Below are 141,336 nucleotides of genomic sequence, written 5' to 3'. Positions count from 1 at the left end.
CTGTTACAAACATCATATTGAAGTGTGCTACTAAAAATTTGTTTTTTTTCAAATAATTTTTGAAAGTGTTTCAAAAAGCTATTTCGAGAATGAAAAGATAAATCAAACGTATTGAATTAATTTATTTAATAATTAGTTCATAGGTTACATATGAAGGCATGCTATTCATTGAATTAATTAATTTGAAAAAGATATGCTATTTGTGTTGAAAATTTAAAAAGAGTGATTTTGAATGTGACATCTCTCCCTATATGCTATGGTGGGACTTTGTTACTACTCATAGCTCAACACATCTCCCTTTTTTCATTCCATATTGTTTCATCATTTTTGGAATTATTTATTCTTTTTAACCTCTTTTTGAACATATTCAAAACTACCATACCTATCTTTCTAACCCCATTTTGAGTTTCTCATTGTTTTTTCTTTTTTATATTTCTTTCTCAATTTGGATTTGAATATTTTCCCTTTTATAGGGAAAAAAAAAAGCTTACAAAGTATTTGTGTTTTGTTCCTTTCTTTTACCTCTTGAATTATATATATATAATCGAGATAAAGTGAAGATAATATTACATTTTGATCATAGTTGTATTTAAGTTTTCAAAGATAACAAAATAAACCAAAATATTTATCCATAAATATTAATAAACATTATTGATAGACTACCATATCATCCATCACTTATAGATATTGATAGACATTTGAAAATACTAGACGATGTCTACCAGTATCTATTATTTAATAGATTATACAAATTTATTATATTTTGTAAATATTTTCACCATTTTTAACATTTAAAAAAATTCAATTATTTTTCCCTTCAATTGTTTGTTTTTTTAATTGATTGTTTTACTTATAGACCTAACAAACTTTTCCTTCGAATTGTAAAATCAGATTCTAAATTTATTATATAAAAGTAACCTACTTTATGGGCAGTTTTATTTGAAAGCTTTTCCAAAAGAAAATAAAAAAAATTGTAAAGGTCAAAACTACTACATTTTTTTTATAAAATATAGCAAAATATCAAATTCTATCGACAATAAATACCGATAGAAGTAATAATATCTATTATTAGAAGTCTAATAATAATGTCTATCATTTATAGAATTATGAATGTTTTGATTTATTACATTATATTTTTAAAAAATTCAAAATAAAATCTAATATATATATATATATATATATAAAATACTTTGTTATGTTTTTGAAAGAAAAAAGAAAATTTGTCCTTTTTACTTTGATAAATAGACTTCCTTTTGCTTTTTTGTTTTCTTCACTTTGTTTTTCACAAAAGTGTTTCGTTTTTTAAGCCAATAAATTAATTTTACTTTGAAAATCACGCAACTTCTCAATAGTATACGCCACGTTTGATATTTGTTTTTTAAAAACTTACTTACATAGTTTTATTTGAACAAAACATATTTCGTCAAATTCGATTATGACTTAAATAATATTGTTATTTAGTCTTAATCCACCAAACATCGAAAAGTTATTATAATTTGATTCGTTAGTTTTATGTTTCAAAATTAAATAGAAAAAATACAAAAAATAAGTTTGACGAATGCAACAACTTTGTCAAAATTCATAAATTTCATCTAAAAATTCAAATCCTTCTAAAAAATTCTATAAATATTCTATCGTGCATACATAATTAAGTTTAAGATAAAACGATTTTCTATTTGTGAATTAAAAAAAAATGAGGATCATTAAAGGGTCCTACATAATGATCCTAGTACTAATCATGTGTCACCATACTTTAAAATTTTTGTTTTAAAGAATAAATTTCCCTATAGTTCTTAGCTGATATCAATGTTATGTAATTTGTGCCAAAGAGTAAAGTACACATTAATTAAATGTGAAGGCTAATGATTTGAATTGAAATGGTAGAGTTCACGGTAGCCCTTAGATTTTCATGCAACCAAATTTATTATAATATAATTTTGTTGGTTAACTTTATATATATACATATATATATATTTATTTGTATGATAAAAAATAATTAAATTAAATTAAATTAAATTAAATTAAACAAATCTTCATTTGGAAATTGATGGGGGAAATAAATGAGAATTAATGTAGGGTTTTAAATCAATTACTCAAGTCTTATAATTAGTTCATAACTCGTAATTAATATATGAATAGTTGACCCTTAAACTACACACATAATTAAATTAATTAAATGCAATAATCACTTTTCATTAATGACTACTAAAGTCTTTTTTTTTTCTTTCTTTTTCTGTACCAATAATTATTAAATTTGCATGTAGCTATTTATAGTGTTTTGGCAAGATTTTCACTTTCTATTTTCAAGTAATCATTGACTATTTTCTTGAAACATGTATAGTTCATAAAATAATTAGTGCCATTACAAAGTATTTTATTTACTAGTGTTAGAGAATTATTCTTTTTCCTAATCAGATTAAATTAATATATAATAAGATGTTTATGATAAGTAATAAACAAAATATAATCATAAAGTTCATATGAATATTTTGAAGATATTGCTTACGATCAAAGCTGTATTTAAATAATAATAATAATAAATAAAAAAAATAAATAATGTGGATCATTTATTTTCAAATATAGCAAAAAAAATTGAAACTATTTACGAACTACAGTATAATCATCAAATTTTCTCTAATTCATTTGATTTTTTTCTTGTATTATATAAATAGTTTAATTTTTTTATTATTATTTATGGCAATTCTTCTTTTTTAAAAATATAGTTAATTGAATCAAAATATTATCTTTATGTAGTGATAGTCTATCGTGATCTATCACGTATAAATGAAGATATTTTGTTATATTTATAAATACTTTTAAAAAAATTTAATTTAAAATAATTTTTCTGATAATAATAAACATATCGATAGAATGAAAAATTACCCTACGCTAACATTATTGTGGTTTAAAAGCCACGTTGGCACATTATTTCAATTGAATTTATAGAATGATATTTCTTCCATTAATCGAGCTTCTTAAAATACATATAAATTTATGTGGGATTCATAATCGTATAAAAAATCTATGTTAAAATATTATAAAAAGATATTAAAATGGTCTTTAACTCGATGATAATTGACACAATTGTTTTTAGTATAACACAATTGTAAGAATAGTGAACCTTTCAATTATAAAATAAAAAATCATGCCAATTACTGTTGAATTAAACTCGACTTGACTTACTATCTCAAGAAAATGGTTACTTTTCACCAAAATAAAATAAAATAAACTAAAAATATAACATTCTAAATAATAATAATTTAATAATTAAGAACAATTACCCCATGTATTGATTATCTAAAAAAAGAAAAAGAAAAAAAAAGAAAGAAGTACTTTTTGAATTTTTTTTTTAAATGAAAAATAAAATCTAAAGTTTCACATCTACCAATCATTCTCCATATAGAAGAAAATAATGAATAATTTGATTCATGAACGTGGCAAATAACTCCAAATGTGGCTTTCAATCTTATGATGATGATGCACAACAAATAATGCCACCAACCTTAGTTTTATAATAATGTGATGCAACTAAAGTGCTTTTTCACTTTGCATCTTTTTTCTTTTATTATTTATATATACATTAATAATGCTCTTTTTTATAATATAAGGTTAATATTTGGAACATTTGTCACACCCTCCTCCAATAATAATGGACTCAATCCACTTTCATTATTTTTATTTCTCAATCTCTTGTGTGTGTATATCATATAGTTTAATTGAACATATATTTATCATATAATATAATGGGTGTGACAATGAAAAGGCTAACCCAAATGGAATCCACAAAATTTATTTATTTGTTTATTTATTTTAAATCCATCATTCTAATAGTTGGTTCTTTTATTCAATCCAACAAGTAAGTGGCAAATGATATCATAATGATTTTATTAAGATTGTTTAATGCAATTAATTTGAAAAAAATGATTGGATTTACCTGTTTTATATTTATATGGGAATCGAATCTCTAATTTTGAAATTGATAATATAAACATTGTATCAACTGAGTTAGATTAATATATATCGATACAAATTATCATATTTTTTTAAATTTTTTATTCTAAGTTTAAGAGGAAGATTTAATTGAATTTTTGTTATGGTTATACATATCAACTGTTACTTTTTTTTTCTTTTCTCGTTGTCGTTGGATTTATTTGTATTTTGTCCTTACTTGTAGATTCTTCATGGTCATAAAAAAATTATTCTCACATAATCTATTCTTTTTGGTGAGTTTATCTTTGAAACTAATAGGTCTCCAAATCATTAAGTTTGTATTTAATAAGTTTTAAAGGGCAAGTCTAAAAGTCTTTGAATTTAAACTTTTATGTCTAATCAATTATTATCATGTTTGATATTAGAAAAACAATCTTGAATTTTAGGACACACACGAAAGGTCGAAGTCATATTCATATAACAAAGTAGTCGATTTTGGACTCAAATGCTTGTAATTTATGGTTGTCTTCAAAATTCTACTTCACACCCATATTAGATAAGTGTTCAAAATTTAAAACTTTATTAAATATTTTATTGAAATTTAAAAATTATAATGCAAAATTCAAAATTAAATCCAATAATTCATTACTTAGTATTATTATTATTGTTTAAATACTTAAATTAAAAGTTGAAAGTTAATCATCTATTAAACATTTTCAAGATTCAAAAAATTCAAAAATATTGATTGAAGAGAGTCTATTAGGTGCATTTTAGTGAACAAAGATCTAAAATTTTAAATTAACTCTAAAAACAACAATGTGATATTTATAATTAAAAAGATAAAAGTTGCAAATATTTATAATTAACATAAATGTAGAGAGACCATATTGATTCGACCTACTAAACTACTATAGTTTTATTATTGGAAGAATTTCAACAATTCATTTAAAATACATTTAAAGTTCGTATAAAAACGTATACAACTTTTTAGAACAATTTGATAATTATTTTAAAGCAAAAATAGAAAAATAAAATATAACATTTTTTTTACTTCTAGATTTGTCATATTATATCAACTTTCACTTTACATAATCTCTCCATCATACCAAAAAAAAGTTTTCCGATCCACCTAATAATTTTAAAAATTATTTTGATATTTGCCACGTCATATCATGTGATAAGGCAAAAAAATAATAATAAATCAATTATTTTAAGTACAACCTTTTTTTTTTATTTCTCTTCCAACATAGACAAAAAGAGTTTTCAACAAAATACAAATGGGATTAAGGCTAAATACATGATAGTTTAATCCATAATGTTTGATTGCCTTTTCACTTTAGTCCATAACATTAAAGTTTCGAATTTAGATTTTTTAAAACATCTTTAATTTATCAAATCAAATATTAAAATGGACTCACCAACTCACAGGATATTTATTGATTGGATATCTTTTGTTTTTCTTTTTTAAGGATTGAGATGATCTATGAAAAAAAAATATTTAAGTTTGTTTATGTCTCGTAACAAATAATTTATTTATATCGATGAGTGAAGAATGAAATTGAATATGTCACATTGTTTTGATTCACTTAGCTACATTTAATTCTATTATCGCATGAATTTTAGTTACATAATAGGATTAGATCCTCACCATATGACTGCCGTTAACGAAAAGTCTTTTCTATATATTATTTACGTGACACATTAATAATGCTATAAATTTTTCTTCGCTGCCTTCAACAAAGATGGTACATTCTTTTAACTTAAATGTAACTTAACCATAATTGACTTGTAGTCGTTCAATTTAGATCACAAAATCTTTATGCTCCATAATTGTTAGACTAAAAAAACAAAAACAACACGTATTAATTAGTTAAGTTAGAGAAGATTTATTCCAAATAACAAAACTTCTGAAAATATTTTCAAAAGGAAAATGTCATAATCTACTTGTTAGTCTATCGTGATATATATAGACACAAATAATAGTCTATATTTTGGTCTATTGCGATCCATTATAGATAGATCGTGACTTATATTGTAAATAGTTTGGTTCATTTTACTATATTTGAAATAGTTATAAATTAGACAAAGAAAGTTATATATTTGGTTAAAAATTACCTTTTTGTCTCCAATCATTTATAAAAAATAACAATTTAGTCATCATATTACTTAAACATGTAATAATTTAGATAATATACTTTCAAATGTTCATAAATTTCTGTTATATCATGAAAAATCTCATTAAAAGTTAATTGTTAAATTTGATTATATAACAACATACGACATGTTTGGAAGTGATTTTAAAGAGACTAAAATTGGTCAAGAAATAATATTTATTACAATAAAAACTAAATCATTATTCCATACAGTTTCTTCAAGTTAAAAAATCATTTTCTAACTTAACTACAAACAACGAATTAGAAAATAATAACTCAACTGATATGTATATAAGAATAAATTATTTAAGATTCAAATCTCCTCTTAAAAAAAAAAGTAAAAAGTAAGAAAACAAACTTGAATTTACCATTTTGGAATAATATTTTACTTCACACACATATATATAATTTTGGAGACAAAGTTAGATTAATAGAAATAAAATAATCATATAATTGCTGACATCCTCCTCGTATTCCTTAATACTGAAGAACCCCAAAAAGAAATATTAAATAAAAATCCGAACTTTGCAACTCCACTAAGAGAGAGAGAGAGAGTAGAGAGGTCCAACAGAATGAAGAAAGAAAAAAAAAAACTCCATTAAAATTTGCACAGAACACATGCCAACTTTTGCTTTTTATTACCCTCATTTCTCTCTCCAAAAAAGGAGCTTGATTCTCTCTACTACTATAATTTCTTTTTTCTTTGTTTTTCTCCCTCTTCCCTTTCCCCCTTTATAATTGTTTTTCTTTTCACAAATCTTTAATTTTTCTTTTTCTTTTTCTTTTGTTGCCCCCTTGTATTTTTTTTTTTTTTGGGTTTTTGCTTTCTTCCTCTACTGTTCCTTCTTCATCTCTCTCTGTTTTGTATGATGGGGGCAATTTTAATGGAGTGGCTGTACTACTGATAAATGGCTCAGCACAGTATGCTAACCAATGTCAACAGCAACTCCAACAAAGACTATGTTTGTAAAAATTCTACTGACCCACATCCACAAGTACCTGCCAATCCAATTTTTCATGATTTTTTAGGCATGAAAAACCCTGATAATACTCCTTTGGTTTTTGCTCCCCGGACGGCGGCGGCGGCGGCGGCTGTGGAACCCTCTCCGGCTGCCTCCGCCTCCCGTGGTCCTTCTTCAAGCGGTGGTCGTGGCCCTATCTCTACTACCTCAGATCTTGCTTCTGGTCTCTTTCTTATTTAATGATTTGTTGCTTTGCTTCTTACTTATATGCTTCATTTTGAAAGATTGTATGTGGGTTTTAAGTTTTAGGGTGTTATCTTGGGGTTTTGGCTTCCTTTTACTTTAAAGAAAAGGAAGAAATTATTGGGTCTTTTGGGATTTCTTTTGAAAATGATTAGTGGTTTGATCATAATATGGTGAGGCAGAGTGTGGTTATTTGCTATCTTATTACCTCATTTTGATTTTGGTTTTGTTTATTTGTTATCAGTAATTACCCCATTTTCTGCCATTTTCTTGTGTTAATTTATACGATTTCCATTCTTCTTCTGAGTTGGTGAATGATTTGTTGTATTTTCTGGTCTCGTTTCATGGAGGCTAGTAATGGAGTTCTGTAGCTTTGATCATTTTTGTGTTCTTTGTTTATGCGTTTTCTCTTACATGTCTGAATGTTTCGACTTTGAGTGAAAAATTTATTGTGAACATAACCCAAAAAATGGGCATTGACATTGAGGTTTGAGATGGATTGACATGGACTTTTCTAGCAATTCAAAATCTGTTTTGAGTGAGTTTGTTTGGAAATTGATGTATGAATGCAAAGTTTGATCCTCTTTCCCATTGGTATGAGTAGACCGACAGGTAGGGAGTCATCTTGAAGGTGTTCCGTTTTATGGTCCGAGGGGCAATATCTCTACGACGGAGATTCATAGTAGGATTATAGGAAGTAAGAGAAGCATATCGGATTCTGCTTTTACAGGATCGTACCGAGATGGAGTTCCACACATACCTTCTGAGTCGCATCATAATAGCTTGCATCTAATGAAGGTTTCAATTGATATTGCCTTTTTGTAGTTACTGCAAGAAAAACTACTTTACCTGCTGCACCCCCTATTTAGTGATATTGTTGTGTTTTAACCCAGACATTACAAAATGGAGCAGGCGGGGATCGAAACCGAAGATCCAATGATGATGAAGTGACGCTTGGGATGCAGCATCCAATGAGACCGAACCCTGCATCACTTATCTTTCAATCTCATACTGGAAGTGGCAGTAGACCTGATGCTGATGTTACCAAGTGGGAAAGATCCACGGTTATGAACATTGGTCCTGCTCCGGTGGTACAAGCCTCTCCTCGGGGAAAATTGGAGCCTTTTCTCTCTCGATTAGAGTTAGCTACAAAAAAGTTCAGAGATGCCAATATGATTCCCCCAAATATATTTCAATCAGCTGCAGACGAGGGATCTCGAACTGGAATCAAAGGTCCTGGAATCTTAAGTTCAAGCAATCCTGGTGGTGGAACCTCTGAACGAAACTCATCTATCCTGCTCCCAAGCTGCAGCTTGCAAAAGTCTGGGACTAATGTCGTGGAGCATGAAGCTGGCATTTCTTCAAGGTAAAGCTTGTGTTGTTAACTAAATTTAGTTTATTTGTTACATTTGCAATGAGCTAACTTCAGGAAAATGCAATTTTTTGTGCTACTCATCTTGTTGACTTGTTATGGCAGTCGACGTGGTCTTGCATCTGCTAATCGGCAGATGACAATATTTTACGGTGGCCAAGCACATGTCTTCGATGACGTTCATCCAAACAAGGTTCATGTTCTAAATTACATGGTTTTGAGCGCATGTTTGTCCTTCTCTTATTATCCAAGTGAGTGTTGGTGGCAAGTATTTGATTATTATAGCTAAAGTTGACATTAGCATACAACACATGTCACAAAACTTAGAATCCTAGCAACTTCATAGTCATAATGAAATCTAGCAGTTTCATTTGGAATGCCAAATTGCTGATATCTGATTTTTCATATTACCAAATTGTGTTAGCTGTAAGCTTCTTTATGGTTGTTGTAACATAGTAGGGAAAGGTCCACCATTCTTGAGACGGCTTTCCCTCAAAGTGCTTGTAAGTTTTAATGTGTGAATTACCTTGGCACCCATAATCTGTCACACGACTCATTAGTAATGGCATGCCACAAAATCCTAGGATCGCTGCTCGCGTGAAAGCTTTTCATGCCCGATGTATAGTTCAACTGCACTTTTCAAGATTTTGATCTTTGTAGCCTTATTACAGGCAATATCATAGATCTGCAGTGCTCTCAGTGGTAGGATCTGTGGTCATCCCTGAATGGTTCAAACACAAAACTTCAATAATTTGGTACAAGATACCATTTTTCTGACATTTCTTCTCTAAAAAAAAACGTGCCATAAGGACGATTAATTCTCCACCTATCCTACAATGTTTTAATATTGTCCATTTTTAGGCATATATTCTTGTAACTTTGTTTACCTTGTATCAATAGAGATAATTGTCTACACTGATATGTATTACCATGGATCTATCATCTGTCTCTACCCTAACCAATGTCCAAAGGATAGAGTGTTTTCACATATAAGAAAAGAAAAGTGGCTGTCAATTGAGAATATGATATTGGATGTTGCTTTCATGCAAATATCTTTCCTCTTTTTATTTTACTTGCCTGATTTTTGACAAATGAACATATAGTTTGAATCTATGTGTTTGTTGCGAGACTTCGAAATTCACTCGGTTATTGGCCTGACTATGGTTTCTTCAAGTAATATTCTGATTTGAACTGGATGTTAATAATGGATTCTTTGCCATTAGGAACCATATCATTTGTTTAATTTGAGAAATCCATATTTCTTTTGCTTCTATTTACATCTGCTACTAAGCATAAGTTTATAGATGAATGTCGTACTAGTTTGTCAATGCAATCCTTCTTTCAAGAAAACCACCGGAAAGAAACTATATTACAAACTGTTCATTGCATTTCAGGCAGATGTTATAATGGCCTTAGCTGGATCGAATGGTGGATCGTGGTCGACTAATTATGGAACAAAGTCAAATGCTAGGCCAATCAATGAAAACCAAGAAACAAGTGGAGAACTTGATATTGGTATGACAAGTAACAGCACCCCGGCGTTCGCCAAAGAAGCTCGTGGAAAGCTGTGTGTTGCTGGGATTTCTGTTCCGCTAGCTGGCTCCGTTGAGAGAATCTCGACAACATCACCAGGTAGATGCTTATACATATGAATATAGACTTATGGCGAAATAGAAACCAACTTATCTCAGGAAATCAAATCATCATATGACGTATTTTGTTTTTCTGGCAATAAAAACAGGAGCACCTCATGGCAGCAGTGGTGGTAAGGGTGGTAGAGACCAAGTTCAAGCCACTGATTCCATGGAGAAGAAGAGAGAGGTGCAATATTAGTTCTCCAACTCAGACAAATGTTTCTAAATCCATGAAGGCAGCTGTTTTAAGGAATTCTCGACGTGCTGCACGTGCTCCGGTACTATTTAACTTTGATTTTTATTGTATTTTCTTACCTTCTTTTCTTGGGGGGAAGAGAGGTGGGGGGGGAGGGGGTAATTTTCTTGTTAATGGGTGGAGATGTGAGATTTAATGGATCGGATTCCATATTAAATGAATGGTGTTTAAGCTTGATGAGCAATGGAAATGAATCCCCTTTTCTTTTTATGGAACTTTGCTGTTGGAAAAATTGTCCTTATTTCCTAATAACTACTTGAAATTACACAACTTGTGGATAGTAAAACACTTTTTAATCCCAAAAACTATATAAGTTAATGCCGGATAAATCTCGGCTTATTAAATGCGAATGAATTGTCAAAGTAAACATATTCATATTCATATTCATATTCGTCACTTAGTGCTAAAACGACAAAAAATAAATGCAAATACATGAAGGTCTAGTAACTACGTTACTTTTTCTGACGATGAAAACTTACGGAAGGATAAAAGAACACAGGTGATGAAATGAAATAATAATTAGAAATGTGGATAAAATAGTAGTGTAAAATCATAGAATCGTCAAGAGACACAACTTTTTTTCTTTTTTTGGCACCAATTTAGAAAAAGTAAATGATCTGATGATGTTCAAAACGAATTCATGATTCAGAACTTTATGAATATTTTTCTATATAAATATATAACAAACCAATTTAACAAAATTAGAAATAATAAATCTTTTTTTTTTTCTCTATGTTTATACTAGTTTCTTCTTTAAGAAAAAACACCAAGAAATTTGAATTATTTTCATTAAATTTAATTCATATTGCACATCATGAAAAAAAGTGGATACAAAATTATAGGATTTTAATTTTTAACATAAGCAGTAGTAAATATAATTTACAATAAAAAAAAAAGGAAAATTTGTTTTTTCAATAGTCAACGGTGGACGGCCACGGGTGAAAAATGGGCTTGAAGTTACTTAGCCGTTCTAGCAATGGGCCTCAGCCCAGTTTGCTATTAGCTTTTCACGATCAGGCTAGCGCAACTGCCATACGGGCCTTCAGCCCAAATTGCATTCAAAAGAAGAAATTTGAATCAAAGTAATATTATCTAGAAAACATATACATATTAATTTCTTAATCGTGATTACTTTTAATAATCACAATGGAAATCATGTATTTCTAAATAAAATAAAATAAAGAACATGTGATGTTCAAATTAGAAAAAAAAAAAAGAAAAAAAAGAAGAAGGGTTTGAATCTTGTCTTTTTATTCACTACAAGACAAAAAGATTTTTAAGTGGGAGTAACCTTTTTATTTACAACATATTTTACAAGTCATATCTATCTCTCTCTCTCTCTTTTTTTTTAAGGGATGTATCTATCTAATTAAGTAGTGGGGTTTATATTTAATAATGACTATGATACATATTTTGTTTACAAAAGTTCTCTTCCCACATGTTTCAAAAATGGAAAATTTATCTAAAGGGAAATAAATTCCTAAAACAAAGACTTTAGGGAAAATATAAGATGATATCATAGAGTACCACTGTTGATAGTTGGGGTAATATTCTCCATTTTATAAATAGACAAAATAATAATAATAATAATAATAATAATAATAAATAATAGATATGGTAATAATGGGATTCATTGACTTTTTCTTAATGGCATATGCCCCATTAGTCTCCCATCTGATTGGTCTTAAGATTTAAATTTCTAAAATATAAAAAAGAAAAAAAAAAAGAAGATATATTCTTAATTTTTTGTGGAACTATTTTTGGACTCATTTCCAAAGGCTAAGAGACAAAAAAAAAAAAAAATTAAATGTAGGAGTCAACTTTGAATGGCCACCAACAAAATTGCATCTCTAATTTCAATCTAAAAAGAATTCCATTCTCTATTCTTTTAAGATTGTTTTGCTGTTCATTTTATGATTATCTCTATGTAATTTGGTTTGATTACATAACTTTGCATCTACACACGTTTACCTAATTTATGGTTAGTTTCAAATTTTTAGATTCGTGTTCATATCTAAGAATTGTTCCTTCAACAAATTTGAATTTAGTAATTTTTGAACCAAGCACGTAATAATCGACCATTTATAATATTTTAGTGGACATAAATTAAATAATAAGTTGATTAATTTTTAAAAATTTTAAATAAGCCTAATATTTAAAGGGATCTATTAGATATTTTTTATAGTTAAGAAATCAAAGAAACTAAATTTAATTTTATATATTTATTAATATTATACTTGTTTGTGTTTTGTTTGATATGATATGATATGATATATATATATATATATATATTCCTAAACATTTGCTATGAGTTAGTATAAAACTAATGATCATATTTGAGTAATTGAATGAATTGATTGGGTATGTTTTGTTATTAACTACTTTTGTTTTTTCTTTAATTTGTTGATATCCATGTAACTTGGAGATTCAATATGATCCAATATAATGATATATTTTAATTGTGAGGACTAATATTCAGAATCACATATATACAACCATGAGTTGGTTTCCACTTCCCACTAAATATGTCTTTTTTCTCCTCTAAATTTCCCATTACTTCATTTAATTTTGTCATGTGAGGATAATGCAAAACAAGAATAGAAAGTTAATTAGAGGGGTATTTTAAAAGAAGAAGAAAAAAAACATCTCAATTTACTTAGCCTCAAAACATGGCTTTGTAATGATTTATTTCTACTTTAAAATTTGTATTAATTTTTTCTTTATTTTTAATTTACGGTCTTTGTAATTTTAAACTTTTAATAAGAAATAGTAGATATCAATTATTTTCTAATTATTTTATGACGTAGACCATGTAATTTGTAAAAATATTGAATTTTTAATTAATTTACCGGTTAAGAAATGGTTACTTGTTATACAAATTTAGGAAAAAAAAACTAATTTTGAAGCCATATGAAAAAAAATGAACTTTTTGCAATTTAATATCTATGAAAATATTGCACTAAACAAATTGGAAGATTTAAAATTCATCCAAACTTTTTTTTTTCCTTTTTGCTTCCTTTTCCACATGGGTAATCTTTTCCATCCAAAATTGAAATTAAATTAATATATAAATGAGAAAAAAGAATAAAATAAATGTCATTTTCTTCGATTGTGGACAAAAAATGCACAAAATCAAGCCCTTTACTCATTCTGAGTCATTACATTGAGATTGCCACAACATGTTTTGTCCCTTTCTTCAACCTCATATCAATTTTCCAAAAAAACAGACACCACTTTGTCCAAATTTGCCACCATTTTTAACCTAATCTTCATCTCCTTTCTATCACTCTAAATTTGTTTAAATACCCCTCCACATGCTCTCTAATCTTTGCTCCTTTCCCAAAACAAATCTCACAATAATGACCACTCTCTCTCAAACGTATCGAGACCACCCTCTTATTCACCATCACCATATCGTTCCTTTAGACTTTGATTCATTACGAACGATTCCTGATTCTCACGATTGGCTCCATTCCTCCCCTGAAACCCCTTCTTCTTCTTCTTCTTCTTCTTGTTATCATACTAATGTAGATGTTTCAATCCCTTTGATTGATCTGACTGACCATGATGCAATCGCGCTCATCGGCAATGCATGCGAGACGTGGGGAGTGTTCCAATTGATCAACCACGACGTGCCAATGAGCCTAATAGAGAAAGCTGAAGGCGAAACGAGACGACTGTTCGATCTTCCGATGACACGAAAGCTGAAGGCACTTCGGACTCCAAGAGACGTCACTGGATATGGATTGCCTCGAATAACGCCATTTTTCTCTAAGTATATGTGGCATGAAGGGTTTACTATTATGGGGCCTCCCATTGATCATGCCTCACAGCTTTGGCCTTCTAACTACCAACCGTTTTGGTAACTCCTCCATGCATTTTTATAACACGTAATTAATTAATTTGCTATTTTATTTGTAGAGTACTTGGGATTTATATGTCCTAATTAATCATTTGGTGAGATCTATTTTAAATTTATCATACATAAACTAACAAAACCGAGTAGTAATCACATGAGAAAATTGTTACCAAATAAAAATAAAAAGTTCAATTTATTAAAGAATGGTCTAAGTTTGTATTTTATGGAATATTTAAACCAATATTATCTATTATATATCTATTGCTCTTTTAAGTAATTCTTGTGGAATAATTTTGGATTATATTACAATTTTATTTTTACTAAATTACAAAACTATTTAAAAGATATAAAAATAGTAATAAATGAAGATTCTAATTTTAATAATTGAACAACATAAAATTAAATTTGGATACCTAATTCAACATGTTTGAGATTTTAGGAACATATAGGTGATAATTATAATATAACCTTTAGTTTATAATTCTTTTTTTTTTTTTTTTATCATTATGCTCCTAAAATTTCCACTTTTATAATTGGTCCTTCAAATGAATATATTAAGGCATAGTAACTTTGGAAAAAAAAAAAGGTTGTTTTTATTTAGATATATTAATTAGTAAACATAATCACCAATTTAACTAAATGAATAGAGAATAACAAATCACATATTTTAATGAACTAATTCATTTTCAAATGTAGCGATGTGATGGAAGAGTATCAAAGGAAAATGAAGGCCTTAGCGGAGCAAATCACAAATTTAATCTTCAATTACCTTAAAATCTCCGACTGCGCAAACTGGCTCCATTCAACCGGAGCAGCCGCCGCCTGCAGCACCGCCCTTCAACTTAACTGCTACCCGCGCTGTCCGGACCCGACTCGTGTCATGGGCTTGGCCCCACACACCGACACGTTTCTATTGACCATCCTCCACCAGACCCGCACCTGCGGCCTCCAAATTTTCAGGGATGGGTCCGGCTGGGTACCGGTGGCGCCGCTACCCGGTGCGCTGGTCCTCAACGTCGGGGACTTGTTCCACATCCTTTCCAATGGGCGGTTCCCGAATGTTTTACACCGGGTCGTTGTTGACCCGACTCAACGCCGGCTGTCTATGGCTTATTTCTACGGGCCGCCACCGGATTTCTGTGTATCGCCGTTGAATGATCCACCGGAAACTCCCTGTTACCGGCCTGTGGTGGTGAAGGATTATGTTCGGTTGAAGGCCAAGAATCTCGAAAATGCCCTTTCAATGATCCGACTATGAATTATATTATGATATTTTGAATTTGTATACCATAATGATATGTATTGCTAATTTGTTTATATGTTTTTCTTTTTCCTAGTGTAAAATGTTGGCTACATTGAGATTAATAAAAGGAATTTTCTTTTAATGTAAAACAAATAAATAATTTAGGTCTACTTTTTTTCTTTCAAATTTCTACAATTATTTGCATTGTTTTTTTTTTTATTATTATATTATTTTATTTTATAACTTTACTTTTATTAAATAGACCATGAAATTAAGAGGTTGAATGATTATATTGATTATAACCTTTAATCCTTTTCTTAAAAAATGAAATAATAATGAAACGAAGCCTTAATTGATATTTCAATATAGATTAATTATATATTTCTGAATTTATAACAAAAAAATTTTTAATTTAAGTTGATATTTAAATTAAAACTAAATATGTTAAATAACTAAAATAAGAGATTTAATCGTGTTACTTGTGGATTTTATTGTTTTGTTTTAAAAATATATTTTCTTACATGTATGTTAAAGAATTGGTTATTTGTATTATAATATTTCTTATTTTGAATTAGGATTAGTTACTACGAGAACGTATTTAAATCAAATATTATTAAAAATATTCTCGTTATTTAACTATATGTATAATATAATTGATCGATTCAATATAACTCAAAAAATATAATATAATAATGATCGATAATCTATCCACCTATTCACATGACACACATACATACAAGTGAAATTATTTATGTGTATGGTGTGATTTAAAGAGCTTTGTTAATTAATTGTTGATATATTATTTTAATATCTAAATTAGAGTTTAATTTGTCCACACACTAAGAATTAAGTATGATTAATAATGTTGTCACCATAATGGTACCACTCCATATGTAATAATTTTCTGTCTCTATCTCTCTCTTTCTGATCTGAAATTTTTGTTTGTATTCTCTTTGGCCAAAGCAAATATAATAACAATAGACATATAAAATTACTTTAATTTTATTAAAAAATATATATTTGTTTCTATACTCTTGTTTTTATTTAGGCCTCTAATCTTTTTAATTAGGTTTTCCTTTTTCTCAACAATTTATTTTTCAATGTCTTTTTTAACAGTTAGTTAATCTAAAAAGAAAATTAAATATGACAAATCTGTCATTATCTTATCTTACACCCTTTCTTATCTTTTTCTCTCTCATTAATTCGATGAGCAAAGTGAGCTGAGAGGTTCTATTTCTTTGTATTTTAGGTCAAATATTGTGGATTTAATTCCTAACCCTTTGAGTTTAATTTTAGTTTAAAATTTATTGACTATGATTTGAAACATTGATATAATTTCATTTACATGAACAATTTGAAAGTTTGTAATTTGTATTTTATATCAAGCTTGAATCTATGTTAAGGGACCAAAAGTGATGGTGTGAAAATCGATTATATTATTTATCTTTTTCTTACGTTTATTTGATTCGTATTCACTCTTTAATTTCTAGGAATATTTTTTATAACTTTTATCCTATTATACCTTTGACGAAATTAAAGTTTAATTTTAATTTAAAGCATATAAGATATTTTAAAATAATTATCTCATATAAAATATCAATATTATAATTAAAATAGTATAGGTCTATTTTAGTTATTTTTAGCTAAATCAAAACAATTCCTTATTAATTTTATCAAACATCTTGACCTTAATATGCTTTTTGAACTTAACATTGAAATTTACCCCAACATTATTTTAATGTTGGGTAAATTTTAATTAAAGTAGATATATTATTTTAATTACATATCAAATTTTTTTCCTAAAATAAAACGTTGGTCTTGGCCTCAAAAGATTTTTTTTCTTTTTTCATTCACTTATATATAGAGTGAATTTTTTTCAAAAAAATAATTTCCTCCTCAACAACAGAAGGTAGTAAAAAAAGAAAGAAAATTGGTTTGGTATGTAAATTAAGACTAACCATTTGGTTCTTAAAAATAGTATATTTCTTAAATTCATTTTCGTGCATCTTTTATAAGACGATTTGATTTTTTTAATACATTATTAAAGGAAAGAAATTTAGAGTAGAATTTGTCTTTATTGACTTAATTGATTTTTAAGAACAAAAAAAAAAAAAAAAAAAAAACTAAACAATTATCGATAAAATTATTTTAACAAAAATTAAATTAGAATAAATTTTGAGAGATGGATAAAGATAAATATTGTGGATTGAGTTTATACATTTATGATTATCTAAAACCATATTACATATACATTAAACTTTTTGACATTAATTTCCATAAAAGAAAAATGGGCTCACACATAATTTCTTGCACCTTTGAAGGTAATTATAACACAATACTCTAAAGTGCTTTAAAATTGAAAAGATTTTTTAAAAGCATAGGAATTGAGAAAATAAAATAAAGTAAACCTATTATATATTCATAACAAATTAAAACATACTTATATTATATTAAGTAATAATAATGTAAAAAATTATTTATTTCAACACTTATAAACACACATAGTTTCTATGTATATTTATAAAATTACTGCATAGAAATTATGTTCCCCATTTAAGGAAAAAATTGATATATAGAAACTAATACCATTGTAAAAGGTGGCATGTTATCCTAATTTGGTACTCAGCTATCTATTAGTTGTCATTTTCAAGAAAAAAAAAAAAAAAGAAGATTTAAAAGAATTTGTTAGGACACACTAAAAACAATTCAAACCTAATAGGCATTATCAATATTCTTTTTCTTATTAATTATTTTTAAGAAAAGCATTATCAATCATGAAAAATGTCTACACCTTCCAAAAACAACCCATTCTTATCATATATATTTTTCTTAAAATATCATTTTGAAATATCCTAAAAAGGACATTATGAATGATGAAAAATGTCTCACACCAAGATGTCACTTTTTAAGTACACTTGTTTTGATCACTTAAAGTTAGGTTTTTAGTAATTTTAGTGTTAGGTTAGAGATGGGTAAAGGTTGGGTTAATTCTTTTATTCGTCGAAAAGGGAAACAAGCCAAACCATTTACACAGAAAACTTTACTTATGAACGATGCAATGGACAACTTGATTCCTCCTTTTCTATTACAGAAAGAAAATGATATCGAGGAGAGAATTAAAGTATGACTAAAGGTTAACTTAAATTTTAATATAGTAGTCTCACTAAAAGTTGACGTATCTATCTCTAGGTACTCAACTTTAACTACCAAACTCTTCTCAAATTAATACTAGATATATACTCAACTTTAATTAGGATTAACAACTTGAAAAATCGGATCGAAATAAAATCTAATTTGTAGAACTTTCTATATGTCTTGGATCTTTGAGCACTTTCTTTTAATGCCTACCATTTTCTTCTTTTTGGCTATACATTGACTTTTCTTTTAATCTAAAAGCAAATTTTAAAATTTTTAAGACAAGTTATAGAATGATAAATATAAGCGCTCAGTGTTTTAAATTTGTGCAAAGTTAGAAGTCCTTCCAATAACGATTTAACTGATTTCCTAAAGTTTTAAAATATAAATTAGGCTCAAATTGTTTATTATTATTATTAGTTAGCCAATTTTTTTTTTAAAAAGTAAATTTGAGACAGACTATAATTTAATATTTATTAAAATAAACTTAAATTAAACATTTAAAATTATAGATACTAAGATTGAATAATAGGATGTAATTAAGTAGGGGTTAATCTCCAACTGCATAATCTTCCAAGTTTGGTACTTCCCATACTAAACATATTCAAAATTAAAATCACACCCTATTCTCTTCTGTTTTGTTACCAAAAACACCAATAATCTTCCCATAAATGTTAGGGTTCCCATAACTAGGCCCTCCTTTAATAATCTTCATGCATCTTCTTTCCCCATAACTTAATTTCAAGTACATCACAAATTGTTAGTATTTCAATATATATATATATCATATAATCTTTTGTATATATAATAACCAATCTTTCATTTTCTATATCATTTAGGGTAACAAATTAGTGAGAACTTTAAAACCTAAATTTTCAATTTTGTAACTTTTTTCTTGTTAAATTTTATATAATGGAGTTTTTCTTTTCCTTTGAATTTTATGCAGCTATAGATTGAGCTCATATGGCAGATCAAGAGATTCCTCCTCCAAGCCAACTTGTTCCTTTGAACTTCGCCTCAGTTCAAACTCATGTCCCGGAATCTCACTTGTGGCCAAACGTCAAGGAGTTATCGGCTGCGGTCAAGTTGGACAAAAGGGTTTCGCTCCCGTTAATCGACCTTGTCAACGATGATGCGTCGGAGCTCCTAGGGAGAGCCTGTGAGGAATGGGGAATGTTTCAGTTGATTAATCACGGTGTCTCACAAACCCTAATCGAGGAAGCAGAGGAGGAGACTCGACGTCTTTTCACTCTCCCGGCAGCACAAAAGATGAAGACACTACGATCCCCTGGAAGCCTCACTGCCACCGGCTACGGCATGGCTGGAATATCGAAGTATCATCCGAAATTAATGTGGCATGAAGGATTCACCATCATTGGTTCTCCTATTAATGAGGCTAAGAAGCTTTGGCCAAATGACTACAAACGGTTTTGGTAAATCCATGCAAACTTTTCTCATGCAATATACGTACACAATTTAGGGTTCATTTCCGTAACGTATATGCATATTATAATTGGAGTTAAAATTATCATAATATATAGGTTCAATCATTAATTTGAATTCGAATTTGAATTTGGTGTTTAGTTCCAACGATTATATATCATCACGTTTTACTCAATTTTTTTCTCTGTGAAAAAATTTACGTAGTATTTGAAATTTAGATTGTTTACCAAGATTTGATAAAAATTTAGTGGTTAGTTTTGAGATTTAGAAAGTATTAAGAACTAATTTTGGACATTATATTACACAAAATGTTGTACCATTTTTAAAACGAAAGGGATTATTAAATTAATTTGAGACACAAATTTTTTTTTAAAAAAAAATTGCTTAAATTGTTTAATTATGTTTTAAATCTTCCATTTGTGTTTTGAGATTATAGAAATTTGTTGGTTTTATGATCTGATCACAATTTAAGTAGTTAATAAATAAGTAAATCACACTAACAAATTGGATATATTATTATTATTATTATTATTGTAATTTTCTTTATTATTTATTTGTTTCTTTGGTTGAAGTGATGTAATGGAAGAATATCAAAGACAAATGAAGGGTTTAGGAGAAAGGATAATTAGGTTAATCCTCAAGTTTCTTGGCATCTCCGAGGAAGAGATGATGAAGCTGTTGACTTCAACCGACGAATCCATTGGGAAACCCTACATGGCCCTTCGACTAAACTCGTACCCACCGTGCCCCGATCCCGGTCAAGTCATGGGCCTCGCCGCCCACACCGATACCTCCCTCTGCACCATCCTTCATCAAGTACGCAGCAACGGACTCCAAATCTTCAAAGACGGAACAGGCTGGGTTCCCCTATCTCCAATGAGCGGCACTCTCGTCGTCAATGTCGGCGATCTCCTACACATTTTGTCGAACGGGCGGTTTACGAGCATTCTTCACCGGGTGATGATACAAGAAAATAAGGAGCATAGATTCTCATTGGCATATTTCTATGATCCACCAGGTGACATATACATTTCACCTTATTGTAAGCCATTGAGTGATACTCCACAGTTTCCTCTTTATAGAAGTGTGAATGTGAAAGAATATTTCGCTATCAAGGCCAAGAAAATGGGGTCGGGACTTCCAGCCATAAAAATATGATCTAATTTCAAAATCAAACCCTTTTTTTATTTTTGTTTATCAACTTTTTCGAAAGGGTTTGCCAAAAATGAATAATATATATCATAGAATAAATTTTTATTTGGAGTGTAGCCTTTAATCTATTTTCAAATTTAGTGATTACACAGCGCTTCAATAATTTTGTAATAATTTGGAAACTTGTTGGCAAATTGAAGTGTGTTTATGTGTTTGTTTATGTTCTTGTTCTTGTTTTTCTAGTCATCAAAAAAATTGAAAATGAAAATGGATGCATGATATAGAATTTTGTTCCTCTTATCTTTATTTTTTTTCGTAAATATTGATTATTGTTTAATTAAGAGTGTAGAAAGTGTTGTATTGACTGGAATTGGAATTTGTAAGTGAATGAGACAAATGATAACTTCTTGTATGTGGAAAACAAAATCTAACTTTTGATGGGAATAAATTTTTAAGTATGGAAATTAAATGGTTAAAAAATCAATATTTAAAAATCAATGAAGTACTTTCGAATCTAAAAAATGAATCAAAATATTTATAAAATATAACAAAACTTCAAATCTATTATCGGTAGGTAACATTTTTAAAGTTTATCAATATTCATTGGTATATATGGAGGTGATAACTATCACTTAAACAAAATTATTATTTTCATAAACGATTAATACATACATTAATTAATCTAAGTTTTATAATAGACAAAAAGGTTACAACGAGGTTGGAATGGCATCCCATATATTCATGATATAAATAATAAAAATGCTAACTTATTTATTAAAAAAACCCGTTTTCTTAATATATATATATATAATACTTATTTACTCTTAAAAAAACCTGTTTAATTTTTTTTTATTTAATTTTTCAAAAATATCTAATTTTTTTTAAAATAATGTATTTTTAAAAAAATAATGTTAAAAATAGAGTAGAAGGAAAATTATTGACGGTAATTTAGGCAAAGTCATATATCCCGCATATGGATCCACGACTTTAATGCATCGACCCCACAATTTCTTTTTTTTTAAGATATATATTAAATATTCAAATCTCTAAATTCTAATTTTCAAAAATATCTTTCATATTAAATATTTTTTCAATTTCTAATTTTCGATTTTAAAAAATACATTTCCTTATTAAATATATTTTCAAATTTCAAATTTCAGTCTCCAACTTTTTAAATATATATATACTAACCAAAATATGTTATTAAATATTTAAATGTCTAAATTCCGATTTTAAAAAATATCTTTCCTTATTAAATATATTTCCAAATTCCAATTTTCAATTTTAAAAAATATCTTTCCAAATTTCAAATTTCAATCTCTAAAAATATTTTTCCAAATTTCAAATTCTAATCTCCAATTCTTTTAAAAGAGATATATATTAACAAAATATGTTATTAAAAAATATATTAAACAAATATTTGCAATCTATCGTTATTAACAAAATATCTAATTTTTTTAGAATCAAAATGGAAAAATATGACAAGAATAATTCTAAAATTAGATATTATATTTTTTTTCTAATAATACATTTAATAAGATATCTAATTTGGAAAGATATTTTTTAAAATTAAAAATTGGAATTTGGAAATATATTTAATAAGGAAAGATATTTTTGAAAATTGAAATTTAGAGATTTATATATTTAATAACCTATTTTGTTTATATATGTATATGAAAAAATTGGAGATTGAAAATTGAAATTGGAAATCGGAAATATATTTAATAAGGAAATGTATTTTTGAAATATTTAGTAAATATTTATAAGAAAGATATTTTTGAAAATTAGAATTTGAAAATTTGAATATTTAATATATTATATTAAATATCTTAAAAAAGAAGAAAATGTGGAGTCCACGCATTGAAGTCATGACGACTTCCGAGCAACGTCATATACTGTATCCAAATTATCTTACTTTTGTCGATAGTTTACCTTCTATCCTATTTTCGACATTGGGTTTTAAAAAAATACATTATTAGAAAAAAGATTCAAAATATCTACCAATATCTTTATCAATATTTTCTTTCAACGTTCTGTCCTAAACTAGAAATTAAAAAGAAAAAAGATTCTGAAAATCATGTCCACTGTTGAATGAATAATATCAGACAATGACAAAACATTCTTTTACCTAATTTATTATGAACATTAAAAAGTCAACTTAAGAAGCACACCAAAGTTCGGTAGTGGAAACTGGAAAGTATAAAGATGGGCCAAAGCTTATTTTATTACTTTAAAAAAAAATGAATCCTTCCCACAAAATATTTGGAAAATTATTAGCTATTTTAATGTATTCATATGGCTATAATAATAATAATAATAATAATAATAATAATCCTAGTGTTGTTGGGTGGTTTGTTGGGGATTAGAGTGCTTAAACTTTGGAGATTTTCATTACATTCTTAATTGACCACTGAATTAGGTAATGTTGGTTTAAGACACCATGAATTCTGATACAGACAAAAATGATTCTAGAAATCTCTTTTCGCATAATCATTTCCCTCCTGATTCATGCTTTCCACTTCTTTCTTTAATTGAATATGACTATTAATAGATCCAATTGTAAATATAACAATGTAATATGCTATTATTAGACTTTCATGCTCTGTTAATGATAGATCATACAAATATAAGTTCATCAACAATAATTTTTGCCATACTTACAAATTTTTTTTAAAATGTTGCTTTACACTTTATTGTTATTATTGAAAATGTTACCCATTACAGTTATTCATAGGACATATTATAGAGTGTTTTTTTAATTAGAAAGTGTAGAAAGCTTGAAAAAAGAGAAAAAAGAGAGCTATGAAACTACAAAATTTTCATTTAACAAAAATAACAAACGATATTAAAATTTAACAAAATGTTTAAAATTGGACTAGATTCAAATATTGGGTGCAATATTATAATTACAAAAATTCAAATTTATGCTATATTGGTTGGAAGATTTGAAGAAAAAAAACATGTTAATCAAATTAATCCCTACTGCCCTAGTAAGTAAATTGATTAGTAATGTTTTAACTCAGTGGCTCCCAAGAAGAAAAAAGAAAAGGTTGCAAGGTGCTAAATTTAAAGAGTTGCAAAAACTACAATAACTATGCTTAAACATTTAAAAGTATAGAATAAATTCTCAAATAATAGAATCAAAGTGAAATTATTCTTTGTTTCCTGGAATTTATACATCCCATGACTAAAAATATGATTTTCTGTCGTATTAACTCTTTACAATATGAGCCCGACTTCTTCCCAACATCTCCTATTCCTTGTCACAAAAAACTCTCTAACTTGTCCAATTGATCCATGTTTGATCATACTTTTTGTGATTCACATGTATATTTGATTGGTAATTCTATGGATGATTACTCGTTTTTGTAAGAACCCCAATTGGTCAGGAAGATAATTGATTCTGCTACGTACTTAAAGAAAATAAATAAGTAAGAGGACAAATTGCAAAAACTATCGTACATTGTGATGGTTAGAAATAGTACTCTAAAACTTTTGAAAATTAAAAATTGAGACCTCAAAATTATCCAAATGTTAAAATAAGACCTTAAACTTACATAGTCGAATAAATTATATTGATTATATAAATTTGAAAATTCGGGTTCAATTTTTACGATTACTGTAAGCTTGAGTTCCAATTTTACACTTTAAGAATTTTGGAGATCTAGTTGTTATTATTGAAAGTTTGAGGTTATAATTACAATTAGAAATGTGGTTTTTGGGATTTGCTTTAAATAAAAAGAGATTCTTCTGGACAAAAGATTAGCCGAAAGAATAGATGTTTACCTCCTAGAACGTTATTCAAAAGGTGCAAAAACAAAAGGCGGAGATACTGGCTAGCAACAGATGTAATCACTACGATGAATCAATCATAAGTTGCTAAATCTAATTTCTAGCCAATATAACACTTGCAAGTTTGATGAATCGATTGTATTAAAAGTTGCTAATATCTAATGCAATAGATCAAATTATAGATTATACTTAAAAATATCAAATTATAATGAAGTAAACAGGCAGTCCAACATTTAGTGAAAGGATGAAAAGAAATCGTAAACCTTCTATTTTAGAACTCAAAAAATGAGATATGGATCTAATGGGAGCAAACAAATTCAAGACTATTTCAACCCCACCCCACCTAATTGAAGTCAGAAGAGAAAATGATTGGTTTGAGGTTATTTATATGATAACAGTTTCAAATTTCTGATAGTACTTTCCATATATATTTCAGGGGAATGAGAGTTCAAAAAGTATTAACTGACCCTTGGCAAACTATGTCGGATTGAAATGGTGCAACAGTAACCACAGTCACAATTTGATTCTGTGCATTATTTTTAAATGAAATGTCAGCCGAACCCTTAATTGGTCTTCAGAAAGGCTCTTCAATTATTGTCTCTGCATATATATGTTAAATATGCATCGACGTTTTTTTTTTTTTTTTTTTTCTATTAGACATTTATCCGGAAGGAATGAGGGAACAAAGGAGGAGAGCGTGGGAATATACACACAAATGCTTTATCTCTTGAAAGGTTAGACAATTATGGATCAGAAGTCATTAAAAAGGAGGACTAATTTCACATACCGGCTGGTTTTGAAGTCGGAACAGGGCAGCACATTTGAAGTTAATCAACCAACGAACTCTTTCTTTCTTCCTCCTCAGCACAAAAAGCTCCCTCTAGCAATTACCAAATTGAATGAAGGCTAATACACGCATTGGGAATTGTTAAAAAAATTTCACACGAAATTTTGGGTTCGAAGCTTCTCGTTCTTTGCACATTCCTCCTGAATAATAAAGAAAATAAGAAAGCACAGCAGTGGCTTTAGAGGGTTTGTACCGCTATGGGAGCCTTGAATTGATGAAAGAAACTGAACAGCTTGGTTTAAATGTTTCCACTCATTTACCAAATTTTGTCAAATGGAACCACCTTCAACACAACATCTTGAAGTAGTGGGCGACTTGAAACCCACACCTCCAGTGGGGGCGTATGTTTTTGATCAAGTTGGCTTAAAAAACTATGCAGAGAAAGTATAATATCAATCACAATCACAACACTATCAGTGCTCACCTGGAAAGCTTTTAAGAGTGTATAGCAACGTCTTTGCTCGACAGCTGCTGCAGCATACTTCTCTTTCAAAGCATTGCAGACCTGCTGCTCTTCTTGATGAGAGAGATTCACCTTATCTAGTTTCTGCAAATATTAGTAATAAATATTATCATTATTACTATTAAAATCAATGATTATTTAAAAAGAAAAAGAAAAGACTTCAAATCAAGAAGGCCCACTAGTATAAGAAAGAGAAAAATCCATTCTTCCTCCTTGGCTTTGAGTTGATCAAATGTTAACCTCAAATTTTTATTTTATCAAATTGAACTTTAAACCTAAATAAAAGGCGAACTTCATTCCATCATTTCATAATATTTCCTTGTTTTGTATTTTTTTTAACAGTTTCAAGGATAGTTATCATATCACTATTCTTGTGGTGAAGTATGCTATTTCTAGATTTTACCTGTGTATTACCTGTTGAATGCCTTTCAGAATTCCCACCATGGAATCAATAAGTTTCATTTTGCTCGCAGAGCTGGCTATGGCATCTTGAAACTACAAAAGTTGCAACGGAACATCAGTACATTGGAGTTGATCGCCTAACAAGATTGATTAATTTTTCTGGACCTAAGTCTATGATGTCTCAGATTTATATGCATACTAATCGTGTCTAACATATAGTAGCACATAACTGATAACCCACAACCCACAGCGGCACAACTGAATGTAAAAACCGATGCCATCAAAATGTTTTCAGCATTGAAGCACCCACCGTCATTATCAAGAGCTCAAAATTAAAATGAAATGGAAGTAGCAAATGACTTGTAAATTATTGCATGGGAGGGTGATACTGGACAAAGTCCTTTCGTGTCTATTGCAGAGTTGGAGATATTGATGTTTCTTGCAATTATGGCCATAATTTAATTATTTAATATCTTCAAAAAATTATTAGTGTATGAATTTTTGGTTGTTGAGAAAATCGTATGGGAAAAAGAAAATATCACCATAAAACAGTATATGGATTCATAATCACACTGGCATTCGTGGAAAAATAGTTCCTTAACGTGTAGATACAGAAACAAACAGCAAATGTGTAACCTTTTAACGATCATTAACCTGTGAACTTATGGAATTCAATAAGGACGTCTCCTTTAACATCAAATCCTTTATCTCCAAGAGTGCATTGTAGGTTGCATAGTATCTGCGTGTTTGCCTAAGTTTATCCTGTATGATGGCACATTTTTAGCTGAATGGTAAAATATCGTCTGTAAGAAGTTCAACAAACAATATGAATCAAAACAAACAAGTAATTCATGAAAAATAAAAAGTGAACCTGGATGTTAATGTATAGCTCTGAAAATCGGCGCTCGTACCTGCAAACTGATAATAAATCAGAAGAGGATGACTTTTCAACTCAACATAAGGCATCTAGAAATATTTCAAAGAGCCGGTGTGAAAATTTGAGAAGAAAATTTTTTTTCAGAAATTTCTGAGTTGTTGATAGCACAGATAATTAGAAATGCAAGAGCCAGAGTTGAGGAATAAATAAATGAGTAAAATATGTCCACATCTAAAATAATTGTGTACCAATTGAACTGTCTTTAACACAATGCAGATAATGCGTGATGGACAAAAAAATAGGGGGAGAGAAAAAGCCGCCCATAGCTTATGCACAGGCATGTGATGGAATGCCCATTAGCCCAATTGTTAAACAGACATGATGTGAACTCATTTGTCTTAAACAACATGGATTCAAATCCAGGTTCTCACCTACCAATAATATGAACATCTTACAAGTTTTTATAAAAGCAAAAATGTAACGGAATCCAGCAATAGATCCAAGTAAGCTAACAAAAAAAACATGTGTGTGTGTGTGTGTCTGTGTACAAAGAAGAAAAATGGCATGACCATGCCACCACTACAGGAAGAAGCTTAATTCATCTTCGCATGCAATTAAGAGCGTGAACAATAATAAGCAAGGTAAGAATGAAATGGGGCAATTATTTATATAGATATCAACTAAATGCTCCATAATTTCAAGCCATTCCCAGCAATAGGAGTTTCACATCTTGCTTCTGCATGATCTAAATCCAACACTAATCCAACAGCCGGAAATAGAACAGACAGTGGCACCCCACAAAAGCTATTTCGTTTGCTTCACCATGAAGGTACCAAAGCAAAACTAGAGGCTGATAATTGTTATTGACCTAAGGGTTGAGTTTCATTTTTCAAAATGATGTTCTGAGTGTTTGAGGCACACAAAAACTTCATCAGATAGTGGTCCTAATCTTCTAAACAAAATATCATCCGCATTAGCTCAGAAAACTGAATAAGTCTCCAAGTTGAACTAAGGAATTGAAATTATCGCCAAAAAACATGTGATAACAATGAAATAATTGCTGAGAAAAAGTAAGATGCAATTAGCACTAAGAAAAAATGGAAATGATTGCATCATCACCTAGAAAAAAATAAAGATAATAAAATCATGCAATGAACAAACAAAATAATTTTTAGGAATGAAAAGTGGAAGGAGAATAAGAGAACAACAGACTGGATGAGTTCAGTTTGGGTTGGCACGTCATCAAGAAGCCTCTTTAATGCTAATGTTTCCCTCACGGACGACATGAGTGCCTACCATAAAGATTAAAAAAAACACAGTAGTTAAATTCAAGACAATAGATTAATGAGCTGACTAGATCTAAAGATAAGGATCCAACAGAGCGGAATTTTGAGTGATGGGAAAATTTCTGTTCAGTTAGCAATCATGACATGGAATTGGTTCCAGCCTTAGTTTTTAATTCTTCCTGCATTAAAAGGAGAACTTAATAAACAACAGCTTTGGGGAGAAAAGGATTTACCTTCTTTACTGAATCCAATTCCTCCTCAGATGCACTAATCAAATCATCTAAGCTATCAAAGAAATTTGAGCATTCATGGTCTCCTGTCAATCTTCCCCCCAGCTCAATAATCTCATCTTGCAATTCACTACGCTTCGAATTAGAAGTGGACAGGAATTCAGATTCCTGTTTTCCAAGATCCTGAAACAACCCAAGGTGCATTTGAAACCCGGCAGATAATAAGTCAAAAGATTTTCCTTTACCAGAAACACAAACTTACAAGTTGTATATACACAAAAATCACAAGAACTACAAACTGATATTCAGCGAGAAACTGAGACTGTAAATACCAAAAGAAGGTGCTGACCTCCAAAGTTTTTAAGCATGACATCAAATTTTGCACCACATTAGCGTCCACCTTATCGACTCTATCTCGTAAGAGTTGCAAATCTTTCACCATTGCAACTTTCTTCTGGTCCTAGTACCGTAAAGGACGAGAAAGAAATTTATCAGGGGAATATTTTTCCCAAAAGAAACAACTAATCATTATGTAAGATAAGTAATATTCTGATATGACTTTTTCGTGATAATAAGAATTCTCAGGAATTCTAATCGAAACCCGCAATAAATCCCAACATAAACTTGAAAAGAGAGAAAAAAAATAAAATACTGACAAGTTCGTCCATGTCTTCCTTTAAAACCATTGAAACTCCATTGTCGGGATCCACCTGAAGAGGTTGTAAACATTTGTTTTCCTCAATCAAGCGTTCAGTGCAAGTACCCTATGATTTCCAGCAAGGGAGCATCACAGCAGTATGAAATCAGATAACGTACATGACTATATTTTAAGAGCTCAAAAATACCAGCAAAAACAAGTCACAAGAACAAGCCCAAATTTCCACAGTTGATAATTAGCCAACCATCACAACCAATACATCACAAAGCCTAAGTACCTGACTCTTGCTCGCCTCAGACATTACACAGAACACTGATACAGATGATAAAAACTGGACGAAGGAAAATACAAATTCTGCTGACAACACTGCAATTGCACAAGAATCACAGTGATCTACAAGTCAATCTCAGATGAATCTGAAGCTCATTCAATTCTCTGAAATGGTACTGACAAGTAATTCGAGAAATTTCCTACAAAAAATTCTTCTCCCTGATTAATCAAATTGATAACGCACAAACCTGATATGGCTTGATGCAGCAGGGGTGCCGGCAGGCTACTCTACTACTCTAATGAAGAAACCATGGATTCCCGAGCACTGGTGAAACTGATAAAATGGCAAAGATCGACACCAACCCGAAATGGAACTCCAATTCAGGCAATAAAATTGTCAATTATCTATGAATCGCTTGGAACAGGAGCTGCTTCTTATTCCAGGTAATCTCCGCCGTGTGGTCCTCCGAACACGGTGTGGCGGGAAGAACTATGGGTCGGAACTCCATCTCTTCGCGCTGGGCCGCCACTTATATGGGCCGTGGCCCATTTAAGATTCCCAAATTGGAGTGCCCTTAGCACTTCTTTTCAGGTAAGAAAGGATTATTTCACAGCTTTTTTGGACATAGATATTTTAGTCTTTTATTATTTTTTTTGCTATATATGCAATTTTAGGCTCTATTGCTGTTTACGCAATAACCTTTTTCTTTTTGTATAATAAAAGAATGGCAATTACATAAACCATTTCTAGGATAAATTGCAAAAACTACTGTTCAAATACAATTGAGACCTCCAACTTTCGATCCTTAAATTTAGACTTTTTAAGACTTTAAAACTTTTAAATTAAACCCACAGGTAATAAAAATGAAAGTTACTGGGGATACTATTTATACAATTACTTAAGTTTGAAGGTTTAAGGTTTAATTTTACCTAATTTTAACATTAGGTACTTTTGAAGGCTTAAATGATAAATTGAAAATTTGTATAATTGCAAAACTACGTACCCTACACATAATTGTTATAAATATTTCATATACAATTGAATTGGGTATTGTTTTAGAATGATCAAACATGAAAACATATGAATTTGAGAACAGAAAATAAAAAAATGGTTGGGTGGGGCGATTATTCAATTATTGGAATCCCTTTCCACTACATACGACTTTTTTCCACAAATTATAGCACCACTTTTCTCAACATTCAACTTTATCAAACTAATAATATGCTTCTCTTTTTCTTTTTTCTGCTAAACTTTAAGCGATATTTCTTCTTCATTTATCAAGTACATCAATAATGAAGCCAGGGGCATATCAGAGCGTTATTTCTTTTGTAGCTTTTCCTTTTTTATTTGTAAGGATGATATGAAAATAAAAGAAGCACAAAAAGCATAAGCAGAAGACAGTGGAAGAGTAAATAGTATACATTCTAACAAGATGGAGTTCAATTACAAGCAGTTTTGTCAGAAATTTGGGTCATATCATATCCACCTCAAGTTTCATATTCTAAAACCAAAAAAGGGAAAAAGAAAAATTAGAAGTCCCGAAGAAAAAAAAGGTCTAAAGACAGTACACAAAGCTACATCAAAACAAACCAGTACCAAGATCACTGCCTTAGCTTTCCATTTTAGCTACTGTGAGTTACCTTTTTTTTTTCTTTTCTTTCTTTCTTTTTTTGGTTTTTTTTTTTCTCCTTTGTTCTCTTTTTTTATTTTACTTCCACAGTTTGATGAACCTGTCGTGGCTCGCCGAAGCAACCAAACCTGATGCCGTGGATACCGCTAAGGATGATACTAAACCTTCATGAGCTGATAGAGTCATCGTCTTGTTCTCTGTTGTGTTCCAAAGCTCTAACGACTGCAGCAGTTAAGATAAGAATGGAAGTGAGAGGGGAATATAACAATAACTATTTGATCCCTTAAATCTAAATCAAAGGGGTAGTGAAAGAATCATCAACGTATGAACTATTCTAATTCTTTTCAACTAAAGAATATGACACTGGTTGGGAGAGGACTTGCCTCGTAACATCCAATAACCAGCAAAGTAGAGTAGGTGGGATGAAAAACGCAAGAGTGGAATTTATTGCCGTTACAGCTCAACTCGTGAATGGATTCACCCTCATTCCCTGAAGCAAGTGTCCACACACGAACAGAATCCTCGCTAACAGATGCCAGGAACTCTCCAGAAGGATCCCAACAAAGTGATTGAACCGTTTTGGTGTGTCCCTATACTTGGAAGCACACATTTCACGGAGAAAAGGTAAGCCAATCCATGTGGGAATAAAAGTGCAGCACAAAAAGTAATTTCATAAACATAAAGTTATAAGTCTATAAACAAATACATCATTTTGATCACAGATAACTACATAACTACTTAACAAAATGTCACTGAATAAAAATATTCAGATAAGATGTTTGAGTTATACAAGTGAAGTCAGGGAAATTCTAAGCTCTAACCTCTTGGTCGAGGGTATATATCTAAACCAATACTAGCTATTTAAATGAGCAGTTGATAATCAAAAACAGAAAAACAATCCATTTATATATTAAGCAACTGCAGAAAAATCCTCCAATGCCCAAAATACAATACATGATTTATTGGCTTGCTTCAACTGAGTTAAATATGGAATAATGATGAATAATGAAAAACAACCAACAAAACCACACGGCCTATGTTTGGCAGGTTGCACAACTTCAAATATAAACTGACCCGTAATGAATGCAGGCGCGCTTGTGTCTCAACATCAAAAATGGATACGATATTATCTACAACAGCGGCAAAGTATCTCCCAAGACGAGGTTGAAATCTCATTGGGCCCGTACCACCCTAAGTTACACGATCAATTTAGTAACCATGACAGCCTATATACACGTTTAAACCATGATAAATCAAGATACCTTGAATACTGCTGCACAGCTGCCATTAGTGATATTCCAGTATCGAATCTCACCATCACCATCACAAGAGCAAATAAAGTCATCCTTCTTTGGATGGAAGTCCAAAGACATAACAGAAGCAGAATGTCCCGTAAAAGTACGTAGAGAATAACAATGCTGCAGGTGAATTACAGATTGAGAATGACACCGCAACATATTGTATAACTTTCTTGCAAAATAGCAATTATAAGTAAATATATAAACATATCCCTTGCGGGGTTATTCAGGTTATTTGTATGATGCAATACCAAGTTCCAACAATTAACAAATAAAGGCTCAAGTTAAATCAAAGACATAGATAGAGGATAACTAACATTGTCAGCATCCCAAACCCTGACTGTTCGATCGAATGATGAAGTTGCAAGGCGGGGCATGCTAGGACTAAAACGAACATCAGTGACAATGGAAGCATGTTCTTCAAGTGAAGTTTTCGGCTTCAAATTTTCGGTATACCATAATACAGCCTGCACTACCATCATAATTAACCCCAAGGAAGACGAAAAAAATGGATTGACCAATGCTAAATCCAATAACAAGATTTTCAAATCTTACATGCAATACTTTAAACATAACAACAGTCCCAATATACAGTACAGGTCATCGTCAATGGGTTCTCACCTTCTTATCATGACCACCACTAACAAGCAGCTTTCCGTCAGATGAAAAGTGGCAAGAGGAAACTTTGCTTGAGCTTGCTCTAACAGAATTCACCTCCGTAAATGTGAATCCTGAAGGTTAAATTCACTCCTTAAAGATAACATATAAAATAGTAGACCATGCTCAAAACCAACTTTCAACTTCATCTGGAGGTTACCCCAAATGCTAATTATAGTTTAGTAGTTTTCAAGCCAATGTGTTACATCAGGATCAAGAACGCATGCAACATACCAAGAAGAATGCAACTATGTAAGATATTTATAGTCTAAATCCTACATTACTTCACCTCTAAGCCTACCCCATAATTATCCATTTTGTATCCTTCCAAATGACCTAGATTAAGATATGTAAATCAAACTCCTTACATGTGGTGCCACAGAACAACTAACAGGGTCTTCTCAAAGTGGTTGTATTACTATATGACTAAATGCATGGGCCGTATATGACCTACCTGATGGATAGTCTCTCAGATGGAGAGCTAATGGTAAAAATGATAAAAGGAAGACTATCAACACCATTAATTAAATTCTGCATCCTCTTTAATCGTGTTCTCAACCCTTACCGAAGATATATTATATTCTCTATTAATATGCACAAAATTGAAAATACACCAGCTAGGGGTGATTTAAATATACTCATGACATTCAAAAACGATAGTAGATATGATTTAATTGATATGGTTTTTTTCTGGGAAAGATGCATGAATAAAATATTAGAGCATATGCAGCATAAGTCAAAAAGGTAGCTTTGTGGCAGAATACAAAACATAAAATACTTTCCACTTGCAAATGCCATGCATTTACATACTGGCAATTGCAAAAAACAGGCAGAATAATAAAAAAGAATGCAAGGTATGGCATTCACTGCACCTTTGCTGCCATCCATACAGCGCCCTACAGGATCTCTAGGGTCCCCATCATCATGGGATAAAAAAGACTCGACATTGTCATCAAGAGACCCATCCTCCACGTAGCGATCCATATCAGCCTGCAATTCAAGTTCTTTATCATCCCACTGCCAAAATGGAATGCCAATGAGCAAGTGGAAAAGGAATTATTATAATTCCTTTCATACAATCAATTACCAAGCTCCACCTACCAACTGATTTGAGGGGGACGTAAAAGTGCCAGTACCGTCACCGTTGAACATCATCAAAGGTTTAGATGAACTGCCACTGTGAGGCAAAGCAGGCATTGAGATTGCATCTCCAGGTGTGTGAGTTGAGGGAGTTGAAGGAGCAGAACTTGGGGATGGGCCAGCAGTATTTGCTGTTCCTGAGCTATTTGCTGGACCTGAAGATGATACTGGTTGCTTCCTCTTTCTCCCAGTCTGATTCTTTGAAACCTGAAATGAGATGTCAAAACATTGTAAAGCTTAAAGGAAGACAGGAAATATTTATTTATATTTGAAGGTTCTATAGTAGACAACTGACACCAATTTAACTACATGACCTATTGTCAGATTCATAAAAAGGGAATTAACAAAATTCGAAGCCTAAATGACCTCTTTACATCTCAGAAAATACATCAGTTCTCCAGTGGAAAAGTACACTGAACTAAAGTTATACGCGCGCGCATAACATTAATGTGAGAAATTACAAGCAACAGGCATTATGATGTTAGTGATAGCGTGAAAGCATTGAAGATATATCATAGAAATTGAAGATAGATGCAGATGCTCTAGCAAGAGTAAATTGATTGACCAATGACCAATGACCGTTATTCAATACCAGACCTGATCATTTCCACGAAATGAGTTTGACATGCTACCATCCATGGTGACACTGCCAGCACCCCCAATTTTTTCTTGCTGGTGCATATTGTGGTTTGAGCTTTGCGATTGTTGATTTGAAAGAGCATGCTGCTGAAGTTGCTGCTGCTGCTGTTGCTGGCTACTACTCTGTTGCTGCTGCTGTTGCTGCTGCAATTGAGCCATTTTTATCTAAGGAAAATAATAGATTCTTAGAAAAACGGGACCACGAAGTGTATAGCATTTTCTAAATAAATACATCCTGAGTATAAAAATAAAAACTGAGACCAACAGTAAGAGGGTAATTAACACCTTAAGGATCACGTCTGTGTTGTCTCCACGAGGCAAGAGAGGACTGCCAGCTTGTAGAGGAGATCCAACATTTGGAACAACATCACCAACAGAATTTGAAAGTCCATCTTTTGCCATTCGACTATTCAAAAGCATTCTCAATCTTCTACCATCATCATTAACAGAAGGTGATGTTAAATTCTGTTGTGCAAGCATTAGTTGTTGTTGGTGTTGCGGTGTCAACATCTGGAGCTGAGGAAAAGATTGGGGAGCCTGTATGAAAGGTTTTTGTTGCTGAAGGATCCCAGAACGTAGCTGGTCTAGCCCCTGCAAGAGGAAAAGGAGATATTGAATGAGAATACCCATCAACTCAGAATCCATACATTTTACACATTACGGTAATTATTACAGAAATGAAGAGAATTGGTCATTAGAAACATACAGTGAGGGGCCATCCCTTTAAGGTCAAATTATTGCCACCATGATTTGATCCTGAAAGATATTTTCATTTACCATGTAAGTAAGACACGTCTGATAGTAGCCCACAAAACCCTAATCTTTAAACGGTAAGACCCTTGGTATGCTAAATGAAAATTGAGCAAGTAAAATGCAGGGTTTCAAGGATTCCAATCACAACGTACACACACAGCAAGTACTTAAAACATCAATAATTTGGCAGTACCAGGAAGGCCCATCAGTGATCCCTCGGGACCTGCAGCTCTAGGATTCAAAACTGGGTTGATCTCAGTCTTTATATCCTGCATTTTTACAAATTTTTCAGGAAAAAAGAAAGGAATATAGTAAATGACGAACTTAATAGAAGTATCATACCGGTGTGGAACCTGGCAATTGCTGGCTCCTAGATTGAACTTGAGGAGACATTCCACCAGTTGAACCATGTAACACTTGCCTGCAATTACAATTTAGAACTCTTAAGCAAGTAAGGTAGTGCATAGGCATCCAACACAACAGTTAGGGCATCCAATATGCAATTCTTAGGAATGTCTTCAGATCGTAGTCATGCATTAAAACCCAAGTTACTTCCTGCCATGAATTTAAACTTCTTAGAGAATGTGATAAAACAAAGAAAATATAACATGTAAAATATCCCATCAAACTCCAATAATCAGCAGGGAAGTCTCTTTTTTGTGCATGGCCTTTGATGCTTTAATTCTATGCAAACGCAGTGATAATGAGACAAATGTCTACAAGAAAAGCACCCAGAGGACTGGCTGGTTGCTGCAGCTGACTTCAGAATTGAAGCATGATTTGGGTCCAACAGCTGGCCGACATTATCCCCATACCTTTGCTGCAAGGTTTACAGAAGTATAAGTAAAAGTAACAAAAGCCTTTGCTTGTCAAAAATCTAAACAGTATACCTACTTTTATAGCAGCATCATCTAGGGAATCCCTCTGAAGGGGCAGTTTTAATCTGTCCTCGTACATTTTTGTAGCCAACGCATTTACAGATCCGGGATTCTGGCGCATAAGAGGATCATTTCCAACAAAACCATTTGCATTTCCATTCAAGAGTTGGGCTCCATCTCTTCGCTGTTGTTGTTGCTGCTGAGTCTGCTGTTGCTGTTGCTGTGGCTGCTGTTGCTGTTGATGCTGTTGCTGCTGTTGTTGCTGCTGCTGTTGTTGGGCATGTCTCTGCATCAGAAGCATCTGCATGTGCTGTGGTTGTTGTTGTTGTGGCTGTGTTTGCTGCTGCTGCTGTTGTTGATGTTGCTGTTGCTCTCTTGCTTTTATTAATTGTGTCTAGAAAGTTCATTGACTGTCAGTATCTTTTGCAGAGAATTTCATGACGTGAGTGAACATTTAAATTGTATTTCTGGTATCAAATAATAAATTTGCACAGAAAAAGTGACTCAAGTTTATTTTAAGAATGGTGTTTCCTCGTCCAATCTACAACATTTTCCCTAGAAAAAAAATTCATAAACAAAATATGTGAAAGAGAACCTACACATTCTAAAACTGCATTCTTTATACATAGAGGATAGGATTAAGGAATAAAGGGCATGTCATGAGAAAACAATAATTTGCATGCACTTGGGAATTGCTTCAATAATCCCTTGTACGTACGAGGCCATCGGTGGTCAAAACAATAATGCAGGTACAATACAGACAATTCAAATATTTAATAAAACAATACTCCATAGTTAAACTATTGTCAAATCTGTCTATTTAAGTTACCCCCAACGTCATATGCACAGAAAGGGAGACTGAAGTTGCGGGTTCCAATTTCAATCAAGAATTTGAAGAAGGTAGTAGGTTTGACCAATATAGACGTAAGTCAACAACGGCATATCCAACTCCAAAATGTTAACAAGAAAGAAATTATTTCTTCAATGTGAAATTAGGACAAAATATTAATAGCTTTAAACAGCAAACTCAAATGCAGAAGGTGCATTTCCGAGTTCAATTGTATCAAAAGAATGCGAAGCTATGCAACATACCTCAATATAAGATGCAGCAACATCAGAGTGCTTCTCATTAGTCCTGGCAATGAATATATCCCAGAATACCGACCACCATTCAAACAGAAAGCCGCCGGGCGCATCAATAGCTGTAACCCCATAACTCGAAAAATCATTATCAACTCAGCACGAGTAAATGGTACAATACCAGTCCATACTGAAACAAAATCCAAATATACTCACCAACAGGATCCGAAGAGACTTTTCCCTCTGCTTGAAAAGCCTGAGCAGTAGCCTTCAAATCTCTTTTTACCAAGTAATCATGAATATAAACATCTAACCTGTTAAATAGGCGGACGCCCAGTAAAAGAACAAGATTCCAAGTTCGGGGGTTATTGAAATTTCATTTCCAGTAAGAACATAAGAAACCGAAGAGATAGTAAAGCCAACACTGAGTCACAGAACTTCTAACAACAGACAAAGAAAATGAAGAACTAAAATAAACCCAAACAAGGGTTCGTGTGGAGTTAACACAAATAATCGGCTAAATTGAAATCAACTAATTGTGAGAAGACCTGAACCCTAAATCCTCCATAAAACGAAGTAAGCCCAATGCCAAAGGTTTGCGCGCAAAATCTCAAGAAAACAAGTAGAAAGATCGAAATTTGTAATGCTATAAAGAAGCAAGAATAAAATTAAAGAAACCCCCGATACGAAATCAACAAAGGAGGAGAGAAGAAAATCCATTTGAAGTAACAAAAGAGATAGAACTCCAAGTAGAGAGAAGATAGAAGTAAGTAGCAAAATACTCAAGAAACTTACATTTTATCAGCTTCCCAGTTGGTCTGAGACATCTTTTAAGAATCCAGACACTGCAGAGGAGTGGATAAAATCAAAATAACCTGTTAGTTTCTTGAAAAACAAGTTCCTCCAGCTCTTTTAGCTCTTGCTGGCCAAACCCACCAAACCCAGAAGCGAAAAAACAAAACCCTTTTCGCCAAAACCTTAGATTAATCCAGAAAGAGGAAGGAAATTAGTAGGAACTGCAGAAGAGAGAATCTACGCAAGGGAATAGAAGCAGGGCCTCTGGTTCCAGCAATGAAAGTATAGAGAATGTAAGGCCGTATTATTATTATTTTTTTTATTATTATTATTATTATTACGTCTACCAAATTTTACATTTATAAAATCATACAAATAATATAGATGTATATATTTCAATTTCAAGGAAGGATCGAAATAGATACCTGCAATCCAAAAACGTATTTTTGTTCTAAAGCTTTTTGCTTTTATTTCGAGAGAGCTGAAAAATTATTTTGCTGATAATCCGTGGGCCTTGGACGAAATGAGACTTATTGTTGTTGTTGTTTCATCCATACAAAATGACCGCTATACCCCTGTAGTAAAATAAAAGAATTTTGAGCCGAGAATATAGAAGTAGAGAAGAAGGAGAGGGTGTTTTGGTACTTTCGGAGTGGGTTGATCTGGTGTTGCTTTTTCAATGTGGGGGTTTAAACTTTAAGGTAATTACAAAGGTGGCCCATGATATTTTAATTTTATTTTTGCTTATTTGGAAAACCGCCTCGTGTATTGTTTTAAATTAATATATTTGGTTCCCATGCGTTGGCTAGCGGTAGACGGTTCATGACTGCTGGTTGGTCTCGCTCTGACCTTCCTTAACATATTCCTTAATGCCTATTTTGACCTTCTCTTCCTCTTCCCTTTCCCTTTCCCTTTCCCTTTCTTCTCCCTAATTATATATTTTGGTTTTCCACTTAATTTAGTGTGTATCTGTTTTTTTTGGTTATTTTAGTCTTTCTAGTTGATGGATGTTGGAATTAATCGAAGATAAATGTGTGGAAAATTGTATCATCATACAAAAAAAAAAGGCCCATAGCACATTTTTTGCATATTGTAAATATGATGAATAAGATATATCAAACGGTTATCATATGATTATCAGATGACTATCAAAGGACTATTAACTTTTAAATTTACTACTTTTGCAATTTATAAAATGTAGTGAAGTATACTTATTATCAGACAATTTTTTGTTATTTTGCAAATGCCTCTAAATATATTGTGAACTTCTAAATTTATTCCACACGACTTTATTTTAGGATTTTTATGATGCTTTATTCACGGTTTTAAATTTAATAGTTTCAAAAGTGTAGTAGGAGTGATTATCAATCGGTTGGAAAAAAACCTTGACATCGGTGAGTAATGATCGATTTAATTCTTAAAAATATTTTTTGAAAAAACTCGATTTGAAACTTTTTGAAACTGGCCTCAACCGACCTCTCTTGTTTTTCAACCAATCGACTTTAGTTTGACCGATTGACTCGATTTTTTGGTGATTACTTGCTGTATCCTTTTGGTATGCTTATATTTTATCATATTTCATTTTATTGGGTGTTCCTTTATAATATTGTCTTTTAAGAAAAAATAGACTTTGATGGAAATTTACGGAAGTGTTTTGACTAAGATTTGATTATCCTTTTGACCATTACACAGTAGTTTTTGTTTTTGTCTTTTTAATAATTTACACTACTACTTGTTTTCACAAACCTTTCTATTTGAGAATTAAATATAATATTATTTATAGGTTTGTTGGATATTGTAGTTGTTTATATTTATGTTCACCTTATAAAATACGAAAGGATTCATTCTAGTAAAATTATTCAATGAAACTGAAATGAATGTTTGGTTTGAACATTATAGTTTAGATTATACAAAAGTAATAAGTTATTATTGATAATTTGAATGGGGAAATTTTGATTGATTTGGTTTTCTTAAAATACCAAGTATACATACATATTAGAGTTAATTTATATCTACGTATGTAAATAAATAAGTGTTGAAGTTAATAAGTGAAAATAAACGCATTTAACATACCTAATGATTGTCACGGATAAATGAGTAATTTTATAAAATTTAATCATTTTATAATTACACAAAACAAAACAAATTAATTGATTTTGTGTATACAATGTGTACAAAATTAAATTATTCCTTTATGGATGATTTTAACGTAGAGAGACAATTAAAAAAGATAGAGACTTCGATCTCCAATCCAAACTTTGACATTTAAATGTAAAATATGAGTAAGAGAAAAAGAAAACAAATTTATTACAAACGCTCGAATAATATAAAATTTCAATTGACAATAAAAAAATAGAAAATTTCAATATAACTATCCATGGAATATAAGAATGGATATAACAATCCTCTCCTATGTATAGTTAAGAAATATAAATAAATAGTAACTATAAAATGATGTCAAAAATAATAATTAAGTATATAACAATATTTTAAGAAAATTATAAATATAGCAAAATCTATCACTGATAGACTTTTATGGACTATCTGAAGTAATGGAATTCCCAAAGCGGAAGCGTATGAACGCCGTGCAAATGAAATTTAATTTGTAAAACCAAAAATTTAAAGAAAAACAAAACTAAAGCCTATGATGTTTCTAATGAGAAAAATGGGAAATAAACTAACATTTGTAGAACCTCAAAAAACTCTTATTTCAATCTTTCAAGAACACCACGAAGTATTATTCGTTATTCTCAAGGAAAAATCAACATAGAGTTGTGGGCTTATGTAATTTGGTGAGGAAAATGTTTTGAGGAAGAATTCTCTTTCTTTTTAAACACAAAGAGATCGACTAATAAAAACAAAGAGAGCAAAAAGATTTTTATACTTTTTAAGATATAATCTTAACCATTGATGAATCTTATTAATTTTAATCTATAGTTTATTTATGAATCTTATTTATATTATTATTATTATTTGAATTATATTCAAATATTAACTTCTCTCAAACAAACTTTATATTATAATGTATAAATACATTATATTAATTGTATCATATACAATTTATTTCATTCAATCAATTTAAACCATTCAAATTAAACCAAAATAAATTTGATTTTCATTTATCCTTATTGAGGTAACAAGAGGACCTTATGGACTTATAGATTGAAACTCCAATGATTTATAATTAATTAATTAAACTCTCTAATTAAATTAATCTCTATTCATTAACTATTAGTCATTCCACTAAAGACTAATAGTTGCACTCTTATGTAGATATATTTTTGTGTCCATTAGATATAACTAATTAACAGTGCAATGACCTTTCACAAACTGCTCGTAAGTACAGTTAGGCCAAAAATTACCGTTTTGCCTATGTAGTTACAAATAACTAAGTACCATTGATTCATCTAATGAACAATAATTATAGTCCCACTATAACTGAATTCCTCTCGGACCAAGAGAGGGTGTGGCGCCACATTGTTCAAGTCTTAGAATCAACCTTTAAGAGAGTAATTTCTCTACTTACTCTATTTATAGAGGATGAGTGAATTCCTTATTGTGTAGTTGTGTTCACAGCTCTCTATTCAGACGAATCCCCAAAATAGTAGGCATATTGAATCAGCGACATAGGTCACTCTCACCCATGCAAATCAAAGGACTGTCATCATATGCAAAAGTTCACAACTCATTCAGGATTTAGGTTAAAGTCACCTATGGTCATCCTATGAAATGTAGTCTCAAATAGTAACGGTGTTAATAAGAGAGACTATTCATTTCATGATCCGGTTTTATATTAACTCTTTGTATAGAATACTCCCAGTCTAATATCTCGACATGAATGATTAGGATCAAATCATTTGTAGCACTTTAGAACAATTGTAACAACTACAAAATATGTTGTATTCGTAATGTCATCATGATAAGGCATCCAACCTTATCCATCTACTACAAACCATTTAGGTTATCACTTAAACATGATTCACTTGTATGTCTCCACACACATGTTTAAGTTACAGAAGACAATCTTTGATGTTAGTTTATTGGTTTTGTGGGTTAATGCAACTAAATGTCAAATAAAATAAAACAATTTATTTCATTAGATAAATAAAATGTTTGTATATATATATATATACAAATACAAACTACAAAACCACGAGATTTAGGACATCAATGATAGTCATCGATAGACTTTTATTACTATCTATCAATATGACTAATAGTATCTATCAGTATCTATTGATGTTAAACATTGATCAAATCTGAACTTTTACTGTATTTTGTAAATATTTTGTCAAATTTACCATTTTGACAAATTTCTATTAAAATATTACAATATACTTAATTATTTTGAATCTAATAATTATATTTGTAACCACTCTATGAACAAATATAACGCAAGTCAACGATGAATAGTTGGTCTATGAAATGACCAACCATTAAGTATCCCTTGTTCTTAGAACAATTAAACAATAAACCTTCATTGGCATTGCAACTAACTTTAATTTAAATCATAAATTTCATTGGCTATTACGCATTTTTGTGTACTCAATATAAATATTCTTTTTTATTTTTCTTCTTTTAATTTTCAATCAAGTTTTTTTTACTAATAATTAGTTGGAAGCTAATATCGTACTCTATCTATCTACATATAAACACCAAAAAGGTTTGGTTTGTGAGCACTTAATTCATAAAATTATACCATCCTTTTCTTGTATTGAATAAATATTTGGGTAGCTTAGCTTCCAAACATGTTAATTATTTTCATTGGTCCAATAAATTGAGTCTATGGTTATTTGAAATTGTTCTTTTAAACATAGCAAAATATTACGATCTATGTCATATGATATATATGAATGATTGTCTATCTAAGTTTAATGTGATTAAATTGTTATATTTTGTTATTTATATAAAAGTTTTGTCATTTAAAACAATTTATATTATCCTATCGCGTGTATTACTGTTGTTGTTGTTTTTTTTAGTTATGTTATTCCTCACAAGTCACCAAACTAAATTTAGAATTAGATATATGCTGATAAACTCTATTCTAACATCGGGGAGTATAATCAACTTTCAACGAGATAAAAAAAACTACATTCAAATATTATTATTATTATCACTAATGCTACCACTACTAACACTCGTGTGTAAATGTTAAAATTAATTAGGAAATCTAGTCTTATTATATATTTATTTTAGTTTAATAAACATAGTCTATATAAAGATTTGGACATTTGATTTTAATAGTAAAATTTTATGTTAATTATCATTTAACTACACGCACGTTGACTACTTTTCTAATTAAATAAAATAAAGCAAAGATATTTAGGCAATTTGTCTGTACTAGACTAAAGAAAAATCTAAAACCGTGGACAACTGAGTGCGTCCAAACACTCCAATTAATCAAACCTCTAGCTAAAGATCGAGCTCAAATAAAACTAGTCAAAAGCCAAAACACGACTCATATATGAATGTGTTAAAAATCAAATCGTAAATGGTTTAAATCAAAATTAAAAAGGTTGGTTCTCTCCATTTAAATTACCCTTTTGTTTTATAATAACTACGAACGAAATATTCAAATTTTGTAATGTTAAATTTTTTATTATCAAACACGTACATACAAGAGCAATTAATTATCTTTAAACCATAACCCATTATTCAAACACATTTCCTAACCTTTTTCTGTATTTTCATAGTTTAATATTGAACTTAAGGATGCAAAAATACTCTTCATAACAATTTCAACCGACTAGACTACAACTTCAATAAGCCTCAGGTGGTTTTTAATTTAAACGTTTCGTTTTAATTTGTGTTACTACCTTATCGATTTCCACAGAAAACAACGTGGATCGTCATTGTATCTCTACAAAAATTTAGGTTAAGGTATTATTTGATAAAGTGAGGTATCCTTATGCAATTGGTATGGTCTAAACCACAAATACAAAACACGCCATCCTAACATTGAAGATATGTTTGAATAGACGATTGCAGGTTTGTTATCTAACTTTTCTTATTTACTTATATTTTAGATGCTTTTTATTATTATTATTATTGTTATGTATTCGTCTACTAATTAGTAGAATGAAAAATTGAGGAATTAAGCTTTTGGATGAAGTGGAATTACTCATTAAGATTACAGAAACATACCCTACATTAGGTTAACGTCAAGTAGAGATTTCACAAATCTAATCTCCATCTATAAGCCTCTAAACCTTATCTTATCCTTCGATTTTATTTCGTTCTGACATTTTGAACTCGGCGTGTCCATAAATTTGTCTTGGGCCGGCCCATTAAAATTGAACCCAAATATATATGAAATCGTGCGGCCCATTATATCCACCAGAAATCGTTGGGCCTCAGCCATGTATCTAAACTCCATCGATTTCCCTCGTACACAGAACACACACACACACTCTCTCTCTTTTCATTTTTTTAAAAAAATTAATTTGAATTAATCTCCCCCTCTTAAATAAGTTTTAATCTAATAATAATAAAAAACTCATTCAATAGTAAAACAAAACCACATTAATGACAAAACTCAAATTTCCCATAATTCGATAACACGTGTCATAGAAAAAATTAAGATATGCTCACCTCTATGAGCAAAATATGAATAGACCAAAGTCGACTAAACTACCACCGATTCAATTAAGAGTAGTTGAGTAAATGTTCAAATCGATCTCCATCATTGAGAAGTAAAAGTTGGTTAAGTTGATTTAAAACTTTTGATGGATCATACTTACTTCTACTTAAGTTTACGTGTATTATTTAGATGAAAGGAGACATGTTTAAAAAAAAAATTAAATTAAACATAAAAAGAAATACGAGGTACTTTTGAGAGAGAAATAAATACGTATTTATTTTGAAAAGAAAAAGAGAATAGAAAGGGGAGAAAAAGAAGGAGCGTTGAATAGGAGCATTGAGAGGTCTTTCTCTTGGAATAACAATACGCATGGTGTCAGCTTAAGCCAAGCTGCCACCAAAAGCAACATACCACTGAGATCACATTGTGGACCCCTGCCTTCCTCAAACTGACCCCACTCTACTTCTTCACCCTCCATCACGTGACTCTCACACCCCCATCCTTCTATTTCCCTACCTTCATTTTATATTTATCAATATATATATATAGATGTAGTGAATGCGACCAAAATCTCACGCTTGGCTAGATATCTCACTAAAAGACCATAGATAAAATAAGGTATATGTGTAGTATTTCTCATTGGTAGAGACATTTTTGACAAAACCAAAGGGCAAAAGTCTACTAGATCTATCTAAAAGGAATAATTACACATATTCAGTTTTATTGAGATACGTGGGAGATTCGCCAAACTAAATATGGATCAACTGACACATCGATATATCAATAAGAATGACCATATGTACTCACTAGTTCGAATCCCACAATCCCTAGTTAAGTAATTATAATGACAAATTGATACATGGAAGATTATGCAGTTGTTGAAATTAATATATGATAATATGAAATTGTTTCCATTGAATATAAAAAAGTGTCTAAGTTCAAAAATACAATACAAATGCAATTTTGTTCAATGTAGAGACGCTCTCTTTAGTCAACAAGGTAAATAAGCGAATAGAAAAGCAGAAGATTTGAGAGGAAAATAACAAGACATACACATACATACAGAAACAAAGCAGAAAACAAAATGTATACAACTCGACTAGTTTTTGTTGAACATATAATAGTATAAAACATGTGAATATACTGTGACGACCTGATCGACTGATCGAATAATTTCAAAATAGAAGAGAGTATATAAAATATATTTGCATGGGGAGAGGGAAAGAAGTAAGAGAGGCAGGAGGGAAGAGGGGAGAGGGGAGAGGGGGGGAGGGAAGAGGGGAGAGGGGAGAGGGGAGGGGGGGATGGGGATGGCATGCATGCAGAAGCTCCAGTGATTGATGAGTACAAATGCATGCCATGTCATGCCAACTTATACTTTTTTTAAAGAAAGGAATTTAAAATTAAAGAAGAAAAAGGAGAAGAAACTACACATCTTCTCCAATGGCACTCACTTTGAAAGCGAGTGTGGTTCACTGTGGTTGATGTAAAAGAATGGGCGTAGACAGTACGCGCAGGAAGAGATTGGAGTTAAATAAGAATAGAAGCATGCAAAGAAAATGAAAGAAAGAAAAAAAGGATGGAATAATGAGGTAAGAATGGACGTAAGGGCGTGGTTGGAAGCGTGTGATAGAGAAAGGGGTTTTTGGGAGAGTGTGAGTTTTGGTTTCAAGTGGCGTATTGGATTTGGAGTTTAGCATTAGCTCACACCTTGTCTTATGGCGGCAGAGAGAGAACTGCTCAGAGCCCCATCATTGTCTCAATTATCATCTCTTTTTTACCATACTATATTTACTTTACCAACTTACCCACTTACCATTTTTCTTTCTTTTTACCCCCCCCCCCCCCCCCACTATTACTAATATCATTTATTATTATTGCTTCATCATTGTATTATCCATCTTTTTTTCTGTTTGACTTAATGACTATCGGTTGTCCATATATCTCACCATGATGTGATAATATTACATTATATATATATATATAGATGAAACTTGAGATATGAAAGGAGGGGTAACTTTGGAATGAATAGTGGAACTAAGTTTTGTTATTTTTCGTATTTTCAAATCCCTATCTTATTTCATTTTTTACCGTAGTTTTGAAACATGTAGGAAAAATATCACCTTTTAAATGTCTTGACAGATTAGTTGAAGAAAGATGTTACTTTTTTTTTTCCCTTCAAATACATGGATTGATATTAGTAGGAACTATATATATGGTATGTGTGCCATATGTTTCTAAATAAAAAATCTAATCTAAAAGCTTGACAAAGGGAAAACAAAACGTGACGAACAAGGGGAAAAGCTAGGGTTTTATTGACCTTATTCCAAACCTTCGACTTATGTTAATTAATTTATAAGCTTATTTAAAAGGGATCATTTGTTGATTAATTAATTCTTCTATTCTAGTTTGTCACCTTGCAAACTCTTAATTTTTAGGGATAAATAAGAACAGAAACAAAAATTAATGAAATGGGGCTTGGCAGATCAGTTGGATTGAATTCATAATTGGATTGTTAGATCATTTGGACAGTCAGAAAAGGCTGGATGTGGGAATTGAAAATTGAAAATGGATAGGGCTGAAACACAAATGAGAGAGATTGACCCAAAAATGTCACTTTCCCTAATCATCATCTCTCTTATTCCTACACCTTTCCCCTAATAATTATCAAATTAGTTCCAAAACCTCCTGTTTGTTCCCCCCCTCCCCCCTCCCCCAAAATATTGAGTACAACAAGCAACATAAATAAAGAAAGGAGAGCAATTAATTAAGATTATTTGTGGACCTATTGAAAAATAGATACATTCTATTTGAGATTTTCCCCCTTTTTGTACAAAGCTGCTTGCTTAGGATTCATTGACAACAACACATTAAAAATTAAAAAAAAGAAAGAAAAGGAAAAACTCCCCATGCAAAATTGATGCATTTACAAATCAACCCCAAAAAAGAAGAGAGAGAGAGAGAGAATTACAAGCCCTTTGGTTAGATGTGGAATAATGACTAATTACTCCTTCTCCATGTAATCTCTACTAATTAATCCAAAATCCTCAACAAAAGCCTTCATTTTCGTTTGGATTCTTTAAGGAATATCACGTAAGAAGTAGAACAATTCTTGCCATCTTTATTCCCGGGCATCGTCCGCCATTGCTCGGCTACGTCGTTGGCGATTTTCATAGCGTCCGACGCTGTTCCGAGTAGTCCCCTTCGAGTAAACCCGACGGTGTACAACCCCCTCTCACCTTTCCACCCGTCTGGAAATGGGGTTTTCGGCATTCCATCTTTAGTGAAAAAATCACACCCCTGCTGCAATTCGACATCCATATATCAATTAACCAGAACCCAATATCTTCAATCCTTAAATCGAAAAGTTGATCATTCAAACAGAAACAAAGACGGACTTTTGGGGCAGAGACAAATTGGATTTAGGAAAAGAAAATCTACAAAATGTTATATGTAAATATTGCATCATAAATATGGGAAAAAGCTGGAAAAGGGTAGGAAAAAACCAAATAAACCCAACTGACATATTCTATTTTGCATGGAGAAAAGAATAGGTTTTTAGGGTTGTGCAGTCTGTGCATGAGTCCAATGACCTAGAAAGTGATGGGTGATTCATATAGAGATAAAGCAAAAAACTAAAACTTTAATGGCACGTTTGATTTTTTTTTTTTTTTTTTTAAATTAAGTTTCTGTATAAAAACCTTATTCCACCTGTGATAATCTTGAGATTTTGACTAAAATTTCAAAATGTTAATTTAAAAAACGACGAGAATTATAATAAACAATCGAAGAAGAAGTCGAAATTTGTATACATTTGTATTTATACCTTGAGCCAACTTGGCACATTGCTTCTATACCCCGTCGCTAAGATGATTGAATCGAACTCTTTCTCTTGTCCGTCTATGAACTTCGCTCCATTTCTCGTTATCTCTTTTACCCCTTCCATTACCTTCATTAAAAGAAAATTAACTTTTCAATTAACAAAAACAAATCTTCTGACATTGCAAAGATTTTAAACTAACCCAACTAATCGATTACAAATTTACCTTGATCTTTCCCGATCTAATTTGGGACAGGGCTCCAACGTCGAGAACCGGGGTCTTTCCTGTGGCGTTTTTAAGCTCGATTGGACCGGTTTTCGGTCGCCGGAGACCTAAATGATCAGTATTGCCTAGAGTCAAGCTGGCTACTAAAAGAAGAATCTTATCCACCAGTCTTAGAGGTAGCCATTTCATCAGCCCCATGGCAATTCCAAATGTCGAGAATCCGAACATTTCTCGCGGTAACACATGAACCTAGACGTTAAGAATATGAATAAACGATCAAATTCATTATCTATTAAAAAAGAAAGTAATTTTTCTGTAAATTTACCGTAATTCATGACTTGAAAAAGTAAAAAGAAAAAAGAAAAAAAGAAAAGAACTTACTGTGTTTCTAACAACCATATGTGGAATGGCATTTTGTCTACAAAGGTCTAAACTAACTTCCATACCGGAATTCCCGCAACCGACGACCAAAACCCGTTGGTTTTTAAATTCCGTACCGGACTTATACATACTCGTATGAACAACGGTTCGAGCAAACCGCTCAATCCCAACAATCTCAGGAATAACTGGCTCTGCATTTTCCCCTGTAGCGACGACGATCCATCGCGAAATGTACTGAGAATCCTGAGTGGAGACCTTCCAGAACCCAGAAACTGAGTCGAATTCAGCGGCGAGAACGGTCTGATTGAACCGAGGATGGATAGAGAAATGAGAAGCGTAAGATTCCATGTAAGAAATGAACTGATCTTTAGAAGGGTACTTGGGGAAATTTTCAGGGAAACCCATAAGAGGAAGCTCACAAAATTGTTTGGGGAGATGAAGTTTGAGACGATCGTAAGTGCGATACTGCCAAAGAGAAGCAATACAATCGGATTTTTCAAGAATGAGGGAAGGGATTTGATTGTGAGAAAGACAAGCGGCGGCGGCTAATCCTGAGGGGCCTGCACCTACAATGATAGGGCCGTGAACCCATATGCATTTGGGGGGTGGTTCTTGTTTGTGGTGATCATCTTCTTGGTCTTTGCAAGAAGCCATTAAAGCGAGTCTCTGTTTTTGGGTTACTCTGTTTTTTGGGTAAGTGGAAAGTGAAAGAAGAAAGAAGGAATGGGAGAGATTTGAGGAGGTGTGGAGTATAAATGCATGTAAAGAGACAGAAAGAGAGAGAGAGGGAAAGGGAAAGAAGGGGTTTTAATGGAGGCGTGAAGGTAAAGGAAAGGGATTTGGTTCAGTTTATCTCAAGGCTCTTTCTTCTCAGCGACTCTGTTGCAGAGTTTTTCTGGGGGTGTTAGTGAATGAAGTGAGGTAATGGACGATAACCTTGCATATAAATACATTCTTTTTTCTTTTTCTTATTTTTTCATTTTTCATTATATATTTGTTTAATATAAGATAAACAACCAGCCCAATTTTAAATATCTTAAAATAAATAATAATATTTCCAATATAACAAAATTTCATATTCTATTCCTTTAATCTTGTTTATAATTAATTGATATCGTATGTAGAACAATGAATTTTTCTCAAATTTTTAATATTTTCTACAAATATTTTACATTGTTTTACGGTGTGTGGTAATTTTAAATCTAAATCAAATAAGTTGGATTCTAGTATTGCTTTTGGATAGCTTTAGAATTATTAATTGGATTTTAGAATGGTTAGTAATTTTTGTAGTAGATTAAAAAAAGAGAGACATAGTGTGAGTAAAATAAGAGTTTTCATAAGTTTAATTTTAAAACGAGGAAGAAAATGAAGTATGTTGAACTTATAAATCATTCATAAAATATCTTCAACTTTAAAGGATGACAATTAGATTTAAAAATATTAAAATTAGACTCCAAAACTTACGATAATTATAAAAATTAAATCACTAAACTTAAAATTTAACGGTAAGATTTTAAATTTTGAATAATTTTGGAGTATGGATTTTTCATTCTAAAAATTGAAAAGCACACAACTACTGTAGAGATGAATTTTGCAATTTGTCTTCTCTTGCCCTTTCTTTTATTTTCAATCAAGAAAAATGGTCTTATTTACTGGAAGAGACAATCATAATATATCAAATTAATGTGAGTTATTTTTTTTTAAAGACTAAACCCCTACAAATCAGGTATTTATCAACCAAATTAACATGTTTTTCTTAATCTAACTTTTATAATTTTAAAAATCTCAAGAATATCGTTGGAAATAACGAAACTACGAAAAAAAAAGATATTTATTTTATACAATTATGGATAATATTTATTTTTTCTTCATTTTAAATTTCGAAAGCATCCAAGTTTGAAAATAAAAAGGATTATAGTAAAATGGTAAAAGAGAAAAAGAAAAAGAAATTAGAAACGAACAAAAAAGAAAAAAGAAAAAAGAGAGGCTTAAATTGTTAATTCCTTTTGTATCTTTTTTTTTTTTTTTTCTTTTCCACACAAGCATTTTAAAAATGCTTTGAAACATACGCTCCGGAAATATCCCTCACACTCCCGCCTTTTCTTTAACCGCCACAAATTGCTTCTTTTTCTTAATTCAAATCATCTAATTAGATTTTTTTCTTTTTTATATCCAATTTTAGAGATCACTTAAGTTGCATTAAAATTGCTAAAATTAAATTCAAATTTATTTAATTGCTAAATAAGATTCTATTACAACGAGACTCAATTCAAATATTATACACAAACATAGGAACGGTGATGTATGATCTTACCTTCAAGAACCTTAATCTTTTCTATCGAAAAAAATATTTATTTGACACTAAATTGGATAGTAAGATTCATATCTCACACATTTTTTTCTTAAAGTTTAGTGTAATCAAGATGAATTAAATATAAATATAAAACTTCTTTCTAAAATATCTAATTAAAGTGATCGTAAATCTCAAATCTCTTTATATTTTAGTATAGTGAAGTACGTGGGGGTTTATTTATTTATTTTGTTAAAGTATGTGATTTTGTATTCAACATTCATGATGAGAAGAAAAATAAAACAATATAGTTAACAATTATAATACAAAATGTGGGTCAATTAAATATGGCCATAAGGGACCTTTACAAATTATATATTGAAGTTCTTATAAAATAATATGTTGAAGTTGAGTTCAACATTTAAAATTAATTCTTCAATTTTGAAACAATGGCTACCATGAGAATTTAAAAAAAAAAAGGAAAAAAAGAAAAAGAAAAAGAAAAAGAAAAACTCTATGATTATTGTAATTAATTAATAGTGCCTTTCCCACTTAAAAAATAGAAGTTAAAACAGCTTGTACCAACTTAATTATTATATATAGCCTTCTAATAAATTATTGTATTATTGAAAGTTTACAAGAAGTTCATGAACATTTTATAATTCAATCACCTAAAAGTGAGAGTTTAAAAAACTCTCCACTGTTTTTCTAGATTTGAAGGAGAAAAGAAAAAAAGAAAAAGAAAAAGAAAATTGTTGGGAAGTTTTTGCATTTCAATAATGCATTACCCCAATATTAATAACCAAATACGCAGTCCTGTGGTGAATTAGTTTCATAAACTCCATTAATTCAATTTTGTTTGTATTATTAAAACAAAAACTTTTTTCGTCTAATTTTAAAAACAAAAATAAGCTTTTAAAAGAAGTCTTTTCAAAAATATTTACACACCGTATAAAACAATTTCGAAAATAGAAAAGTATAGAGGTCTAACGTGTAAAATACAAGAAATGTCCTGTCTAATATATTTGGTAACAGATTTGATACAATATCGTTTAGATTTGATTTGGTACGTTTAAATTTATTTTTTCAATTATATCGTTTAATTTCTTGCAAGATCTTCGTTTAGATTTGGGGTTCCAAATCTGATTTTTTTCTTTTTTTTAAATTTGGTACACAATCGTTTAGATTTGACTATCTAAATTTAAACTATTTTTTTTCAAAATTTGGTATAAACGATTTTTTTCAATATTTTTATAGACAGTTTTGTTTACCCTAATTTAAATATCTAACCAATTTTTTCAGGATTCTTATATACATCACATCTAGTTACAAAAAAAGAAAGAGAAAGAAAGACATGAAAAAAGATGATAGAAAGAAATAGATTTGGTTACCCAAAAAATTGCAGCTAAAAAAGAGTATAGAGGAGACGATAAAAAAATCTCACAGACTATAAAAAGATGGCAAACTTTGAATATTTAAAAAATGGGTAACGCTTCCTTTTGTAAATATTTCTTTTTGTTATATTTAGGAAAGTTTCCTTTTAAAAAAATTATTTTTAAATGAAAGTTAAAAAATATTTATTTATTTAATTGAAATAACAATAATATTTTCTTCATTTTTTAGGTAAATAATATCTTATTCTTTAAACTTTATCTCGCGACTATTGAGAACATGTTTTTTAAATTTGTAATAAGATTTTTATTTTAAATTTTACGTTTTTTCAAACAAATAAAAGAAAGACAAAAATGAAATTGAGAGAGTAAAGGCTCAATTTCCTAAATATATTTGGTTTGTAAATCAATTTCCTAAAAATTGATTGACTAAAAATTGCTACAAGTGAAATTGAGAGATTAAAAGGCTCAATAAATGAATATAAATTATTTATTTATCTTTTTAATAATCAGTTTGTCTCCTCCTAAATTTTTAATTAAAAACTAAAAACCTAAGTCCAACTTATAACAAATTTTGTTTTTTATTTTCAAAAATATTCTCACACCACATCTTTAAGCTAAGATCACTTTCATCCTTCTTAAATAAGTAATTATTTACAAAATATGCAAAAGAAAGAAGAAAAAAAGACAATTACATAACAAGAAAAATAAATTCCTAGATACAATTGGTAAGTTTAAAACTTTACAACACAAAAAATTTGAAGTTAACTAAAGATGAGAAGGAAATGTTCTTAAAGTTGTTTTTTTTTTCACCAAAATAAATACATATACTTACAAAGAAGACAAAGCACGTGAGAGAACGTGTAGAAGATATAATAATGAAAATGACAAAATAAGAGGGTTTCTCCGACTGCTATATAGATGTGAGGCAGAAGCAACATTATTCATCGGTGGGTGTTGCATCGTTAGAAACAGAAACAATCACCTCGTGCTTTTCATTCACAATTGTTGGATCATCATACTTTTCACATATAGTAAACCTTAAATTTCGTAGCCTATAAGACAATATGATAGATATACCAACAAATATCTTGCTATAATTATAGTATAATTACGTACGTTTGTGTGTGTGTATATAGATATTTATTAATTGTTTCTCTAAATATATTAATCGGTAAGGTGACAACATTTGCATCAACAAAGTGGTAGAGTTGGTGTAGTATTTGGCCAAGTGTTAGTATGATATATATTGAGAGTTTGTATTTTATTATTGCACAAGTCGTTTTTCGTTCTTACGTAATGTATGATGTGTTTAACTCGTCTATTATGCAAATAAAATTTTCATGCAACAAATGTTCAAGCTTTTAAAAATTAAAAGTCCATTTTCACGTGAAATAGACCAAAAAATATTAATATTAGTTCCACTCGTAGTTATCTATCGAAGAATAAACATTATTCAAACAAATATCAAAAGTTCCAAAGAATTAAAGAACTTTCCTTTTCGCAGACCTATTTCCATAGCCCCATTGATTTCCAACTTCTCTTCTTCTCATTTTTTTAATTTTAAACAATCAATTCTCAATCCAATGTTTGGTAAGTTTTCACCCTCATTATAAAGGAGATGGGAGAGTTTATATAAATTGTGTGGGTCACAAACTCAAACTCAATAATTATATATGCATGCCATCATCATCATTATTTTCATACAACGCTATCAATCTTTCTCAAAATTTCTTCGTTGGATTTTTGCCAATCATTCAACTTTTACAAGTAAAGACCTAGAGACTCCGCATGTTTCAAAATATAGTATTGTGTAAAGTCAAGAACAAAGCAAATTAGAGGACAACTACCTATATATAGTTTATATCATGATATCTATAGTATAATCAAACCAACAAGAGAAGAACACATCTTTTTTATTATTCATCCTTAAGCAAAGTTAGTAATTAAATATGAGAAATATTATTGTATGGTAACTATAAAATCAAAACATCGTATCATAACTAAAAAAAAATAAAAATTAATTTCTAACTATACGAAGCAACGATAGTAAACATGTTTATAATTATCTAATAACTTGAAGTGTACGATAAGCTAAGATATATTATTGATGGTGAGAGCAAATTATCCGAATACATGTTTCCACCTAGTAATGTTCGAAAACTTTTGTCCTCGTTTTTTCTTTTTTCTTTTTAAATATATGTATGGAAGAAAGAAAGAAAGAAGAAGGTTGGTAAAGGGTAAGTAATAAAGGAAGGACATAGGCCTACATGATATATGAGGATCTAGGGGTGGAGCTTCCTCTCACTAACACATTACCTAACTTGATAGATAGAAAGATAAATGTAGGGTTGGAAACTTTGAATCTAGGCCTAGCTCTTATTATTTTCCTTAATGGACTATTTGCATGCCTATAAATTTAAATACCTATACATTTTTTTCTTTTTCCTTTTAATTCAAAACCTATACAATTGAGTTTCTTTATATATATAAACATAATTGTTGTTTAAAAAAAATGCTTAGGTGAGGTTGAGCGTTCTGCATCCCACCAAATTATATCAAATGATAATGAATTTTCATATAAAAAAATCTTATACGATCTTTGTATGTGTAAAAATTCATTTTTGAAAATTTAATAAATATTCCAATGATGCAAAAAGATATTTATAGTTTCAAGAGAATCTTGTACGTATGAATAGATCGATCCTAAAATTTTAACTATATATGTTACGATATTTGGTGTAAGAAATTCGAACCACATGTCTCATATATAAAAAAGAAATAAATACAACAGCTAAGGGTGCTTTTTAAGTTTAATCATTAAAAATAAGGTCAAAAGTACTATTTTTATCTTTCATTGTAATTTCAAATGTCAATTTTAGTCTATACACTTTTAACAAATTTCAAATTTTAATTAGTTCTTATATTCACTTGTTATTGATTTTTTTTTTCCAGTAACTTCTCTTTATTTATTAACATGTTTGCAATAATAATATATCAACATTTTAACACTTCTCTGCATCAAAATCATTAATCTTATTTAACTAAATTTGATTAAATAAATAAATTTAAGTGGTTAAATTTAAGATTTATTAAAAATATAAAGATTAAATTTAATGGTTTTTTCAAAAATAGAAAAGGTTAGAATTAAACTATTTATCTTCCATGTAACAAAACCACTAAAAAATAAAATTTATTACACTTAATTTTTTTATAAAGTGTAAATATTTTATCAAATGTTTTATTTAGGACAAATTTTCTAAAAAATAGAACACATGAATGTGTATAGACAAAAAATAAACAAACTTTAATATAAATGTTATTTTAACCGAAAAAGTTGTTTATACAGTAAAATGAACCAAAATATTTATAAATATTGTAAATTTTTTTACGATAAACTACTACCACTATTTTATAAATTATAATATTTTTTATTATATTTATAAATATTTTCAATATTTTTGTATCATCTAAAATAATTTTTTAAAAAAGAGAGAATATATAAAAAATGGGAATGAAATACAATACACCAATTATTGCTCCTAATTGACTAAGTTGATAAAGTCAAAAAAAGAAAAGAAAAAGGAATGAGTGAATTATTCTTTTCAAATTTTATTATTATTATTATTATTATTATTATTATTATTATTATTATTATTGTTAGACCACTAAAAAGTACACATAACAATCTTAAAAATTCTTAATTCACCTTTTTTTCTACACTAATTTCCCAACCTTCACAATGCCCTATTTTGGAATCATTATGGATTTGGATTTGTACAATATCTGTTGCAAAAACAAACTTTTATAAGAAACCCAATTTCCAAAAATTCAGAAACCTTTTCTTTCTTTCTCTTTTTTCTTTCTTTTTAAACATACAAAAATTGACCTTTAAGTTTAATGCCAAAATAAAATGAAGAAAAAAAAATTTGGAGTCTATGAGTTTTAGAGATGGGAAAGATCTATAGGCCTTTTTCTTGGATCTTCATATCTCTCCAATTTAGCAGCTTTTTAGGCATGCCATCACTTTGTTTTATTCCCCTTCCATTCTTCTTTAATTATCCTTAAATTCTTAATCTAAATTCCTTCCCTATGCTAATCATTCAATTTCTCTTAATCTAATCTTCTTTTTTTTAAAAAAAATTTATTTTGTGATTTGATTGATTAATTTGTATAGTTTACGATTATGGAATCGAGTTTATATTTAAGACTCGAGTCGATTAAGCTTTATTGATTTAAATTTACTTGTAATCTAAAATCTAAATTTGAAACTAAGTGAATGAGTTTTAGTTCGATAATCCATTTATTTTTTTATTTTTTAAGTTATACTTGTTTTCTTACCGGCTTTTCTTTGAATTTCAATCTTACAACTATCCGGTATCAATTTCTTAAGCAACTTTGAACCATGGTTTTATTTATATATATATATTTTTAATTGATAGTTGACAATAAATATTTATTGGATAAATATCGACTAAGATAAAAGATAGACACAAACATGCAATTGAATTTTCAAAATGATCTTTAACTTAACGATAATGGACATAATCTTCAATCTTAAAGTGAAAGGTTTGATCTTCGTAATCTTTTTAGAATTAATTAAATGCATAATATAATTTTTTAGAATATTAGATAGAAAGTTGAATTGAACTCATGGATTATTATAAGAAACATAAATGGTTCGAACACTAAACTAAACTACATATATAATTTAATATTTAAAAATAGAAAGGAAACTAAGAAAGAGAAACACTCTATGGGTTGAAACTTTATAATATACAAACCAAAAAAATAAACACAACATTCTCTTTCATGATTGGACTATGTGGGATGTTGCTCCCTTTGCTTACCAACTTTGAATGTTCCTTCGACAATAATAATAATAAGTTTTTTTAGGAAAAATTATCATTTCCTCATTTTAAAGAATTTTCCAGAGGACTTGGAGAGAAATAAATGGATTCTATTGTGATTGTGAATAAAGTGGTTTGAGATTTTTTTTTTCTATTTTATTTCTCAAGCAAAATCATTGCCATCATGTGTTCTTCTTCATGTATTCTACTTTCTTTACAATTTTTATTTTTCAACTTTCGGCTCAATACAATTAAATTTTTTTTACTTTTAACAATCAAAGTGAAATTTTCATAACAATAATTATTCTTTTAATTTACCTTTATAGTTTTTAATCCTTTGGTCGGTTACGGCCCAACTTTTACAAAAATTGATTTTTTAAAATTGGTTCATTTTAATTAAAGTTACAAAATGTGAAGTTGACCACTAATTTTTATCTCACTTTTACTAATGGGTGATGAATAATAATGATTACATGAGTTTGTGTGTGTTATGAATTGCGATATAATGAAACTTATAGAATATTTATTCTTAAAACGGAAACGAAATAATCATTATTCTTATAATATATATATTTAATTTTGAGAAAAGCGTTCTTTTTTTTTTTTTTTTAACAATTGGAATCAATATGTGTTTGGTGCATTTATATTTTATACTAATTTAATTAATTCATTATATACCATATCACTTAATAAATGAAGATTTGCTACCAAATCTTAGATTATATATCCTATTACCGACCTACCTAGGGCTATATATAATAAGCATTATCTAAATTAAATGAGTAAATTGTAGATATTATAAACATTCAAGCCGGTCTAATTAATCATTAAAATTCATAATTAGGACCATTTAATTGTGTTGATTTTATTTATTTATTTTTAATTAGAGAATTTAGAAAACACAATAATCGATCTTTTTTTTATTTATGAAACGCTAATTTTAATTGTCTAATGTGAACATAGTTCAAATGCATACAAACTTGTATTAGATTCTATATCCAAATATTCAACTTTTTATCTTGTATGTCGTAAAAATAACGATGATTTTAAATTAATTTTATTGGTTATTTAAAAATATAATTAATCAACTTTAGGTCTTTGACAAAAATTTAGGTTCATTCCCCTCCAAATTTATAAATTATTGTTTTCTTTTTTTTGTTAAATAAATATTTAAATGTTTGTCAAATTCTAAAAATTGAAAATTAGTTTTTTAAAAAATTACAAAACTTACTCTTTTTTTTGGGTAACATAACAAGTAGAAGGAATACTTATAGATCTAATTTTTAAAAACTAATGAAAATACCCATTTATAGGTTAAAAAATAGTTTCATGTATTTCTTAAATTTTTTACTAAGTTAATATAATAATATATCATAACCCGCATCTATTGAATCGTTTTGCTATGCTACACTAACAAATTATTTTACCCTAACATTAGAGTAAACATTATTTAATTTAGTCAAAGTCAACTTGACATAATTGTAGATAATATATGATATTTCTCCTTAATTAACACGTGGAGGTTTAACATTCATCGTCGTCTTTACTTAACAATAATCTCCTTAGTTCTTGTCCATTTTGACCTTCTTTTACTACGTATGGAGGTGTAGAGGTGTGAAACACATTGTTTTAAGAAAACCTATTTAATTAAAGAATATTTAAAATTTTTAAACGAGTAATTCAAAAGATATAATTTTATCTAATTTTTAACCAAAAAACGTCAATAACAAATTTCTTAAACACTAAGTAAAAGCCAATTTAAACGAGGGCCACAACTCCTAAAATATTATTTACTAAAATAAATTACACACGACGGTAAAATAGTAAGTGCGTTATTTAAAAAAAAAAAAATTAAGTAATCATGATCATTATTTAACCTATTCTCTTTAATATATAACTATTTAACATACAGTTGCATTTAACTTTACTATAGTCTTTTGACATCTCAAAATAAAACATGAGTATAATCCAACTTTATATAAATATATGTTAATGACTAATATAGTATGAGTCTCTTTTATCTTATAATAATAATAATAATAATAATAATAATAATAATAATAATAATAATAATAATAATAATAATAATAATAATAATAATAATAATAATAATAATAATAATAATAATAATAATAATAATAATAATAATAATAATAATAATAATAATAATAATAATAATAATAATAATAATAATAATAATAATAATAATAATAATAATAATAATAATAATAATAATAATAATAATAATAATAATAATAATAATAATAATAATAATAATAATAATAATAATAATAATAATAATAATAATAATAATAATAATAATAATAATAATAATAATAATAATAATAATAATAATAATAATAATAATAATAATAATAATAATAATAATAATAATAATAATAATAATAATAATAATAATAATAATAAAAAATTCAATTAACCTCAATTAATCAATGGTGAGTTAAATTACAATTTTGTTTTAAAGTTAATTATAAGAAATGTCTAAACATATTATTGAACTTTAAACTAATAACAATAATAAATAATTCGTCATTTTTTATTTAAAAATTATTTAAAGGAGATCGAGTAATTGGAATCTCGAATTATTCTTAAATTATATTTCATTGTTTAATTTTGTGTTTAACAAATCTTATCACAATTATTTTATTTTGTATAGGTGAAAGAATCAAATTTATTTTTAACTTTCATTTCCATTTTATTTTTTCTAATACAAATATCCGAAAAATGAAAATCAAAGTTATTTTGGTAGGGAAACGAATTTGTGACGGTAACGGTGGAGTTAACGTCACCGGTGAGGTTGACGTCACGTGAGCAATGTAGACGGTCACAGCAGCCCAATCAGACAATCAGGTGGCGTTAGGGTGGGTCCACTGAGCCACTTGGAGCCAATAGTATATGGGGCGTGTGGCCCCCACACCCTCCATGTCTGACAAACGCAATGACCAAAACGACCCTGACACCGTCGTTTGAGTTTGATAGCCGGGTAAAGCCCTCAGTTTTTCCTTTTTGTAAAAGGATTGGTGAATTTTGATTTGACGGTAAAGGGTACTATCGTCATCCGAAATGAATTTGCCACGTGTCAGTTATTTAAATTCCAGGTTCCTTCTTGTGGGAAAAAAAAAAAATATATATATATATTTATTTACTCCAGTTTTAAGTATTATATTAAAAAAGGCCTTCGATATTTTTAGATCCTCCAGTTTTATCCATGAATCCGGACCGTCGGTTGCCACATCAATCACGCGTACTTCAATGACAATCCGACGGTGAGGGTTACATCACAACGGACTTTTGGTTTTTCTTTAAAAAACTAAAAAAAAAACAAATGATTTTATTGATTTATTATATAAGTAAATAATGACGTAATGTTGATTGGAATAGTTGATTAAATGGATCTCCTGATCTGATTTGTTTCAATCTCTCCAAGATGATGACATCACTTCAAGATTTTTAGTCATTCTGACATCTTTTCTTATTGGCTCATTTTTGCAGAATATTATTAAATGCTCACTGATTCATACCATAAAACGTGGAATTTCTACGAATAAAATTTAATTAAATTACTTAAAATTTTCAATTTCTTGTGGGCTCTTCTTTCTCGGCCCAATATAGTACTTCAAAAGCCCAAATTAAAGAATACCACCAAAGGGCCTAATATGCCAATTAAATAAAGAAAGTTGCATGAGTGTTATGATTCAAAATAATCGAGCATATACCAACGTTTTACAAAATTTGCAAATATAACAAAATCTATCAAAGTCTATCTATGATAAAAATCTCTCATTAAAAGAGATTGTAAATATTTGTCTATCATTAGTAGACAATAAGAGCTATCAGGGATAAAAATTTATTACCTATAGATTTTACTATATTTACTATTTTTTTTAAAACATTGCTATATACTTATTTATTATTCCTAAATTTTCCATCAATTTTCATTACCCAATTAAATACTATGGATGAATGGAAATATAATAATTATATTTACGGCAATAGAACACTAGTAACATCTTTAAGAAAAGTATTACAAATATTGTAAAATTTCTTAGAATCTATTAATGTGGGAAGTCTATTAACGATAGAAATACATCGCTTATAAATTTTGTTATACTTACAATTATTTTAAAATGTTTATATACTCACGTGTATTTATTGATCTTCAAAAGGTTTTAAAAAACTTTATTTTATACTTAAATTTTAAAAAAGTATTTAAAAAGTGAATTCAAACAAAGTTTAAAATTTTGAACATTTTCATTTTTACATTAAATTTCGGGAGAGATTTAGAAATCGAAACTATATTGGTCAAAAAGAGAATAAAGAAGAAAGAAGAATATTCTAATGTTACAAATTATTTGAAGGATTTGCTTGTGAATTGCAATACCATCTATCTATCTATCACTTTTGTGCATGCTTTTTGCAAAAGTGGGGTGAGAATTTAAATGGGTTTGCACTAAAAATGGGAATCTCAATAGAAAAAAAGACCTCAGCAAACTAATTATTGGTGAAAGAATTACAAATATTTCACTTGCAATGATTTGCCTTTGTGTGATGCAAAAACCTTCTTTCTCCCATTTTTCCATACAATATCGAATATTTCTTTTTATCCTCTCGACAATGAAAGTAAAAAGTTTTCGGAATCATCTATCGTGATTTAGATATGAAAAGAAATATATTCTTTAAATATATGTGGATCACCATAAATCATAATGCATCTCTGTTAAGAAAGACATCAACGATCAAAAGACTATTCATTTTTCTAATCGAATCTTTAATTTTGAAGTTGATATTACAAAATGGCAAAGAAAAATATCATATCATTGTTGTTATAATTATGGGTTGGAATTGAGTCGAGACAGTTAAAACCCATTAAAGAAAACGTTAGTGGGAAAACTTATAGTCCAATATTGCAACACATTTGTGGAGAAGACATGGTTGTATGTTCCCAATTTGGGTACATCAAAAATCTAGATAAGTACTTCTCAATCTATACATTCTCTTGAGACAATGATTGGTGTTTTGAGTTATAACTTAATGTCTCCCTTTGACCAATATAGATTGGGCATTATGGTAATTTAGGGTTTGCTTTCCAACTTTGGTGTAAAATCATTACATATAATGCTTGTACTTTATATATATATAATAATAATAGTAATAATTAAATATAATGAAGTGATTTCATTTTCATGCTACTAAAAATTTGTGTATATATATTTGTATAGATGAATGAAAAAACATCTGGGTTACCTTTCTTGTCAATATAATGATCATTACATCATTTATGTGGGTTGACAGCCATTGTTCCTTTATATGTGTATTCTAATTTTGTTTTAACTTTTAATTTCTTAGTTTTAAAATATGCTTTTTATACTAGCGCTTCAAACCATTGATATGAAAACGGTAAAGAAAATTATATCAAATTTGAATTTTGTGCTTTAATATCACGCGGAATAGTAACGATCGTTGAGTATGTAAATTTTTAACGAACAAAATAGTGCATTTGTTTGGTTAGATAACAAATACTTTATTTTAATTTTGAGGCAATTTCTGTTCAAAATATACTTTTCTTGTTTGTTTCGTTGTTAAATTTGTTATATTTTTTTTTCTCATCGTATTCATATCAGTGGTTCATTGTTTACTATACTAGCTAGTCGAGTTGTTGTAAAGCGTATAGTTTGTTTTAGTCGACGTTATTTGTTTGAGATTTCTAGGTGTTGCCTTCCATATATCTTTTCTAATTATCTTCTTTACAAAAGTTGTTCTCACTGCCCTTATATGTTTGGAGGCTGGCCTTCTTTTAGGGTTAGCTTGCTTGTTGTATGGGAGCATATCATTGGTACGAGAACTTATCGATTCGTTATGAAATTTATTGTGAAGTTGTTGTATGTTGTATTTGTGATTGAGTTTATGTGAAAAGACTTGAAATTAGTATTGTATACTTGAAAGAGTCTTAAGTTTATTTATATTAAGAGGATCTCATACTTTATATAAAATAATCCTAAGTACATTTGTTTAAAGGTGCGTTTCAAACAAGACGTAAGAAAAATATATAGTTGTTGTAGAGATCGATCAGAGGATCTCAAGCTTAGAACTAGGGAGCTAAGTTAGGGCACTAAGGAGTATTGGTTGTACATGAGTCAATGTAGAAGCTATCCTAATAGATCATATAAGGGACGTTGTTGTAATCACTTAACTCTTTATTAGTAAAATTTCTTTTCCATCAACCACATCGTGTTTATACTGATTTTACACCAAACTAGATTACAAATCTTAATACCTTTCCATTTTGTTCGTTCTTAGTTTACCTTCTTGTCATTTATATTGTCACAATAATATTATGCATGTGACTTGTGTTGATTCTATATTAGATAAATCTAATTTTCACTTTAGACTTAATAACATTCTAAAACGCAACGAAATTTTACCGATGAACAATATTCAATGTACATATACATAAAAACATCGTTAATTGATGGAAAAATATTATATGTCTAAACTTATGAGTCATTTCAATTTTCGAAGACTTACTATTGTAATAATGGTGTGTAGTAGTCGGTATGATCAAAGTTATTGGGTTCGATGATTAAAGAGATTGACATGTCAATTTGTTAGAGAAAGACAATATATTAGTTGAGGATACTAAAACCCAAATACAAATATATGATTGTAAGGGTATATGATTTTGATTTTCCATATGAAGAGAGGTTTGAAATGATAATAGATAATATATGCAGGGTTAGAAGGAAACATATATGGGAATGGCAAAAATAAAGTTTGAGAATTATTATCTTTTTTAGAAGTATTTTTTCTTTCTTTGTTTGTGTTCAAGGGAGGTGTTGACTGTTAAATAATAATGTTGTATATTATTGTTGTATGCCATTCTCCCATTTTCTTTTTACTACAAAAATCTCTAACTTAGATTCTTTCCCATCACATCCCACCTACCCTCTCCACCCCCCATTTCATCTTAACCCTACAAATGTGCCATCCTCATATTTATCAAATTAAATTATATGTACTTGTAATTCAACCTCATTGAGGTAAAATAAAAGATATTTATCAACTAGACAACAAGGGTTTGTGATCTTCTTTTCAATTTGCTCTAAGTTACTAGCGGTCTTGTTCTCATCATGTTATTGTTGGTGTTTGCAATTTTTTTTGGGGGAGAAGTTAGCTAGGGTTTTGTGAGATTCACTTTATTACTATTCATTGTGTGTTTAATTACTAGAGCTAATTGCTACGAGAAACATTTTTGATCTTACATTCTAGCCGTATATGATTATAGTCAAAAGGGTTATAAATCTCATATTTATTGATTACTAAACGAGATATATCCATGCATTTTTAGCTTACTAATTAATTTGCTCTACCAATTTAAGTTTATCTCTATGCATATTAGGTAATGGGTGTATTCTAACTAGTGGGGGTACGACTTCGAAGAAAATAGAAATGTGTTAACCAATATTATATTATATCGTGATAAAATGCATTTAATCATTCTTTTTTAAAATTATAATTAATAGATTGATGATGGAGATTGATCCATTAAAAATAAAGATAGTTTATTGATAATTGACAAGCGACACATTCCATTCTTTAAAGTTAGAAGTTCGGTTAAGAAAACACTGTTTAAGAATAGGATTGTTAGGACTGTGTCTCCTATATTGTTCTCCACCATAATTTTCATAATTATTAAAAAACTATTACACACTGATTTGAATGATGTTGGAGGGTTTACTTTTCTGTGTACTTCAACCTCAATACAATATTGTTTCTTTTATATAAAATTTCCCCCACCAATCGAAGTTGAATTAACACACTCTTTCACCACCCTCTCTTACTATGATTATTATCTTTCATAAACATATATGAGTAGCCTTTGTTTTGACGATTACTTAGCTATAGCAACTCAATTAAGCATTTAAAATAGTTTTTTAGTTCATGAGGTTGGAGATTGAATCCTCATATTTTGTCCATTGAATTATACTTAAAGATTGTCATAATATTATATTCAGAAAATAGTTAATAATGGTATAAAAATAAAAACTATTCCTTTCCAAAATGTTGGGATTGAAACAAATATATGATCCAGATATTTCAACGGTCGTCGGCTCATTACGTTTCCAATTATGGGCCTACGGCCCGATTGTTGGTCCATGCCGATCATAATCTGGACTGACCCAACTCGTATGTGTATTCTGGGCCTCTTCAATGTCCTTGAGATTATTATTATTATTATTATTATTGTGATCATAAAATTTTAAGTCAATTATATTAGCTGCACCACTACTTCTAGATATAATAATTAAGTTCAAAAAAATATTTTTAAAAAATAATATAACAAAACCCATGGGTCATATGCTTTATTGATGATGCTCTTACAAACGAAATAGTCTATTTCTTTTTCTTATTATTTTGAACCTCTAAATATTAGTTATTCTTTAGCACTAAATACAAACAAGTGGAAGCATGAGAATTAAAGATGAGAATTTTAAAAAATATTAGCTATTGGTTATTTCACTGTAGGATTGTGAATTACAATCTCTTTAAAATATATATATATATATGTATGTATGTATGTATGTATGTATGTATGTATGTATGTATAGACTAGAATTGAAGAATTGAGTAAAATGAGGGAACGTTTGAAGTAATATTTATATTTTAAAAATTTAATATTTTGTAAAATGGTATTTGAAGAAATGGTAAATTGTGTATTTGGTTTGTTTCGTTATTTACATGGAGAAGCAGCGAGTAGAAAGGGAGGCTGTATTTGTGGTTCGCAGTTGAGGGGCCGGCGCCGTGTGAGGAAGGGCGGCGGGGGTCCCATCTCCGGCGAGCGGCCGGCCTCGGAAGATTCTCCGGCACGATTGTTTCGAGGGAATTGAGGCGCCATTGCGGGCACATTCTTTCTTCGCTCCATTTTCTTGAATTATCAACAAAACTATTAACATTTCCCATTTCTACGCCTCCGCTTTCTCCGCTCATTATCAGCGCCGTCATCACTCCGGCTACTCCCAAAACGCACCGTTTTCGCCACCATTGATCTCCACTTCCGTTCCTGTCCAATACAAAACGCATTACCATAATTATTCAAAATGATCGAATTGTAGGATAGGATTTATTTTTTTGTTTGGATGATGGCCATTTCATTTTTTTACTTATTTGGAATCTAAGATTAATTACAAATCAAAATCAAAGACAAAATTGATACAATGGATTTTGAATATGTCACTTGTCTTTGTCGTATACTGTTTGGTCTAATTGAATGAAGATATTAACTACCACTTTGATAACAAAGTTGATACAGCCTCAATATGAATCATGTAGGGTTGTTGGGTTCAAAGTTAACAGAAGATCCACCATAAATGTGTACTGATTAAAATAGGATGGAAATCAGCAGTAATTTTGAAGGAAGAAATAAAAGATAATATCGAACGACACAACATATACGAGTAGGGAGGTACTTAAACTAGCACGCTATCCACTTTTGCAACTCTTTGGTATATATATATATATATATATATATGTACACTTCCAAAATATATAATTTCCTCACGTGAGACAACTAAAACCTCTCATAGGTGTGAAGACAGACCAAAACTTCAAGAGATTGTAAGCGTAACTGCAGCCTAAATAAAACCTAGAATCCAATTAATTAAACCAAGGATCATCTAACCCCAAATCCACCCAAAATTCAAAATTGCCTCGGATTAACTTTGGATATAAATGAATACCCATATCATTTTTATCTAAAAGCTAGCTGTGGAAAGACTTTGAAACTCGTAAAAACAGAACAAAGGAACTTGTATTGTGTGATCGGTGTTCGTAAACAAAATTTTCAAAAAGAACGAAACGATTAATGAACGGATTTTCTTACAGTGGGAGCAGTGGGTTGTTGGTGGATGCGGTGGAATTTTGATACAAACGCGGCGGCGGATTGAGGTTGTTAACACAGCAGGTAGTGGCCATAGCCATTCTCTCTCTCTCTCTCTCTGTTTTTTTTTTTTTCCTTTTTTCAAATGTATTTCTCTGTGGATTTTGGGGAGAGAGATAGATGGGATTTGGAATAGTTAAAAAGAAGGAGGAGGAGGAGGAGGAGGAGGAAGCGGCGGCGGTGGAGGTTGTTGGTCAGCTCACGATAGTTGAGAACGACGGCAAGGGAAGTCCAGAAAGTTTGGAATTCCCCCAGATTGGGTTAGAAATTTTACTTTGATTGGAAACAATCTTGGGTTTGACAAATTTTATGAAACAAACTTTTTATAGCTTTCAAGTTCCTAACTACTCCAAAGGAGCTTGGTAAATAGTGTGCCCCACAATTTAAAATTTTGTATTTTTTACATATTATTATGACTTCCATGTAAAAGTTGCTTTTTACCTTTTTGAAAAAATCTCTAGTACTGCGGTTGTATGGAAATAATTCGCTACTTATGACACGAGTTAGCTTTTAAGAATTACTTAGATCAAAATAATAAATGATATAGTAACCTGTTAAATAATCAATAAAAGTATTGTGTAATATCGTAGTATTAGAATTTTTCAGAAAAAATATCGGTTGTCATAGTAAAAACTATTGGATGCATGTTAGAGTTTCTTTCTTTGTTTGTTATTTAAGGGTGAAATTATTTTTAGATACCCAAATAATTTGGGTTGGAATTGGTTGCTTGCCGTCTTGAATGACTTTAAAAGACGCGTGCTGGGAAGGCTTTTCTTTAGAGCAGGACACAACAGTCATTCTCACATTGCTTCAACCCTCCAATTGCTTAATACACATTTTCATACCATTTTATTTTGCACCCTAATCGTTTTTAATTTTTACACCACCAACAAGAGCTTTAACTCAACCAATATTTATTAAGGATCAAATGATATGTGGTTCAAATTTTCTTACTTCCAACGTATACTAAAAAATGTGAAAGTATGATGGTATATTTTTTTTTTTCTTTTGCACACATTTTTTTATGAAGGAAAAAAGAAACCCTACTTGTTAACTATGGTATTGTGATTCTCATTTGAATTGATTCAAATGGAGAAATGTTTACATAATGACGTGACCTTTCTGTTTTTAAGGATCTAAATACAATATATATTTCTCTATTTCCCTTCTTTCTCTATTGAAAAAACAAAAGACACTTACTTAAAACATGAAAACTATAGACCTTGGTTGGACATCCTTTGTAATTTTGTGTAGTGTACCTATATTTCATGACAAAACTAAGTCGGTTGTTTCGAGGAAATGTGTGATGGGTTTTCGTTTTTATCTTTTTTGGAAATTAAATGCCTTTATTGAGAAGGCAAAGATGAATCCAAAGAGAAGTGACATCCCAATATGCACCACAGCAACAACACCTAGAAAATCCTGCCTGTACCCAAAATAATTTGTTATAAATTCTTCTACGGTTTCGCCTGATTGAAGGGTCTCCTTAATATCTCCAAACTGAGAAGCAACCAATCCATATAAGGTCCATGAGACTGGGCATGCCCAAAAGTACCATCTCCACCATATGGGAATCCTCTGCCATTAATTTACTCCATATAATAAGTTTCAAACTTCTACAGAAAGCTATATGTAAAAAGAAGAGGTAATCGTTTGAGAGTGATTTTGAAAGAACTAAAATCCTTTTTGTCATATCCAAAATCACTCCCGAATATACCTTTTAATTATTCAAAATCAATTGATGTGAGTAACTTACTGTTCGAGGAATGAGGAAGCCTGAGAAAACGTTCCATATTGCGTAGAACGAAGCGGAAACTATGCTAGAGATTTGGTGGTTGGGTGTAATTGCGACAGCCATCATTCCATAGAAAGTGAAGTACAACAAGGTGAAGTACATGAAGAATAGATACCAGAAGAACTTGGTTGCTGTCCACTCGAAACCGATCATAGCGTACACGATGACACTGTAAATGGTCGACTGAATGAAGACATATGGGAGCTCAATGACAATCTGCACGGCACGTTTCCCTATTCAGTTAACTCATCTTTCACAAAAAAAGAGCTACAACTACAAGTGTAAGCAGCAGGTAGTAGCAATAACATTGTTAATGTAACCTGTCCGAACGCATATGGCAATGCTGAGTACATTCCTGCTGCTCTTTCTCTATAAAAAACTGTTCTCTCAATGGCCACAACTGGTTGAACGGAAGAGGAATTTTGTGTCCCAATGAAGAGAACAGCGACATACATAGAACCTATTGCATTGAAAAGATCTTGCCGTGTTTTCCTGCATTGGCAAGAGACTAAAGTGAAGCCACCAACTAGAGATTTAAGAAATTATGACGAAAATAAAACTGTCCAAACTCTTTGCCACTAAAGCTCTCTGTTTTTCCTCTATTACCTTCTCGAGCCGAGGTCCCAAAATATTGTCCCAAATAGAATGGCAACAAAAGTTGCAAATATAAGTCTAACGACAGTGTATGGTGGGTTACGCCAATAGGAGAGGTGCTGTTTCCATAGACATGCCATGCACTGGTTAAGGAAAGATTGTGAGTATTGAGTAGGAAACAACAAGTCCTTCGAACCTGGTGAAGGCATGCTCAGTTCCTTGATCAAGGCTTTGTTTCTCCTGTGTCATTGTCATATCTGTATATTATTAAATAATCTAGAGGAAGATGTAACATAGGACTTTCTTTAATGCCATTAGTTTCCATATGGCATCCAATAAATTGCATAAGACAAACTTTTGACACAATGAAATCTTGTTGTTTACTCATTTAGACAGTGGTGGAAAACTTTAGTTATGATTAGGAACATAATTAGAATGTACCTATGTAGTTCTGAGTTCCTATAGATGTCAGTGAAGTTAACCCCAAGAGCAGCTTCTTGTGCTGGTGAAGTAATATCTAACATCCAAGTTGCAGGATTGTAACCATCCTTGATCTTTGGAACTCCTTCAATTCCCTTGATGAAGAAAAATCACCGTGTTTAGAGATTTTAAAAAACATGGTATTGATTTCAACCACAAGTACGGATTATCCTCACCTCAAAGTATTCAATTAAATGGGAAGAATGGCGACCAATCGGACCGACATATATTGCTTCTCCTCCTCTTTTCAAGAGAAATAGCTGCAACGAGGAATTCCGGGATTTTTTTTCCCTTTTAATTCCATTATGAAATTTAAAAAAAAATAATAATAACCAACTTCTCAAATGAAAGGGTGTTCACCTCATCAAAAGCATCAAATATATCAATACTTGGTTGGTGAATAGTGCAGACTACAGTTCGTCCAGTGTCAACTGTGTTTCTCACAGTTCTCATGACTATTGCTGCTGCCCTAGCATCAAGACCAGAGGTTGGCTCATCCATGAAAATTATAGATGGATTAGCCACGAGTTCAACTGCTATAGTTAGCCTCTTGCGCTGTTCAGTTGTAAGTCCATTAACTCCGGGCAATCCAACTAGAGAATCTCTCAACGGGGTTAATTCCATGAGTTCCATGACTTCCTTGATAAACATCTGAAATGCGTAATCATTGAGTTAACAATCATAAAATAAAAGATAAATACTTGCAATTTAAAAATAAGAGAGAGAGAATAAAGATTGATACATTTTTAGTGGCTGAATCAACATCAGAGGGTAATCTGAGCCATGCGGAATACATCAATGATTCATAGACTGTAACATGTGGAGAGTGGATATCAGTTTGCTCACAATATCCTGAAATACGAGCAAATGTTTCTTGCCTCTTTGGAAATCCAGATATTGTGACTGTCCCATCTGTATATCCACCAGTTTTCCTTCCAGCCAACACGTCCATTAGAGTTGTTTTACCGGCACCACTAACGCCCATTAAAGCTGTTAAAACACCTGGCCTGAAAGCACCACTGACGCCCTTTAGCAATTCCAGTTTGTCCTCAACGACACCTTGGGCTTTCATTTCCTAAAAAAAGTTAATTTCGAAAGAAGCGTGTAAAAATTTCTGACATGGTTTCCGCTTGAGAAAATGTGGTTGTGTTGCTGTAATGATCATTTGATATACTATTGTGCATCATGGTTCACTGAAATTCAAATAAATACCTGTGGCATGTCTACAGCATATCTGATTTCATCAAAAGTGATTGAATGTGGTTCATAAGGAAGAACCATCCCTCGGTTGTCATTATGGTTAACTTCATTGGTGCTCCCAACACTTGTAGCCAATGTCCTGGACGGTATATTTTGACTTTCTCTTTCTGCATTATAAAGATATTCATCAGGTATACTAATGGATAAAGCTAGGCAAAATATCAATCTCAATTTGATGACCCACCGAAGAAGATGTTTGTCTTTTTTGGTTGTTCTATTTTTCCAGTTCTATTAGCATTTTTCTCAGCCAAGGTATCTTCAGATAGCACTGCTTGCGCTCGACCAAATGCTGCAGGAAATTAATCAAACAGTTAGTAACGTGTACAAATTAAAGTGTCAAAATTGTACAAAGTGAATGACTTACGATCTAAGTAATGCAAGGCCAAAATGAAGAGAAAGTTGAAAAGCAAAACGTATCCAATTGTTGCTCCTACTCCAATCCAATACCAATAAGCTTCTGGGAAAATCCCTCGAGACTTCAAGATTGAAATGCCCAACGGTTCTGAGGAATTAGGAAGCACCTGCAGTACACAAATTTCAACATATTTATCCGTTCTTGCTGATGAAATTTCTATACAATGTCACATCTATGAATCCAAAAGATAATTTTCGTACGTACATGCCTCCAGCTATTCCCAAGAAATTCGTTTACTGCTATAGCATTCTGTCCATACATCATTGGCGAGACCCAATATCCCCACAACCACCATGAATGTACATCCTCTAATAAGAAAGAACAGATTATTTTTTCTTTACAAATCAGAAATGTCGGCTCCATATATTATGTAGGCTGTATTCAAATTAAACATGGAAGTTACCTCGAGCCACGATAAATCCACCCAAAACCATAACTACTGGTAGAGCTAATGTCGCACATGTGGTAGCCACGATAACATCTCTTCCAAGACCTGCTGCTAAGCGAAATAATCCTGATGCCATTTGGTTGATGCAGAAAAGTAAAAGAAACTGTTTGAAAAACCTGAAAATGAATGTTCTTTGACGTTTCGTGAACTGGATAAAAGCTTGGTCTGGAATTGTAAAATTGGCTAATTTTATTTACCTTTCAATGTTTGGATCAAACCCTATGACATAATAGGTCATGGCAACCCAAATGCCAACTTCTAGACAGGTGATTGGGATCTTGAGTATCCATGTTGGCAGAGCATATGCCCAAGACGGATAGAAGAGAAGGTCTCTTTGCTTATAGAACACTGGAAGTTTCACAACAGTCATAGCGAGTTCAGAGAATCCATTGAACATGATTACGACAAGAGTAAAAAACAGGGCTCCCATATAAATCCCTCCATCAATTTCAGAATCTCGATGCAGCTCGGTTCGTAGGAAGAGTGTCATTGTTATCAATGCCATTATAATAAGCTGAATGGAAAAGAACAAGGGAAGTTGAAAATGAGCAGAGCTCAAACATTAGACATTAATATCGTGTTGTGTATTTCAGCAAAATTTTGAGGATAGATACCACTTACTTGGAACAATTTGAAAATGTATACAAAAGAATTCCTCTTCATTAGCAGAAGTTCTCTGGATATGCAGGCTTTCAACACCTCCTTTTTGCTAACACCGTATTTCTTAGAAGTTAAAGTAGCTGGGTGGCATTTGGACCTATTGAACGGAGTGGCAAGCTCATCTCCCAGTTCTCGACCAATATGAAATGACTGAAATGCATCAGAAAATTCTTTAACTGAAACAAATCTATATGGTTCATCTCGAATTGCCCAGTACTGCTCTTGGTCTTTCCTCGAGGTCACCTAGCATGAATGAGAAGAGAACGTTCAGTGTGATTGCATATAGAGTACATTGTCTCCTGACAAACCAATGTAAGTGCAAAAGAGGTAATTACTTCTTGAAGAAAATCAGCCACCCCTTTTCTCTCTGGACACTTGAAGCCCACATGTGCGAAGAAGGTGAGAACATCTTCTCGTGGGCCTTGATACACAATATGCCCATCTGACAGAAGGATTATATCATCAAAAAGATCAAATGTCTCCGGTGCTGGTTGGAGAAGAGATATAACAGCGGTTCCGTTAAGTATATGGATTGATTGCCTGAGAGAATTCACTATCTGGTACGTTGTTGAACTGTCTAAACCGTTAGAAATCTCATCCATGAAGAGTGCCCTAGCTGGTCCAACTAGCATCTCCCCTGTTTTTATTGGCAAGAAATTTGAGAAATAAAAACATTTTAACAATTTTGGATTTTATGAAATGGATAAAAAATCTCTACAAAAAAGACTCCTAGATTTTACCTGTTGTAAGACGCTTCCTCTGTCCTCCAGAGATACCCCTTATCATTTCATCCCCCACCAAAGTATCAGCACACATCTCAAGCCCTAAAATCTGCAAAACGATACTATCAGAGAGTGGGACAGAGTACATGCAATTCAATCTTCTTCTGTGGTTGAAAGACGGTTCATCACATATGCAAGTTTTGAGTTCGTACCTTGAGGATATAGTCTGTAATAATGTTAGTTTCTTGCCCTTCTAGTGCTTCTGCCTGCAAGTTTTGAAGCATTGATTACAGAACTTGTAAAAGACCGAAAACTTCTTTTCCATTATGATGTGCTTCTTTCAATTCAAACCTTCATGTAGATATCAAGATCAGGGTCAGGTTTGATATTTGCAGCCTTTTCTCTCCTCGAAAGTTCTGCCAACATTTCTGGAAAAAAAATTCAATTTGGAAGCAAGTAGTTAGCATCTTCAGCTAATATATAATTTATTGTGCGATTTTAGCAACTAACCATATCGTGGTCCGACCCCTTGACATCTTGCTGAAAAAGCCAATGTCTCCCTTACAGTCATCTCTCCAATATGCAGATCATGTTGACTTATGTAAGCTGAAGTCCTTTGCGGTACGAACTCCTCCATTCCATGTCCATTGTATGAAACTTTACCAGAAAACTGGAACCCACAAGAACTCTCAACACTGTGGCATTAACAGTCTCCAAGTATTTAGCTTATATATAAGTTTTAGGATTTGATTCTTACTTTGAGATCTTTCCCAAGTTTTCCAGCCAAAGCCAATAGTAAAGTGGTTTTTCCAGAACTTGGGGGACCCAAAAGCAACGTCATTCTGCAGAATAAGAACAACCAGCGTTATGAATAATGAAAAAGTAACGGTTACAAACAATCTTATGCTCCAGATTCAAATCATATTCTTGTTCGTTTACCTTTTAGGCTTGATAATTCCACTGACATCGTGAAGAATTGATAGGGATTTCTTCTTACTTGGAAGGATGTGAAGATAATTTAGTAAACCCTGCAGACAACAGAAAGCAAGCAGACAATGAGATATAGTTTTTAAGACATAATTTTATTAATCTGAAAGTTTATTTGATTACCTCTAATATGTTGAGAGAGAAATTGAACATTGTGGGCAATGCTCTTCTTCCCACGTAAACTTCTGCTTCAACATTTAGATGCTCAAACCGAACTTCAATTGTTGGGATTTCTAGACCAACTCTGTGTTGTAATATATTGGAACATTAAATTTATTAAATCTAAAATTTGAAAAATATTCTAAAATAGATAAATAACAAATAAATATATGATAATCAACAGCTCAAAAACATAAAATCGTTATGGACAGTCGACTTCAACTTGTCAAATCAAACAATGGTTATATAAATCATAAGCATTATGGCACTACTAAATCATCATACCATAACAAAATTTGAAACCAATAGACCGTAATTAATACTTCTCGTAAAATATGAAGATATTATGATTTCATTTCGTCATCAAGTATTCCCCAACGTACTGTTAGAGTTTGTGTGAGCTTCAACTCAATGATTTCAATCTACAAAGCTATTCCAGAGCACAAAAATAGCAATGTAAAGAAACAATTAACTTCTTCCATTCGAAATCGTAATCATGAACTAACCTTTCAATCCGGTCTCTAAGCTTCAACAGAAACTCCTCATTATCTTCCTCAGCAATCTTAACAAGCCTCTCCAAAACATGTCTCCTCTCCAACAATCCAATCTTCCGTATATCGATCTCCCTAGCTTCACCTTGCTCCTCTTTCAGTATCCCTCTCCGTATCCGTAAATAAGTCGGAAGCTTCTCGATCGCCGCCCATTTCAGAGCCTCTTCGTCGTCGTCTCCACAGGAAGGCCTGGAGAAAACTTCCATGGCAAACAGAATAATTCCCCTGAAACAAAACCTCTGAAACTGCTTCCACTGCAAAATCTAGAGACGATCGAGTAACGAACTAGAAATTTGAAGAATCCATTGGACTCATAGGTATGTGGAAGGAAGTTGGAGGGCAATGGCGGTGGCTTGTGCAAGCTTTTTTTTTTTCTTCAGTAGGATTGTTTGTTGATGAGACATGGAAGACAAAGGAGCCATAATATATAGTTTCGAAAAATTCAAAAAAATTAATATATAAATACAATAAAATAAAATAAATAGATATTAAAGAGTCAGCTCAAATAATGGTATGTGTTGCGTTTTATTATATGGTCATGTGATTCAATGATATGATTTGATTAGCAACATAAAGAAAAAGGGTGGAAAAAGGGTAACACTAAAAAATGAAGTCAATCTCATTCTTCAAATACTATTATATAATCTTTTCAAATATAATTTTTTTTAGAAGTGATTTATTTTATGGAGTAATCAGTAATTAATTCTAAGGTATTGATAAAGCATTTTAGAAGTGAATCCTTATAATCTTTTAATTAAAAGAGTTTCATTGGTTTGCTTTCTCTCATTTTCATACCCTTCATCAAATTTTATTCAAACATATCACTTACCCACATGACTCACATGCTACCATATAAATATATACCGTACTATACTTTATTTTTAAATTCATTTCTTTGTTTATTTTATCTTTAAATACACTATTTTACGCATTCTATTTTGTGTACTTTTATTATTACTACCAATATTGTTATTTTAATTGAATATGGAAATAATGATTACATTGTCGATAAATTGGGTGGTACGCAAATTCGTACCAATAAATCAACATAGGATTAGTCCTATTAATGGAATCGCAATGCTTAATTAATTTACAAATGTTATTTTATTTAAGTAGATGATGGATGATAGCTATTTGTATTTTATTCAATTAAATTGATAATAATGTCATCTAATATATATATTTGACTAAATTTGTTAAATTAAAATGAAAATGAATCAAAAATTAAACAAATAGCTTGAGGGAATATCACACTAACCATCTACGAGAACCTTAGTCGGCCGGACAGCATTACCTGACCTGAAGTTTAACAATTATATTTATTATTAATTAATTAATTAATTAAGATTCTTTCAAAATTAAATACATAATTGAGATTTTAAACTTTATTTAATTTAATTGGTTCACACCTTGAGAAAGTTTTTAATTTCTTAATTGGTTGTGCTTAGTTTAACCTATTTTTAATCATTAAATATTACTTTATTTATATGACGATAAAGATGAAAGTGTTAAATTAGTTAGAAAAAATCTGAAAGGGGTTTTGAAAGTAATCTTCCTCGGGAAGAGGAATGGAAAGTCATAGTATTGACTTTGGTACGAAGCATTTCTAAATTTGAAAGAGAATACCAAGAAGAGGGAATTGGTATTTAGTAATAACAGAGTAAAACGACGCAGTTTTAGTTATATTAAGAATGGAGGTGGAGAAAGCAAAGATTATAGATTAAAATAATAATTCGGATTAGTGATAATATTACCGCAACGGGTACCAAATCCCCACGGATCCGGAGAAGATCGGTCGGTCCATAGTCAACTATTTTTTTATTCTACACAACTCATAATCCGAATTATATAAATCCCTTTATTTTATTTTTAATTCTCATCATATATATATATATATATATTTTATGGTACATGCATCTGATTATCATTATCATTATTATTATTATTATCATCATCATCCTTGTTGTTATTATTATAAAATTATTCTTTTCATTAAAAGTTTTTTTTTTCTTTTTTGCTGCTTCCTTAGGCTATCTCATTGCATGTTCATTATTATTTGGATATAAAGATATAGCCTAATTTTAAAAAAAAAAAAAAAATCGAATCAATATTAACTTTGTATTTAGATAATAGCTAAATAATCAATTTCATTTTCTGCATTGCGCAAAACTTATTTTATGAAAAGCAATTTAGCATGTCTTGTCTTTTATCTTTGGCTTAAATTTTTTTTTTGTGAATTTATAGTTTAATATGGTATTAGAGTAGGTGGTTGTTCATATATTGTTGTTTCCTTCACAATTAAAATTTGTAGGACCTTTCAAACATTTCAACTCATAGGTGAGAGGAAATATTAATGATATATAATTAAATTCGCTTTCAACCAATTGAGTTTTTGGAAGAATTGGGGATTTAATAACTTTATAGATTTTTTTTTTTACGAAAGTTTCAAGTTTAAATAAATGCAACTCTAATAAATTTAAAGTTTGTTATATATTATATTATTTAAACATGTATTAATCTATGTGTAAATTTTTCATGGATTAATATTAATTTCCACTGATTATATATTTTGGTTTAGTGTCCGGATTGCAAAGAGTCCCCTGTATAAATAAAGTAATAACATATATGGTTAAAAGATTGTTATTTATTTAACCAATGCACAATCCCAAAATCTTGGATACTAAAGTATAAGACAAAGCAACATAAGTACATACACTACATTATATTTATATAATAGTTGGACAGTGGGAAAAAGAAAATCTCTATTTTAAATGTTGATTGTAATCTAAAACAATAATGAAACTTCATATATATATATATATTCACTTTGGTTAATTATAAAAGAGTATATATAAGAAATAAGATATATATAATCTTAGATAAAGAATTTTATACGAACAATTAGATGACAATCCTAATGTTGACTGTTCTAACTCTAAAAAATTAATGAAAACAATATTTTGTGTACGCTACAGAACAACACCACATTGCTTCGTGAGAGAAATCTCATCCCTTCTCACAAAAACAGTTAATATAATTTTAATTTTTAACCAACAATTAGATGCTTGTTAATTCAAAAGGACAAATTTCAAATTATTGAAATCAAAATTTAAGATATTGGTATCGATGGAAATATAGAAGTTGTGACCTAACAAAATTTCAACAAGAAAAACACCCATAGAAATTTGATTTTGAAAGACATTTTCAAAAAATCTAAAAATTAAACTTAAAAACCAGTAAATAAACATTCCATTGTTTTCAAATAATCAAGTAAACATGGCTATTATTTTGATATCAATGGTGTATTAATAATGTTTATGTTTTGGTGTTTCGATAAATTTTTAAAATATAATGAAAATATCAATCCAGCGGGGTTAAGGTTGATTGGTTTTAAGGAATTGATGAGGAAACTTAGGTTAAGTGTAAAAAAAAAAGGTGAAAATAAAGAAAGGATAGTTTGGAGAAAAGGAAAATGAAAAAGTTAAAAGGAAGAGAGAGATGGTGGGGGGAGGAATAGGAAAGAATAAGATGGGGGGTAGAGGATTGTGGAGGGAATCAAGGGGGAAAGGATCCAGCATCCCAGCTGTTTCTTCCCATTCGTATCATGTAGCTGTCCCATCTCCTTCTCCACCTAAACAATCTATTTGTCAGTCAGATCCTTTCCATTTTTATATTCCCCTTTTTCCCCTATTTTATATATAACATATACATACATACATATATATATATTTAATATGTTAGACGAACATTTAGGCAAATTTTGGAAACCAATAATTTTCTAAAAAGCTAAGGTATCCTCAATATTAATAATCATTTTATGTCTATTTATTCTCTTTTCTTACAATAATTTTGATTTTTTTTCTAACGATTAAAGTCTTTGGCAAATTCTAAAATATAAAAATAAGTTTTCATAAAACTATTTTTTTTTTTTAGTTTTCAAAATATGGATAATAAATAATCAAATTTAAGAAAGGATGTATTGTATCTAGAACTTAAATTTTTAAAAAATAATTAACTTTTGAAAGGTATTTTTTTTTAATTTCTAAAGTTTAAAAAGATGTGTTTAGTCCTCGAAATTTTTTAAAATAGATTTTAAAGTTGGTTGTAAGAATTATTTCATTGTTTATGCCTTTTTATTATTTTTTTTCTTTTTTACCAAACTATAACTATATCCTGTGTATTATAACTTTTATTAGATTATTTGATTTAATCTTCGTGTTTTAGCTTCAAGTTTATGTACTAATTAGTAATTAAAAGAAGACTACACCAAGATATGCGTACATTGGAGTAGGTAAGTGGACATATATTTGTGAAAAGTAAACATAGATTAACCTAGCATATAAAGATGGTAATATAGTTACTTACCAAGAAGTACGTGGTTTGAATCTATCTCTCACATCTATGATGCATGTAAGGAAAAAATATTTGTTAAAATAAGCACAATTTTAAGAACATTAATATTTTAATATTTTAAAATATTTTATTTTCCTTCTAAATTTATAATCGATTTTTTTTTAACTCTTTTACTTTTTTTTGAAAATTTTTGGCTACGTCATTACTTCAATAAACATTCACCATCCTAAATATTTTCTTTTTTCTTTAATTTTTTTTAATTGTTTTTAAAACACTAATCAGTGAATTGAAGTAACAATTATTCTTGGGATTAATCTAATATTTGGTGTTTGATGTCCTTGCATTAAATAAAATTATTGAAGTTATTTCGACAAATCATGATCCAATATTGTATAACACACTTAGGAAGATTTTCTATACCTCGTAATCTCAATATTAATCCAGATATATGTATAGATTTAATTATAAATAATAAAAAATATTAAAATTTAGGGGTTTAAGCTCAAATGGCCTAATTTAGCCTATGAATTGGCCTAATTTGACCATATATTACGCAAAAGTTTTAAATGAGCTAATTTATTTCATAAAAGTATGACCCATTTTACTACAATATTATTAATTTACGATTTTTTTTTTTGAAAACTAAAGAAAACCGATACGTTGATGGCGTGAAAAGGGGAGCACGTAAGGAAAGCGCATAGCGAGCGGAAAAAATACCATCATTCTCTAATTCTTTCGCAGACCTTCACCATCAACCAAATTAGGCCATTAGGATTTTCATTTCCTCGTTGTAGACCTTCAAAGTTCAAGCCAAATTGTCTTCCATCACTGTGTCGAGAAGAAATCTTCCCTTCCCGAGTGTTTTTTTTTATAATTCTTATATGAAATTAAAGGGATATATATGAGATCAAATCGTATTTATTTACATACTTCAACGGTCTTCTTCACACTATTTACAAAATTAGAATGTTGAAGAAGTTAAGAATTTGGTGATGTTTATCTGTTTAAGTCACCTTAAATGTAGAGACTATGTGCAAAACAAACTAAGTAATGCATGTTGTATATATTTCTTGATTAAACCATCACTTTGAAGTTTGTATATATTAAAGTGTTGATTTACTGTTTGAACAACAAATTTAAAGTGTTTATTCTCTGTGTAAACAACAAATTAATAAATGTAGGTATCTAAGAAGAGAAAGTTAGCGAAAGTTGTCAAAGTAAGATAAGAAGGATAATCAGTAAGAAGATAAAAAAAAGTGATAAGAAATAAGAGGAGGAAAAACAAGTAACTGCGAATGTGAAGAGTGAGGAAGAAAATTAATTTAAACTGTATATAAAATATGTGTATATAATATTTCAGTTGAGTAAGATGCAGTTAGTTATCACTAACAAATGATCTTATAACTTAAAATGTATATTACTAATATTGTTTCAGAAATCGACCGAGGAGAAAAAAGAGAAAAAACAACCAAGAATGAGGATGATTATGACCATTAAGTTATTGAAATATACTTACTATAATATATATATATATATATATATATATATATATATATATATATATATATATATATATATATATATATATATATATATATATATATATATTACATATACATATAATGATATTGTCCTTGAAATTATGTTTAATGGTTAAGAGTGAAAAAATTAAACATCTATGCAAGGCTAGATGTCATTAAAATATAAAAAGAAAATTAAATATTAGGGAATTAGAAGTATTTAAAAATACGACTTTTGGTAGTTTTCTAGACCTTAAATTCTCAAAATTCCAAAGCCAACTCCTATACCACATCATCGGACGTCAATATAGACTGCAATTTTGGTTATCCTGATAAACATATTACAAATATATGTAACTACTACTGGATGTCCAAATGTATATATTATGGTAAATAAGAAGGGGTATATTAAGAATGTTATGAAGATAACAGACAGGTCATATTTGTCAATAAATGTATGACGATTTATAAATATGAAGGCCTATATATTTACAAACTTAGAGAAGATAAATAACTAATGTATCTCAACTTATATGTCTAAAATACATATTCTGGAATATAACGTTAGACGTTATAGGAATATTACGATTTAATGAAGTACAAAAAAGGTAAAAAAATTGATGAAAAAAACTAACCAGATGTATGTGAAGGCATATGAAATTGTTGAAGAAATTGATTTGATTTCCGACAGTGAAGCTCTGAACACAGTGATAAAAGAAGACTTTACAAGTGTATAACATTGAGAAATTTATTTCCGACGGAGGATGTAACAGATGAGAATTCCGACGAAGAAAGGAAATTCAATTGATTTGCGACTAAATAACAAAAGAATGAAACTAGATAGAATTGGTGAAAAAATTAAGATATTATCTGACAGAAGATCAAATAGAATTGGTGGAGAATTTGATATATAGGAGTCGGAAAACTTTGATAATTAGAAGAAGACGACGGACAAAGAATGATGAATAATTAAAAAATATATATTTGAATTAAGAAATATATTTTTTAAGAATATCTTCTATTAAAACATATATTATTTTATTATAATTCAAAGCAATTATATAAGGTAAAGTTTTTCAATTAATATAATAAAGGGAATTAATATTTAGACAATAATAATAAAAATAATGTAATTAAGTAAAAAAAAATCTTAATTTAAGATATTTGTGAAATTTTTTATTCAAAATTACTAAATATTTCTAAAATTTATATAATTTTCTAAATTATCTTAGGTCACCGACCGTAAAGATCTTTATAGCCCATGGGCTTAGGCCCAACCAACACATCTCACTTGTCCGGCCCATTGGATGGAGAAGAGACGGGTCATATTCTAATATTAAAATATCATTCTTTACTAAATTTTAATTTCGTTGTTTAATTTTAGTTAATGTATTTTCGTGGAAAGAAAATGTAAATATATTTTCAAAATTTATAATAAAATACTGATTGGATATCAAAAAGTTAAAACTTTTATCTATCTAAGCTTGTTTAATTCATGAAAGTTCTTTAACGTGAAAATGCAATATACTTCCTTTCACCGAAATTTCAAAATTAAAACACATGTATTTTTAAATACCCAAATTTAATTTATGCACTCATAATAAATCTTAAAAGTACCATTCAAACTTATTTTATTGTTAAATTTTTTGATATTAACCCAAACAATTCGAACTTCCAACCTAAATTGTAAGGGTCGATTGGTTAGAGTTTTTTTAATGTTTTTTTTTCCAGGTTGAGTTGGGTTTAGGTTATATATTTAAAAATCTAGATTGACTCAACCAAAATTTCTAATATTATTAAAATATATATTACAACTTATAGAAATATAATTCATAAATATGATTTTTTTTTAGTTTGTAATAAACATGTTGAATTTTAATAGTTAAAATTTGAATTTTATAAAATTTTAATTATTAAAATGTATTGTAGATAAATTTTAGTATTTTAAGTTGATAAATAACAAATTTTAAAAATAAATAAATAAATCATGGGATTGGATATCTTATTTGAGTTATGATTGACAATTTGAATTCGGATGGGTAAAAAAAGTTCTTTCCAACCCAACCCATTTCGTAATTTTCATTTCATAAATTTTAATTTCCATAAGACATGGTTTTGTAAAATTTACTCTCTACGAGATATATAAATAAATAAATAAAATATATAAAATTAAAATTTATTAAAAATATATAAACTAAATTTATTTAAACTACGGATTATTGTAATTTTAGTATAGTCGTAATTTCTTATTTTGAGTTGATGAATCGGACAATATAGATATGTAAACGAATAAAAAGGTTTCAATATTCTCACGCGCGCGTGGACGTTTCTCGATACTCATCCGTCGATCTCCACAATCTTCAGATCAGGAACTCTATTCCTCCAGGGTTAACACCGGCGAATTTCAGATCAAATCCAATCCCTCTTTCAGATTCAAGGTCGGAGATTGATAGTTAATCATGTCTACCGCCGCTGTCCTTGCGCGTTCTAGCTCCTGGGCTCGCGCTCTCGTCAACATCTCCCCCTACACTTTCTCCGCCATCGGCATCGCCATCGCCATCGGCGTTTCCGTCCTCGGTGCCGCCTGGTATTTCATTACGTACACTTTGTGTTTCTTTTTACGAATGTTTATTTTTTCGATTTTGTTTCTGAATGATGAGAATTTGCGTTTTTTTTTTTCGAATTTGGTAGGGGGATTTACATCACGGGAAGCAGTTTGATTGGTGCGGCGATCAAAGCTCCTCGTATTACTTCCAAGAACTTGATTAGGTGAAGCCCTGACTTTATTTGATGAATTGTTCATTTTACTTTTGATTGAATTCCTACTTTTATGGTAGGGTCCGGATATGTAATTAGGGATTGTGCAATGTTTAATTCTTGGACTTATACAACTGGGAACGAAGAAAATCGTTAGAATTTCTTATCAGTTAGAACAGAATTGAGCGTGAGTCCAGTGTTTCTGAAAGAATATTGTTGAATGTAGTATTGTAAATTCCTTGTTCTTGTTTCTGTGGCGATTAATTTGACTATAACAACTTTAATGTTGTGTTCTTTCAGTGTAATTTTCTGTGAAGCTGTTGCTATATATGGTGTCATTGTTGCCATTATCTTACAGACCAAGTTAGAGAGTGTGTCAGCATCTCAGATATATGCTCCCGAGTCTCTAAGAGCAGGATACGCAATATTTGCTTCTGGAATCATAGTTGGCTTTGCAAACCTCGTCTGCGGGTTTGTTGCCTTCTCTCTTACTTTATTTTTTCAATCGAAATTCTTAAATTTTGCTCTTCTAAAGTTCGTTTACTTTTTAGTTTGATTGTTTATTCTGAATCTTTTCCGATGCTTTGTTTTAAGGCTGTGTGTGGGAATCATTGGAAGCAGCTGTGCATTATCAGATGCCCAGAACTCCTCCCTTTTTGTGAAGATTCTTGTAATCGAGATCTTTGGCAGTGCACTTGGGTTGTTCGGAGTAATTGTTGGGATAATTATGTCAGCTCAAGCCTCTTGGCCTGCAAAGAGAGGTTAATGATATGCCTCTTGGATTTTGATCACGAGATGTTAATGTTCAATTACGATGGGAAGGGTAACTTGTTTTTCTACTCTTGAGCTCTGTACTTCACCCCTTCGATAGATAATGATATTCTTCTTGTAAAAGCTAGAGTGGGAAGTTTGTATGCATCTTTTAATTGTCTGGGTTTCGATCCGCTTCCCTTGGAAAACCATTTCTTCATTCTGATGTTGGTTTAAATAATCTTCTTTTTGCCTTCTTTTTGATGGGAAAACGTCTTTATATATTGTTTTTGTTATTTGAAAATACTGGAGATATTCAATAAGAGGAAGCCAATGTAGTAGGATTGCTTCCTTTTCCAGACGTGTGTAACATATTTTCTTGCAATTTAGTTCTTGAATCTTTATTAAACCAGTGATATTTATTGTTATTTTATTGGATAATACTCTCCCAATTGTAGATCATCTTTTTAGCTTGTTAGCAAGAGCGTGGCACTATCGTTAATCATATGTTCAAACAAGGATATTGATTTGCCAATTCAATCAGCCATTTATAACTTAGCTTCCATATAATCAACTTGATTTGCAAAATCTGTCTAGCTGCTATGTACTTGAGAACTGATATTGAACTCTTATATGATGGTTATGGATATAGTTTCTACTAAACTCATTCCTGATCAATGATGCCAAAGCTGAGTTGAAAAAGACTTTTGTCGTATAGGTGATTTATTATACTTCTTGATGGTACAACGTTATGAATACAATTATATGTGGTCTAAGAGACAGGACTTTATGATTTAATGAATTGCTAAGTCATGAATTCATTTAAGCTTTGGATTTCTATACATTCTTTTCTATATAGACTTCCTGGTGGTATCTATTAGTTGAGGAACATCATTGAAGAAAGGAATGTTTTTCTGTTGAAGTTCTAGGCAGTTCTCTGGCGTAGCTACCCTTGGATCGAAGGGTTCTTGATCAGGTAGAGCTAAACCTTGCTTTAGCCTACCCAAATACCTAGAATGCAGGACTTGCTTTGAGCTGACAGGCAGCCGAACAGATTGATATTCTGCAAGGGCTGATTGTAAGTTCTCTGGTCCCCATTTCTCAAGGCATTTGCCTAAAACGGCTGCATCCAATATCGACATATTCGTACTTCTCAAGCCATGAGGAGTTGTAGGATGAGCTGCATCTCCAACCAATACTACATTATCCCAAACTAGTTGTTCCAATGAATTTCTATCATATATGACATTGATGAAAGGCTCTTTTGTTTCTTTAACGACTTTTACGAACTCAGGAACCCAAACCTTCTCTGCTTGTTCGTGCATTTTCCTCACCATCTCCTCTTGTACTCTCATCGTCATCGAGTTACCCTGCGTTTGTTTTGCACACTCATGTCAACCAACACAAACTAAAGAACTATTGTTATAGAGCTTTGCGCACAAAAGAGGCATCATATTGTCATAAGAACAATTACCTTGAGTTGTGGTTCTGGTTGATTGATATACCAAATCCAATTAAGTTTTTTCTTTGGAAGCTCGTAGAGCACAATGTGAGTAGCGGATCCTAAGTCAAAATACAAGCATTTCCCAAGTTCAGGATATGCCCTTCGAAGTCCAACTATAGTCTCTGAATTCTCATTCTTAGAAAAATCAAGGACTCCTCTCCAAGCACAATATCCAGAATATCTATATATATACACAAGGACAATAAAGATGTGAGTGTGGATATACTTTAAAGAGAAAGCTTGAATTCAAAAATCAATGGAAAGTGATGGCTTTAAGCATGTTTGGTTGGCATGTTCAAGTGGTTGTTTTGAAACACTAGTCTTACACTTTTAAACACAATTTCTATGAAATATTTGTACAGTTGAACCAAAATTTGGACACAAAATAGAAATTGCCTCACTTTTAATTTCTTTTTTCACTTTTTGTTTGTGTAATCATCAAAATTACCAAAACAAAGCAAAACAAAGTTTATTGTGGGTTCATGTTGGGTTGTTGACTCTTGCTCCCTTTTAATGAAATGAGTGAGAGCAAAGGGCTAAAACCAAGAGAGGAAGTGAGAGAAAATGGGGAGAAAAATCCTAAATCGAGACTAGTAAAAGTCAAAATATAATTATTAATTTCACATGGATATGATATAAGTAGCAGGTGAAAAAGATAGGGGTCTTTTTTAAAATATAAAAAACAACAAAATATTTAAATATTTACACTGTTTAAAACAATTCTGAAAATGGAAAGTATAGAGGTTTATTGTGTAAAATACCAAAAATGTCACGTCAATATTTGCGATTGTTTAGATTTAGTTATTGATCGTTTAGATATGGCTACAATCTATTTAGTTATTGATCGTTTAGATTTAGTTATTGATCGTTTAGATATGACTACAATCTATACGTAATCGTTTAGATATGACCATAATTTATATGGTTATAATTTATATGCGATCGTTATGGCTTCAACTTGTTTAGATATAACTACAATTTATATTAGATATGAGTTTTTCAATTCCACGATCGTGTAGATTTGGGTCCTCGTTTATTCTTTACACGATTGTTTACTTTTTTATATGATTGTTTACTTTTTTTACACGTACTCCAATTTAAATGAATTTTTTTCAAGATTTTTTATGTAATAGTTTATTTTTTTTAAAGATCGTTTACATCTGTTTACTCCAATTTAAATGTTTTTTTTCAATATTCTTTATACACAATCTTTTATTTTTTTTACAGAATCATTTATTTTTTTTCAAAATTCTTTATACACGATATTCTAGATTTTGCTATTTTTTTTGTACACAGCCTTGTACACATTAAATTTTGCTATTTTTTTTACACAGTCTTATACAAAGTCGTTTAGATTTGGTTATCCAAATGCAAATCGAAGCGAAAAAAAGAAAAGAAAAGAAGAAAAATCCAAATGCAAATCGAAGCGAAAAAAAGAAAAGAAAAGAAGAAAAATGATGGAAAGATTAAACGACGTAAATAAAGAATTGAAAAATAAGAAAAATGATGAAAAAAATCGAAAAAAAAGGAAAGAAGAAAGATGAAATCGGAGGGAAGAGGGAAGAATCACGGAAGAAAGAAATATGGAAGGACTTAAATATTTAAAAAATGGCTAATTTTATAGGTTTTGTTATAGGACCTGTAAATAGTTTGGTGTTTTATTATATTTACGATAGTTTCCCAAAAACACATAGGATCTTTTCATGTTACCTCAACTCGAAGTTGGGAAGGAAGGTCCGAAGCACAGAAGAAAGACACCCATCAGCACCAACGAGCAAATCTCCAACTATTTCAGCAATCTCACCACTTTGCAAAACCCTAGCTCTTATCTTCACACAAGCTTTATCCTCAGACTTGCAGAATGAAAGGAAATGGTGACCCCATAGAAATATTTCAGATGGAAGCTCATTGTAGAGAAGGCCATGGAGGTCAGCCCAAAGAGCTGCCCTAAAATTGAAATTCTCATCCCTACTTAAAATCAACCTCTCCTTAGTTTCCCTATCAACAGTTGCTTGATTCTATTAAAATACACACAAATCACAATTAAACATGCCCTAAATGGATTATATATATAAGAAAGAAAGAAAAAAAAACCCAAATCTAAAACTCTTCGAAACTCACCTGATCGACGGTAAGGGGGAGGGTGGATTGGAGAAGAAGTTGAGGATCGGAAATCCAGGACTGGATGAGGCTCTGAGAGAGAAGATCCAGGCCGAGGCCAGCGCCGGTGGAACTTCCGGTTGGAGGAGTGGTTGATTTTTCAAGTACCTGAACTTTCCACCCGGCTTCTAAGAGAGCATGAGCGCAGGAAATTCCTGCTATGCTGCCCCCAACAATGAGTGCTTTGGGGATTCTTCTCTCATTTTCATCCATCGTTGAGTTTCGTTATTGGGCAAAGGAATGGATGAATAGGAGATTTTTCTTCTTCACCAGAAACTGAGGCATGTGCGCCTTCACCTATTTATCTTATATATGAATTTCTCACATAAGTAAACATCGTTGAGTTGTGTTATCAGATTATTTATTCTAGTAAACATTACAAAAACAACTCCCTCAACTCTGGCTTGGTTCCTTTTCGATTAGGAGTGTTCAAATAACTAATAAACCAAACGATTTACTCTTCAACTTTCTTAAAAAATCGATCCAACCCGATACAAATTTATGTATGTTATTAAAATATAAATATTATAACTCGTACATATTGTTATGAAATTTGTAATATATGTTGGATTTTGATATCTAATATTTTAATTTTATAAAATTTTAGTTATTAATAGGTGTTTGTTAATTTTTGATCCAAAATGTCTGTAACTCAATTATGTTTCCTCCTTGATTCTTTTAACTAAATTAATTTTGTTTACATACTTCTCCCTCCTCTCCACTATTATCTTTCATCCTTCCTCTCTATTCTTCATTTACACCGATATTGCGGTCCTTTTTCTTTCTTTTTTCTGTTCTTCATTTTCTTTGTATCGATTTAATATTTATTATTTTATAACATAATTTTAGATTGTAGATTCTTTAAGACAATGAGAAAAGTTGGCTAAATTTACTTAAGCTTTCTACTGAACCCATCTAAATTTGTTTCACTTTCATAGCTACAACAATCCTTTATAATTTCTATCTCACAACCCTATTTTTTAGGTAAATCTTTGTTGGAATGGAAGAATCTCTGTAACCCAATCATTTATTTAGTATGAGACGACTCTGTCTTACAGAGTATGGTTGGGGTTTTGTTTCTGGAATTTTGAGGAAATGGCACTAGAAGAAAATTGGGCTTTAATGTCAGTTGGAAAAAATGAATAGAGATGTTTAATGTCAGTTTTAAAAAAGCGGATCTTTGATGTCGGTTTTAAACCGACATTAAAGGGTCACTTTTTTAAAACTGACATTAAAGATAGTAAGAGATGCATTTAGGGTTTCACTTTTGTTAGGATTTCAAATCCCCAAACTCACACTCATCTCTCCCACGCCTCTCCATTTCCCTTCCCTTTCCCTTTCCTTCATCTTCTTCGGCCGAAAGCACACACGATGCCAACATTTTTACCTATCGTTGAACGTCTATCCGCCAGTTGCCATGTCTCCCAACCTGACCATTTTGCTGATCTGACCATTTTGCTTTTATCATTTATCCTCCATCTTCATTCTTTTTCCCTTTTCCCTTTTATTTCTATCTCTGTCCGCCAGTCGACTATTCTCGTAACTCATAGCTATGGCAGCAGTTGAACACATCAAAATTTCTCATAACAAACGTGTTACACCAAGTTTTCACCGTCGACGAACAGAGTTAGAATGTAGAGCATTACCGACAACGTAAAAGGGAATTGAATTCAATCTTAATCTGAACTTGAATCTGCAATCCTCTATAATGGTTACCCATTTGAGTACGTTACTAACCCACTTCCATTTTGTCATTCTCAACTGTTTCTAGTTTTTTTGGTTCTTCGTCGTCATCAGTTCCAGATTCTCAGAGGCCCATGTCATTATTTATGTTTACGTGATTCTCTAAATACTTATTAATGGGCTAGATTTTGAGTGCTTTTTATCACAATTTTGATTTGATAAGAGGCCCAGGTGTGGTTTCTTTTAAGCCCGTCGTCAAGTTCACACGCACACCAACTGTTTGTAGAAATGTCAGGTCTTTTACTTTTCCTTATTTGTTGAAGTACAGAGTGAATCCAAGTGGAAGCAGCTTGGTGAATTGGCTATGTCGATTGGAAAGGTTCCTTTCCTCATTTTGAACTGTTGCAAGCGCTCATTTTTTGTGTATGTCGATTGACATTTGTTTTCTTGATTTGTTCCTTTGTTTCATTTGCAGTTGGACATGGCCGAGGAATGTTTGAAGTATGCTGTAGATTATAGTGGTTTGTTATTGTTGTACTCTTCCCTAGGAGACGCTCAAGGCATATCACAACTTGCAACCCTTGCCAAGGAGCAAGGAAAGAACAACGTTGCATTCCTTTGTTTATTTGTGTTGGGTAAATTGGAAGACTGCCTTCAGTTGTTAGTAGAAAGGTAAAAAACAAGAAAAATCTTCTTGCACATCATCCTCATGTTGAATAAAGTTAATTTTATATTGTATAACTTAAAAAACATCCTCATGTTGAATAAAGTTAATTTTATATTGTATAACTTAAAAAACATACAATGTGTATGTATAATTTTTTGACAGTAATCGGATTCCAGAAGCTGCTTTGATGGTTCGATCTTATCTTCCAAGCAAGGTATCAGAGATAGTTGCAATTTGGAGGAAAGACCTGAGTAAGGTAAACTAGATGGTTACCTCTCTGTTGATGTTCTATTTATTTAAACTAGTTCATAACATGCGAGATGGATGTACAATTTATAGTTTATGGAAATTATGAAAATTTTGAAAATTTTAAGAGCAAAATAGGAAAACATTCTTTTCCATAACCCCATTTATAAAATAGGAACAAGAATTTTGATTTCTTTCTTTTTATACACGATTTGTACTAATTGTAAACTAAAGATTTTCAATCACTGAACCAATATTTGTAACACAATAGTATACTATGCATAATTAAGTATAAAGATATATAACAGTTACTCTTCATTGTCTAAAATAAGTTCTTGATTTTTTCAAAGCTTCGTTATGACATGGTTCCGTAGCTCCTTTACGAAGAACAAAACTTTTTAATCTTCATTATTTATAATGGTTTGAGTGTTCTAATTTATGGTATCACTTGCATCTTGATAATTTGAAAAGGACCATATTTGTATTGACAATGATTTTTAAATTATTTTTTATATTATGGATCGCAACCACACATATGTGAATGGATTCGCCAATTTAATTTATAGCTTTTACTTGGATAGTTGCCTCCTATTAGCATCAATTGTGCTTACTGGACCAAAAAACACTTTACATACTAACTGCTTCTCAAATTTCCATTAGTGAAGTTTTGGATTACAAGGTTTTTCTGTTTTGGTACCCCTATATAATTTACTGACTTCTACAAGTTCTTTACTTGTTAGTGAATTATTACCTAGTTGTGGCCATTTCCAATATGTATTCCTACCGCATAGGCCAAGAAAAACCAATCCAAAATTCTACTTTTGGCCATCAATTATTTGCTCTTTAATTAGCTTTTTTCTACACTTGGAAGTAGATCATACTCATTCTGAGAATGGGAAGATTGGATTTTTGTCTGTAAAAGTTGGATTGGAGTATTCTTTCTCAGGTTATAGATAGTGAACATATGAGAAATTAGATATTGATTATAGCTATATTGGTTATGGAGTTGTTTGCTGTTTTGCTTTGTAATGTGGTTATGTTGTTCAAATCAGATTCTTGTTTTTGATGGCTCTATTGTAATAATTGTTGTTTAGCCATAAGAACACCCAAGAGATATATTGTTTTCTTTTCTGTGTAATCAAGCAAATCACAAGCACCAAATAATATGTAGGAAATTGATGGTTCAAGTTCAAGCTTCAGTCAACTGTTTGGAATTGAAGGTATTATACAAAAAAGTTTATCTTACCATGTTTCTCAATTTTTTTTTTAGGAAGACTTGAATGAACAAGCTACAATATTATCTTGGTAAGACTGTTATGTGGTTGCACTTGGTTTAGAAATTTTTTTTGGTGGTGTTGTTTCAAATACTGTTTAACAATTTAGAAAAGCGAGAAGTTTAATTATGTGAAGAAAAACTGTTTTGTTGGTGACTTTATGTTTGGTTCTTTTGTTTGGCAATGAAAAGACTATTATGGTGGTAACTATTTCTCAAAATTTGACTTGGTTTTTGAAAAACATGAATAGAAAGTTAATAACAATTTGTTCATGGGAAGTTAACAAAATCTTGCCTTTGTTTGGAACTATCATATCATCCTCATTTTGATATTTTGATATTTCTACTAGCAACTAGGTCATAAGATTGTTACTTATCAATTCAACCATCTTGATGTCTTTTACAGGGAGTTATCACTAAACAAATGACTGCAATAGAAGAAATGGTTGCAAGTGAGTACAATTAGCCAGACCCTCATCTTTGTGACAAGATCTTGAAGTTAGTCATTTGTGAAGCGTTCTAGTTTGCTATTAGTTGTAGTTTTAGTTATTGCTCTCTCAATATATTCTTTTTCTTTCTTTCTTTCTTTTTTTCCAAAGGATGATCAATGTAATAATTAAGCTTCATAATTTCTGTGTTTGGATCCAAGTTGTATATAAATGTACACATTATTAAGATTTCATTTTGTATATGTACAAGTAAAAGATTTCATTTTTAACTATTGGTGTCATACAAAATGGACAATAATGCAAGGATTTATTAAAAATAAATTTGAAAAAACGACATTAAAGACAGCTTTAATGTCGGTTAAAAAAAAAATTAAAGGCATCTTTAATGGCCGTGGAAAAACGACATTAAAGATATATCATAAGCGACATTAAAGACATATTTAATGTCGGTCATAACCGATATTAAAGATGAACCGACATTAAAGGCCTTCAATAACACCTTTAAAGATGTAATTGAAACTTTATAGTTAATCGGTGATTTTTGTACTTTTTTTATTGATTTTGTTTGCATGTTGTTTGATAGTTTATAATTTCACGTGAGATTTAATATATAAATTTGTTATCAAATATAAATTAATTTTTCGAACTTGGTGGATGATAGGGTGAACTTTTGTATAACAGAACCTTAACTATATCTTGGGTTATCTTTTGTGTTATATATATTAGGTCTAGAGATGAAAGACAAAACATGTGGAAGAAGATGAGTCCACAAATAAGAGAATATCTTCTTGATTTAGATAGAATGAAAGATGGAGAAGAGGCCACGTCAACCTTATTTATTACACTTGGTTCGAGTCAACTTTTTACAAGAAATTAAATATCTTCGATTATTTTCTAATTAAAAAAAAAAAAAAAAAACATTCACAAAGGTAATTAAATATCTCTCGACTTTCTTTGTCTTCGTAAATTTAACATGGCTAGGCAAAAAGATGGCCTACATCCACGAAAAAAACTTTGATTCTTGAAGATGGCCTACATCCCTTCTTTTTTCCTTTCTTCCCAACTATTTCAACGATTTCATCAGTTTGCATAACTTTTGCTTTGATTTTCGCACAAGTCTGGTTAATGTTCTGCTCAAAGGAAAAGATGACCTCAAAGAAATATGTGAGGTGGAAGTTCATTCTATAGAAAACTATGAAGGTTAGCCCAATGTTCTGCTCATTAAGAGTCTCATCATTACTTTTTCCTATTTGAAATTAAATTAAATTCAAATTTGCAATTTATTTTTACCCTAATACTCGAAAACATTCGATTTGAATTACACAAACAGAGCGAAGACCTCGACAGGGAGAGATCGGACCTGCTTCGACGTAAAGGGGCGAAATGGATTCAAGGAGAAATTTCAGAACGGAAAAGCCATGAGAGGAGGGATCCTTTGAGATAATCGAAGCCGAGTCCAACTTCTCTCTTTATTAAATAAAAATATTTTGGTCCATTAATTTGATCGTAAAACTTGTTGAATTATGTCGGAAAATCGTAAAATAAAAAAAAAAAAAGACAAAATTAGAAGATTTGGTATGAATTTTAAATTTAAAGTTATTGTTTTTATCTTATCTACAACTAAATTAATATTTATTTATTTAGGTCATTTATGAATGTTTTGCACATGTTTTTATTTTGGGAATTTTGAAATAGGATCAACATGTTTGTGAAATAAAAATTCCTAACTAAAAACAAAAACTTGCTAAACCATGTTTTAAATCACTCTAAATTAAATTTATTTGAGGTTGGAAATTTCAATTTTGAAACTTTCAACATAAAAATTTGTAACTAAAAGATCAACATTTTAGGGTTTATTTATTTATTTATTTATAATTTGGATATTTTGCTATCTTATTTGTTCTATAACTTTTTATTTTTAAAAACTATCCAAAAATCTTTTACCCTCAAAATTTTATCCTATTTTTAACGATTATGTTGTAATCATCTAATCTTTACTTATATCTTTATTGAGATGAAAGAAGCGTTATAATTGAATAAGTTAACATGTTGTGCCAAAAATAAATAATAACCAAATATATCAACACTTTTGGCAACTATAATCTTTCAAACATGATTGATCGGTAAGAAAACAAGACACTATTTTAGTAATTTGCATTGAAATGTTTATTTTGATTGTTATTCTTTTAATTTTGGTTCAATTTGGGTGCTTATTTTAGCTTATTGAAATTTGGATAAAATACCATATAACCCAATTTGTCGAAGTTTAATTCAAATGACACTGATGAAAACAAGTGGAATTATAATTTCTCGTTCTTTGTTTTCCATTTTACTTTTGGATACATTCAATCATTTACGACATTGAGAAAAACTTCTCATGAATCACATGACGATATTTATTAGTTTCTCATTGGAAAAAAATAACGAAAATGGTAAATGTGGTTAAACCTTTTCGACTTTTTCCACCTGACAGTATTGCAATTTGCAAACTAAAATAACGTAGTTTGTTAGACTAAATCATTATACATGGAAAGGTATATTTCTTATTTGAAGCTTCTGTAAGTAACGTGTAGTTGTAGCTACACTCGGATCAAAAGGCTCACGATCTGAAAGTGTCAAACCTTGCTTTATCTGACCGACGAGTCGAGAATGCAGGACTTGTGCATGAAGAATAGGCAGTCGCAAAGCCTGATACTCAGCAAGGGCCGATTCTAGATTGAATAGTCTCCGATTTCGTCGTAGGCATTGACCTAAAATAGATGCATCTAACAACGTCATATTTGTGCTTCTTGCACAATGAGGAGTGGTGGGATGAGCTGCTTCTCCAACTAACACCACATTGTCCCAAACTATTTGTTCTAATGGATCACAATCGTAGATGACATTGATGAAAGGATCTTTAGTTTCTTTAATCACTTCTGTAAGTTCTGGAACCCAAAGGTCGTCCACTTGTTTGTGTAATCTTTTCACCATATCACCATTTACTTTCATGGTCATTGATCTAGCCTGCATTTAATATATATTATATATATGCTCATTGGTTTCAAGTGCCAATAAATAGATCAATGGAATAATGTTTTTAATTAAAAAAGTTAAGTTGAATTTTCAATAATAAAGGTTTCTTTTTTCCAAATATACATATTATGTAAAGTGGGCTTGGTATCTTTGTGAATGATTTTAGATACAAATATTAGGATAAAAAATTCTTAAGAAAATACTTGAGAGATGAATTACTGGTGAAAGAGTACTTAAAGAAACAAAAGCATATTTATAATTAAGTTAAATATGTATTATCTTCTAATACTTTGAAATATAAATTCGGTTCTCACCGTGTATAACAAGTTTTCGTAATATTTATATTCTTTTAGTACATTTATATATCATTTGACCTATGTACGTTTTAATAAAAAAATTGATTGAAATTTACGTCAAATGAGATCTTAATCTAAGTTGATTGTGTTTGATAGCATTTTACTTAACCCTTTTATTATTCTATCTTAAAAATATTGAGTGAACTATGTATTTATTGGTCAAGATACTAAATTAAAAATAAAATTTAAATATTAGACACTTAATATAGTTTAAAAGATATATTAGACACAAAATTATTTTCTTTTAAAGAGTATCAAATAATAGATTCCAAAAGGAAATAAAATTATTTGAAAATTAAAATGAAACTTGTTTTAATGCAAAAGTCTTTTCAAACTAAAATGGTTTCCTACGATTTCTACTATATGAAGGTAAATTACTTATCTAACCTTATCATATTTTAATTTTTAATTATCAAATCATGATTAATAACCTAAGTAGCACACTGCTAGGAAGTACGAATAATTTTGTTTGACTAATTTGTTCATATCGGATATGTATTAGATATTTACACACTCTCATACATATATGACAATAATAACAACTTTTGAAATGTGAAATATAACAAACTAAGTTTTGGAATAAACAAAGGTATCAAACACATAACATTAAATTTTTTAAAATGATATATATTAATAAATGTATCGCATGCACAGAAGAGTCGATAAAACGTAAAAGCAAGAAACAGAGAGGGAAATAGATGAAGGGGAATGACCTTGAATTGGGGTTCTGCTTCATTAACAAACCAAACCCAATTGATTTTGTTCTTCGGAATCTCAAACAGCAAAATATGAGTACCCAATGCCAAGTCCATATACAAGCATTTCCCAATTTCAGGATAAGCCTTCTTCTTCATCTTCATCACTATCTCCCGATTCTCTTTCTTCGAGAAATCAAAAACCCCTCTCCAGCAATAATACCCTGAATATCTACATCATTCAAATCCATCTTCATTTTTAACTTCTATATCTATGAATTGAATCAATCAACAATATCAACAATGGAGATGGGATGATATGGGATGTATTGATTTACCAACCTCAATTTCAAGTTAGGAAGAAATGTTTCACGAATGGAGGACAAACACCCATCAGCTGCAACAAGCAAATCCCCAACTATTTCAACCATTTCATCTGTTTTCGTTACTTTTGCTTTGACTTTCACAGAGGTTTTGTCATCGGAAATGCTTAGTGAAAGGAAACGATGTCCCCAAAGAAATATGTGAGATGGAAGCTCTTTGTATAGAAGGCTATGGAGGTCAGCCCAATGTGCTGCTCTATAATTGAAATTCTCATCGTCAGTCAAAATCCGTCCCACTTTGATTTCTCCATCAATTGCTCGATTCTATTTGAAATTCAACTCAAATTCATCAAAATCGATAACAATGGACCTAAATTAATTCCTAAATCCAGTTTAAATCGAATAATAACCTAAAATTTTCCCAAGCATTGAGAACATTCGATTCGAAATTCACAAACAGAGAACGATAAGAAAAGAGATTTAGACCTGCTCCGTGGTAAGAGGCAAAGTGGATTCGAGGAGAAGTTCAGGGCGGGAAATCCACGACTGGATGAGCTTCTGAGAGAGAGGATCGAGGATGAGTCCAGCGCCGGTGGAACAACCGGTGGGCGGCGAGGGGGATTTGTCGAGGACTTGAACTTCCCAGCCAGCTTTAATAAGAGTGAGAGCGCATGAAATTCCGGCAATGCTTCCTCCGACGATCACCGCTTTGGGGTTGTGCTTCTTCTCAACCATAACTTCGTTTACTTGTTTTGGATTAAGAAATACAAATAGTTAAAGAGGGATAGGATAGTAAGGTATTGAATTTATATAATACTTAAGAAAAGTTACAAAGTCAACATAAACTAAGATACAGAAGTTAATATAATTTAGTCTATGATCATTATTAAATAAACAATATATAATTTGACTAGTAATTTTTATTGATTAAAGGTGTTAATAACCATCCTATATAATCAATTTATAACAATTACCATAATTTAATTTGGTATTCAATTTAAATAAGTAAAATTTTGGAGTTTTTTTAAAAATAAAAAAAAATTTTGATAAATTATTTACACTCCGCACAACTAAAAAAAAAAATTCATCGAATGTTTTATTTTTTACGAATTTCCTGAAAAAGAAAAATCGTTAATTAAGTTGTAGAGATCGTATTGTAATTTTATCTCATAATTGGATAATTTGTGAGAGTAATTATTTTGTTATATTAGAACATATCTTTATTTCTTTTTGTTAAATTGTATAAAAAAACCATCTTTGAGTTTGTTTCAAAACATTATTGGAGTGTAAATTCTTTAAAACCTTATACGAAAATTAAAACATGAAATGATCTAGTAATGTACTAACCTAAAGGTGAAATATTTTTCAATTCCACGTGTTAATTATCAAAACAAATGGTATAAAAATAGTACATTATCAAAATTTCACATGCCAACTATTGAAATAAATGATACGTAACACATGGTCCGATTTATAATATGTTACTTGTTGAAGTAGTATGTGTTATTTCATTCTCATAACAACATCTATTAACATATTCAAAATATGATTACTTTACCTCAAAATTTCGCACCTCAACTATTTGAAATCAATGATATTCTATCGTTGAGATTGATCAAGTTTATTTTATAGATATATTATGTTTTACTAAAGGTAAAAATATATTCCTACTGTATTAAACGTGGTTTAGGGGATAATCATTTTTAGACATGATTCTAAATTTACAACATTAATATCGATATTAAGTTATTACTTTTAATTTATAAAGAAATCGTCTACATATATTGTCATTTTGTTTATTTATGTCAATCTTAAGTTATTTTCATTTAATTAAAAAACCTCCCACATGTTATTACGTTGTTTTTGATAAATAATCATCTTAATTTCTTATTTCAATATATGTTCCACTATAATATAATAATAAACAAATATAAATTTTATAATAAAATGAGAATAGAGGTAATTTAGCATTTTTGAAATAAAAAGACAAAATTCAAGAATAATAGTACAATTTAGCAATTTTTAAAAAATGAATATTCTTCATATGAATAATGGTTTAAACAACTTTTGAGGAAGGAAATCTACCCTAACACAATGGTAAATATAGCAATCAACCTCATGTTTAACAAATATAAGAAAACCCAACATAAATTCATATATAGAAAAAATTAGATAAATTCTGAAAGACAATTAGTAATGTCTTTTTGACAGAAGTCGTTAGATAGGAAGTCATAGATATAAAGCTTACCGTCTCACATCGACGTGCTTTGTCAAAGTGGGATTACTACGGTAATACTCTATGTATCGTTTTTCTTTGTAGCGCTAATGGGCATGGGCCGAAGTAAACGAATGGAAGAAGGCCCGATTGACCGTATTGGAGAACCGGACGATTTCCAAGTTTTCTCCTCATCATTTGCAATTGATACGATCCAGCGCCTTTTATTCTTCTTCTCTTCCTCCTCTAACTCTGAAACTTCTTCTTCTTCTTCTTCTTCTTCTTCTTTGTATTTCTTCGTTCAACGGCAATGGGGGTGGGGCGCCAAGTCCCAATTTCGCTCGACGGAGTGAGGGATAAGAACTTGATGCAGCTCAAGAAGCTCAATACAGCCCTTTTTCCTGTTCGCTATAACGAAAAGTACTACGCCGACGTCCTTGCTTCTGGCGAGTTCACTAAGCTAGGTTTTGATACTTCTTCTATCCACTTCACGCCCCTTTAACTGCTTCTCTTCATTTCCTCATCTGGGGTTCTTTGTTTCTTTATTCTTGTGTTCTTTTATCATTCTTTCTTGTGTGTTTTGGCGGCGTTTGATTCCGCCGTTGATATTCTTGGATTTAGCTATTAGTTATTTGGGAATATAGAAGAGTGTTTGTGGGGTTTCTAGCATTGATTATGTGGTTTTAGTTCGTTTAGTCGCTGGTTTTTGAAGCCTTTTAACTCTGGATTTGGCGTTCTTTTTTCTCTGTTTACATGCTCTTTGGGACATTATATATAATATAGGATTTTGAATTTCTATTCATTTCCATTGGAAATACATTTTTTGGTTTCTTTGTCATTGTATTACTCCTTATTCCAATGAATTTTCTAAACGGTGAACTAGTTGGAATGAATATTTGGATCTTTCTTCAAGGATGGTAGGAATAATCCTCATATGCTTTCACTATTACATTTAGTTATTGCACTTGCAGTTTGATATGGGGGCTTTCTGAAACAATCCTCACTCTTAATTGAATCATCTTCATCCATAAAAGTTTTAGCCTAAAAGAACTGAACCTAGGAATGTATGTCAAGCATGAACTCATAGCAAACCTACTTGATTACTGAGTCCATCTAAACTTTGTAATTTTTTTTAATATGCAAAGTTATCCATAAACCAATTTCCTTGTAATTGGTCGATATGATTTTCACGAGTTTCTGAAATAATAAAATATAACTTTGCACTTCATTTATCATTTGCGGTTTTGCAAATAAGTTAAAATCTTCCTTGCCAATTCACCAACTCCCTTTTGGTTTGATGGGGAAAGTGAAAAATGGTTGTGTGTGTTTCATGACTTGCGACTTCGTCTCCACATACCACATTAATGTCTTATAGTTATGTCTCCTTTTCTTTTTCAGCTTTCACTTCATTTCCCATTCAATCACAATTCACTTTCTTCGTCTATTAGCTTGACGTTGCTTCTTCCATGTCCCATGTTTTGCATTGTGCATTTTCAATTTGGACTCATTGCCTTGGTTTTTCTATTGGAACGTATGTTTGTGCAAAAAAGTAGCCTTGGAAAATGAACAATCTAGTTTCCTTTTAAAATCTTTCACATTATATCAGTAATTTGATGACTAGTATATTAGACCTGCAGGCTGATGCATGCCTAGTTCAGTTTAAGAATATACTGTTTTTCATATATATAAAAATAAAACCGAATTAGTATAATGGTTACTATTTACCATTTCATCTACCCTTTTACAATTATTGCTGTACAAGAAGGAAAAAACTGCAATACTTCTTTTCCTATTGTGTTAAAGTATTGCAAAAGGCTAAAACTAAGTATTTCTATTGATTTTGCAGCATACTACAGTGATATATGTGTTGGCTCCATTGCATGTCGCCTTGAGAAGAAAGAACATGGATCTGTGCGTGTCTACATCATGACCCTGGGTGTTCTAGCACCCTACCGTGGACTAGGCATCGGTAAGTACCAACTTCATCTCTTATAAGATTTTGTTTTGTTTTTGTTCTTTTGTTTGTTTTTGTTTTTGTTTTTTTTAATATCAATTAAAAATAAGGAAAGAAAAAGGAAAGAGGTAATAACCTTATGGCCAAGGAAGAGAACCCTTATTGAGAAAAGGCTTATGATACGTTGATAATGATATGCATCTCCCATCCAAATTAATATATATGTGTATACACACACATGGTAAACTTTGATTCAAAAGAGCTTCTTGTGAAGGGCCCTCCAACTTGAGGCTGTATACTGTTCAGAGTTCTCAACTGTTAAAAGGTAAAAAATGGTAGGTGTCGTGGCATTCATTTCTCTGTTTAACCAGTACACTGCGGGTGTATTTTTACACAAGACAAGTTCGCTGAATGGTTTGTAAGGTTTTTCTGTCTTGAACTATTATTCGGTTTGTTCCTAGCCAAAGATTCCATAAGAAGTCTTTTACTGCACAGTTTTAATACACTTTAGCTTCGTAATACAGCCACTGACTGGAGAAAGCTTTAGAAAGAAAAAATTCATGCTTATCCGGAAAAACAGAGTAGGTATTAAAAACTTTAACCCGCTAAGAGCATCCTCATGCAGTAAAAAGGCAAGGAAAAATAGATGGTCAAGAGTTTCTCCTTTTTGGGGGAATGGGTAGTCAGTAGACCACAGATGGAATATTTCGTTCATTGGGATTTTTCCTTCACATGATCTGATTGGTTCAAAGTATCTTCAACTTTTGTGACATTGAGAAACTTTTTGCGAGCCCGATATGACTTCAAAAGTTCTGAAATTTTATCTTGGGGCTGAAACATCCCATCTTTCGAATTTTTGAGGCTTGCTGAGTTCACTTTTTCCCAAAGATGGATTCAACTTTTGAATTTCTCTGTAAAATATGTTTCTCATTTTACAACCATCTTAAGTATAATAAAGGACTTAAAGCAAATGAGTTCAATCTATAGTTGTCGCCTACTTAGAATTTAATCTTACAATTTTCCTTGGCACCCTAATGTTGTAGAGTCAAGTGAGTTGATTTGTAGAGTAATCAAGGTGTGTTCAAGCTAGTCCAAGTACTCACAAATATTAGAAACTACTGCTTAGATGCAGAGCCCAGTTACAAGTTTGCATTCCAACTACTGTAATTAGTGCTTGCTTATTGTTCAAGATAGCAAAAATGTTCAGGAATGAGGTGCGAGAGTGGAATCAACCCAAACATTTTCCCTCAATCCGATTTGTTTTTCCAATGGTTTGGCAGCTTGAACCATTGGAAAGATATGAAGAGGTTGCCTTTTTTTTTTTTTTTTTGGCAGAATTAGACCATTGGTAATATCCTTTATTTATCGCATTTTTAGATCTTCGATCACAATTTTTTCTCTTGAAGTTCATATTTGCTGCTGCATTGCAAAGGACCCTCCAAGAGCATTTTCCTTATTCGTAAATCTCCCACTCTATTTGACTTGGAAAGTATTGTCCCTTTCTCTCAAAGCCCAATAACTAGGCCACCAAAAGAGAGGAAGAGCAGCCATGTCCAACTAACTAGACGGCTGCCCTGATCTTGTTTGGCTCCACTCTGAAAGAACTTTTATGGTCGGTCTTCACCAAGCATTTTGACATCTTTCAAGAGATTTTCTAATATTTGTTAGTTCTGTTAGATCATTGTTCTCTTGGTCATCTGGCCTTGCTAGTAGTAATCATAGAATAACTAAAGAATTAAGAAAAAAATGATAACTTGTACAAGGTGCACAAATTAAGTATTATTTCGGTAAAAGATTTTGATTGAAATGAGAAGTTTTTATTCTTTTTTTTGGCAGATTTTAGTTGCTTGGTTTTTTATGCTTTGGGTTTTATGCAGGCAGTAGACTGTTAAATCATGTTCTTGATCTCTGCTCAAAGCAAAACATTGCAGAAATCTATTTGCATGTCCAGACAAATAACGATGACGCTATCAATTTCTATAAGAAATTTGGGTTTGAGATTACAGAAACCATTCAGAACTATTACGCAAACATTACCCCGCCAGATTGCTATGTTCTTACCAAGTTAATCACTCAAACTCAGACCAAGAAGTAACCTTTCAACTTCGAGTTCATTCCTGAGTTGTGTCCTACAAAATTGTTTTGAACAAGCTATGTTATGGGAGTTAGAGGGCTTTTGACATACAAATTTAGTTATATAAATTTAGTTAGTCAATTGGGGTCTCGATGGATTTTTGATAATCAATGTCATGGGAGTTGGAGGGCTTTTGACATACAAATTTTGTCCCGTCTCTTAATTGAGTAAATCTTTCTGTGTGCTTCTTGAGGATCTTTAGAACAAGCTAAATCTATTTATTGCCTTTTCAATTATGGTTGACTTTTCTCCCTTAATATGAAATGTTGACATTGTGATTGGGATACTGTTTTAGTACTTCTGGAAGAGAGGTATTAAATTATTTTGACATTCAAAAGTTTAGGTGGTTAGGTCAGAGTAGATCTAGCTATTCAATGATTTGAAGCTACTATTTACTCAATTGATTTTTGATAGGATAGTCGTCAATTGGTATCAATGTCATCGTTACACAATTAATTAATTATGCATTCGTAAGTACTAGAAAGGGGTTGAAGGTGGTAGTATGAACATAATCTGACCTAACAACTTGGAAATTAACTGGTAAGATTACCAAAATCTTGGTTCTCAATTTTCTGAGAAGGTTGAGACAATATGATCGTCACTCTTGTACTATGAGAAGTACTTCAGACTTTTTCAATGATTGATTTTCCTTGTGGTTGTCTCATTGGCACATTGGATAAATTATCCAAATTATGAATGATGACGAAATATAGAAACCTCTACTGGATGAATTTGTCCTCCCTTTGTGTAACCAGTTATTGTTGGGGGATTTGGTATTAATTTCTTTTTTCTTTAAATAACACATTTCTTTGGTTGGTTTGTTTTTGTTTTGATTTTATTTTAAAGGACCCCACCTTCTAGAGACTATTAATAACCATTTTCTTTATTAAGTTCATCCAAATCTTTGAACACAGCTTCTGGATGGTCCAATATTAGAATATTGGTGTCTGATACATGATCTCATAAATATATCGATAAATTATTGTTATCGACAAATATTTTTATTAATAAAAAAATTATAACAATAATTTAATTATTTTTATTTCTAGATTAAATTCTATATCTTGTTACTATTCAATTGAAATTAATAGATGAATGTACATTAACATTTTATATATAATTTATAAAAGATATGAGAGGTATCAATTTATATTCGAAAAATTGAGGTATAACCTTTTATTTCTTTAGGTATCGATAAACTTAATAATTTAAGGGGAATGTTTCTATTTCAACTGCCTCATAAGATCATCCATAAAGAGACTTCTTTGTCATTATATACATCTCTACAAAAACAAACTTTTGTCTTGAGAATATTCTTGCCTGTTGTTTCTGTAATCAAGATTGGAAAAAAAGATTGAAAAATGGGAAAATATTTAAGATTTGTATTATAGAATGTGTTAACCAGCATAGAGCCAGTAGGAAGTCCTAAGTGAGAAGCACTTTCATCAATCACGCCTTTACTCATTGCTAAAAGCCAACTCTTAAGATTATTCAGTCGTATTAGACACCAAAGTCTTCTTGTTTCTTGATGCCATCTTCTTCCATTTCTTTTCGGTGCCCTTTTCAAGACCGAATTCTCTTTCTTGTCTTCTACGTAATTAATTGAAGTAACTATATTGGTTCAATTGACTTTTTTACGCAACATTATGGTTAACTCTACTTATAATACCACCCCTAAGTTAACAAGAATGAGAGAACTAAGTCAAACTAAGAGGTTAGGATTTAGATATATCATAGCATGTTGCTTTTATTTGATCATGGAACTTATTTCATTCGAATTAGATGATATAGTTACAACATTTCTCGTTCTGTTCACATTGAATTTACTTCTTCGTTCACATGCATTATCCAACTAACTTTCTGTAATCCACAACCCTCAATTTTAAATCAGTGGAGTGGACTATTACAACCCACTTCATGTTTTTGAGATCATCTATTATAATCTACAATTAACTACAATATCGTTGTTTCTAATATCACCTTGTTACCCTATTTACTACTTCCTATTAAGACCAAAATAGTTTATATCTCAAACTCAGTCAATTATTATCCATCGACTATAACTAATCAAACCCAACACCTTAAATGCTTGTTATTACGTTACCTCTCACACTCTTTTCTTCTTTGACTGTCATCCTCAGTGGTTTTGAATGCAAGCCCTAAGCTCTGCCCATCATCGCAATCATAATTAACGTATTAGCTTGACCAAATGTGGATGCCATGACCAAAGAGAGTTATTAGCCCACAATCCAAAAGAAGGAGTTCACATTATTTTCAAAGCTGAATTTAAATGGTTCAACAACGATTAACGAGAGACAACCAAGAACAGTAGGTCCAATCCTTTATGTCTGTCTAGCTAACGCCTAACTACAAACATAAAGGGATTCTCTTAACTTGGAACTGGTCTTTTTTATTTGTGTTTATATGTCTATTGGCTGTTTTTATAAATATAGTAGTTTCTCTTACTTTTGCTACATGACAAAAATACTACTCTATTTAATAACTTCTTCTACTAGTTAATTAGTTGGTCTGTGTCAATTAAACAAGGTTTATGCCGGTATGATTATGATTCAACTTAGTGTAGATTTTGTATTATTGGTGTTACAGTTAAATATACAATTTTTTCAACCCACGTATTATTTTTTCAAAATAATTTTGAATAATTGGAATTCAATGTTTGCAAATGAATTATTTTACTTTTTACTAAAATTTTCAAAATTAAGAAAATGGTTTTTTTTTTAAAAAAAAAAATGATCTTTGAAAAATTGCTAAGAATTTATGTTTAATTTTCTTTTAAAAAGAAGAAATAGTGTGTTTAGAGAATGACATTAAAATGAAATTAGAGTCAACATGAATTTGTAATTAATTTTTTCAAAAGAAACAAAATAATAAATTTGTAATTCAACCTAAAAGTTTGTAATGTGATCTAAGATGTTGACTTTGTTTTGTTGTGTTATGGAGGATAAGGAAGGAAGTTGAGTTGACATTTCTATGATCTGATCCCGTGATCTTTTGCTCCTCGCCGCCCATGTGAATGCATGCATGTGCCCTAACCATTTTACATATTTCTTTTTATTCCTTACTTTACAAATCTATTCTTTCTTTTTCTTAAATAACCAAACTCTCTCATTGCTATATATCTTCAATTTTATATTTAATAAATCCAACATATATATTGTCACAAATAAAATAACTAAAAATTTAATACCAAACAGTAAAATTTAGTTTTGTATTTATAGAATAGAAAAACTACAATAGTATTTTTTTTTTTTTATGCTTTTGAAAATACAATAAATGGAGGGGGAGTATATAGAAGAATTAGTTGTGTGTGTCAATGGCGGAAACCCAACACATGGACTTCATCTTCTTCACAGTTCTACAATTTGAACCGGTCAGCAACAAACCAAAAAGAAGATAATAAAAAACACTATATTCATACATCATATGATCATAATCCTCATTTCCTTTCCTCCATGAATTTTCAATTCAATTCCTGCAAAAAAAAAAAAAAATTAACAAGAAATTTCACTCCAATCAAATCCAAAACTGACTCTGGAAAAAAACCCATAAAAATTGTTGTCCAAATTAATTAACCACTCACTGCGTGTATTCGATGTTCACCAGCGACGCAGATCCTTGAACGATCGCTTTATACGCCGTCGTTGACAACGTCATGGTCGTATCCGCCACCGCTGCTTTCGCAACCGTCGAAACCGCACGATCCACGATCGTGATTCTAATCGTCTGATCGCGAACACACGAGTTCGGTACGGCGGAACTAAAGCATCTCACTCGGTATTGTCTTCCACAAGCCGCTCCATTCTCCCATATTCCTTCTCCGGCTGCCCCGAACATGTTGTTCGTCGGAAACATCGAGAAATCGTTTCCGAAACAAGCGGTAGCTGTGTAAAGATAATAATTTCTTAGCTTTTCATTGATTGAAATTTGAAATTGAAAATTTTGAAGAAATGTGAGTGGAATTTTTGTGGATTAATTAACTTACGTAAGTAAGGAGGACCGTAATGTGTTGCACTACCGACATCTCCATGGGAGAGATGGAAGAGGTGAGCGATGAAGAAGATGGAGAAGAGGCATCGCGAGAGAAACGGAGGAGGAATATTCGACATGTCGTTTCAGTTATTAAATTCCTGTGGTAAATTATCAAAACGCAAATTCAATCCCTTTTCTTTTTTTTTTTCTTCATTCCAAAAAGAAAAAAGAAAACAAATCGAATATAATTAAAGCAAATCGCATTCACTTTATATGTGAAAATTGAATAAAAACTAATTTTCAAATGCCGAATAAATCGGTCACCGAATATTCATCCAATTGGGAGAAGCCACCGAGGATTCGCCGGCCCCAGTCGGTCCGACGTGGATGGCCTTTTAAATTCTTAGCCTGTGGACCCACCTAGAGTAATTGCCACGTCAGGTCAGTGTTTTCGGCCGGCGATCGACGGTGATTACGTGGAATTTCGCTAATTATGGATGCATAAATTGTAGTTTTCTTTAATGTAAAAAAAAAAAAAACAAGAAGAAGAAGAAAAAAAGAAAAAGGAATAACATACAAATTCTATTGAAGATGAAGATAGATGTTGATGAAGAAGAAAATTGATGGAATTTAAAGTGGAAATGTTTGAGTTTACTTGTTATAGAAGCGCTTTTATTAGCAACATATAACCATTTTAGGATTCTTAACCAAAATGGGCTTTTCTTAGGACAATCTTATCCAATGTACCCATACTTTTGGAAAATAATCTCATGCTATTCATTTGCAATTAAAATAATTCCTAATCAATAGATTATAAATTTAATTTAATTAGTTATGACCTATAACTTTATTTGTCCACCTTTAAACTTTCTTCCTTATTCTCATCTAAACCAAAATCCTCCTTATTTTTGTAATATTTTTATTACATGTATTTTCAATCCCCAATGTCATGATGGGTACTTAGAGACTTAGAATTTGGAATGATGATGTTGAGATCAAGATTTTTCTATTGATAAATATAAAAATAGGTTATTGAAAAAACATAACATCTTATATGTGTTTGCTTTTAGTTTCTATTTATAAAAACAAGTTTTTGTTGTGTTCTTTACTATCTATCACGATAAAATTGGTCATAGTAAAAGTTACTATCATACAATGTCTTATTATTATTTTTAAATATATATAAAAGAAGAGATCGACTTACCTAGATTTCTTCGAGAGGACTTAGCTGAAATAATGAAAAGGAAAAGGTGGCAAAAGTTAGTATTTTGCAAGGGTTATGGGAGAAATAACAGAGGGGCTTTATGAAGGCATATTAATGGTTAATAAACGTAAAATTAAAGAGATGGACTATGCAAGAAGGAAGAAGGGGGAGAGTTTGGGCTATTTGCTTCTAAGCATTGTATTTCACTAGCGTATAAGAGATAATCACACACATATATATATATATATAATTGCATTGAAATAATCAAATATGAATGGATAGACTTTTAATCGTTTCCTTTACACCTTCCAATTATTCTACTCTTCTTAAAAGCTATCTATGTATATTTGCTTCCAATATTCTTTTTTCTTTACTTTCTTCTTTTTATTTTATCCTTATTTCATTACTTTATTTCTAAAAAAAAATAAGTTTCATTTACAAACAAAATACAAAGATTATTAAACCTATTGAAAATACAAAGATTAAAGATTTGTTTAAATTGACTGAGAAGAAAAATTGAGTATTGATTTTATTTAAACTAATTTGACTAAAATAATATTTTATACTACATAAGAACCTTCACTGAGAAAAGATACCATGAGAATATCTTTTTCAAAATTCAGATAAGGAAAGACGGTTAGGGGTTTCTCATTTTTTTTTCCTCTACAAATTGAATAACTCCCCCTCGTAGAATGAAAAATAACGTCAATTTTAAAAACGACCAAATTTGAACATTTACAAATATATATATATATATATATATATAAGATTAAAATATAATAAATCTACATGAACTAAAATAACACTCTACGTTAAAGTGAGATAGGAAGGTTGGTTGTTTTAAATGAATAAGTTTGATTAATCAATATATTGTTTGTGGTAATTTATGCTTTTAATTTGTAGCTTATAAGTAATTAGTATATTAATTAAAAGTATATAATAAGAGAAAGCCAAGGGTGCATACATAGTATTCTCCATTTTCTAGATTGCCCCTTCCTCGTCACTACCCATTTTATTCTTTTATCATTATTTCTTCGTTGAAATTTTCACCTTTGATTTGAACTCAAAGATGAGATATATACTCAACCATTATTAATTTATCATATTAATTAAGTTGGTATCTCTTTTTTTATAAAAATGGATGTATCAATCATTAGGATGTTTGAGATTAGTCCAACTTTCTTTTTCTTCTAAATCCTCGGAAGATTTACGAGTTATCCAAAACAATGTCTATATATATATAATGATTTGAGTTTTATTTTCCCTTTTTTATCGTATTGGAAAAAATTTTATTTAAGTTTTTTGGTTTTAAAATGTTAGATCTCCAAATTATAATAATAATAATAAAAAAAAAAAAACAGAGAAGGGCAGAGTTTAGGCTCTGTTTTATTTTCTTTTTAAATTTATAATATGATTCAACCAAATGACTTTTTATGAACTTGTTGGGCTGGTAGAGATATTCCATTCAAAAGCCAACTTAGCTATTTATATACTTTGGCCCAGTGGTCAGCAGAAGAGGGTTTTCTTTTCTTTTTGATAAAAGACAAGATCCAAGACCATTTAAACTGATCATCATATTTGCCACCTTTACTTCATAACAGAAAGGAAAAGTAAATCTGATTCTTTTTGTTAGGTTTCTTTCGTACTGAAGATTTGATCTTCACACACATATAGATATTAATTGAGTTAATTTGCATCGACTCCTCGAACAAGAGTATTTCAAATTTATATTTGGGAGTTGGTTACAAATAGACATGCAAATAGATGAATGTACATTCAATATTTAATATGAAACAACCATGTATGATGGCGGTTTTTTTAACCATTTGTCTAATGGTTGCACTTTGGTTTAGACAAATGTGTGGAAAGTTCTGGAAACGGCAGAAAAGGAAATAGGCAGTCCAGTCCATAATAATGTTTTGGCCCTTTTAAGCTCCGGGCCTGCCATGGTTGAGAAACCATTCTACACCACAGGTTCTTCATTCTACAATTCTCCCATGAAAGTCGCATCCAATTCCACTTCATTCAGTACTTGGTATTCCAATTCACAAATATCCTTCCGTTTCTTCCTTTACTCATCTACTCATGCTGTTAACTGCTGTGTGATTTCAACTCTTTTAACCCCTTCTGGGTTTGAATCAGCTGCTTGAAGTTTGTATTTACTTGATATTATAAACTGGGGAATTCTTGAATCGTCTATTTTTAGCACTGCCGACATTGGGTTCTTGAGCTTTTGCTGAATTCCTTCATGGGTACAGCTTCAACTGGGTACCCATTTGGAACCGCTGTTCATTCATATGGAAACTCTGCAGTTTTATCTCGTAAATTGGAATTCTCGCGCTTTAATTTCCCTTTCCCTGCTGAATTATCAAGAATCAATCTGAACTCCGGCTCTGTTTTCCATTTTTCTTCCAAGGTATTGAAGCACTTTAGCTCTTCTCTTTGTTGTGAAATTTGTGCATAAGCGTTTGGTTTCTGTGCATGTGAAGTGATGATCATTAATTTTTGGTGCTGGGATGAATTCCTAAATCCCAATGGTTTCATTGCGTAATTGAGTAAGTTGCAAAGTACAGTTAGCAAATCTTTCCAATGTTAAACTAGTGGGGGTCGTTAAATTGTTTAGGTGATGATGTTTTGAATATCTAAATCCACTTCCTGAGGCTGAATTCGCTTATTGGTTAGATCAGGATTTTGGCAGTGTTTAATTTTAGTGTATTTCCATTCTGTTTCAGAATTTGATTGTAACATAATCTTCTTGGTGCAGTCATCAGTTTGTAAGATCCATAGTTTGCCGGACATTGATAATATCTTCTGGGATAAAGTTCCAACGCCTCTACTTGATGTGATCGATAATCCTATCCATTTGAAGAATTTGTCTCTTAAGGTTAGTTTGTGATTTCATACATATTTCTCCTTGTGGGTGCCAAAGATAATATGGCCTCTAAACCAATCAAACACCATTGTGGCAGGAATTGAAACAATTAGCTGAAGAAATTCGTTCAGAATTGGCTTCCTTTCTGTCAAACGTACCAGCATCTCATAAGGCCAGTTTGGCAGTCGTGGAGCTGACTGTTGCCTTGCACCATGTTTTCCATGCTCCAGTGGACAAGATACTGTGGGATGCAGGAGAAGAGGTAGGAGTGTAGGACTATTTTTCCTATGCTCTATATTATTGAACTTCCTTCTGGAACTGAAATTGTTGTGAAGTAAAATATTGACACGATTATGCATACATATATCTATAGGCGACTTGGGCATGTAATGTTCATCTGTCACAGCGAGAGTGTGTCTAAACAATCAATATCATTAATTTATTTTGTGTCTTGCCAGACCTATGCACACAAGATTCTTACCGGAAGACGGCCTCTCATGAGTACATTGCATAAAAAGAATGGTATTTCTGGATCCACATCTCGGTTGGAAAGTGAATTTGATCCATTTGGTGCTGCACATGGCTGCAATAGTGTATCTGCTGGACTTGGTACAGTGGACTGTGGATCCTTTTTTGTGGGGTTATAAGTATTCTTTGTCTATTGTTTCATTCTTTTAGTTTAACGAAATGTGGGGGTAGGAATTTGAACCATTAGTTCAAGGATTTAATGTCTTAATCAATTGAGTTTGTTTAGGTTAATTTTTTTTTATTGTTCTTATTGACATGTAAATGACTCCAATTGAAAAAATCTTCATATTTCAGCTTTTAATAGCACATTATATAATCCTTTGCCCTAAGAAGGTGCTGTTAATAATTCTTATCCTCATGTGATGATTAGTGTGTACACCCAAACTCAAGCATATGGAAAGAATTCCTTGTTTTTGTTTATTTGCTTAAAAGTATTGTTTTTTATTCTTAAAATTGGAAATTGTACAACAAATTTAATATGATCTCATTTAATCTTAGGCATGGCAGTAGCAAGGGATATAAAAGGTAAACGTGAAAGAATAGTTACGGTAATTAACAATTTGTCAACTATGACGGGGCAAATATATGAAGCAATGAGTAATGTGGGATATTTGGACTCAAATATGATAGTGATATTAAATGACAGTCGGCATTCTTTACACCCAAAACTTGATGATGGCTCTAAGACATCTGTTAGTGCTTTGTCTAGCACCCTCAGCAGGCTCCAGTCCAGCAAATCCTTTCGAAAGTTTCGTGAAGCTGCTAAGGTATTTTTCTGATTTTTCTGTTTTAATTGACCTGACACTTGGAGAATGCTTTTCATCTTAATGTGGATGAGAAGTTGGTGTTTGTTCATATTGTTTTAGTTTTCTGAAAAGTCCTCAGCTTCATATGTTTTTTCTATGATTAGGGTGTAACTAAAAGAATTGGTAAGGGAATGCATGAATTGGCTGCCAAGGTTGACCAATATGCTCGCGGCATGATGGGTCCCTCAGGATCAACCCTTTTTGAAGAACTTGGACTCTATTATATAGGCCCTGTTGATGGCCACAATATCGAGGACCTCATTTGTGTTTTACAAGAAGTTGCATCACTTGATTCAATGGGTCCAGTATTGGTACATGTCATAACTGAAGAGAACTATTCAGAAGGTTACCCGAGGGTTGCAGGCAGGAAACTGGATGGTATCCTTTTCCCTAACTCAACTTTTTCCTCTAGTGTCTATCATGTCCTGTGAGTGGACTTTTATTTTATCTTCACTCCTAAGACTTGTTTATTGCTTTACGAGCATTTAAACTACCCTTTTTAGTGTAAGCTTCGTTTTTCAGCTCTCTGATGGAGAGTTGTCAAATCTGCTATTTCTTATTCTATCACTGGGTCTATGATTGACGTTTAGCATATTTAATTTGGACACAGATGCTTCCTTAGCCTTGTTGATCCACAGGTTTATATGAGTAATAAGAAACAAATTTCCATGTGGTGAATTATGTTTTATTCATTCTGGTTTCTTCTCGTAACTCTAGGTTTATATAACATAGACCCATTGCTGTACGGAATTGATTCTCGAACATATGGCGATTGTTTTGCGGAGGCTTTAGTTGTGGAGGCAGAGAAAGACAAAAGCATTGTGACAGTGCATGCTGGGATGCAGATGGAGCCATCAATTCAACTGTTTAGGGAAAGATTTCCTGATAAGTTCTTTGATGTGGGTATGGCTGAGCAACACGCAGTTACATTTGCTGCTGGTTTGTCATGTGGTGGATTGAAGCCATTTTGTGTAATTCCTTCAGCTTTCTTACAGAGGGCATATGATCAGGTCTCTCTCTCCTCGAGCTGCTCCACACATGCATTAAATATGCACTTGCCACTTCGAGTGTTCAGGCGTCTAACAATAGCAAGTTTTGAATTTGGTTTTCTAGGTGGTGCATGATGTCGATCAACAGAGAATTCCTGTACGTTTTGTCATTACCAGTGCTGGATTGGTAGGATCTGATGGTCCTGCTCAATGTGGTGCATTTGATATAACATATATGTCGTGCTTGCCAAACATGATTGTCATGGCACCATCAGATGAGAATGAGCTAGTGCACATGGTTGCCACGGCAGCGTGCATTGATGATCAACCAGTATGCTTTCGATATCCAAGAGGCTCCATTGTCACCACTAACAACCTTGCCCTTGAAGGGGTTCCAATTGAAGTAACCACCTTGTTGATGCTAGTGTGCTTTTTCAAAGTCTCAATCTTCTTGTAACTTGAGAAAAAAAAATATTTAAAATTTGACATTGTTTGTAACACACTGCAGATTGGAAAAGGGAGGGTTCTTGCTGAGGGTAAGGATATTGCTCTGCTTGGGTATGGTGCAATGGTTCAGAACTGCCTTAATGCTCGGGCCCTTCTCTCAAAGTTCGGTGTCGAGGTTACAGTTGCTGATGCAAGGTTCTGCAAGCCACTTGACATAGCACTTCTCCGACAACTCTGTGATAACCATGCATTTCTAATCACAGTTGAGGAAGGTTCAGTTGGAGGCTTTGGATCTCATGTTGCACAATTCATTGCCCTCGATGGACGGCTGGATGGAAGAGTCAAGGTATGATTTCTATAAGCATTTCCTATTTCCCGTTTTAGGCATAGGCTGGTATTTCCTTAAAAAATCAAGTTGAAATAGGCAATGCTTAAGGCACTTTTAGCTCGTTTCACATATGTAGAAGAAAAAACTTCTAAGTCTGACTGTACACTACAAAAGCCACACAAAATCGATGAACCGGGCCTAAGAGGAAAAACTAAATGTCAGTTTTTCAAGCATATGCAATAAATTCCAGTTTTGATGTAAAACGCTTGTATCCCCGTCATTCTGATGTTGCCCTGTGCCACTTTCCTCAAACCATTTCACCTGCAGTGGCGACCAATAGTTCTACCAGATAATTACATAGAGCAGGCATCACCACAACAACAACTCTCCCTTGCCGGTTTGACTGGAAATCACATCGCCGCAACGGCATTAAGCTTGCTCGGCCGCCCCCGGGAGGCATTACTTATGATGTGTTAGGATCTTGTAACTCTCAGTCCCTGCTGAAGGTGAAGTTTTTTATAGTTGAATTTCAGCTAACCAAAGATGAGAAAAACATCAGTACCACACCACCAACATTTTAGGTATCAATTTGTTGTACATTCTGCATCTTGTTTCTGTGCCATTTTTAATGGTTTGCTTCCCTGTTTCTTTACACACAACCACTTTCACACAGAGAAATGAAAGATCTTTGATTCTCCGTCCTACTGTTTTTCTCATCTGATTACAATGTAAATGGTGATCAATCAGAAACTTGCATGTCAAGTCCAAATTTCTCCATCTGTTTTCCTTGTTTGTGTAAGTAAATTCATGGATGATGGTGGCCAACTCATAACTCTTCATTAACAATTTAGCACAATCTCAAAGATAGAATCTGAACAAACCTTTTGAATTTTCTTAGAGATTAATTCATCATCCATGAATGTCTACATATTCTGTTTGGTCGCCTAGAAAATGTGAGAAAAATTTACATCATTTTTAATTTTTAATGCTTGGTTCTTAGATATGGAATATAGCAGACCAATAAACAGTATTATGTAAGACAGTTTTGGGTTCCAGCATTTTTTAACGATGGAATCCCTTGACAACTTTCCTGATAGGGGAAGAAAATAAAAACTATTGACAACTAATTTATGCATTAAGAAATTGCCTTGTTCATCAATATTTTAATTGTTGGTCTCAGCCACATCATCTTATTTGTTCCTATGTTTATGTTCTTTTTCTCTTTTACCTCCAAATCAAATAGCATTCATTCAAAAATGACTTGCGTCATCATTTAATATTTTCTAAAACAATATCATATAATTCTTTTTTAGGAATTATTACATAAACCAACGAACTAATCCCAATCAATCTCTATCAAAGTATTTCATGTTGCTACCAAAGTCCCACCAAGCCGAGTGTATAGAACAATTACAACAAACAGCTCAAGTAAACGTTTGAGCTCTATTACAATCAACAAAAGAGATGATTCTTGTTCGATTAACAATATCATATGGTTTAAAACTATATAGTATAATTCAACAAAAGAGATGATTCTCGATGATAACCTTTTGTCTTATTATTATTATTTTTCTTGTTCTGTTAACATTAGACACATCTTAGCCAATTTTATAATTAAATACATAAATTATATTTGATCATAGTACCTCAACAATAGCTTGTCACGTGTTTGGATTAAACTTATAATATAGTTGCAATCAACTTATAATAATAATTTATATTTAAAAAAAATTGTGTAGATAGATAGAGACAGGAACGAATTTTTTTTTATTTAGCCAATCATAAACACATAGCTGAAATCTCAAACTTTTCAATGTTATGTTAGGAGTAATGAGAATCTGAGGCTTCGATATTCTCTAAGTTATTTTTTGGTTTGTTGTTCTTGGGTGTACTATGTTTATTATGTAAATGTCGTTTTCGATCAAAACTATTAATGGCCTACGAATTTCCCTTTCCTTCATCTGAATCTTTGACGATATCGCTCAATTGTAATTGGATTGCACGCCAATTTGTCTCACCCAAACCTACAAAGTTCACTCTTTTTTTTTAATAAATAATCAATATTTATTGTTTGTAGTTTATTCATCTTTTTTTTTTTTAAAACAAGAATCTTATTTTTTTAAATTATGAAAGAAATTTGAGAATAAAAAAAAAAAAAAAAGTTTTGTTTTTCGAACTTTGTTTTGATTTGAAACTTTTCACTTTAAAATTTGAGAAATCGTTAAAATTAGAATATTTACAATTCTTTCTTAAATTTTTGTAGTATTTTTCATTAATAAATAAATAAGATCAATATATATGGTTAGTTGTCAAAATCTAATGATTAAATTGTTTCAAATTTAAAATCACAAATAGTTACAGAGTTCTAAAGTAGTTAACAAACTTCATGGGCTAAAACTAATTTTAACTCAAATTCTACAACATAAATACCAAATTTTTATTGAGTGATTGGGTGATGTCTAGACTGCACAGCAGATAAGTGCAACTCGACAACTGCACACAATTTTTTTTTTCCTTCATAAATTAATATAAACTCATAAGAATCCCAACATACTATAATATATATATTCTAGACAGCTTATCGTGACAATCCAAGCTCCAAACTCAGAGTTATAAGCCATCAAATTCCATTTCAAATCACCAATAATTTATTTTTGTCCAAAAAAAGAAGAAAAAAAAAAACGAAGTTATGAGCAATATTATTGTCCCTCTACCAGCCAACGTTGTCCCAGACATAGGTGATCCAGGATGGATGAGCAAAGGCGACAACGCATGGCAAATGACGGCGGCGACGTTAGTCGGACTACAAAGCGTACCGGGACTAATAATTCTATATGGGGGAGCGGTTAAGAAGAAATGGGCGATAAACTCAGCGTTTATGGCTCTATATGCGTTTGCGTGTGTGTTGGTGTGTTGGGTTGGGTGGGGTTATCGGTTGTCGTTTGGGGAAAAATTGGTGCCGTTCTGGGGGAAGCTGAATGTGGCATTGGATCAAGAGTATCTGTTGCAACAAGGTTTTGCTGGGAAGTTTCCAGCGGCAACAATGGTGTTTTTTCAATTTGTGTTTGCGGCAATTACATTGGTTCTGATTGCTGGGGCTTTGCTGGGGCGTATGAATTTTTATGCTTGGATGTTGTTTGTGCCACTTTGGCTTACGTTTTCTTATACGTTTGTGGCGTTTAGTATTTGGAGTCCTGAGGGGTTTTTTGCTAAAATGGGACTCATTGATTACTCTGGTGGTTATGTTATTCATTTGTCCTCTGGTGTTGCTGGCTTCACTGCTGCTTATTGGGTATGTAATTACTCTCTTTCTTGTTCTAAATTTATTGTTTTCTTTTTCCTTTTTTTTTTTTTTAATTTTGTTACATGCTTAATTATTTAAATTCTTATTTATTTAGGTTTAGTTAGGTTATTATTTGATTCTTTATCTCTTAGATTTTAAAAATTCTGTGTATAAACTCATTTCACCTCTAAATTCTTTGTCTTTGTTTACTTTCTAGTTCTACTGATGTTTTCAAGAAACTAAACTAATTAGTGTTGAAAACATTGAAAAATGGTAAAAATGATCAATTTTGAAACTAAATTACTTAGTTTAAAGAAATTGTTGGCTTCATTTTTTAAAATATTATTAGAAAGTACATAAAGAAGTAAGAAATTTAGAAATAGATCTATACGTACGTATAGTATAATATATATATTAATGGATATATACATGTGTATTTAATTTTCAAAAACTAAAACCTAAAAATTAATAATCCGTATAATAATATATTGAATTTAAGGATTTTTCCAAAAATAAAAATATTTGACAAACTATTTATATTTAAAAAACACTCAAATATATAGTTTATTACACTTCATAATAAAGTATAAACATATTTTCAAATGTTTTTTTTTTTTTTTTTGACAATTTCCTTTGAATTTTATTTTATTAAAACTATGTTTATAAAATTTCTTTCAACATTTAAATTTTATGCTTTATTATTGTATTCTTTTACCGATATTAAAAAAAATCAAATTTTGAAAAAGGACATTTCTAAAATCAATAAAATATTGAAATTATTTACCAAATATAATAAAGTTAATTCAATCTGGTGTATATTTAGTTGCTTTTGTTATATTTTGTAAATAGTTTTAATATTTTGCTATCTATAACAATTTTAAAAAAAAAAATAAGAAAAATAGTATTTAAAACGTTATTTTAAAATGGGTCTAAAAGTTCGATGAAAATGAAATAAATTTAATTTTAAAAAATAAAAAACTAAATAGTTTTGAGAGGGGACACAAATAGTAATTGGTATCTGGTTCTGAGATGAAACTGATATGTGTATATATATGTGTGAGTGGACAGGTTGGGCCACGGTTGTCGAAGGACAGAGAAAGCTTCCCTCCGAACAACATTCTTCTCATGCTAGCGGGAGCAGGGCTGTTGTGGATGGGTTGGACTGGTTTTAACGGGGGCGACCCCTACGCCGCCAACATCGACGCCTCACTGGCTGTTCTTAACACCCACGTTTGCACCGCCACCAGCCTCCTCACTTGGCTCATCTTCGACATCATCTTCTTCAGAAAGCCCTCTGTCATCGGCGCCGTCCAGGGCATGATCACCGGCCTCGTTTGCATCACCCCCGCCGCAGGTCACTTCTCTCTGAAATATTATCATCAAAATTAGCAGCTTACAATAACAATATATATCCATCATCATAGTTTATGAAACATAATATGTGTATATATATGTGTATCCAGGAGTTGTTCAAGGATGGGCAGCAATTATAATGGGAGTGCTATCAGGTTCAATCCCATGGTTCACAATGATGGTTGTTCACAAGAAATCCGCCATTCTTCAAAAGGTAGACGACACAATGGCCGTCCTCCACACCCACGCCATCGCCGGCAGCCTCGGTGGCATTTTAAGCGGCATCTTCGCCGAGCCACACCTCAACAATATCTTCTACGGCAACTACAACCAATACATCGGCCTTTTCTACGGCTTCAATACAAAACAAGTCAGACTCGGCTTCCGCCAACTCGGCGTCCAACTCCTCGGAATCATCTTCGTCACCCTCCTCAACGTCATCGTTACTAGCCTTATCTGCGTCCTCCTCCAATACATTGTCCCGCTCCGGATGTCGGAGGAGGACATGGCTATCGGAGACGAAGCCGCCCACGGTGAAGAGGCCTACGCCATTTGGGGCCAAGGTGAGAAGATGGATTCTTCTAAGTATGATGTAGAGGCCCCAATTGCGGCCGCTAAACATAGGCATGCAGCTGGTCAGGTTGAAATGACTTGAGGCTTTTGTTTTTCGTACTTCTTTTTGTTTAGTTTACAGGCATGAGAGATTGAATGATCTATGTCGTGATTGATTAGTTGACTCGAATTTGGGTTTGCATGCTACTTTAATTAACCACAATAATAATAACAATAATGTTGCATGCTCTCATTTGATGTGACAACTTTCCTCATAACTGGGGAGCTTTGGTTTGGTTTTGGGAATTGGTTTCATATATGAAATGTGTAATATATAGAATAAAAAGGTTAAATTTTCTGTTCTCTTGTTTTGAAGATCTCATTTTATTATATATATATATATATATATATATATATATATATATATATATATATATATATATATATATATATATATATATATATTTCCTTACCTTTTAATTAAGATCAAGATCTGAATTTTAATTTGTAATTACGTTGGACTTAATTACAAGCCTACAATTCTTCTAATGGTAATTAAGGTGACCTAACATGTGGACAAATTTAAAGTTTTCTTTTTACTAAGTAAAATCTTTTACTTAAAACTAGACTCAGGCTCAACCTTAGAGAATTTTAGGATTTCTCTTTGCATGCTTTTTGGACTCAATCTTTCGTTTGTCCAAAGTGACTACGGGATTTATAATTTTAGGCTTAACTCAAGAATTCTAATTAAATTTATCGATCATGGACCAAAGTTTCTAGCTAAATTTAATAAGCCCATCGTTATGATCACATGGTAGTTAAAAACTGGACACACTACATTTTTTAAGTTGACCATATATTTGCCTTCCAAATTCTCTTTAGGGGTGCACTTTAATTGGCCTTAAATTTCATTTTAATGATACAGTGAAGTTACGATCATTTTAGTTAAAATATATTTATCACTTTTTAAGAAATAATTCTAAAAATAAATTAAAATATTTACAACATATAATAAAATTTTAGATTTTATTAATAAACTTTTATTACTGTATGAATATAACTGATAAAAAGCATATCAATGTTTATAATTATATAGAATCTAAAATTTTATTATATATCGTAAATATTTTGTCAAATTTATTATTTTTTTAGAATTTTTCAAAATTAAATATTAAATCAACTTTGGTAATTAAAACATGGAGTTGAAGACAAAAGTGATTTTCAATATCTACATGAATCGAAGAAACTTACCATTTAACCTGATTTTATAAGAGAAAGAATGAAAGGTTGCAGCCACGTGGATGATGTGAGCATTAAACTTGGGGCCATGTCATCGATTCCAACGCGGTGATTGGTGAAGAGTGAACAGAAATCCCCAAAAATCCTCACCAGTAGAATAATTGCTTTTTCTATTTAAAATAGTAATTACAATAAATTCTGTATCCTAAAAATAGCCCATCTAGAACTACAATATTCCGTACAAGTAACAGCTCTTATGCCTCATGAATGTTGATGGATCTTCGAAAGTACAAAATATGCTAAAAATACATATAAAGTTATATGATTTTTAAAATATAAGTGGATTGTGTTTATGTCTTGACCTATCATAATTTATGAAAAGAAAAACTATACCAAATTTAACTTCTTCTTTCTCTTTCTTTTTCTTGGAATTATGTTAAGTTTAAACTTTGATGTACCATGTAGTTCAAATAACATAAAATACGTATTTATCAACCTTAAACCTTAGAGTAAAAAATATGGTGGAAGTAAGTCTTACGCAAACGATTTAAAATATGGATAGGTAATTTTAAGATAACTCTCCTCTATTTTTTATTTATTCTCTGACTTTCTTTATTAGAAAAGAGACTTTTTGATGTCCTTAAATTTAAGTTTTTTAAAAAAAATAAACAAATTAAGTCTTACAAAATTTTACACCAAAGATAAAGGATTATTACGGTGAAAACCATTATAAACTTGTTGAGCGTTTAAATTTATATAATTATTAATTTAAATGTTAAAAAATAGAGTATAAATGTAATTTTCTTTAAGAAAAAAAGACCATGCCTTTCATATTTTATAATGTTTTAGAATAAATTTGAGAAAAAATGAAATTGAAGTCGGTGAGGAGTTTGGTATGGTTTATTATTTGTTGAAATCCACGTTTAATTTGATTTGGAATTTGGAATGTCGATGTGTGAAATGTGAATAGATAAAAGGACGAATGTTGGGTTGACCGTCGATGACACGACAGATTTCCCACCTGTCGGTGTAGAGTGACTCATCGCCGGTGGAACTAACGGCGGCGCCTTAGCTGTCAAGGATGGTGCCAAAATTTACACCTGGCCTCCGCAACCACATAATAATAATAATAATAATAATAATAATAATAATAATAATAATAATAATAATAATAATAATAATAATAATAATAATAATAATAATAATAATAATAATAATAATAATAATAATAATAATAATAATAATAATAATAATAATAATAATAATAATAATAATAATAATAATAATAATAATAATAATAATAATAATAATAATAATAATAATAATAATAATAATAATAATAATAATAATAATAATAATAATAATAATAATAATAATAATAATAATAATAATAATAATAATAATAATAATAATAATAATAATAATAATAATAATAATAATAATAATAATAATAATAATAATAATAATAATAATAATAATAATAATAATAATAATAATAATAATAATAATAATAATAATAATAATAATAATAATAATAATAATAATAATAATAATAATAATAATAATAATAATAATAATAATAATAATAATAATAATAATAATAATAATAATAATAATAATAATAATAATAATAATAATAATAATAATAATAATAATAATAATAATAATAATAATAATAATAATAATAATAATAATAATAATAATAATAATAATAATAATAATAATAATAATAATAATAATAATAATAATAATAATAATAATAATAATAATAATAATAATAATAATAATAATAATAATAATAATAATAATAATAATAATAATAATAATAATAATAATAATAATAATAATAATAATAATAATAATAATAATAATAATAATAATAATAATAATAATAATAATAATAATAATAATAATAATAATAATAATAATAATAATAATAATAATAATAATAATAATAATAATAATAATAATAATAATAATAATAATAATAATAATAATAATAATAATAATAATAATAATAATAATAATAATAATAATAATAATAATAATAATAATAATAATAATAATAATAATAATAATAATAATAATAATAATAATAATAATAATAATAATAATAATAATAATAATAATAATAATAATAATAATAATAATAATAATAATAATAATAATAATAATAATAATAATAATAATAATAATAATAATAATAATAATAATAATAATAATAATAATAATAATAATAATAATAATAATAATAATAATAATAATAATAATAATAATAATAATAATAATAATAATAATAATAATAATAATAATAATAATAATAATAATAATAATAATAATAATAATAATAATAATAATAATAATAATAATAATAATAATAATAATAATAATAATAATAATAATAATAATAATAATAATAATAATAATAATAATAATAATAATAATAATAATAATAATAATAATAATAATAATAATAATAATAATAATAATAATAATAATAATAATAATAATAATAATAATAATAATAATAATAATAATAATAATAATAATAATAATAATAATAATAATAATAATAATAATAATAATAATAATAATAATAATAATAATAATAATAATAATAATAATAAAACGCGGAGAAAATCACTCATTACATTTTATCATAGCCTTCGCATTTATTACTTTCCAAACCCATTCCATCACCTAAGGGTGTCTTCACTGTCTTATTATGTGTCTCTTTCCTTCCTCGTTACTTTTTAAAATTTAATGAAATTTTGGACTACTGAATATTAATTATTTTTCATATATTATTTTAGTTTATTAAAAAAAACAATACACGCTAAATAAAAACGATAGCAAATAGGTAATAAGACATTGAATATTTAACATTATACTTACCACGTTGTTATTGTTTTTAGAATGTTTTAATAATCTCTCGATTGTCCTCGATATCTATTTTAAATTTATTATTTTCTTATCTACTTTTTTTACTTTTAAAACCTTTATTTTAACTTATTTTTGTTTCAAAATTTACTTAAAAGAAAAATGAGAACATGGTAAAAACTTGGGAGAAGTTAGGTTTTTTTTTTTTAGAAAAAAATGGTTATGCATTTACTTTTTGTAATTTAAAAAACTCAACCATATAACTCAGGTCGATGATCTTATTAGAAACTCCGAGAAAAAAAATTATGGACATGTCTATGAATATTTTGTATAATAAATCAGTAATAATCGCTTTTATCATAAAATAAATTAGAGTTCGGTTAAATTTAAAAATATTTGGTATATTAAGAAATGGGTTTGGTTAAAAAAAGAAAGTTTCTAATTTTGTTTATAATTTTGTGATGAGTTCCAAATAAAATACATAGTTTTTTAGAAATTTAGCAAATCCAAATTTTAAATTTTAAAATACAAAAACAACATGGTTTTTTAAATATTAACTAACTATTTATATTACACGAAATAAAATGACAAAATTGATATAAATATTTTATCAAATGTTTTTTTAAAAAATTTCTTTATTTAAAAGTACATTATACAGAAATTTCGATACATCTGCAGTTATATATTCATTTTAGTTTTGTTTAAATTTAATTATCATAATACAACATCACTTATTTTCATAGAATATTTTCAAATTTCATAACCAAACATATTCCAAGGCTCCATTTAGTGATTTTTTATTTTTCAATTTAAGTTTATAAATACTCGTTTTCTCTCAAATATTCTTTTATTTATTATTTACTTTTTTACGGGAAGTAATCTAAAATCTTCCATTTTTTTTTTTTTTACACTTAAACGAATATACAAAGCATGATAGAAAAATGGCAAATAAATAGAGAAAATTGTCATTATTTAGCGTTCAGATGTAATTGATTTTTTGTTATTGGTTGGTTTTTGATCCTGAAATATAAATAGTTATTATTATTATTAAAAAGAACCGAATAAACAAAGTCAAATTTTCAAACACCAAACTAAAAGTTTGGATAATTACGAGTAGGTAGTGATAATTGACAATCGCAAAGGTTTGATCCCTCTCGTTCACATTAGAACATGAAATAGTAATCAGTAATTAATTAATTACCAACATAACCTAAATATTTGGTCTTACCACAGCACCTTAAACAGTTAAAACCCTCCAACAATTCCTCTCCATCTCAAGAAGTGCCTATTACAAACAAACCCTAATTTAAACAAAAGAAAGAAAAGAAAGACGGCCGTTGATTACAAGAACGAATGTCCAAGATTTACGGCTGTGATGTAGGAGTTCCAGGTGATACCTTAGTCATGGATCCAGCGGATAAAATGAGGCCGAAACAAGCGGGGAGAAGTAACCAAATTGGTGTTGCCGAGTAATTGAACATGCGGTCATCGCTAAACCCCGAGCCAAACGCTGGAAGACCTGTCCTGTTCCGCAAGAGAGGAAACGGAAAAGTAAAACAAACAAAAAAATCAACCAATCAACTATTTTTCAATTTTATTTTTTATTTTTTATTTTTATTTAACACATTTTCCATTTTTTAAGTCTAAAAACGAAAATTAAGTCGCTTACCATTTGATAGCTCTCCCCGCATTCGCCTTCGCCGGTGATCTTCCGGCTGGTAACTGCGGTGTTTATCCCCAGACCGACGATACTGATTCAATCAGCCTTTATCTTCTCTCAGCCACATTCCCCGCCTTCTAGGTGATTCGCTGTTTATCTGATTATATCGAAACGCTCTCTGTTAGGTCATTACGCTTCTCTGCATGGCAATGCCGCATTGTTCTGTGGATTCTCTTCAATGTTTTAGAACACGAGAACACGATCGTATTAACGAGTTTTGTTTATAATCTTTCGTATTTGCCTCTTTTAACATCGATGATGAACATTCAATATCCGCAATGTTTGTTGAGATTTGGTTGTTTATTTATTATGTCTGTTGGTTTACCTTTTTGGAAAAGGTTCTTTAATATTTTAATCGATGACAGTTCATCGTAAGAGATTAGAATTTTGACGCTACCGATTGAGATTCATCTGGTCGTTTTAATTAGTCAAATCTTTGTATTAATCATGCTTTTTGTTGGTGTTATATATAAGAGAATTATGCTTGCTTGTTTTCTGTGTTGCGAATTAATGAAATTCTAACCACTGTCACATGCACACCAATATACTGTCATTCAAAGAATGTGGTAAGTTTGAAACATTTCGTTTGTTTCTTTCTCCTTTGTCTCGTGAGAATCTTACGCGGTTTTGGAGATCACATAGTATTTGTTTTATTCTTTCTTCTCTGTCCTTTTGCATCTTCAGGGGCTATATATACATACACATATATAAAGTTGTAAGTCTTTGTACCTTATTGGAATTCAATGGTTGTTTCTTGTAATGTGAAAAAAACTTAGCAGTTTCATCACTAGGTGAATATTCATTTTCATAGTTGCTTTGATTGGGTTCAGTGATGGGGGCTCCGTTCGAGGGAATTGTAAAGGATTTGAAAGGAAGGGCAGCGTGCTATAAACAGGATTGGATATGTGCACTATGTTCAGGCGTCAGGTTCTTTTTTCCTCATCTTTAAAATGCAAATGCTAGAGATAATTATATATGGGGTCTTGAATTTCTTACAATGTTCTTATATACTTGATGTTCTTTTGCGTTTCCCAGGATTTTAGCTCCTACTATGTACATTTTCTTCGCCTCAGCTCTACCTGTTATTGCCTTCGGGGAGCAACTTAGTAGAGATACAGGTGCATCTTGCAATGTAGATAAAATTTGATTTGTTTTGAATTTCGTTTCTATAAACTGGAAACGGGGTTCTTATTTCAATCTTTTTATCATCCTCATTGTGCTTAGGTGGAAGATTGAGCACTGTGGAAACATTAGCCTCAACTGCGCTGTGTGGAATTATCCACTCAATCTTTGGGGGACAGCCTTTGCTGATTTTAGGTGTGGCAGAACCAACAGTTATAATGTACATTTACTTGTACACTTTCTGCCAAGGCCGGCCAGATTTAGGAGGCGAGCTCTTTATAGCCTGGGCTGGATGGTAGGTGAATTAGTTTTCCAGATATCAGTCCCTTCTACCCATATCTTATTGGAAATTCAGGGTTTTGCTTACTTTTTTCGTATGTCTGTCATAGGGTGTGCATCTGGACAGGACTATTTCTGATTCTCCTTGCAATCTTTAATGCTTGCAACATCATTACCAAATTTACAAGAGTAGCGGGGGAATTATTTGGCATGCTTATTGCTGTTCTTTTCTTTCAAGAGGCAATAAGGGTATTATGATTGATTGACATTTATTACAAAAGGAGGAGGAGACGGCTTGAGTGAGACTTACTAAATATCCTAATTGCAGGGACTGATCAGCGAATTCCAGATTCCCAAGTCAGAAAAGCCAGAGCTCTTGGAGTACAAATTTGAATGGTTGTATACAAATGGTTTGCTTGCAATAATTTTTTCTGTCGGTCTACTCTTCACAGCATTGCAAAGCAGAGGTGCAAGATCATGGAAATATGGCACTGGTACAAACTTGATAAGCTAGCTTCTGCAAAATTTAAAACTACGTTTGAAACCATTCTTACTTTTTTGATATCTCCGTGTGCAGGCTGGTTCCGCAGTTTCATTGCAGATTACGGGGTTCCACTTATGGTTGTGTTCTGGACTGCATTGTCATATGGAGTTCCCGGCAAAGTTCCACATGGAGTTCCAAGGAGACTCTTTTGTCCATTACCTTGGGAACCAGCCTCATTGTACCACTGGACTGTAGTGAAGGTGCGGTTTTTTTAAGCTTCATTCCATTTCCCCTACTGTCAAGTTATGGAAGCTCGTGATCATTTGGTTAACAGAGCTTTATTTCTTTATTTTGATCATAATCTAATACATTTAGGAATACCATCAACTGGAATTAAAAGTCCACTTCACATGCTTGATTCGCAGGACATGGGGAAGGTTCCAGTGACTTACATCTTTGCTGCTGCTCTGCCTGCCGTGATGATAGCAGGCCTATACTTTTTTGACCATAGTGTTGCATCACAAATGGCTCAACAGAAAGAGTTTAATCTTCAAAATCCATCTGCATATCACTATGATGTCTTCTTGCTCGGGATTATGGTAAATATTTGTAACTTGGTTTCTTTTACCTTATGTATTTATATTTATCCTTTACCAAACCCCAGGCTCTATTGCCCACATCACAAACTGCTGTGTTTTTGCTGTTACAGACTTTGATTTGTGGATTGATTGGATTGCCTCCTTCTAATGGTGTCCTCCCACAGTCCCCAATGCACACAAAGAGTCTCGCAGTGCTTAAACGTCAGGTGTTTAAACATTGAATGCCAAGAAAACTCACCAGTTCTGTTTGATATTCAGACCATTCTTAGTGGATTCTTATATTTTTATGTGAATTGCAGTTGTTTCGAAAAAAAATGGTAAAGAGGGCAAAGGAATGTATCAAACAAAAAGCGAGCAACTCTGAAATTTATGGAAAGATGCAGGCCGTGTTCATTGAAATGGACGCTGCTCCTGTTGTAATGCTCTAAAATCATGTACCCCCTTCTTTCTTACTCCAAGAATGGGTTATCTCATGCACCTTATTTGCCCTTTTTGCAGCCTAAAGATCTAGAAACCTTGACAAAGGCAGTAATGAATGCTGATGAAGGTGCTCAAAAGGGAAAATTCGATGCTGAGAAAAATATTGATCCTTATTTGCCTGTTCGTGTGAATGAGCAAAGAATGAGCAACTTGCTGCAGTCTTTCCTTGTTGCTGCATCAATATTCGCTGTCCCTATAATGAAAATGATACCCACATCAGTTCTTTGGGGATACTTTGCTTACATGGCCATTGATAGTCTCCCAGGAAATCAGTTCTGGGAAAGGATGTTGTTGCTCTTCATTACACCTAGTCGGCGTTTCAAGTAAGTCTACATAATTGATTCTTAAGGTTCTGGCACTAGTCTTTAGTTGGCATGCTTTATAGTTTATTTAATATAACTGGGATTCTACTGTCTACTTAATTTTATGTTTCTTCTTCTTGTTCTAGGGTCTTGGAGGGGTCTCATCTATCTTTCGTTGAATCTGTGCCATTCAAGATCATTGCTTCCTTTACGCTCCTTCAGTTTGCCTATTTCTTGTTGTGCTTTGGTGTAACATGGATACCTGTAGCTGGGATCTTGTTCCCACTGCCATTTTTCCTCCTCATTAGCATAAGAGAGCATGTGCTTCCTAAGTTCTTCAAGCATAGCCATCTTCAAGAGTTAGATGCTTCAGAGTATGAGGAGATTGAAGGTGCTGGACATCGCCCCATCAATCTCACAGCACCGGTTAGTTTAACTTTCTTTGTTATATTGGATCTTCTGTTGGCTTGAAATACGCTCCCTCTCTCGACAAACTTATTCTAAATGTTCACTTCTAATAATGTCTGCATAGGAAAAGGAGCCACCTGATTCAATTGCGGCCGAGAGCAATGAAGAATACTATGATGCCGAGATATTAGATGAGATGACAACTCATAGAGGAGAATTAAAGCTTAGAACTGTAAGTTTCAAAGAAGAAAGATCCTTTCAGGTTGGAAACAAATGTCAAAGCCTCTAATTATTTGACCAATTGCTCCATCCTTTAGCTTAGCATTGACTCATTATTATCCGACATTTAAATTTCAGGTTCATCCTGAAGATTCCCTTCGAATGTGAAGCAGATGAAAGCAAATAGGATAAAGAGCGTGTTTGGTCAAGATCAATACAACAATGACTATGACATCGGTTTGCAATCAATATAGGAGAGTATACGGAAAGACATTTTTCTTCTCATATAGTGGCTGCTAACTCAAAGGAGATGAAGTTTTTTTTTACATGAAACCGATTCATTATATAAATACACATGAAAGAAAAAAAAGAGGATAACAGAAAGAAGATTTAAATCAAGGATTTGAGATGTATTCATTTTACGGTAGGAAAAGCTTTTAGAGAATTCACAAGCTTTAGCCATTCATTATTGATTTGATTTATTGTTTGTGACAATGGAAGGTGGGGATTGGTTAATAAGAAGATTAAGAAAAAGAGAGAATGGTCTTTCAGACACTAAATTATGTGCGAAGATAAGATGTAGTTTTTTTTTTTTTTCTTTTAATATTGTTTTTTTTTTTCATTTATTGTTTTGTTTTGTTTTTTGGGGTTCACTTTATTATATGGCTGTTCAGCTAACTATAAATATATGGTGAATATAGAATCTTATATTACATTTGTTTCAGATTTTACTGTCGAGCTTTGTTCTTTCTGTTCTTATTCGTCTGTGTTTGAATTTATAAGATAATGGCTTCTTGAAAGTTAGAGCAATGTATGTACCCAATCGAAGTGATACGACTTAATAATATATGTTCTATTAGTTGTACACTTGAGTTCTAAATTATATGACCAAGAAATAGTTGCAAATATTGCATTATTATTTATAGATTTTGTTTTATTTGTAATTATTCAAAAATGTTCTTATATACTTCATTATTATCTTTACAAATGTTATTTTGGCAAAAGCCCCTCTAATGCAATCTATTATATTGAAAGGAATAGCTATAGGAGAGAAACAGATGAGATGAAAAAGGGTATTACATATATTCAGAATTATAGTTGATGGGATTTTAGGAGAATGTTTGAAGAATTTATATGCTATTTTTGAGAAGAAAGTGAATAGATTGTATTCCATTTATATTCATAGTATTATTACTCTCACAAAACAAAATAGATTTTTTATAAAAAAAAAATACGTATCAACATTCTAAATATTCTTAAGCCATATTTGACCCACTTCCTTGGTTTATGCATTTTTAAATTCTCTCTCCTTTAAAAAAAAAAAATCAATTTCAAACTCTTTACTTAAATCTTAGATTAGATATCAATGTTCTTTGCTTCTTAAATGAAAATCCAACTAATACTTATAGTTTCATACCATTTTATTTAATTAGTTTTATTTTGGCTTCAACAAGTTGTAATGCTCTCATTTTATTATAATTTAACTCTCCGATGTTTTTCCATCTCTCTCTATCACTTATCTAAGTATTTACATGTTGGACAATTCTCGATCCATCAGATTTTTGTCTATCCACATTTCGATCGCTTGAGGTCGATAAAAATGTTTTCAATTTTAAACTTGTTATAATTTTAGCTTTGAGAATTTAGTTGTATATCAATTTGATGATCTTCAAGAAAGTGAGATATCTGTTGATACATCAATTAATTTAAAAGAATTATAACTAATTAACTTTTACCATTTTTCATTACTACTATAATTAAATTTAAAATTGCAACATCTTTTAAACCTAAGACACTAAATAGAAACAACATTAAGAATTTTAAGAACTAAACGTATAGAATTTTGAAACTTTAAGAACCGAATGGAAACTAGACTCAAATCAAAAATAATAATAAGCTTGATTAGTGGTTGTTGAGCTTTGTTAGAAAGACTAGAAGTACAATACAAAAAAAAAATTAAAAAGTCTAGGGAGTTGTGTGAACTTTTGAATATCACAATGTAAGGAGTTGATAAGGTATAAAATTGATGTTTTTTAATAGCATGACACACACAAACTCTTTGGATCAAACAAGTAGTAGATTTCACAACTCTCACTTTTCTACTACTACTTATCAACTCGTTAGGTCAAACAAATGAGTTTGGTAATCCACTCGGTATAAAAATGAAATGCTTTCTTTCTTTTCTCCAATTTTCATTATTATTATTATTATTATTAATTTTTGTCACATGGTAGTGGTATTTCTCAACCTCCATTTTTGATAATAAGGACTTTTTAACAAAGATAATTAATAAAATAATCCAAAATCACTTTTCAATTTATGCATTGGCAGCCTCTAAAGTCATATTTCTCATCTTTTAACATCAACTTACCTAGAATTGCATATTGAACAACATCTTTAAATTTCTAACATTTTCCCTCCCATGAAAATTTTGTGTCAATTAAAATTTATATAGCAATTTATTCCCCAAAATTTTTATCAAATTAATTCTGATTAGACAAAATAATGTCGCTTTAAATCATATATTGTCAGTCCAATGTCCCTTTGTATTGACTATTGGGAGAAACCTTCAACTTGGGGACTTCACCGACTTTTCAGGTTTTGGATGATATGGGCCCAGAATCATGGGCTGTCCAAGTTGGGCTTCAGTACATCCATCTTTCTAAGATCATGGGCCCAACCCTTAAATTTGAAGTCCACGTTTAGAAATATGAGAAATAATTAATTTTATTTTGTAAGGTGGGGAACTTCTGATTTAAAAAATTATATACATACATATATGTGTATGTTTATATACATATGTGCATATATTATCTTAACTTATATATGAATATGAGTTAATGACTCGCTTGATGAGTTTAGTTCAATTAGATTTTGTAAATAGTCTTAATTAGTTTATTTCTAAGTAATTCAATAATTAATTTTCTAATTTTCATCCCACTTTAATATATACTATTTTTAGGATTTTTTTCTTAAAATAAAATAAAATAAAAAAAGATAAAACAAACTATTTTCATTCTATATAACAAAATTGACAAATTCAAAACGTGGATATTTTATCGATTTTTTTTTTAATTTTTGACAATTTTCTATTTCTTTTTAAATCTTAAGATTTTAGTGTTTGAGTTAAGGAGTTATGCTTGTAATATTTAAAATTTATAAGTATTGAGAATAAAAGTATAAGTTTATAAATAATTAAATTTAAAGAGTATTAAGGGTGGAAGGAAGCCCCATGGACATCTCTGCTCTCTATATACTTATTTTTCTAATCAGTTTAGAATTTAGAAAATATATAATACTTTTCTCGCAGTATATTTTGTGATGTCATTCAAAGAAAGATCAATCCTTTAACCAAATAATGTATGATTTCAGTACATCTTTTTCATTGATTACTTTCCAAAAGTTTAAATCAATTATTTAACTTCTTGGTTTATCCAAATATTTTTATATTTCAAAAGATGAACCCATTTATTTATGAATTTGAGAAGTAATATCCCTAATTGAAAACGTTGGTTGATCATACCAAGTCAGAAGTGTACTTTAGTCCTACCCTATAAACAATATGCTAGCTTGCTATCATATATAGTGGAATATTATACTTCCAAGCTTGGAAATTCAAATATTATCATACCAACATTCAAGCATATATTTTAATAACATTCAACTGTTACAAAATTTATGTTACCGGTTAAAATATCTTAGCATGTTAACCTAAAACAATTAGAACAAGTTTGGATCTAACTTTTTATATTGTATGATATTGTCCAATTTGAACGTAAAGTCGTTGTGTTGTCATTTAAATCATTTTAAATTAAAATATTTCGTACTAATAGAGATAATTGTTCTTGCTTTATTGGAATTAATTCTTTTTCTACTAATATGATGATTTATAATTTACACTTAACTAGTGCGTGTGAACAAAATTTTTCATTTGACTTTTTCAACTCCTCCTTGTTTATGGTTTCTTTTTGGCTTCTAATGTGTTTCTTCTTTGAAACAAAAATAACACACGTAGTGTAGAGTGAAAATTTTGAATTTTTAACTTTTATTTGATTTTATATGTCTTAATTAGTCAAGCTATACCCAATTTCATCGTGAAATTATAATTAAAAGAAAAAAAAAGCAATTAAGCAAATCTTTACAAGAAAAGTTTCTAGCAACATGTTGGGGTCCTTTATTTATTTTCTCCTTAGTATTAGAAGTTGAAATTTTCATACCCAAAATTGTCGTGTTTGATAAAAGAATAAAAAGTGGTTAAACTAAAGTCAAAGTCAGTGAGCAGTTATTTTCTGTCAGATGTTATTGAAGCATTTATAAAGTCTAAGAATGTCACCATTTCAACATTCATGATTCATCTTATGGTTTAATTATTTTATGTATATGTATATATATATATATATATATATATATATATATATATATATATATATATATATATAAGATTTTTTTTTTTAAAAAAAACACATCTATTTTTGTAGTTGGTTAATTAATACCAAACTAAAATATTAGGACCACTGAATAGAATTAAATTCATTATAATAATAACAATAAAGTAGAATTAAATTAAATTAAAATTTTCTTATTTCTTTTGTTATATTTTTCTCAACCACAAAAAAGAAGAAATTATATTGGCACAGATTGGGGCATAAATGTGCGCACGTGCAATTGCCTTCTGTCACTTTCCTTTTCCTCCTTCGTGGTTTCAAATCAAAATGGCCGCCCAAGTGCCACCGAGTGGCCGGAGTTATTCAGGTCGGCTGCCGCCATATCGGAGCAAGTTGTATCTGGAAACTGACGGTGGTGCTTGTGAAATAAAGACCTATTTTTCCTTGAACAATAATGACCAACTGTATTATCTCCCACCTTGGTCTGGACCCCTTTTTTGTTTTGTAACCAATTGATAAGATTTAGATTAAATATATAATATATATATATTTGGAAATGGGAAATGTCAGTGGGTGGTGTGGTGAGCCCAATTCTCTCCATTTGTGGCCTTTTCTTTTTCTTACATTCCATATATTTCCTGTTTTTCTTTTTATCCTGTTTTATGGGAAATGCTGTTGTTTTCCCTTAGTATTATACCTCCCTCCTCTGTTATATACTAACAAACAAAAAATATATATGTGTAACAAATACAATTGAGAGAGACGTCAATGGAATAAATATTATAGTTTATAAGGTTTCATTCAGCCACGTCAGATGGTAGTGGATTTTTCCTATAATTTCTTCTGAGTATTTATCTAACATTATATATAAGCAATTTAAAATTACCCTATTTTACATATATAATAATAAATAAATAAAAGAACAATATGATACTGATCAAACCTCTTTTGATAATCCCAATCAGAACTTCAAATAGGAAAGTGTGTGAGGAGAAAAAGATAACTGCTTGAACGTCACCAATAATGTCTAAGGGGATACATCTTTCTTTTGATTTGTTAGGCCTAAGAGTAAGAGTAAGAGTAAGAGATTTTATTAGCCTCATTTTAATATATAGATAACATATTCCAACACCCAGCTAGCTTATTAATTCAAGGGGTGAGAATGATCACGAAGTTCCTTGGACTAGGCACAACAAAGTAAATGCCATATTTACAATAAAGTCTTGTCTACAATGTTATGTCTAGCTAGCTATTTCACCTAACTGGATCACATAAACGAACACTTGCTTGTACTTAGCTTGATGTTCTCATTTTACCTAACACTTTTTGAATGAGATCATTAATATTTATATGATCTATTGTAGTGTTTATTTCATCTACTTCTTATAGAAAAGGTAATAACTAATTATCCTCTACTATGTTGTATATATTTACATATTATTTTCTAATATCATTAATTGTGAGAGTTTTTATTGGATAAATAACTTTTTTTTTTATATTGGACCACTCAATGATGTTATGTTCTAGTTTGATCAATTTTTTACGTTACGTTGAAATTCAAAGGTTTTGACATTTAAAAGAAAAATTTGATGTATGATTATGAGGATAAGATGAAAGGATCAAAATTTGTACTTGTGGAGTGTAGTTTTTCATCAATGATATATGTATATATATACATCAATTACTCAATAAGTTATCTTTAAACTCTTGTCAAGTGGGTATGGTACTAGACTTGTCCATATATTTATCTTAGTAGGTTTAAGTGAAAATACAGATATGTATTATCAAGTAACCGAATCAAATAGTCTAAATATTAGATCGATCTTTTATAAGTTTTTTTTTTACCGGTTTAACGAATATGTAAGTAGGGGAATTTGACATGTTAAAAATGTAATGGTAACAATTGAACTATATTCAATGTGTTTGGAAAGGTTAAAAGAATAAGATAAGCTAGAAACAAGATGGAAAATGGATTATTGGATGGAACTTAAAAATAGTGTGTAACATATTGGGGGGTGAGGGGGGAATTTCCAAGTAGGCCTAATATCCCTTTTGGTAATCTTATCTTGAGACAACCTTAATTAATGCGACATGAACACGTGGCTAGTCCCAGCACCGTTAGATCTAACCAACAAAATCGCGTCGGTTGGCTTACAGTCATAAAAAAAAAAAAGGCCTTAATGGGCCATACTCACCCGGTTCAGATCTAACCCCAAAATCGTAAAATGATTATCGAGGCCCCCACTCATTTTGGGCCCATAGGCCCAATGATTCGGCCCTTCACCTGACAGCCGCCATTATTGGCATTGCCTGACTTTGAGAGCTACGTGTCATGATAGTTACACGTGGTCACCTTTCTCACCTCTTCCTATTTCTAGTTTTAAGTCATTTAAGAAAGATTTTGTCTTTTTATTTTATTTTTTTATTGATATATAAACCTAAAATCATAATAATAATAAATAAATAAAATAAAATAAATAAATAGTCGGTGATGAGAGAAGGAGTTTTGTACTGAGAATAGCAATACAATAAATAGATGCATGTGTGGGGATCCCGAATCCACAGCAAAGGCACATGCCCATCTTCCCCCTTCATAATCAAATTCCTATCATATAACTATAATATATAAATATATATATATCCCTAAATTTTCTCACAATTTTCAATTTCTATTTCTTTTTCAATAAATTAAAAGATTCATACATGGACAGAATTATGTATTTTGATTGAAGAAACTCATCAAATCAATTTGATTTTATTGATTACAACTATATGATCGATTCGTAAGTTATTTAATTCACAAAATCTCAAACCAAACCAAACCAAATCTAGCTGTTTTCAATTTCTAATTTTTATGATTTTTTCTCAAATATAGTTAACATTAATGTATTTTGATTTTCCATTTCTGTTGATGTGAATATTTATTTCCTTCGGATTCAGGTCTTCTGTTGCAATCATTTTAAAAGGGAGGCAATGGCAATAATATATGGGTGGTTTAATTTCTTTGCCTTCTATTTTTTCTTTTTAGGAAATATGCGGTAGCTTTCTAGTTTTAAAAAAATGAATTATTTTCTGTCACATTATCCATTTCATCCTATTCTAGGTCCCAAATAGGATAAAATAAGAATTTATATATACCATTAGGAGATATATATAAATTTATCGATCTTATTCTTCTTTCACGTATATGTATACCCTTTTCTTTTTACGATATTAAAGGATTCAAACCATAATTTTCTTTCTATTTATACCACATTCGCTTTTTCAATATATAAATACATAAACGTATTTAAAATTCTTTTAAATATACAAATTATAAATCATATACATACATTAACCAATACAACATCACTTGTTTAATTTTTTTTATTTAAAGAAAAAAGAAAGACCTTAACTCAATGGATAAAAATAGTAAAAAAAAATAAAATGAGAATCAAATTATAAAAATGGATAATACAGACTAATCAATCAATCAATCTTGATTTGGGAATGTCTCTTCCAAATATAATGTCTCCATTTAATTAATTATTTAGGAAAAAAAGAAAAGAAAAATGGCCTAAATTGAGATCCGTGTCTGAACAGCAGCCGTCGATCACGTGGTGTGTAGTGAGTGGAGATAAAAGAGAAGGCAGCGCGCTTTACAAGACATGAAAACGACAATTTGATCCACCGTTTTGGATTTGGATATGTCCCAATGCCATCAAATTCCAGTGAAACCAAATACAAAGAGAGCCCATTTCACCATTTTCATTCTCATCCCCACAACCTATCAATATTCATTCTTCTCTTCATTTCTTCTCTCTATAAAAGACAAAGGTTTACTTTTAAGGAAAAATATCTTTTCATTTTTACTTTGTTCCATTCTTCAAAACCATTTTGTTTCTTCTTATACTTTCAAAATGGTTTGTATTTTGTTTCTAAATTTTAAATTTTGTTTCACTTTCAATATCTAGAATCAACGTACGATATATCTTATTTTTTTCGTGTTTGAATATCGTTACCATTTATTGTTGTGGATTTGACATTCAAAATGGTCAAATCTTGATTTTCAAGCTAATGTCCTCTTATACTGTAGCAGATCCAGAAATTTTGTTGACGGAGGTTTTACAGACTTGTAAAAATAATTCTGGAAAATAATGTAAGTAGTAGTTTTCCCACTAGACTAACTTCTAAAATTAGTATTAGTTCAATTATACGTATATATAAAGTTAGTGGAGAGCTCAAACCCCCATGGATAAGTGCTAAATCCATCGGTAATACTATAAGAACTTGAACCAACCATGGTTTTAGGTCTTGGTTTGCATGATCCTCGACAAGCTTTAATAATATTTTTTTTTATCAAATACTAGCTTTTAATTATTATATTAACGTATAATAATTAATTTCTAACCATCATGGATTGGACTAATGATAAAAGGAAAAACCAAAATAACTCAATTCAATTAATTTTTTTAGATCGAGTTTCAATATGTGGAAGTAAAGATTTTACTAATCAAAAGTATACGATAGCACTGTTTTATAATTTCAATCAAAACGTGGTCCGTTTGGACTGACTTAAGGAAGTTTTTATTTATTTATTTATTTATTTATTTAAACTTTTTGATTAAAAAAACCATTTAAAACTATTTTTAGTAGTCGTTAAACAATTTAATTTTTTATAAAATGATTTAATTTTTAAACTAAACACTTTAAGATGTATTTCAAACCCACTCTTAACCTATTGAATTGTTAATTTTTTATTTCAAGTATCGACTAATTATAATGTTGTGAAAAAAGTTTTTTTTTAAGACAATATAAAGTAGTGTGTTTGGGAAGGAAAAAAGCACACATTTATTCCTAACATAACTTTAATTTTTCGTATTTAATTTTTAATCTAATAAGAATATAAGCTCTAAGTATCACAATGTAATAATTAAGTTCCCATTTACATGAAAACCTTGTGAAATTTAGTTCCAAGATTTGTTGAAATTAGTAGTGTCATATTCTTAATTTACACAATCTAATCTTTAAAAATTTGTTACCTAAAAGACACTTCATTAATTATGATAAAGTCAAATCGATGGTAAAAATTAAATTGTTTACAAACTAAGATTAAATTAATACTTCTGTAAAAATTTAGAGGCAAATGTTACCCACATACATATATACTTAAAAAAGATGGTAGGTTTCTTTTTTCTCCCTCTATTTCATGCTTGACTGGTCTTTGGTCAAATATAATTTCATTCTCAACAGAGTCCAAACTTTTTCTCTCATACAATTCCACTGGAAGAGAAAAAAAAGAAAAGAAAAGGACTTTGAATTTCTGTGTGTTTATTTTATTTTATTGAATGTCGTCATACCTTTAGACATAGGATTATTTAGAACACAAAATTAGCGCAACCATTTTTTTCTTTATAATTCATTAATCATTATTTATATTCTTTATTTATATTGCTTTAAATTTAAAAGTTGGATTTTATTTTTTTAGACTGCTTGGCACTTAAATATTTAATGGTTTAATTATCCTTAGTAGATCTTCCAAAAGTAAAAATTTGATATTATAGTTTTTTTTTCTTTCATAAAATTCAAAACCTCAAATTATTTTAGATATTCACGAGATTCATATCGTTATTGAACTTATTTTGCTATTATCAGTCACTATCACAATTTCACGATGATTTTTTAGGTCAAACATGAGTGACACATATCTTATTAATCAATCTTAACTAGAGATCTGTTATAGAACTTAAATTGAGCATCAGGTTACTCATATTTTTTAGATTTTTTCTCTTATTTTAGAGTTTAAATTAAGATAAATACTTTGAGAATGTAATAAAAAAAGGAGCGAAGGAAACAAATTTGGTAGGCCAGTAATAAGCCTCTTAAAAACATGAAACCAAAATAATAAAAAAAAGAAAATCAAATTACATAAGCCAATGAATAAGTATTCAATTTGAAATATTTAAAAAAATATATTTTAGATACTCATACTATCGTATACAAACTATAATATTTTAAGATTTGTAAATACAAATTTAAAAATCTATTATTACGATGTTTATTATCGATATTAATATTTAGTAGTTTTTTATAGAATAAGAAAATATGATCGAAATAACAGACCTAAAGCTATAAAACTAGTATAAGAACCTTTTATTGAAATGAAAGGACTTTATTATAAATCAAATAAAG

General features: G+C 30.6%; 17 protein-coding genes and 1 long non-coding RNA gene across 37 annotated transcripts; 10 read left to right on the top strand and 8 right to left on the bottom strand.

Moving 5' to 3' along the window:
• The first annotated feature begins 6,613 nt into the window (after positions 1–6,613).
• Positions 6,614–10,765, top strand: LOC103488261 (protein TIFY 8-like). 2 transcript variants are annotated; one of them, XM_008446913.3, is made up of 6 exons: positions 6,620–7,268; positions 7,893–8,086; positions 8,182–8,654; positions 8,766–8,853; positions 10,055–10,292; positions 10,402–10,765. In XM_008446913.3, the coding sequence occupies exons 1-6, from the start codon at positions 6,992–6,994 to the stop codon at positions 10,491–10,493; spliced, it is 1,362 nt and encodes a 453-aa protein (XP_008445135.1). In that variant the 5' UTR covers positions 6,620–6,991; the 3' UTR covers positions 10,494–10,765. The 2 variants fall into 2 exon arrangements, with proteins under 2 accessions (XP_008445136.1, XP_008445135.1); XM_008446914.3 differs by lacking the exon at positions 10,402–10,765 and having other exon boundaries at positions 6,614–7,268; positions 8,766–8,911; positions 10,055–10,255.
• Positions 10,766–13,664: 2,899 nt separating this feature from the next.
• LOC103488262 (gibberellin 3-beta-dioxygenase 1-like) lies at positions 13,665–15,794 on the top strand. The gene is made up of 2 exons (XM_008446915.3): positions 13,665–14,412; positions 15,106–15,794. The coding sequence occupies exons 1-2, from the start codon at positions 13,865–13,867 to the stop codon at positions 15,665–15,667; spliced, it is 1,110 nt and encodes a 369-aa protein (XP_008445137.1). The 5' UTR covers positions 13,665–13,864; the 3' UTR covers positions 15,668–15,794.
• A 3,956-nt stretch (positions 15,795–19,750) lies between these two features.
• On the top strand, positions 19,751–21,388 carry LOC103488263 (gibberellin 3-beta-dioxygenase 1-like). The gene is made up of 2 exons (XM_008446916.1): positions 19,751–20,220; positions 20,803–21,388. Exons 1-2 carry the CDS (start codon positions 19,751–19,753, stop codon positions 21,386–21,388), a joined length of 1,056 nt encoding a protein of 351 aa, XP_008445138.1.
• A 4,268-nt stretch (positions 21,389–25,656) lies between these two features.
• LOC103488264 (uncharacterized) lies at positions 25,657–30,776 on the bottom strand. 6 transcript variants are annotated; one of them, XM_008446919.3, is made up of 11 exons: positions 30,456–30,776; positions 30,215–30,303; positions 29,936–30,043; positions 29,629–29,739; positions 29,283–29,462; positions 28,976–29,055; positions 27,758–27,797; positions 27,541–27,648; positions 26,899–26,979; positions 26,446–26,568; positions 25,657–26,161 (listed from the first exon to the last, which is right to left on the bottom strand). In XM_008446919.3, the coding sequence occupies exons 2-11, from the start codon at positions 30,236–30,238 to the stop codon at positions 26,114–26,116; spliced, it is 903 nt and encodes a 300-aa protein (XP_008445141.1). In that variant the 5' UTR covers positions 30,239–30,303; positions 30,456–30,776; the 3' UTR covers positions 25,657–26,113. The 6 variants fall into 6 exon arrangements, with proteins under 6 accessions (XP_008445141.1, XP_050938178.1, XP_008445139.1 ...); XM_051082221.1 differs by having other exon boundaries at positions 26,282–26,568; positions 29,936–29,989; positions 30,456–30,750; XM_008446917.3 differs by having other exon boundaries at positions 26,282–26,568; positions 30,456–30,743.
• An 833-nt stretch (positions 30,777–31,609) lies between these two features.
• LOC103488265 (transcriptional corepressor LEUNIG) lies at positions 31,610–39,564 on the bottom strand. 5 transcript variants are annotated; one of them, XM_051082218.1, is made up of 19 exons: positions 39,504–39,564; positions 39,079–39,128; positions 38,500–38,597; positions 38,296–38,405; positions 37,220–37,597; positions 37,057–37,145; positions 36,668–36,746; positions 36,519–36,594; positions 36,279–36,328; positions 35,858–36,163; positions 35,531–35,737; positions 34,895–35,140; positions 34,666–34,810; positions 33,758–33,867; positions 33,454–33,603; positions 33,101–33,256; positions 32,913–33,029; positions 32,222–32,428; positions 31,610–32,060 (listed from the first exon to the last, which is right to left on the bottom strand). In XM_051082218.1, exons 2-19 carry the CDS (start codon positions 39,108–39,110, stop codon positions 31,917–31,919), a joined length of 2,700 nt encoding a protein of 899 aa, XP_050938175.1. In that variant the 5' UTR covers positions 39,111–39,128; positions 39,504–39,564; the 3' UTR covers positions 31,610–31,916. The 5 variants fall into 5 exon arrangements, with proteins under 5 accessions (XP_050938175.1, XP_050938176.1, XP_050938174.1 ...); XM_051082219.1 differs by having other exon boundaries at positions 34,666–34,783; XM_051082217.1 differs by lacking the exon at positions 39,504–39,564 and adding an exon at positions 39,261–39,362.
• Positions 39,565–48,404: 8,840 nt separating this feature from the next.
• LOC103488266 (probable indole-3-pyruvate monooxygenase YUCCA4) lies at positions 48,405–50,986 on the bottom strand. Of its 2 annotated transcripts, none has more exons than XM_051081835.1 (4): positions 50,086–50,986; positions 49,705–49,953; positions 49,485–49,607; positions 48,405–48,961 (listed from the first exon to the last, which is right to left on the bottom strand). In XM_051081835.1, exons 1-4 carry the CDS (start codon positions 50,737–50,739, stop codon positions 48,719–48,721), a joined length of 1,269 nt encoding a protein of 422 aa, XP_050937792.1. In that variant the 5' UTR covers positions 50,740–50,986; the 3' UTR covers positions 48,405–48,718.
• A 16,272-nt stretch (positions 50,987–67,258) lies between these two features.
• On the bottom strand, positions 67,259–68,871 carry LOC103488267 (protein CHLOROPLAST VESICULATION). The gene is made up of 2 exons (XM_008446923.3): positions 68,515–68,871; positions 67,259–67,695 (listed from the first exon to the last, which is right to left on the bottom strand). Exons 1-2 carry the CDS (start codon positions 68,610–68,612, stop codon positions 67,299–67,301), a joined length of 495 nt encoding a protein of 164 aa, XP_008445145.2. The 5' UTR covers positions 68,613–68,871; the 3' UTR covers positions 67,259–67,298.
• A 597-nt stretch (positions 68,872–69,468) lies between these two features.
• LOC103488268 (pleiotropic drug resistance protein 1-like) lies at positions 69,469–77,010 on the bottom strand. 2 transcript variants are annotated; one of them, XM_008446924.3, is made up of 24 exons: positions 76,598–77,010; positions 76,056–76,176; positions 75,885–75,973; positions 75,703–75,787; positions 75,456–75,615; positions 75,297–75,373; positions 75,158–75,211; positions 74,964–75,054; positions 74,559–74,860; positions 74,185–74,466; positions 73,761–74,077; positions 73,519–73,679; positions 73,320–73,423; positions 73,065–73,221; positions 72,885–72,989; positions 72,653–72,807; positions 72,183–72,515; positions 71,801–72,091; positions 71,617–71,700; positions 71,402–71,535; positions 70,973–71,200; positions 70,687–70,858; positions 70,328–70,582; positions 69,469–70,149 (listed from the first exon to the last, which is right to left on the bottom strand). In XM_008446924.3, the coding sequence occupies exons 1-24, from the start codon at positions 76,846–76,848 to the stop codon at positions 69,892–69,894; spliced, it is 4,266 nt and encodes a 1,421-aa protein (XP_008445146.1). In that variant the 5' UTR covers positions 76,849–77,010; the 3' UTR covers positions 69,469–69,891. The 2 variants fall into 2 exon arrangements, 1 of the variants encoding a protein (XP_008445146.1); XR_007819476.1 differs by lacking the exons at positions 69,469–70,149; positions 70,328–70,582 and having other exon boundaries at positions 70,709–70,858; positions 70,973–71,079; positions 71,157–71,200.
• A 7,723-nt stretch (positions 77,011–84,733) lies between these two features.
• LOC103488269 (V-type proton ATPase subunit c''1) lies at positions 84,734–86,381 on the top strand. Its single transcript, XM_008446925.3, has 4 exons — positions 84,734–85,102; positions 85,207–85,284; positions 85,573–85,743; positions 85,867–86,381. The coding sequence occupies exons 1-4, from the start codon at positions 84,975–84,977 to the stop codon at positions 86,036–86,038; spliced, it is 549 nt and encodes a 182-aa protein (XP_008445147.1). The 5' UTR covers positions 84,734–84,974; the 3' UTR covers positions 86,039–86,381.
• Positions 86,382–86,712: 331 nt separating this feature from the next.
• LOC103488270 (uncharacterized) lies at positions 86,713–90,149 on the bottom strand. The gene is made up of 4 exons (XM_008446926.3): positions 89,648–90,149; positions 89,237–89,544; positions 87,497–87,707; positions 86,713–87,392 (listed from the first exon to the last, which is right to left on the bottom strand). Exons 1-4 carry the CDS (start codon positions 89,897–89,899, stop codon positions 86,874–86,876), a joined length of 1,290 nt encoding a protein of 429 aa, XP_008445148.3. The 5' UTR covers positions 89,900–90,149; the 3' UTR covers positions 86,713–86,873.
• A 1,476-nt stretch (positions 90,150–91,625) lies between these two features.
• On the top strand, positions 91,626–94,099 carry LOC103488562 (coatomer subunit beta'-2-like). Its single transcript, XM_051082215.1, has 5 exons — positions 91,626–91,748; positions 91,845–92,041; positions 92,199–92,292; positions 93,454–93,502; positions 93,962–94,099. The coding sequence occupies exons 1-5, from the start codon at positions 91,734–91,736 to the stop codon at positions 93,973–93,975; spliced, it is 369 nt and encodes a 122-aa protein (XP_050938172.1). The 5' UTR covers positions 91,626–91,733; the 3' UTR covers positions 93,976–94,099.
• Positions 94,100–94,916: 817 nt separating this feature from the next.
• Positions 94,917–95,608, top strand: LOC107990716 (uncharacterized). The gene is made up of 2 exons (XR_001762435.2): positions 94,917–95,204; positions 95,335–95,608. It is a non-coding gene; the product is annotated as an uncharacterized LOC107990716 (long non-coding RNA).
• A 774-nt stretch (positions 95,609–96,382) lies between these two features.
• LOC103488273 (uncharacterized) lies at positions 96,383–99,199 on the bottom strand. Its single transcript, XM_008446927.3, has 4 exons — positions 98,880–99,199; positions 98,413–98,717; positions 98,089–98,302; positions 96,383–97,010 (listed from the first exon to the last, which is right to left on the bottom strand). Exons 1-4 carry the CDS (start codon positions 99,126–99,128, stop codon positions 96,525–96,527), a joined length of 1,254 nt encoding a protein of 417 aa, XP_008445149.1. The 5' UTR covers positions 99,129–99,199; the 3' UTR covers positions 96,383–96,524.
• Positions 99,200–100,741: 1,542 nt separating this feature from the next.
• On the top strand, positions 100,742–104,932 carry LOC103488274 (uncharacterized). The gene is made up of 3 exons (XM_008446928.3): positions 100,742–101,072; positions 102,455–102,577; positions 104,440–104,932. Exons 1-3 carry the CDS (start codon positions 100,919–100,921, stop codon positions 104,655–104,657), a joined length of 495 nt encoding a protein of 164 aa, XP_008445150.1. The 5' UTR covers positions 100,742–100,918; the 3' UTR covers positions 104,658–104,932.
• A 2,964-nt stretch (positions 104,933–107,896) lies between these two features.
• Positions 107,897–110,068, bottom strand: LOC103488275 (EG45-like domain containing protein). Of its 4 annotated transcripts, none has more exons than XM_008446929.3 (4): positions 109,891–110,068; positions 108,700–108,844; positions 108,298–108,598; positions 107,897–108,189 (listed from the first exon to the last, which is right to left on the bottom strand). In XM_008446929.3, the coding sequence occupies exons 2-4, from the start codon at positions 108,821–108,823 to the stop codon at positions 108,183–108,185; spliced, it is 432 nt and encodes a 143-aa protein (XP_008445151.1). In that variant the 5' UTR covers positions 108,824–108,844; positions 109,891–110,068; the 3' UTR covers positions 107,897–108,182. The 4 variants fall into 4 exon arrangements, with proteins under 4 accessions (XP_008445151.1, XP_008445152.1, XP_050938170.1 ...); XM_008446930.3 differs by lacking the exon at positions 109,891–110,068 and adding an exon at positions 109,264–109,334; XM_051082213.1 differs by lacking the exon at positions 109,891–110,068 and adding an exon at positions 109,107–109,276.
• Positions 110,069–111,688: 1,620 nt separating this feature from the next.
• Positions 111,689–116,637, top strand: LOC103488276 (probable 1-deoxy-D-xylulose-5-phosphate synthase, chloroplastic). The gene is made up of 10 exons (XM_008446931.3): positions 111,689–112,306; positions 112,655–112,774; positions 112,860–113,024; positions 113,221–113,371; positions 113,789–114,057; positions 114,201–114,474; positions 114,814–115,106; positions 115,210–115,488; positions 115,594–115,878; positions 116,188–116,637. Exons 1-10 carry the CDS (start codon positions 112,139–112,141, stop codon positions 116,335–116,337), a joined length of 2,154 nt encoding a protein of 717 aa, XP_008445153.1. The 5' UTR covers positions 111,689–112,138; the 3' UTR covers positions 116,338–116,637.
• Positions 116,638–118,549: 1,912 nt separating this feature from the next.
• On the top strand, positions 118,550–121,261 carry LOC103488277 (ammonium transporter 2 member 5-like). Its single transcript, XM_008446932.2, has 3 exons — positions 118,550–119,152; positions 120,212–120,497; positions 120,607–121,261. Exons 1-3 carry the CDS (start codon positions 118,550–118,552, stop codon positions 121,149–121,151), a joined length of 1,434 nt encoding a protein of 477 aa, XP_008445154.1. The 3' UTR covers positions 121,152–121,261.
• A 5,438-nt stretch (positions 121,262–126,699) lies between these two features.
• Positions 126,700–131,402, top strand: LOC103488278 (probable boron transporter 6). 5 transcript variants are annotated; one of them, XM_051082210.1, is made up of 15 exons: positions 126,700–126,718; positions 126,847–126,968; positions 127,718–127,814; positions 127,923–128,005; positions 128,112–128,304; positions 128,399–128,537; positions 128,617–128,782; positions 128,866–129,032; positions 129,198–129,371; positions 129,482–129,577; positions 129,671–129,787; positions 129,870–130,174; positions 130,300–130,579; positions 130,686–130,823; positions 130,919–131,402. In XM_051082210.1, the coding sequence occupies exons 3-15, from the start codon at positions 127,720–127,722 to the stop codon at positions 130,946–130,948; spliced, it is 1,983 nt and encodes a 660-aa protein (XP_050938167.1). In that variant the 5' UTR covers positions 126,700–126,718; positions 126,847–126,968; positions 127,718–127,719; the 3' UTR covers positions 130,949–131,402. The 5 variants fall into 5 exon arrangements, with proteins under 5 accessions (XP_050938167.1, XP_050938168.1, XP_008445157.1 ...); XM_051082211.1 differs by lacking the exon at positions 126,700–126,718 and having other exon boundaries at positions 126,807–126,968; positions 130,686–130,793; XM_008446935.3 differs by lacking the exon at positions 126,700–126,718 and having other exon boundaries at positions 126,807–126,968.
• The last annotated feature ends 9,934 nt before the right edge of the window (positions 131,403–141,336 follow it).

The sequence above is a fragment of the Cucumis melo genome, chromosome 3 (assembly GCF_025177605.1).
Source record: "Cucumis melo cultivar AY chromosome 3, USDA_Cmelo_AY_1.0, whole genome shotgun sequence".
Lineage (NCBI taxonomy): Eukaryota > Viridiplantae > Streptophyta > Magnoliopsida > Cucurbitales > Cucurbitaceae > Cucumis > Cucumis melo.
Note: the sequence above shows the minus strand (reverse complement) of the source record. Positions and strands in the feature narration are given on the sequence as shown.

Bases quoted from the DNA above. Each gene is read 5' to 3' on its own strand.
- LOC103488261 (XM_008446913.3), top strand. From the start codon at position 6,992: ATGGCTCAGCACAGTATGCTAACCAATGTCAACAGCAACTCCAACAAA. The intron at 8,655-8,765 runs GTAAAGCTTGTG...TTGTTATGGCAG, and splicing joins GAAGCTGGCATTTCTTCAAG to TCGACGTGGTCTTGCATCTG. The intron at 10,293-10,401 runs GTAGATGCTTAT...CAATAAAAACAG, and splicing joins AATCTCGACAACATCACCAG to GAGCACCTCATGGCAGCAGT.
- LOC103488262 (XM_008446915.3), top strand. From the start codon at position 13,865: ATGCTCTCTAATCTTTGCTCCTTTCCCAAAACAAATCTCACAATAATG. The intron at 14,413-15,105 runs GTAACTCCTCCA...TTTCAAATGTAG, and splicing joins TCTAACTACCAACCGTTTTG to CGATGTGATGGAAGAGTATC.
- LOC103488263 (XM_008446916.1), top strand. From the start codon at position 19,751: ATGGCAGATCAAGAGATTCCTCCTCCAAGCCAACTTGTTCCTTTGAAC. The intron at 20,221-20,802 runs GTAAATCCATGC...CTTTGGTTGAAG, and splicing joins AATGACTACAAACGGTTTTG to TGATGTAATGGAAGAATATC.
- LOC103488264 (XM_008446917.3), bottom strand. From the start codon at position 30,238: ATGTCTGAGGCGAGCAAGAGTCAG. The intron at 29,056-29,282 runs GTAAATCCTTTT...TCTTTATGGTAG, and splicing joins AATTGGATTCAGTAAAGAAG to GCACTCATGTCGTCCGTGAG. The intron at 26,162-26,281 runs GTAAATGAGTGG...TTTATTATTCAG, and splicing joins GTTCCATTTGACAAAATTTG to GAGGAATGTGCAAAGAACGA.
- LOC103488265 (XM_051082218.1), bottom strand. From the start codon at position 39,110: ATGTCTCAGACCAACTGGGAAGCTGATAAAAT. The intron at 35,141-35,530 runs GTCTGGTATTGA...ATCTCATTTCAG, and splicing joins CATTTCGTGGAAATGATCAG to GTTTCAAAGAATCAGACTGG. The intron at 32,429-32,912 runs GTCAGTTTATAT...TTCCAAGTATAG, and splicing joins CGCGCCTGCATTCATTACGG to GGACACACCAAAACGGTTCA.
- LOC103488266 (XM_051081835.1), bottom strand. From the start codon at position 50,739: ATGGCTTCTTGCAAAGACCAAGAAGATGATCACCACAAACAAGAACCA. The intron at 49,954-50,085 runs GTAAGTTCTTTT...CTTAACGTCTAG, and splicing joins ATATGGTTGTTAGAAACACA to GTTCATGTGTTACCGCGAGA. The intron at 49,608-49,704 runs GTAAATTTGTAA...CTTTTAATGAAG, and splicing joins TTAGATCGGGAAAGATCAAG to GTAATGGAAGGGGTAAAAGA.
- LOC103488267 (XM_008446923.3), bottom strand. From the start codon at position 68,612: ATGGCTATGGCCACTACCTGCTGTGTTAACAACCTCAATCCGCCGCCG. The intron at 67,696-68,514 runs GTAAGAAAATCC...TGTATTGGACAG, and splicing joins AACAACCCACTGCTCCCACT to GAACGGAAGTGGAGATCAAT.
- LOC103488268 (XM_008446924.3), bottom strand. From the start codon at position 76,848: ATGGAAGTTTTCTCCAGGCCTTCCTGTGGAGACGACGACGAAGAGGCT. The intron at 74,078-74,184 runs GTAAGTGGTATC...TTTTCCATTCAG, and splicing joins ACATTTTCAAATTGTTCCAA to CTTATTATAATGGCATTGAT. The intron at 72,990-73,064 runs GTAAGTCATTCA...AATTTCCTGCAG, and splicing joins GGCCTTGCATTACTTAGATC to CATTTGGTCGAGCGCAAGCA.
- LOC103488269 (XM_008446925.3), top strand. From the start codon at position 84,975: ATGTCTACCGCCGCTGTCCTTGCGCGTTCTAGCTCCTGGGCTCGCGCT. The intron at 85,103-85,206 runs GTATTTCATTAC...CGAATTTGGTAG, and splicing joins TCCGTCCTCGGTGCCGCCTG to GGGGATTTACATCACGGGAA. The intron at 85,744-85,866 runs GTTTGTTGCCTT...CTTTGTTTTAAG, and splicing joins TTTGCAAACCTCGTCTGCGG to GCTGTGTGTGGGAATCATTG.
- LOC103488270 (XM_008446926.3), bottom strand. From the start codon at position 89,899: ATGGATGAAAATGAGAGAAGAATCCCCAAAGCACTCATTGTTGGGGGC. The intron at 89,545-89,647 runs GTGAGTTTCGAA...GTATTTTAATAG, and splicing joins TCCCCCTTACCGTCGATCAG to AATCAAGCAACTGTTGATAG. The intron at 87,708-89,236 runs GTAACATGAAAA...GTATATATATAG, and splicing joins CTTCCCAACTTCGAGTTGAG to ATATTCTGGATATTGTGCTT.
- LOC103488562 (XM_051082215.1), top strand. The intron at 92,042-92,198 runs GTAAAAAACAAG...ATTTTTTGACAG, and splicing joins CTTCAGTTGTTAGTAGAAAG to TAATCGGATTCCAGAAGCTG. The intron at 92,293-93,453 runs GTAAACTAGATG...AATAATATGTAG, and splicing joins GGAGGAAAGACCTGAGTAAG to GAAATTGATGGTTCAAGTTC.
- LOC103488273 (XM_008446927.3), bottom strand. From the start codon at position 99,128: ATGGTTGAGAAGAAGCACAACCCCAAAGCGGTGATCGTCGGAGGAAGC. The intron at 98,718-98,879 runs GTCTAAATCTCT...AATTTCAAATAG, and splicing joins TGCCTCTTACCACGGAGCAG to AATCGAGCAATTGATGGAGA. The intron at 97,011-98,088 runs GTCATTCCCCTT...TATTAAATGCAG, and splicing joins AAGCAGAACCCCAATTCAAG to GCTAGATCAATGACCATGAA.
- LOC103488274 (XM_008446928.3), top strand. From the start codon at position 100,919: ATGGGGGTGGGGCGCCAAGTCCCAATTTCGCTCGACGGAGTGAGGGAT. The intron at 101,073-102,454 runs GTTTTGATACTT...TTGATTTTGCAG, and splicing joins TGGCGAGTTCACTAAGCTAG to CATACTACAGTGATATATGT. The intron at 102,578-104,439 runs GTAAGTACCAAC...GGTTTTATGCAG, and splicing joins CTACCGTGGACTAGGCATCG to GCAGTAGACTGTTAAATCAT.
- LOC103488275 (XM_008446929.3), bottom strand. From the start codon at position 108,823: ATGTCGAATATTCCTCCTCCGTTTCTCTCGCGATGCCTCTTCTCCATC. The intron at 108,599-108,699 runs GTAAGTTAATTA...ATCTTTACACAG, and splicing joins TTACGGTCCTCCTTACTTAC to CTACCGCTTGTTTCGGAAAC.
- LOC103488276 (XM_008446931.3), top strand. From the start codon at position 112,139: ATGGGTACAGCTTCAACTGGGTACCCATTTGGAACCGCTGTTCATTCA. The intron at 113,025-113,220 runs GTAGGAGTGTAG...GTGTCTTGCCAG, and splicing joins TGTGGGATGCAGGAGAAGAG to ACCTATGCACACAAGATTCT. The intron at 115,107-115,209 runs GTCTCTCTCTCC...TTGGTTTTCTAG, and splicing joins TACAGAGGGCATATGATCAG to GTGGTGCATGATGTCGATCA.
- LOC103488277 (XM_008446932.2), top strand. From the start codon at position 118,550: ATGAGCAATATTATTGTCCCTCTACCAGCCAACGTTGTCCCAGACATA. The intron at 119,153-120,211 runs GTATGTAATTAC...GTGAGTGGACAG, and splicing joins GCTTCACTGCTGCTTATTGG to GTTGGGCCACGGTTGTCGAA. The intron at 120,498-120,606 runs GTCACTTCTCTC...ATGTGTATCCAG, and splicing joins TTGCATCACCCCCGCCGCAG to GAGTTGTTCAAGGATGGGCA.
- LOC103488278 (XM_051082210.1), top strand. From the start codon at position 127,720: ATGGGGGCTCCGTTCGAGGGAATTGTAAAGGATTTGAAAGGAAGGGCA. The intron at 130,175-130,299 runs GTAAGTCTACAT...TTCTTGTTCTAG, and splicing joins ACACCTAGTCGGCGTTTCAA to GGTCTTGGAGGGGTCTCATC. The intron at 130,580-130,685 runs GTTAGTTTAACT...ATGTCTGCATAG, and splicing joins CCATCAATCTCACAGCACCG to GAAAAGGAGCCACCTGATTC.